Below are 144,179 nucleotides of genomic sequence, written 5' to 3'. Positions count from 1 at the left end.
TGGCCGCGGGGAACTAAGAGAATGATCGACATTAACATAGTCCCCCTACTTTTCTTCCGTCCTTCAATTTAAACATACTCTCAGTTTATGTCAGATTACTTAACTTTGTCCTCTATGCCTTCTGTAATTTTCTTCTGTTGAATTCGAGGAAGAGAGAATGTCTTTGGAATATTGTTTGCGGCAAAATTGCCAAACAGTTGTATTCGGTTTTCTTTCTCCCCAGCAAAGTCATTTGCAACGTTTACAATGCTCAAAGTATCCTATCCTTGTGAACATGCAACGTCAATGTTAGGTTTATTTTTGAATTTTCATGCCGATTCAAGTTGAGCGTAAATACGAAACAACAGCAATGAACTTTAATTCAAGATAGCAAATTTGGGGGGGCTCGAGCTCCCCTGCCCCCTTCCCTGCTATGGGTCTGACGTTTACTAAATCCATACAAACCCTCTTATTTTCGTCGACATTTCAAAAGCTATCATTCGCTTGTTCAAACTTGGCAAAGTTACTAATACTAATTAGTAAAAACTCAACCGTGTTCTATTGAAAATCCGCGAATCTGATTGGTTCTCCCACTGTTTTCCATTCGCTGTTAGCATAACCACACTGACCTACTATTGGTTATCGCGCAATCTGATTGGCTACACAGGTGCCTACTATCGATCCGTAGAAGGCACCTGTGAGCTCCTCGATCAATGATGGCTTCAACTTCGCGTTTTCGTGTAGTTTCAGAAGACGACATAGAGAGCGTGTTACAAAGTGCTATTCCTGAGAAAACCAAGCAAGCGACAAAGTATGGAATTAAGATTTTTAAAGGTAAGTGACCAAAAATTTCCGAGAAAAAAAACCTTTCAAGTTATCAAATACATTCAACGACAGATGGTTACGTAAACGAAAACAAAGTTGCCAAAGAAAACTAACAATATTTCGGTTCTCGTTTTGTTTTAGACTGGTTTCAGTCAACCCAAAAGGAAATTACAACACCAATCGAACAACAAACAAAAGCCAAATTCAATACTTGTTTGCAAAAGTTTTATGTGTCAGTGAGACGAACAAATGGAGAACCCTTCAAAGTTTCTTCACTGAAAGCCATCTGAGCGGCCATCGATCGACATTTGAAGCAAGCACCAAATAACAAACCGTGGTCCATTGTCGGAGATTTGGAATTTAAGAAGGCAAATGATACGCTTAACGCAGTCTGCAAAAATCTCATAAAAGAGGGAAAAGTCGCAGGAGTGGTCCATAAAACTCCCATCACAAGCGAGCAACTACAAAAGCTGTTTGAAAGTGGTCAACTGGGAAATGCGAATACGAAAGATCCTAAGCAATTACAGCGAACAGCTTGGTTTTACACTTACCTATATTTCGTTGAGCCAATGGTAGTTTGCTGTAAAACACTTTTTCATCGTTTGAGACGAAAAGAACTTTGGAATAAATCTTAGTTTGATCCTTTCAAGCTTTACAAACCATTTTAACTTCGACGGTTTAGAATTTTCTTGAGAATGCGCAATGTACGAGATCACTGTGTAGCTTTGTTCCTGTGATGAATGAACATTCGTGAATGAACTTTACAAATGCGCCAGCTTGTCAGCATGCTTCATTGCACAAATGTAACACAATTATTGAAATAAAAATATTTTTTATTTGTTTGATAGATCGGTCAGTGGGTTATGCTAACACAATTAGACGGCTCGCTCTCGGTTTCTACCGGCTGATAGTTGGCGAGGGGCCACGCCCCTCGCCAACGATCAGCCGGTAGAAACCGAGAGCTTGCCGTCTAATTGTTAAATAGAGAACTCGGGCTCGTAGTCTAATTGTTAAGTATAATACTCAGTACAATACAAGTATTTCACAACCCACCAGTTTCTGCTCGTCGAAAAGTCGCGACAATTTCGCAATTTTTTTAAAAAATTTGTCTTATGTTGCGTTACAGGTTACGTTATTTTTATGGTCTACCTTATTGTTATTTATTTTCGCGGGAACTTAATTTCGCGAAAGTGGAAGGGGCATATTTCACGCGACTTTATTTTCGCATTAGGCCAAACAAATAAGTTAAAACAATTAAAAATACGTCAGAAACATTAAGAATAAATTTTTTGCGGGTATTTAATTTCGCGATAACTCTCGATCAATAAGCGCGCAAAAAGAACTTTTTCAGTTATTAAAAAAGGGTTTCAACTTTAACGATAGTTGTCTTTGATGCATGAGTTGTTCTTCGAAAACATGGTAAAAATAAGGTTTCGAAACAACAAAGTAAGGGGAAAACTGTAAATAAAAGGGAATAACAGAAAAGAAAAACGTTTTTTTGGATGGGCTTGTTCGTCACGTTAATCCCGAGGTGCTAAACTTGGTGATTTCGGTAGAAGGCCTGTCAACCCAAGAAACTGTTAATAAGAAGTCTAATAATAGTTTACAACGCTGACTAGTTTTGTAGAATATTGCAAAGCCATTATAAGAAAACAAATAATTGTAAGCATATTATCGGCATTTGGCGGCTTGTTGAGTTGCATTCCTTGTAAAGAAACTGCCAAACACATTATACAAAATCCGATTCGTTTGTCCCCGTGGTGTCTGGCTTCCACGTAAAAATCATTGTTGTTTTTTTTGGGATGTTGTGTTAAAATAAAATGATTCATGAATATACTTTTCAAGGAAATTAAATAGCAAGGTAACAAAGCTAAGATTAATTGTACAATAAAATTAAATTGAGTAACAACATCTAAGAAAAGTGATCAAGTGGGGCTTCCCGGTAAGGCTGCTATTTGTAAATGTGATAACACGCTTTGTGCTCGGTAGTTAAAAACTATTTTCATGAACACGGTCTAGAAATAATTATGCTCAAGACCATTGTGGCAATTTCATGCGATCAGTGATAGGTTAGGGTGCAGTACAATAAGAACCCGAAATAGTAGGATCTTTGTTCAACGGCCTGACTAAACCAAGCTTAGTCTTGTGACTTTCTTCATGCCATGTAAATGCAAAAGAAATGCAAAAATGGAAAATTCCCATACATATAATTAGACTGTTCTAGACGCAGAGGAGGATCCCGCGGAGGGTTTGAGGGGTTTACACCCCCCCCCCCCCGCCCCCTCCCCTTTGAGCAGCACTTTTTATTTGTTTGACTCTTCATAAAAAAAATAGAACAAACATTGCTTCATACATAGTTGTTTCACTTCCACCAATTGACTGATGGTCAAGTTAAGAAAAGACAAGAAGCTTGAGAAGCTTGAGAAGCTTAAAATCGGGCGCTTAATAATTAGCTATCTGTTTTGACTTGAAAGGCAGGGTACAGTACAGTAAAAATCACTGCAAAAACAGTCACTTAAACCTATTCAGGCCGGGGGGGGGGGGGGGGGGCTTTTGAGGCCCTCGCTGACTTTTGACGCTTATAACTTTTTCAAGATTCAACCAAACGCTGCCAAACTTTGCGCGTTTATCGAAAATTTATCTCGCAATAATTTGGTAGGATTAGTTATTGTGCCAGTAACTTGAAATCACCATGGCAACGTCATTTTGACAGCCTTTTAATAAAGGCGGGGTTTTACCTGAAGACCAAGTTTTCCAACGCTTTAGGTGGCTGACGCATTTCAGTATTTTCCAGTCCTTACACTTTAATGGAACAGTATACAACTCCTAATCAGGTACTATTGTCAAGAAAATGATCATAACTTATTGACCAATGATTATAGTCTGGGAGCAATGGTATTCCCGTGGGAATTTCGTGAAGATTTTTGCCGACTAGTTTAGAAGTGTTAAAGGGAACCTAAGGAACACGATAAATGTTGTCGGCAATCTTGTAACCCGTGCAAAGGCCTTCAGAGGGGAATTGAAAAACATCACCTATTTGGCTTAGCATGAAAACGAGGCTGAATGATGAACTTCAAAAAAATGTGGTATTTATTGGTATTTTAGAATAACTATCAGCAGTTTCGATAGTCTGAGATGTCCAAAAGATTATCTTAACTGATATGGATAGTCTCGATCACGTGACCATGAAATCGAAGCTGCATTTTCTTGTGGTTCATTGAACCTGGAACAGACCTGGAACCATAGTGCCTCCCGTCCCCTCGCCAAACATTTCCCAAGTTATGTCAGTAGGAATCAATGAATATCCCGGCGTTGGGCAATTTAACGAAATTAAAAGGCTTTGCATGGTCTAGTGACGCTAGTAAAAACCGTCTTTTCAATATATGTAATATGTCTACAGACCCTCCCTTCCCCCTCTCAGATTGTAGCAAGTTTTGTGAGTGAACTTTCTACGCATCGCTACAGTCGTCCATTCCTCCTCCCTCTTTTTCCATCTGTAACCATCTGGCTGTGACAACCTAGGACTGCATACTCCGTCGTTGTTAAAAGCGATGATCTGGTAAAGGGCACAGAGAATTGCTTCATAAAGTGCATTCTGCGAACAAATGTAGGTGGTAGCCTGTTCATTTTGCACATCTACCACATGAGGTCTTTATCATCATGAGTCGAGATGTTTGTTCTGAGCTAAAACGTCTGGCAAACATTCTGCTCTATAAGAGCCACTGTCTTCTATTCTGGATACAGCGTCGTTTCAAGACATCCCAAAGCATTAATTACGTCCTTGTCTGTGTCTCTGAAGGCTTTTCAGCACGCAGGACTATCAGGAAAAACCTCCAGTTATATTAGCCTGCGAATACAGCCCCCTCTCGTTCGCTCCCGCTACTACGTAGTAGCGGGAGCGAATGAGAGGCTGCTGTATTCGCAGGCTACACATAGCACTGCAATTTTAGCACTGCCAAGAGCGCTAGCAATGGACCCAAGCTCAATTACACGGTGGTTCTGGCCAGCGCCAGTGACTATGAACAGTCTTTGTTACTGTCTGACCTATCAAGGTACTACAGTTCTGCCACAGCGCGTCAACAGCAGGGACTCGTAGTTGCAGTTTAGGCTCTGCTTCCACATTTATTATGTCATCTACGTTATTCTGAGTAGCCGTGTTCATTCTCTGCTGCGATTAACCTCCATGCTTGTAAAGAATTCTCATTAACGAGCTCTTTGCGGAACAATGAAGCATCATACCATAGGGTGCAAACATAGATTTCGGTACCACAGAAAACTTAGATATCGCTGCCTTGATATCAACCTCAGGTCTGGCTCTTGCATACTATCATTAGTCTTGAAATTCGACCACTTTATCATTGCAAGATACCGGTACTTTGATACCTTTCTGCTTTCTTTCCAAGGAAGAAGTTTACGTTTATTTGTTCTATGACCAGCAGTTCACTATGTTCGAGCGAATTCTGTCTTTAGCAAAGATCTTACAAAGTGCCCTATCTCTCTCACTTTTATGGCAAAGATCAGTCTTCATTGCTTCAGGCATGATCATGACCACTTTGGCTACTACAATTGTAAAGTTCTCTACTCTTTTCTTTAAACGGGTTAGCAAAGTTCCGCATTGTGGTCAACAACCCATCAATAACTATGTCTTCGCGTTGTGAAATAAAAGCTGCATCAGTGAAGACATCCTAGCCATTAGCTTTGCCTTAGGGAAAACTTTGCTCTAGCATTTAGGTTTAGAGTGATCCCAATAAGTCCTCCTGCAGCCTTCATGCAACGGTTGATATGAGCGAGAGTAGTATCCCATCCTATCGCGGGTTCTTGTTCACTTCCCTGTAGCCATGAAAAAATTTCTATAGACCTCAAGGCTTCTTTAAGTAATAACAACGGTTTTTTTCTACCATTAATTTTCAACCGGTTTTCACTACGTAGACATAAAAGCAGTCTAGTTTTGAAACGCCTAAGAAACAAAAGTTCAATAAATGATGGATTTTCCTCTTTGTCCACATTCAGAGCCGAAACACTCGCACTTCATTCTATTAGGACATTTTGCAAAATAATGGGTATCTTTGACCTCTGACTCGGACATTGAGGGAGACCTCGTCCCACGTATGGACAATAAAATTGTATTGTATTGTATTGTATTGTATTATTGTAGTTCACATCCAATAGGTTTCTGTTGCCGCAGTTATTGTTAATTTTAAACTTAACATGTCGTGGTTTTAACAGTTTTAAAACAATAAACGATTATATCATAGTAATTAATATCTAAAAATCTTAATTTGATATTGAAAGTTATCAGTTGTTTCAAAGCTTAGCCAGTCAGAGGAGCTTTTTTTTTAAAAAAAAAAACTAGCCCGGCCCCTCAGACCGGGCTTTTTTGGACCTTCTTGGACCGCCCTCGGTCCAAGAAGGACCGAGGGCGACTACGAGTCCCCCTATGTAGCTTCTAGAATAACTTTAAGCAATCACAATGAAGCTAATAGGATGGATAGTATGTCAGAATATCTATCTTTTGGTATACGTCACGTGGGATGACTACGTGACATCACGTGCAATTACATCACGATGTCAAAACAGCCGCCATATTGGATCCGCCATCTTGGATTTCAAAATTTTTCCAAAACGCAAGAAAGCCACCCAAAATTACTGCAAAGTACTTGAAATCAATAGAACTGTGCTTACCAACCGTAAAACGGTGAAAATATTTGCAAGTTAATTTTCGTTAATAGAAATACGAAAATTACAAATTTGGGAAAACATGCCTGTCAAAATGCCGTTACCATGGTGATGTCAAGTTCCTGACACAACAATCTATCCTACCAAATTATTTTCGGATAAATTTTAGATAAATTCGCACAGTTTGGCAGCGTTTGGTGGAACCCTGAGAAAGTTACAAGTGGTCAAAGTCAGCGCGGGCGTGAAAAGCCCCCTCCCCGGGTCTCAATAGGGCTAAGACCTGTGACCAGTATAATCAGCGCAATCTATAGTATTTTTATCTCATAATTTTAAGGACTAGGAAAACGTCGTTCTAAAATACAAAAAACGGCAATATTTCAACCAATTTAGAGCTTGCGCGAAGCAATTTAGAACTTCAGCCTCGTTTTCATGCTGAGCCACACAAGGCACATTTCAACGCCCCATAGAAACCGTCTGCACGGGTTACAAAAGTGCCGACAACATTTATCGAGTCCCTTAGGCCCTCCACAACACTTTTACACTGGTCGGCAAAAATCTTCACGAAATTCCCACGGAACTTTTTTCAGCGACATTTGCTCCTGGACTATTAGGTATTTGTTTCATACCATTACTGTAATAGAAACTGGTGAAGAATAGTAGTACTGACCCAAAGTATAAGGGCTGGAAAACACTGAAAACCATTTCAGCCGCGTTTCAAGGAATCCAAAAAAGCTTTACTTATCCCATATATATATGTTTTGCAGTATTTTGTTAATTTTTGAACGATTTTGGGGGATGTCTGGGAGGCGATAGTTTTTCTCAAAGGATTAGTAAAATGTAGACAACTAAGAAATATTGAAGATTTAATGTGATTTTAAAATTTGAATTTGAAGTTAAAAATTGGTAGACGGACACCAAACAGTCTCCTGACAACCCGGAGTGCTTTTGCGAGGGGGTCAACTGTTTGAAGGTGTTTCCATTCTTTTTATTCAATCCCTTCTTTAGGTCTCTTAGAAGTTCCATTCAAATTCAGGTAGAACCCCATCTTAATTTTTGTTCTTGTGAGAAAACAACAGAAGTCAAAGGTTGCGTGATATAACCAAGCATGGATTTTAATTCTCCCTCCCTTTCCATCTCCTTAGCCTTTCACCCCCACCTGTCCCTCCCTTTCTACTCTCATTCAATTTAATGTTTGTTTAAATTTCCTAACCAATTAAGTATCGTACTAATCTGTGCCAAGCAATCAGATAATATCAGAAATTTGCCTTAATTTTGATCTCCCATTCCAAGACCTTGGAGTATAAACCGCTAATAAAACAAAACACACTGATAATAATTCTCTGAGGTTATACACCTTGCAGTATTAACGTACTAACAAACTTGATAACAAGCCCCATGTCGTACTAAGGATTTTTACTGATCAACATAGAAAATGAGTTCACAATGGTTTGTTCCCAAAACGTTTTTTACTGTACAGAGGGTCAAGCCCCATGTCGTACTAAGGATTTTTACTGATCAACATAGAAAATGAGTTCACAATGGTTTGTTCCCAAAACGTTTTTTACTGTACAGAGGGTCTGTTTATTGACCTGTAACTTGTATACCGTATTGAAAAATTCAGAACGAACCGACTTCTGCCCGCTACCATACAGCCGTTTACTGGCAGTCTTTGAAAATCCTGAATTTCGTCAAAATGAACCAAAATAAAGTTTTAAAATTTCCTTTATCAATATGGTTCTTATCTTTTTATTCAATTCTATAAACTGCTTTTATGCAGTACTGTCCACAAAGATTTCAATTTCCTCAAAGTTTCGGGACAAATGGATACAAAATATTTCGTGCAGAATGTAATTTGATTAAGCGAATGTTTTCACGTCTATAAATACTTCAAGCAGTGAATGAAAAACCGTTTTGTTTTCATCGATGAGAACCACTTTCAAATAGTTATGCATAAAAAATAACAATCAGATCAGAATACAATAATTATTAATGTAAGGTCTGACGCTATTAAGTCTCGGCAGAGATACTTCTTTTTTGCAAGTTCAAATGTATGCAAATTTCGTGTGAAATGTAATTCGATTTCATTGTCTTGTTTACAAACTCATTCTCAAGAAAGTTGTATTTTCGTGAATAAAACCAATTGGCCTGTTTTGTTTTCCTGATCATGTTTGTCTGTGATTTTTACCAAACATGTGGTCTTTTTTTCGGAACTTTAAGTTGTACAAAAATTCCTATTTTAAACACAGATGTCACTTCCGGAATTTCTCATCTAAAATTCAATTGGTATTTAATTATAATTATTCGAAGTTTTCATTTTCAAGTCATCTTTTTATTCGATGGCTTTACTGATCTCGTAAAAAATTCATTCAAGTTCACACCAATACTGTACACTGCCAATGTTTTGCTGTTGTCTTGAGAAGTGTCTTACTAACGTCACTAGTCAAATCTAAAATATATCCAAAACAGGAGTGGGGGGGGGGGGGGGGGGGAAGAAACGAGGTCTGGGACCGAGTAGCGATGCTCTCACAACTTGCAAAGCGATCAATTCACGATGTAGTCAGCGGTTTTTGGACGATGATGCAACAGGCAATCTTTTCCCGCGAAATGGAAGCTGCTATGTCGTGGAATCACTTATTATAAAGGGGTTCAATTCTCTTAACTAAAAATCTAAAAGCAGCGTGTTTAAATCCGAAAATTTCGTCATCGTCGTGTAGTTTTAAGAACGCAGAATTTTGTGATGCCGTGCTACTTTTCAGTGCTGAAATGCAAATGTTTGACATGTTTGTACCACGATTTTCAACTGGCCCACATGGGGATTGTAAATGAAGTAAAACAAAGAAAGACCAAGTCAACAAACAACCTCAAACAATAGAGCGGCAAGAACAATAGCTCCGACCAGCGCGGGAATATTCGATCGCCACGTTTTCATTACCATTCCAGTGATGGTTTTATTTCATAACAAACACCACATATTGACACCAAGAACCTTTCCGGAGAAATTTTCGCTGCTTTAAAGACAAAACTTAGAAAGTCTTTTTTATTACTACATATATAAAAAAAATCGAACTCTCTCACTGGTCCCATGTTGTTTTTATTTTGGCAAGTTCACAAAGAAAGGAGCTGCTCATGCGCCTTAGAGACATCCGCTGACTACCGCCCCGATGATTGCTTTGCAAGTTGTGAGAGCATCGCTCAGATTTCATATAAGAGAATGTATGGGAAGTTGCTTCCCCCCCCCCCCCTGATCCAAACCAAGTTGTGCAAACATTCTAATCTTTGTGACAGGCGACTTTGACGCCCAACTGTGCGGAAATGAAAATCGACATACTTCTTGCTAAATATATAAAAAATAGTTTTAAAGTGGAGTCCGCCTCAAAAAAATGTACCGCCAGATCACACTGCTATTTGTAGAAACCTGCAAAGCGTCTAGTTTCAAAAGTTTCCCACAAAAACATTGCGTGACATCAATGACGTTACCCCTTTATTTACAAAAATAGCTTCAACTTGTCAAAGCAACTACAGTTTCACAATGGTGATTATTAGTACTTTACCCCTTAAGCTTTTTCCTCTGTCCTCCCGCCGAAGCAAAGAAGAGAACCAGATTGCAGATTAGCCCAAAAGTCGACCCAGTATTCCTACAACGATTTACTGTCAAAACTGAAATGAAACCGATTGGTCCAGGCTATCCCCGTAATTTTTAGCCGACAGGAGACTATCGTCTAGGACGACCAAAGGGTAAACTATAAATCGGCCACGCCCGATTAACAAAACATGCCGTTATGACGCCGGAAATCCAGCTCACGCATACTATACCCCGTGACTCACGCAAACCTCCGACTTACGTGCTACTACAGTCATTCCTTTCTAAACATTTTTTTTTGACCACCACCGTACCTTTCTACCCAAAAAACTCATGAAACCGCCCGGTTTTAACCTGTTTTAACCTTTCAAAAATTACAGCGTTCGAAACTAAATAAGATCCGTAATCACAAACAACATACAGCCGTTTACCAGCACTCTTTAAAACTCCTGAAACCCTTCAAAATCAGGCAAAATAAATCTTTGAAATAACCTTTATCAATGTTTCTTATTTTTTATTCAGTTCTATAAAATGCCTTTCATACACTACTGTCAAACAAAAATTTCAATTTCCTCAAAGTTTCAAGACAAAAGAATAACAAATATTTCGTGCACAATGTAATTTGATTAAGCCAATATTATCACGTCTAAAAATACTTCAAGCAATTCAGTGAAAACCCGTATTTTTTTCGTATCAACGAAAACCACTTTCGAATAATCAATACATGAAAATAACAATAAGATCAAAAGGAAGAAAGGAACCTTTCTAATTATTTGAAGACTTTCAAAGCCGTGATATTATGCATCCAATCCGCGATAAAATTTAATTACAACAAAATCCAAGTTCTCATTTTGAAGTCCATTTTTTTCAGTTGATACCTTTATCCAACTTGTGAAAAATTCCATTCAAGTTCCTATTAATACTGTACATTCCCAATGTTTTGCTCAGGTCTTCAGAAGCGTCTTACTAACCAAATCTAAAATAATTCCAAAACATGCTGTACAAACATTCTACTCTTTGTGACAAACGACTTGACGACCAATTGTTCAGAAATGAAAATCGACACAGTTCTTGCTAAATAAAAAAAAAGTTTTACGGCGGAGTCAGGCTCAAAAAATATACCGCAAGATCACACCCCCATTCATAGTCAGAAACCAGCAAACCATCTAGTTTGCTAAAAAAAACACTGCGTGACATCAATGACGTTACCTTTTTCATTTACAAAAATAACTTTAACTTGTCAAAGTAAGTGCAATTTCACAATGGTGAATATCAGTACAGTATGGGGCCCAGTTCTCGGCCGGGTCCAGTTCTCGGCCACTTTGTGTTTAACGCGTTTTTTCACACTCCAGTTGAATTAAAAGAAAAAGGTATTTCCTTCAAACGATAGACTGATTCATGTGCTTTAAGTATCTTGAGTTTGATCGTTCAATTCGATATAGAAAGCTCACACGTCGAGTTTACGCGGAGGTAGGTGAATTTGCATTCCCGAAAAATTTGTTTGTTTACGGCTCCTTAAAATTCATGGATGTAGTTAAATTCGTATTTTATCCAAAAGCCCCCACCATACGAGCTAATTTTTGGCATGTGAAACGTAGAATAATTCAGCTTTCTGCTTTAGTTAACTTTTCGTTGAACCGTTGTATTTTTTGGTCTTAATTTACTTCGAAAGTTTTTCTTGCGACGTTTGCGTATTTGCCAGTTCTCGGCCACCCTGCTCGCTATCACAGCTTAGCGCTTGGTTTTTAATATAATTTCATCTGCTGCTGCCAGAATGAAAGAAATAAATGTTTTAAAAATAAAGTTCAATCTTATCTCTAAGTTTTGAGCTGACTCTTGTCTTGTCTATTATTTCTACAACACCTAAATCTTTCAAGACCTTTTCACTGCAAAATAAACCATCTAAATGCACGGGTCACACAATGCGTTGCTAGAACCTGCACATAGGCAACTAGGCGCGTTAAAATCCTTCTTTTCTAAAGTAAAACAAAGCCTCATAAAAATAATTTGGGATCGATATAACATAAATAGGTTTACAGAGTGATTTTATGACTGTGAAAATTAATTGAGCATTTTTTTTTACAGATAATTACGCACAAGCTTTTTAGTGGCCGAGAACTGGGCCAAGGTGACCGAGAACTGGGCCCACAAATGGAGCTTTTATTTTTATTATTGCTCGGGCAAATTAATTTTTGACCGGTCGATAGCTTTACACCAAAAAGCTGAATAATGTAGCTAGCTCTGGGAGAAATTTCAAGTTCCTGCGGTTCTTCTGAGGTAAGAAATACAAGTTTACGTCAAAAGTGGCCGAGAACTGGGCCCCATACTGTACTTTGCTCCGTAAGCTTTTTTCTCTGTCCTTCCGCCGAAGCAAAAAAACACAACCTGATTACACATTAACCCAAAAGTCGACCAAGTGTGCCTGCAACGATTTCCTGTCAAAACTAAAATGAAAACCATTGCGGTATGCGTCACCCGTAGCGGTTTTGTAGCAACCCCAAGCTATCCCCGTCTTTTTGGCCGCGCCAGGAGACTATGCTCTAGGACGACCAAAGGGTAAACTATAAATCGGCCACGCCCGATTAATAACGTACTTTCCGCGACAGGTCAATATGACCAACAACTAGAATAGCGTCGGTTCCCAAACAATTCTTTAACAAAGTGCGTTTATCGCGGCACCAACTTGAAAACTGAGTGGTGGGTAAATCGTTTCTTTAGATGGCAAGCTAAGTGACAGTCATCAAAGAAGGAACTTCCAAGCAATCTTCTTCTGCTAGCACTTGGTGCCTGTGACGAGAGTTTCTCCAAACATCCATCGTCTCTTCCTCATCACATGCACCCTACTAATCAGTGGTGCGGAAGCTGAGCGTCCTTTTCGCTCATGATTCTGTCTAAAGAGCGCTTCTCAGATCTCGCTGTTATTGCTATGCATTATTCTGAGAGATTCGAAGTAGACAAGATATGCAAAGGCTTTGTAGTAGCTCATCCAAGAAGACCCTTTCAGGCTACATTGTTCGATTAACGAGGTATGTAGAAAAACGACAAATAACTCTCGTTGTCACTGCTGTCCCTTTTAATCATGGGTTGCTCATTTGGTTTTCTGGTTGAAAAGTAAGGTAACCTCTAGATTTTACATTATGCCTTCACAAACGCTTTTCGAGTCTCAGAAATGCTGGAAATGACGTTTGAGAGGGTAAAAACGGAAAACATTTTCCCGGGGAAGGGGGAGGGGCATGCATCCGGACCACCCCAGAAGATCGCGCATGCGGCGCTCGCCATCCACGCCCATGACGTCGAAACCTATTAAAGGTGTTCACCCCCACCCCCTCCCCCCCTTTCAGGAGTTCCTGGGTTCGCCCAAGACGACCGAATTGGTGAAATGTGTGTGCTAAAGAGATGAAAGAAAAGAAAGCTATGAGAAACAGAGAAGAGCGAGGGACATCCCGATCTTCCCTTCGTCTCTATTCTTCGTTGTAATGCGGATCTCTCTTGAAGAGCTGCCTTCCTTTTATACCCGTCACGCCAAAACGCAGACCCTGCAGACGGCAGACTACAGACTATGCAGACTGTGCAATCTGCACTTTGCAGGTTCTGCGTTTTGGTGTGATCGCTTTCATGCATGCATGTCAAAATATAGTCTTTATTTTCACGAAAAATTTTATTATAATAGTGAGTTTTGACTTAGTGTCGTAAAACAAAAAACCAAAGCAATAGCCAGCGAATTACGATTGGTTTTAGTTTTACTTCTGATTGGTCGGGAAAGTGGCGAGTTTTTTGAACCAAGAACCGAGTTTTTTGAACCAATCACAACGTGAATTGCTTTCGATTCTCCAGTGAAAAGCGCTCTTATGTGAAATAACGCAATTCGTCTCCAGATCCTCTCAGCTTTCTAAATTCCGCCAAACATTTTCCAATATGGCGTCAAAAACGATTACTGCCGCAAGACCGCATGAAACGAATAAAGAACATAAAAAGTAGAAACGCTACCTAAGTTAATGTTTGGTCCAAATGTGTGTGCAAACCAAGTCTGTTAACATGGGGAAGACAAGACAACCCTTTTTTATAACTCTGAAAATATGTTTAAAAGGCGATGGTCACCAACTAAAAGGCAAGTCAAATGGGAAGACTGAAATGAAAGACTTTATTATAGTGTCAGTAGTAACGTTTCACTGAATTCGTAAACTATTTTCCATTGTATAAAACGGTCACAAGAAGATTGGGGTCTCACTCCCACTCTCACTCCAACTTGAGTCACTTCCTCTATATTCTTTTATTTCGTTAGCGCGTATATTTTACCCAGTCAATCACTTTAGCATTTAGTCGGCGCGAGGAGAAGGAAAAGGGACTAGAACTGACGTGTTTCCTCTAAAACGTGCCAGATGGAAGGTTTTCTAAGTTAGCAAAGAGATCAATAGAATTCAAACATGTTACGTTTTGTTTTTGTTCTTAATCTTAGGTGGCTTTAGTCTGTGACACTTTCTGCGGAATAGCCGCGGTTATGAAAGACTGTCTAAATTCCTTGTTTGATAAGCGTTTTATTCGTAATTAACGCGTTACATAAGCAGCATAAGCGACGTTTTGTCACTGCCGTGGTTTATTTTAAACATTTATTCACTCTAAGATCGTTGTCTGTAAATAACGGTGCGTATTTACATTGCATCGGGTATCAAACTTGTCGTATGTTAGTAAACTTATATCTTTTAGAAATATAGCCAAATTTAAGCCAGATTCTTTGATTCTTATAGTTGCTGGGTAAAGCACGTTTGACCCACAGTCATGCAAGCATACATCATCAAGTTTTATGGTGCGCTCTTGAAAGCAAGAAGCAGATAATTTGTTACATTTTTTTTCTTTAAGTCGCAGCCGAAACACACGAAACGTACACGAAACTTTCATTAAATTTCTTTATTATTGCCACTTAATCCTTTAAACTAGTATCACTTCCGGAAGCGTTTAAGTTCTCATTGTGCTTCTCGACAAGTGCCCATCTAATTGGGCCGTTTAATTTTCCATCACCGTGTGGGATGTTTGAGTTCAAGGGGTTAGACAGTACTGTAAACATGTCTATTTTCTCTAGGGGGCTAATCTTTAGACGATCTAATAACCGAGTAATAAAGTAGAAGAAGAAGAACAGGGTTTCATTCTTAGTTAATTTTTCGCTATATACTGCACAATTGTTTTCTTACACTTCTGGTGGTAAATATAGTTGATTGCCGCTAAACTTCCTCCGCTTGTTCAACTGTTTTTCCGTTGGGCGTGAAGAAACAATTTAGATTTAATCCACTTCTGATTATTTATACGTTTAGCCCTGGCTTTTGATTAAGCTTTGAGTACAATGGTGTTTAAAGCATTTTGCCGGCGTGGCTTGGATTTAGAAGGCTGCCTATAGTTTGTGATTTTCAACTTTGAAAGACGCTAAAAGTTTAATATTTCTTTCATAATGATCGGGACAACAATTTAATCTACGGCTGCTTCTGTGTCAGGAAATGCTCTTTAGTGTCTGATAATGACGAAACAATTAAGCAAAAAACAGATCTGTAGTGAAAAGAATAAATTAATACGATGCGAAAACAGTTTCTTCACGAACTTCTCATAACTTCTTGCAATTTAACTTATTATTTATATTCTAAGCAACAAGGAAATGGTCGTGAAGAAGCCTCTTTATAATCAGTTTGTTTCAATGATGAATATGTGTCAGAAATAAAAGAGATGAAAATTTCTGGTAATTCTACTGTTATCAACGGTGACAAAACTATGAAAGGAATCTAAAAAGACCGATGAGAAGTGTAATGAAAGCGGCGACCTTTTTACAGTGTTAAGCCCCTTTGTAGGTTTTTGTGGCAAAGTCATCAAACCACCCCAACTTCGTACGGAGGAAACGACGTCACGCATTTGGGGTTTCCCAACACCTGCGACCATTTCCGAAAAGGTATGCGCGTACGTGATTCTCAAAATTTTATTGCTTTTCAATTTTTGATCCGAGACAAACTCTTTTATGATCCGGCAATCAATACTTAAACAGTGTTGAAAGGTCGTAGAAAATGAATTATACTGTAAGCAGACAAAACCGGTTTAATCTTTTTCATCCTTCATATTTTTGCTTCATTGGAAACAACTTTTTAAATGATTGCATTGACTCTCACCGTTCTTGTGCTACTACTAAGAGAAAAAAACCGAATATCAAGTAAGGATTCATTTATTCAAAAGCTCCAGTATATAAAATGGTCAAGGGCAAGATCTTTTAGGAAAATTGATCTCAAATCTTTTATAAAGAACCAGTTAACTTGATGGTCGCGATCTTGAGATTTGAAACGACCGACTTTAAGGCAAATCGTCATCATGATTTAGTGCTACTTGAAATTGCAATGAACGTGTTCGTATTTTGAAAATCCACTAATAGTTGTCTGGCTTTGCTGAAACGTACTGTACTAGTCACGAAAATTGTTAAAAGGTGGTTCGGCTACGGATTGATAGGACAGTAGTTCCTAAAACTTGAAAACGTCGGGAAGTCCTTTTCAAGTTTGAGAGTGGTACTTGAAAGAAAATCGCTCAAAAACCATTGATTACGTTTATTCACACCTTTGAGATATGAATTTATGCCTTTCTGTTGTTGTTCAAAGGTTATGTTGTTGATCAGTGAGTGCACCCTCATAATTCTAGCATAGTTTACACAAAAACGATAGAAGACATGAAGATCGTGAAAATGCCCCTTTAAGATGCTTTGCCTCATTGCACTGATAAAGTGAAAAACAAGCTTTGAGGACACTGCACGTAACATTTATCCCTCATGATTTATTGCTGGAAATATAAGAAATTGATGCCGGAAAAAATGTCTCCAATTAATTGGGATACCGAAGTTACCCTTTTCGAAAATAGATGGCGATAGAAAACATTGCTGCATCGCCTGGAGAAATGGAGGAAGTCAAAGAGCGAAGACTCGTGGCCGATTGAATTTAAAGTTATGATCTATTTTTGCATCCCTCCAGGAACCTATACAGTATACTCACTTCCAATCGAGCACGTAACCGTATAGCTTTGCCTACAAATAGAAATTAAAATACCTCACAATCTCAACGATATGGCTTTGTTCTGTTTGCTATCTAACCATAGATTATAAGAAATCGCCCCATGAAAAACAGGTCGTCTTAGCCAAAGCAGACGGTTAATTTAGAACATGACAATGGCTAAATGTGCTTGAGGCGCTTCTAAAAAAATCTCCGAAAAATGGTATTTATAAATTTAATTTGCCCGCAGCACAGTTTTAAAATAAATTTTCCACGTAGAGTGTCGGTCAACAAATTAATTTCGAGGTGTTATATTGTATTCTTTGTTCGCTTAGTCGGGAATTGCTTCCTTCAACAAGCTCACGCGATTCCGAAAGAGCGGATTTCTTTTACCGACACGATCCTAATAGCCACGCGAAGCGTTTCGTCTTTTGTGAGTGACGTCCTAGATCCATTTTACCGATTCAAAGTTGAACTAATGAATTCTTTTATTGAACCCTATTGCCTCCTTTTGATATAATCTGATAATAATGAACCTATTAAACGGATTTCCATTGGGCTGTAAGCGCTTGTTATGAATCAGCAACCGTAACCGCAAACGACTAAAGCCCTGGTTGCCACGGACACTAGCGACTGAGGACTCTTATAAATCAATCAGACAGTGTGACAAGCAATACGTGATCATGAGATAATGCGATGTTCTTAATACCAAGCGGGGGGCAGATAGGAAAAAAATCAAGTATTTCCGATTAGCTTAAGAAACATTTAAAGTGTGAATTCGCTATTAAGCCATTAAAAGCTTGGCGAAGTTTGCATTTTATTGAAGTGCGTTTAATCCCGCACGGTTGGAAAACTGGGTTGTTTCAAGCATAGAAGTGAAATCTCGTTTGAGCCCCTGACTACTCGAAGACAAGTGGTAATTTAACCATAATTAGATTATTTGTTTGTTCCCAAAAGCCCCAAGTTTGCCATGACGTCACTCTGGATGCGTGACCCGGGTTAATAAGAGAATTAAAGTAATCCTCCGGCAGAAATATGAAATCTTTTGCTGACACAATGAGATGTGCTAACCAGCTATTTACACTTGCAGGATGTGGGCGAGTATCGCATTGATCGGCAAAAAGCCTTGAAAGGAACGCATTGTTCACTTAAAACGATTTATGTTTCCGCAGTCTAAAGCAATCATTTTCCTAAAAGTCTTAAACAACACTTTGGCTATAACAAATGATTACGGCCAGTCGCGCGAAGAAAGTGACAAACATTACCAAAACTCTACGCCTCGTGTAAGAATATTTCGTTGCCCTACCCTGTTTGAATTCGTTATTTGCTTTTTGTCCTCTTCTTTTGACTGAAATCGTGCTTCTTATTGAACTAGGAATTAACATAACTCTGTGCTCCTTCAGGCGTTCAGCCAGCGCTAAATTAAATCTTCGTGTTGGCATCCATATTCCGCCACTTTGCGAATTAAAGTTAAAATCAATAATTCGTCACGATTAAGCCACGAAGCGCTGCAGACAATGACCGAGTCACAGCGTTACTTTCCGCACGCGCTTTTCGGCGAATTGTAATCACAGAAGTAAAATAAAAAGACATGCCCGCGACGCTGTCTTCATGAACATGCCGCCATCATTTACCACGACAGTTTCCTGACAGCCAGCTTATTATGTTATCATTAGGCCACTCCCAGTCAGTTAGTTTAAATTCAGGGGTACTGAGCCACGTAATAGTCTACCAGTTTACTGAGACACTGAAAAGGAGCACCGAAACGTGGACTTGGTACGTGCTATTGACACCTACAGTTAGCCATTCAACTTAATTACAAGGTAATTACGGTAAACTTTATTTCACTTTATCACGATGCACTCAACATATGAACCCGAACAAAGTGTTTGCTTTCATTTAATTTACAAGTGCCTTTTGATCGAAATTATCCTTCTTGAAGGGCCCACTTACAAACAAATATCCATCGTTGCGGCTATACTAGCACTCCGTTGAACACTGAAAAATTGTCGGCCGTTGTGTTATTACTTGAGAAACTACACGATCTTACACAATCTCGTGTGAAACATCATGATCTTGACTAATGGTTTCAAACAATATTTTCAAACATGAAATCGTGGAGTCATCGCTTTGTCCGCCGTTGCCGGCGTAAACTAATCAATTACATAGTTGTGAGTTGGTGTAATCTTCTGCTGAAAATGGACATATCTAAACGATGAGTGGCCATGTTTGAATAAACGTGTTTGAATCTTGCTTGCAATTGTAAGAAGTTTACGGATACTGTTAGGTGACAAAGAAATTGTCACTTCTCAAAAATTTAACGCTGTTGGAACAAATGGAATACATTCATCTTAAGAGGATTATCAAACTTTTCATCACATTCTTAAAACAACATTCTTTTCGGATAAAACACTTTCCGCATGACAATCTAGTCAATCAATTTTTGAACTTCTTTTGCATGCAGGAATACAGCAAGATTGAGACATGGAGCGCCATCCTTTCTCTATTGAAAACATCTTGAAAGACACACGAGGTGCTGGCAGTATCCTGAAGATAGCACCGACTTCGGAAGCGTTGGCACTGGCTGAGAGAATGGCAGGTTTGTCAAGCTTGTATTGTACCTTCAGTGGGAGTCTTCAAAAGTCTGTCTCAGTGTCTCTTTTCGAAGTATTAGAAAAGGACACCTTGTGAAGAAAGGTTAAAGTTTTAGAAAATTCGGCTCAGTTGTACGTTAAGTCAGTGTTAAGTGATCATGAACGGTTCTCTCTTTAATAGTTCCTTATTGAAAGCCAAGTTTGTTTTGCACATCATCGATTGCCGGAAACTTTTAGATTCTTGTCGGCCATTCGGGTTCATCAGGGAAGGAAATCTCGCAGGCAGACGTTTTGGAATCCCAGCCGGGGAATTTGTCTCAGTCGCACTTCATTCTTAAAAAGAAATCCTTGAACCATTCCATCATAACAACTGAAGCTTGCAGCTTTCAGGAGCTAGTAGTGTCGAGTTGTATTGGGCGAGGCCAGTATTTTACTCCAAATCGGAATCTTTAGGCAGTGCCAGCAATTCATAGACATGGGTTTGACCATTTCGTGCCCAGTCAATTAAATTAAGTGTTATTGGTAAGCTTATCCATGTGGTTGTACCAAAATCTTAAGACTTACAATCCAACTGGATTCATTTTGGCCATTAAAACCTTAATGCCGCGCAAACGTTTTTCGTACTCACGAGAGAAATGTCATAAGCATGCATGAAGATGTATTCATGAGTATATTTGGGAAATTAAAAGGGTTATAATTGACGGTGAAAATCACCAAAAAATATAAATAAAATGGTCCGTTTGTTGTCTTATTTAATTGTGGTAAGTTGGTAATCCGCGGAGACTCGTGTGAAAAAGCACGCCTGTCATTGTCCCCGTTCACGCTTCGGGTTTTCGTTTTCATTTTAATTTCCGCGGTCTTTTATATACAAGAGATTTTAAACCCTCACTACAAAGCTGACACACCACAGGAAAATTTCTTTTGTTCAGCTGAGTGCCATCCAACGAAGCACGAAACAATTTGTTGTTCACCACACAAAAAGAAACAAATTGTATATTCGTGACCATGGACTCCTTCATAATAGCCGATAAGCATTTGGACGGAAATACACATTGTTTAAGCGGTATCCTGAAACAAGACTTAATCTGCTAAGCAATACCGCAACAAGTTAACCGCACATACCTATGAGTAAAATGGAAGTTCGTTTATTCTTCGGGTGGCTGCCAATATTGTAGGTGACAAAGTCTCCCCATTCAACTAACTTACTATTTTACCCAGGAGGAGGAGTTTTTGTGTTCTGATCATGGTACTACGGAAATTTTAAAAAAAGCAGCCTTTGCTACTTCCGTAGAAACTAAATATTCGTCTCAACCCTCTGGGGCGCTGAATGTAACTGTTAACGTCTCCGAAACGAACAAAAAACCTTTAAAATGAATGTATTTCGATGACTTTGTTGTCTCAGATTATGAAGTGTGGAATTTAGGAAAACTTCCATTTGGTGAATGTGGGCCGCGAATTCCGAGGGCGTTGCTCCTGTTTACGATGCAATCCTAATATCGCAATTTCTTTAGCACTGATCCATCGAAAGTCCCATTAATCACGATCTGGTTTTTGCCTTTGTTCGCTAGTTACTGTGCCTAATTGGAAATGTCAGCTCTGACAAACTCATAAAGCTCTGTTTGCTTTCGCTCGTTGCACGATAAGTCAACACAAGAACACTTAATCAGATTTATTAGCACACTTTGTCAGGCTGGAAGGAACAATTAATTAGAGTTCTGGACAGTTCCAGGTGGTGGAGTTTACACAACGGCTCCAACTTGATGAGAGAACTTAAATTAGCAGTTCGATTTGTGTGTACAGTGCTAGTCTCTTTATTTTTATCTCATACGTTGTCTGACAGCCCCTTGGGTTTACAAATAGCGCACAGAGAAAGCTCTTAATTGCATTGGGTTATCGTCTCATCTATGACGAGATACATTGATAAATCTAAGAGCTTATCCTTTGTTAGTTTCAGAAAGGGTAATGTTTATTCAGGTTTCTTCGTAGAGAGCTGACATTCAGGTTTCGTGAAGTATACCGTTTTCGAAATAGAGAAACGAATGGACTGAGAAAGGCGACGTCGGCGTAAAATATTCATGTTGCACTGTTTTATTTTGTTGGCACTAACCTCCCATTCATTACTCGATTCAAAGCAATAAAACTGGTGTTGACTAACATTCCATCTAAACACAGTTGTACTCGGATGCTACTGAATATCCAAAAAGTATTTCCACAGAGCTTTTTCATCAAAATTCTTTATAATTACCGATCAGTCATTGATTGTCTGGCTATGCTGCTGCAAAGAACGCCGGAAATTACAACTAAACAGTAACAAAAGGGAGGGTGCTTTGAATGCAAAGCTGTCACATCACAGGCTGTTCCGACTTCCACCACAATTCCGAATTAAAAAAACTGTATAAACAAGTGTGCTAAATTCATCTCGCAAGAACAATGCTAAAGCATATAGCTTCCATGTGATTAACCAGGTTTAGTTGTACAAACTTATTACAAAAGTAACACCTGTACATGCAGTGGCCATTAAAGTGTGACCTCACCATTGCTTTCTTTGATTCACATCTTACAATTCAGTTTTGATCATGAATAAGTCCAGCTCCTTTTCTTCGGAATATGTGAATAGATGTGCCTACAGACAGACTACAGACTGCATATAGCCTAACTTCATTTTCAGCTTGTCAGTTAACTTTTTATAACAAATTTAAGTGTGGGCAATTCACGAAAGAGACTGAAAAGGACCTCATCGTCACAGCAGAACATTCTTGAACGAAAATCCAATTCTCTTAAGCGAATTTTGATGACAAACTTTGTAGTTAGCCTTGGCTGTATTCCAAAGACCCTCTATCGCCTTGCCTTTTAATTAAGTGTCAAGTATTTATCAAGTATACTAGTAGTATACCAGACAGGCCCAAAATGGGAAACGATGTTGGGAGGGCAGCAAGATTAGTGCGGCTAAGGTCGCCAAGTTTTACAGCGTGGAAGGAACCTCCATACGATACTGACAAATAAAGTTTATTAGTAAAGGAAGGAGTCTGAGTTACCGGAGACAAGTGGTTGCTGAATAACTGCTGATGCTGGGCTGGACGTTTTTAGTTTGGGACAACAGTTTGTTAGTTAAAATGATTAGTATATCTAAAGCTTTACTTAGGCATCTACAGACGAAGCTTCTGTGGTGGTCATAAAGTGACACTGCTTTACTAGCCTTAGTGCTCAATACTAAAAGTTCTTGTTAGTGAGGGCCACGTCTGTTATTTTAAAAGTTAGCTCAGAGGCTTTGGCGATACATCAAGGCAATATCCGCCAAGTAGACGACTTCCTGCCTTGTTGTCGTTTTTTGACAAACAATGTTTTGGTGAAATGAGACATCGATAATGCAAAGGGGAATATATAATGTTGACTGTTTGTGTTATCTCTCCTTATGTGATAACATGCTTTTCTCTGCAGACATAATACTGAAGGTTAGCTGCATGGAGGGAAGGAAGATTCGACGCACAAGAACCACGTTTAACCAGTTCCAGCTTGAGACCCTCGAGAGGACGTTTGCCAGAACTCATTATCCGGATCTAATGCTGCGGGAGCAGCTAGCAGCCTACACCAGTCTGCCTGAATCACGAATCCAGGTCAGTTTTGGGAACACTTGATAGTTTTACTAGCTGAGGAGAAGGCCGCGGTGTGTATCAGAACGCTAAATTAGCAATAATTATAGAGATGTGGTTTCTGTAGAAAACAATGTAAAGAAAGACAGCTCAACCTGAAAAAAATTACCAACTCAAGTATTTAATTCGCTTTTAGTAAATAGCAATTGTATTTCCAATGGACGAAAACATTTCGGCAATGACTGAAAACTCATTAACTAAACTTGTTCACTAATGAGACAATATTGCAATATTACCATGTGAACTGGAGATATGAAGCTGTTAAAGTTGCTGCAAAAAGCCTAGAAATAAATCCCGAGTCTTCAAAAGTATTCGAGCCCATGACTGTTTTTTAATGCAGATGCCAACTCAAATTAAAACTTTATTTTTTTTTCTTGCGGCTCTCTATTACTTTCCAAAAATCAGTCTTATTTGCATACTAGACGAAACTGAACTCAAAATTGTTGCTTACTCGATGAGATTTTGTAGTTGTGCTATTTTTAGGTCCTTTGTGGGAAATACATTGAACGCTTTTACTCCAAAAATAACTTCGATTAGCCTAAGTCTTTTAATTAGCGACTAAGCAATAACAAAGGGATTTAAAGGATTAAGTGAATTCTACAATCGCAGCATATAATGGATGTTAGTTGCTTCAGCTTTGGCTTAAGAGCAGCAGCCTCTGACAAAGAGTGTCAACACAGTTCACTTTAAAAAGGATTACGATCAAAATTTCAGTCTATCATTTGCGCATTACCTCCCTAAATTGCATAGAAATAGCCTTGGCAACGATGTGCAGCCAAATTGCATAAAATAAACAAGTTTGACCAGGCTATATAAAATGTATAGGCTTAGAAATGAATACCAATTTAGAGGCAAGTACGGCTTACAAATTCGTTCAGGCTTATCCATTTTTTCAAGCTTCCAGGCACTTACGAAACATGAGAATCGTTTTCTCATTCTGCTTTGAAGCGAGCTGTACGAGCAGATATTTTAGTAGCCTTTCAGGAAGCCCAGAAGAATATACGGCCTGGGTAAACAATTGACTTATCGACGAGCTGTCTGTTCCAACTCTTTTGTTGCAAGGTGGAACGTGCATTCTTTTAAAAAAGCGTTCAGACTTGGTGGTACGAGTTCTTTTGTTCTCCTCACATGTCCGGCTGCTTAGGAGAAGTAAGATCACGATACTTTTGGAAGCTGTTAAGATTAAAAGAAGAAGATTAAAAGCTTAACACCGCCCCAGGCCAAAGCCGTGTTGAAATAGGACATGAGGAGGGTGGTTAAAAGAAAAATGGTCGGATTCTGCACTCGACCATCGGCTTCTCAAAACGAGACATGAATTTAATATAAAAAAAAAAAAAAAAAAAAAAAAAAAAAAGGAGGAAAAAAAAAAAAAAAAAAAAAAAAAAAAAAAAAAAAACCCAAAAAAGGGAAAAAAAAAAAAAAAACAAAAAAAAAAAAAGGCCCACTGGATTTTAAATTTTGATGACGTCACGTGAAATCCAAGAATTGGCCATTTTGCTAACATTTACCTTTATTTTAGGTGTGGTTCAAAAATCGCCGCGCCAAGTACCGCAAATTGAAGGGATCTAAAGAAACCGAAGACCAGGAATCCGAGGACAAACAGGAAACGAAAAAGAATGACAACAGAGAGGATAATGATCTGCAGGAAGAAGAAGGCACGCTGGTCGAGCACCAGTCCCCAACTCACCCTCCAAACAAGAGACAAAGGGTTGATCGAGATCTGGAAGACCGCGGTTCTGTAATCCCTGCACGCCCTACTCCACTGAGCTCTGCGTACATCTCATCGTCCTTCTCCCCGAGGACTTTTCAGCTTGACCCAAGGTTACCTTCAGGCTATGGCAGCCCATATGTACCTGAATGGGTTTATTATGACAGTGTCAATTACCACCAGTGTCCTCTGACGGTGCAGCAACTGTATCCAAATATGGGAGTTATTCATTAACTTCATGCGAGATCTAGGCTTTGCTGTAAGATGTAACACGCATATATTTATACGTTCGTAGTAGATATAGCGGCTCGGAATGTACGACTATAGATAGGATTAAAATAGTTCAGTTTTTAAATTGCGTGATGCTTGCCGTTTGAGTAAAGATGTATTATAAATATTAAAGCGTCAGAGAGTGTTTCTAAATATATATATAAAATAATAATCTTTTGTACATGTAGATCTACGTAACTTTCCTGTAACTTTCACTTTACCGACTTACCATAAAAGCTTTATGGGCTCTTTGTAGCTTACGGTCACGTGGTACAAAAATCTGCCATGCTGGAGGGATGTCCCAGCGCAAACGTTGCCCTGACGGGGAGGTCCGACGTATTTTTTTGGGTTGAAATACACCCTCTGTATTTTTTTGGGTCGGTCTGTCATGTATTTTTTTAGTCTTAGTCTGTTTGTGTAATCAGTCGGGTGCTGGTCTTGTACTTTTTGGGATGAAATTTGTGCGGTTTTTGGGTGTCTTCAGGCTCATGTATTTTTTGGGTTCGCTATGAGCTCCGTCGGACCCCCCCGTCATATCTAGTACCCCCTAGGGATTTTTTACCATATGACCGTTAGCTGCAAAGGGCCCAATAAGCCGGCGGGGAAGGCTTATAGGGAGGATAGCTTAATTAGTTTGTAATGGTGCTGTCAACTCTATTCCCTTTTCTATTAAAAATAAAAGATTTCCTCCACTCATTATCTCTATATCCTGGATGCATTTTCTTCGTTTTATTCTTTGTGTGCTTCATCCTCTTTTCAAATAGGTACCTAAAAATAGTTTTCATTGACATGATGTTACAACGGATACTACCCATGGTTCCCTTAGTGTCATCATGTCATTGGCGCGTCATGCAACGATTTTCCAAAGTAGGGAGACACGTTGCGTGAATGCCACATTGATCTAGTTTAAACTTTTTGTTGCAACACAATTGCCAACACTAGAATACAATACTCAATAATACAATACTTACAATACTATACTTTACTCTAACACAGTCCCTCTAGACAGTTACAGATACCCTTTAAACCTAGAGGAATATGTTTATTTATAAATATTTATACACATCTTTGTAATATATTTAAGCCCGTTGCCACTGCGTTTCGTAATATATTTCCGTTTGAAAAATTGTACGTGAAATTAAGTTTTATAAAACATGCAGATTAGTAATAAACGTAAACTAACTTTAAAAGCTATATTATTGTGGTGGTGTTTGTGATACGTGCCCTCTTAAGGAGATGTGTATTCCTTGATGTATTTTGTGAGATGCTTCACTGGTGTCTATACCAATTCTTCTCAAACTTGGTTTTTTTGTACTCCTTTTCAGTACAACGTTAACATGTAAATATGTTACCCTATCCCCTACCAGAAAACAATTCAAAAGGGAAAGCTTGCTAGTTTGTCAGTCCAATTCAATTATAATTTTTTAATTTCAAATTTCGGAAAATTAATCAGAGAAGTATCTCCAATTTTAATATTTGAGGGCGAAACTTAAAACCTGACTCAGACTTAAATGAATATATTGAAAAGCGTCAAGTTGCTTTGTTTTCACGATTTAACATCTAGAGAAGAGGGTGGGGGGGGGGGGGGGTGCTTAATAGAGATGGGGGGCTTATAAGAAACAGCCTGCCGTGCAGCTGGACGTGTCACAAGATCCTCGATATAATTGTTATACCGGCCGGCGTTTTAGACCGTCTACAACCCAGGTTGATTAGAAAGGAGGCTTAAGCAGGGGTGGTGGGAGTTGGGAGCTTAATGGAGCTTTTGTGGTAGTCGTAAAGCTAAAGCAGTGTCTCTTTTTTTGGCCCTCCGATTATGGGTCCATAGTCAGGTTGTAGCAAGCCCCACCCATAACAAGCCTACCCCCTCTCACCACTCTTATATCCTTGAAACAGGTTACAGTCAGTAATAGCCAATAAATATTCCACATACACTCCAAAAGCTCAAAATCCCATGCAAATTTGTGTTCTCCTGGGCTCTGATTCTCCCACATTCTTCAAACACTTTCGCCAGCACTCGGTTAGAAGATACATTTCCTCATTTGTTTTATTTCCAGTTTAGTTTTGAATTGCTAGCTATTCGCAGTTATTTATGTCGACGTTTCCTTGCACAGTTGTTATATTGTATACTCCAAAAATATCGACTCCCGCGAGGCACCAATTTAACGCTGAAACAAAGAAATTCTATCAAATCTTTTTTTAGACCCGTCTGTTATTGCACTGAGTTAAATGAAATTACCTAAACAAGGTTATTTTAATTTTGGTGTGTTAACCAGGTGTGGAATGTATGTTTATTTTTACAGGGTTATTAATTATCTTACTTTCCAGTTGTTCCAAAGCCGATTAGGGTTAATCGACGATTAGGATCTAACCATGGTTTTAATCCTATTTAATGCTATTTTCCCTGGTAATTCAGTCACGGACAAAGACTTATGACGCAGAGTCAAAACTGTGATTGAAGCAGAAGACAACAAGGCTCTTGCACGCAATGATAAAATTGGACTACAGTGACCTAATACACAAATGAAGGGCAACAAGTTTTATTTCGTGTGTTTTATTGATGGTAAAAACTAACCACTGAACATAATAAAAATTTGATAGACTACGCAATCTTTGTCACTGGTCGCCAAAGACTACTCAACAAACAGTCCATCATCACAAGGAACATAATGACAAAGGTTCTCTGTTAGTTGTACTGCAACTTGTGCTAACTTGGCCTGGTCAAACGGTCACATGTTGTCAGATTAAAGTGTTGGGACAATTTAACCAGGGCTTCATAATGAGTAAATCGAAAGGTAGACTTTACCCAACGTCGTAGAGTGTCGCCGAGAAACGTGTTTGGATTAAAAACTTGTATTCTTTTTAATGATAATTGTGGTAAGTGATCATTTAATTTCAAAATGAATCGCTTAAGCTATCTTAGATTTAGTCATGTGACCCAGAAGCAGAGGGTGGGAGAGGGGAAGGGTAAGTAGTCAGTAGACGGTAACCCAATTTGGTTTTTGAACCATTTTGACCAAGAATGGACTCTATGTCAGCCCCTTAGCTTAGATATTTTAGTTGAGAGGGTTTCTAGCGAAAATATTTGGCTTAAATAACACTAAAAGCAAACGAATACTGGGTGCTTAACCGGAAGACCGCAACAAAGGGTCGATCAATACGCACTTAGGAATGGGAACAATTTAATCCAGCAAAACGGGGGAGTAAATGCCTAAAATAAACTATCTTAATGGCTGCTGATAGATGATTGTCAGAATTAGAAAACGTCGCGTCCCATAAATCACAACACTTCATCTTGGTTGAAGGGGATTGTTCTATAAAGTTGTAATCCTGTTACACAAGGAACCTTCTAAAATTTAGTCTTGGCAAATTTTGGGTAATAGGTTTTGGGTTTTGACGAAAGTTTTGGAATCTGATCAAAACTGAAGATGACCACGCGTTGGTTTTGGCATTTCGGCAGGGTATGGGTTCAAACGAACTGTTCCAGTCACGTTTTTTCGCAATATATCTATACTTTCAAGTTTCGTTCGTTCATTGATTAAGTTCGAACGCCTGCACAATCAGGGCTTGGAATATAAACAAAACTAAGGTGTTTAATTGACCACTTAATAGCATTAGCACACCATAAATTCAGCTTAGCTAAGATGAAAGGAAAAGGAGATCAATAAAACAGTTCTTCAAATCTTCTCTTATCGTTAGGTATCTGGGGAAGGTTGTTTTGATTTTATTTTGGAAAAGCACAACCACACACGGTGTATTCCATGCACGATAAAAAAGGACCCGACAAGGCATTCTGCTGGCCTTTATTGGACGGTTTCCGGGTACATTTATCAATGTCAAGTCTGCCGGGGTAATTACATTAACAGCTGGTAAGCTCACACGATCGCCTAAAGTACACTGGGCTAGTGTGCACTGACTGATGCAAACCTTATAGTTCACGGACCACTTAATAGGGAGCCACCCTCAGTCTGTGCAAATTATTCAAAACGTCGTGCTATTTGCAGGGAAAGATGAACGTACGGTCCATGGACGCCAATCCATTTTCTATAGAAAGCATTCTGAAGAAGAGCTCTTCCTCGAGTGTCGAAGAGGTGACAGAAACTCAACCCTCGAGATCCAATGAGGCCTTATCATTAGCTGTGAAGTTGGCTGGTAAGTCTGTTTGATCCATGCTAATTCTTTCAGTGTCATTGGGAATAAGTTAAACGCACCATTTTTGGCTATTACTTTACAGACAACGCAGATTAAGACGAGAGTAGTTTTTTCCTCTAACTATATCTCGACGGGGTGTAGTTTGGCCGAGTATTATATTAAGAGTGTATTTCATGCACAATAATGCTTATAAAAACAGTTTTCTCGGTTAGTACACTGTTATAAGAGTACTAAGAAATATAATCTATAAAGTCAATTAGATGGAGCACTCTGTACATCAAACTGGACAGTCTACTGGGTTAAAACATCAAGATGCACTCTTACGACACTGAACTGTGAAAAACATCGACCATAGTGTAGCCTGTAACGTATTAGGTAGTAAACATTATTCTATATAGCAATACAACGCAAGGATATACTTGATATGAAGATTAGCAATGCTGTTGCTTAACATATTTGAATCGCATAAAAGTAAAACCTAACTTTATAGTACGGCATCGCATTGATCTTGTTAACTTTAGCCCAAGTGATAGGACGGCTTCAAACTCAAAGTTAATGTAAACAAGATAACAAGGAGTGAAGAGCTCCCTTTCCAATTTACTCGAGCTCAAATGTCTCTCGTTAACATGAGATCCAAGGAGTGACTTTCTAAGGTTAACTGACATCCATATTATACCCTTGCTCTTTGCGGCAGCGAATTTGACATAATTCCTAAGAATTCCTGATGAAAATTTACGAAAAATAAGAATATGAAACATCAAGATTCTTCAATTTCAAGGAAAACCTGCCAATTTCGTGACCTCCCAGTAATCGGTGTTTATCAAAGAAGTAAAGGCTTTTTGTTTTGCCCAGTTGGCGCCAGCAAAAGATATAAGATCTAGATAAAACAAAACCTTTGGTGGAGAACTACTGTTTAATTCTAGTGCCATTACGAAGTAAGGTAACTCATAGAAACTTTCGCAGCTGAGTCATATAGTTACACAAAATTGCAATAGAGGGTTTCTAGGAGAATCTTAGGCCAATTTTCCCTGAGCACGTACTAATCATTCTTGGTCATGCACTCGTATAACGGGTATATTTCGCATTCAGTTTTGTTTGTTATCAGTGACCCAATCACCTGACATCTGTAATCTGTGCATGTGTGATTTTTGGCTAGAGCAACATTTCTGCCTGTTTAGTCAGCGTTCAGTATGCACGATAAATTGTTATTGTAGTGTCACCAGAGAAAATCTCTTTCGATTCTTATTGACGGAAAGGTGGATATGTTATATTTTTCTGTCGAAAAATTGTCCTTTTTTTAAAATCTTTTCTCGGTTTAAAATAAAGACAAGGAAAAATCAACAACAACAACAAAACAAACTAACAAGTATTTTAACAAAATAAGCGGAAGTTTCTGGACGATGTGTGAAAAAGAGGCGACTTCCTGCGATTGAAGTCAAATGGACATACAACACTCTTGGCTTCAAGCAATTAATCATTCGTAATGAATAAATTGGAAAGTGATACACACATTTGCTGTGTAATTGCGCTAGAATCGATACCGTCTTGTGCATGACTTTAAAACGTACGCAGATCTCTGGCCCTTGAGAAAGCGTAATAGTTTACACTGTTCTAATGTTAAGGAAGGTGGGGAAGTTGGTAGAATTTCTGGGTTCTCTGTTCAAATCTAAGACAAACCAAAAATTAACCTCAGAAGTCGACTGACGCAGCCGGTGGCGGATAGATCGGCGCAATTCCAAGACTGTCTTACTCTCGCCGCTTCTGTCGGCACGCATTTGGGAATGAAAACAATTTAATCTTGTGAATTACAGGAGCAAATACCTTAAAATAAACTGACTAAATGGCTGCTGATAGATTGCTGTCAGGAAAACAAGACTGGTAATAAATCATAATTTCACGAGGGTCTGGCAAAAGAGGGAAATTCTGTACTAATACGTTAATCCCCTGATACGAGAAAAGCTTAAGAACGTTGTTAAAGCTTAAGCTTGATTCTTGACAAATTCTTATTTATTAAGTTAAAACAGCAGTTAAAATTCACGACGCAACTGATAAGAAGTCGAAGCATTTTGGAATTCAATACACTAGTAGATAAGTTGGCATGGCCTACAGCATGAACGTTATATTGGATGTCTAATTGCTCTTCGCATCTCTGGCACACGAATATATCCAACTTGGAAATTAGTATGTGATCACTAATTTCATTTATGCATAGTCCACAAACTGGCTGAGTTATGACTTACATAATGAAGTTTCAGGAGTCCATCGTACTTCTAGAAGGCATTTTCTAGGGATATTTATCAATGTCTAATCTAATTTGGTTAAATTACTTTAGCAGCTGCTAACGTCTGCCACGTTTATCAAATGTGTGAGCGAGATAGTCTTTGCTTCATCTGGGCTTCATGGTTTATAAACGTCTATCTGACTACGCCCATGCAGAAAATCTAAATAACTCTACTTCAATAACGAGCGTTCACCAGCGCCTTACCCTGTGTAATTTAAAAGCTTGTTACACACGATTGAGTTATATTTATGATTCTTTTTTACAATGACTGGAGGTGATGATGCGTGCGCCCTTATTGGTCAATAGCTGCTGACAATTGTACCGGTAAACCACATGAAATTTTCCCCTTACCTAAGTGTCCTAAGTGCGTTTGATGAAGAGAATTAAATTCATTCATTGCATGATCGCTACCCAGCAGTTAACCAAACCTTTTCTCCTGTTTAGATGTTATACTGGAAGCTCGACAAGAGAAAACACGCCGCACACCACGGCGCACGCGCACAGCCTTCACTCACCAGCAACTGGGAATCCTGGAGAAATCCTTTAGTAAAACCCATTACCCGGATGTAGAGCTCAGGGAACAACTTGCTGAAAAGACCAACCTGCAAGAAGGCAGGATTCAGGTGAACACATTACTTAACTGTACGTAATTTCCGTTAAACTGGCTCCTCTATTACAGAACGGATCGTAAGAGCACCTGCCGCAGCCATTCCCATAAGTGACGTTTTTTTTCAAAAGCTTCGGTGGTGGGGGATGGGTAGGCAGCTTGAGCGCTATCGTGGTTAAACCATTGAGGACTGTTCATGTTTGAAGGGAAGTTTGGCACTTCTCTCAAGAGGGCTTTACTTATAAACTGTTGCCTGTTGCGGAACGAAGCAACGTTTTTTTTAGATCAAAATGGCGACTGCTGATATGCTGTTGCTGCTTATTTGCAAGCTTATACTAAAACAAATGCATTTATTTCTAGGTTTGGTTTAAAAACAGACGCGCCAAATATCGAAAGGAGAAAAGCAAATATCTCTCAGTGTATAGCAACAACTATGAAAGTGAAGATGAGTACATACAACCCATCTATCAAGTGACACAACCTCAAGAATTGCCATCTTGTTTTCACATCAATACATCTGTACCGTACTACTGCAACTGTGGCGATCCCAGGGAAGCAGTGAGACATTTTCACGGCGGATTTCCATCAACAATGTGCACACAAGTTGCCACACATACGCAGTTGGCATCCTCTAATGGACTTTATAGCTTGCCGCATATCAGTAGCCTAGTCATGGATCATGCACAAGTGGGAGATGTGTGGCGAGGTTAACAATGATCGAATGTCGGGGTTCGCCTCCTCCAGCCCAAGAGATATTGGGTTGAACACCATTAAATCGTGCGGAGAAAAAGCAAGTCTCTTACCTATTCCCGTGCGGGGAACAAAGATCGGATAGGGGTAGCGGCAAAAATCGGGTTTGCAATAGTCGTGAACGTGGTGATGGAATCGATTTGTGTTCCGAGATGAGTTGTAGTACTCGCTCTATGTAATATTAAGAAGCGAGCAAAACAAAAACGCTGACTACCATTTACAAATAGAACAAATCAAAATGTAAACGGTTTTTCTAGTAAAGGAAAAGCGAGGACTGAAAATTAAATAACAGCAAGATAGCATAGTAAGAAATATGCAAGAAAGCATAGTAAAAAACAAACAAAAAAAAACCCAGCAAGATAGGTAGTGTAAGGCGAGAACAGAGAAGGAAACCCGCTTGCAAATCCCGCTTGGTACATTTACCTGGTGTTTCTTCTATCAGAGTGCATCACCAGAGTGACTTTTGAATAAAATATTCCCCATGAAACAACCTTCGGGCTGAAAGGCAATTACAACTTACTAATGCTACAGACTTAACGCCCAAAACGTTCGGACACATTTCGAGGAATTCGGGTACATATGGCAGACAGTAATTTAAGCTAACCTTACTGTATATACAAACTGATGTTAAAAAGAGAGAATAGAACAATGGGTTAACGCTACGTTTCACAGATTTCAGCTTGTTGTAGCAACATAAGGGTCCAGCAGTTTCCCATAATTTAAAACCAAGAGCACTTTCATCGTCGAACGCATTCCTAAAATTTTGGACACCGTTGTTTATGAACGTTCCTCTCCTAAATTAAACTAAGGCTGTCTTCAAGACACCTCCAGGAAAAAGGAAAACAAAGTAATACCGCATATAAATAGAGGGGTTTTAAACTGACTTAAAATGGCTGTTGATGGATTAGAGATGTGCGTGAAAAGAAAGGACGCCATAAATCATAACTTCGCAGGATATCAAGATTACAGATCATTAGAGGATTTTCCTGTGTTAAAACCATAATCCTGTGCCAGAAAAAAAGGTCTACTATACAAGCCGTCATTAATTTTTGGTAAACGTTCAGTAAGCTTTGATTTCATTTTGCGAAGCATATGTACATCCAAATATGTTTTTTCCATGTTAAAAGACCTAGCAGTGATTACTATTGGCTTATGGTTTCCGGGAATATTAATCAATGTCATATTTTACATATGAAAACAATTAAACTTTCGGCAACATGGCAAGCACACATAATCATGAAATATATCATATAAGCGCTCACAGTTGGATCAGTAGTGATTCAGAACGCAATTTTATGAAGTAGATTGTACTGCAATGACAGTGCATGCTATTCTGTTGAAAAGATTTGAGCCCCAAAGATACCGAAGAAACTCGACATTCTACGAAAGTTGAAAACAACGATCACAAGAACAAAAGTTCAAAATACTGCGTGGCACTGGTAAATAAAACAAGTAAAATAATAAGACTCTTGGTTTTAGGCCATCGTAACTTGATTAAAAATATATCACAAACAGCGGTGATAAACATTATGAAAAATCGCATTTTTATAAACTTGACGTTTCGTATGCTACGCTTAGCATATGTAGCTTAGCATACGAAACGTCAAGTTTATAAAAATGCGATTTTTCATAATGTTTATCACCGCTGTTTGTGTTATATTTTTAATAAAATAATAAGGTATGTGTGCCCAAAACATTTCGATTAAAAGATCTTAAATAATCATTTGCTTCATTGTTTGGACGCATTTTGGACAGTACAGGATGCTGATTACCCCATCTCACACTAAGTTCACAGGGTTATACGCTTCAAACAAGCAAACACAATGAATGATCGTAGCAACTGCCGGATGGAGTTTACAAAGCATCAAATATTTAAACTGATACCACAAGGTCAAAGCGATCACCACTACTGGCTTTTGTTACGTAACTACAATAAACTGTCACTTGTTAAAGACATTTACCAATAAAAGCGTTCAGTAGTTTCCTGATAAGAAAGCAACTTTTGTGTGATGCATTGTCGCTCATAAACGAGTTAACAAGGGGTGGAGAGGTCCCTGTTTTTTTAGCATTCAATGACTTTCGTAAATGAGGTAACGTAAACCACTGAAGAATATGAACTAGTGGAATAAGCTTGTATGGATGTATGTGGTAACTAATTTAGGCTCGACAACTTGACATTATCGTACCGACTTTATGCACTTATTTTTAATCAGGTTAGTTATCAGAAAAAAACACTTTTCAGATTAAGTATACCACGCTGGCGCCAGAAGAAGCAAGATAAAAGATGCTGATAAAATGCAAGATTGTTTCCAGAAAAAAAAGGAAACTTCACCTCCCTTTTTTAACCAACGTCAATAAGAACAGTGGAGTTATTTTAAAATGGAAAAACTTCTAGAGTGAGGTTTATTCCCGCCAGAGAGAGTTATAGAAGATTTCGTATTTTGTTTGGTATAAACCCCGACAGTTATAGTTCTATTTATGAAGTCTTTTTTTTTTGTCTTTATATCAAGGACCTGCCCTCAAAATAGGCGATAAGCACTACAAAGGTTTATTTTGTAAACTTTGTGTGGTTATTATGGTTTCAATTGCATTTGCTCTATCGTGCTCTAGCCGTTTGATGAAATTTCGGGCGCTTTCCATTTGTCAGAACTGGTCGACCAGACCGGTATTTTCGAGAACAGAATTCCCTTGTTTGTCAGATTTGTCATGTCAAATCAGTCAATACATAAATATTATAGTGTACATTGTTATGGTGGATTTGTGGAAAAATCTCGTGCAAAAGGCCCACTTTACATTCAAAACCACCGGACCGGCTGGCCAGTTGTGACAAATGGAAAGCGCCCTAAATCGTATTATTGCATTGACAATGGTTTGTGCGACCCCAGCGCATAATTGGTACATAGATCTATATTGGGGTAAATTAGTCATTTTATTCAAACCGAACTGTCTGGGTCAGCAGATGGAAATATTTAACAACTTGCCAGACGACAATCTCTCCCTTTTAAAAATCTGGCACTGTACATCTGCTTTTGACCCGTTAAATTTATTCCTGCGGACAATTCAAGAACTAGTATTCAAGCCCGTAGGCGAAACGTAATATTTGTTTATTCAAAGCTATAAAAAGAATCACGGTCTTTTGGCCTGATCTTTCTAAAATGCTTGAAAGTACCGTCAGTTTCTGCTGAAATACTGTAATTGTCGTTTCACAGACACTGTAACCAATTTTGTATGATCTCAAACTGTGCTTTATAACCTCCGTTTTTAATGTGAGAAAATCATGAATGAAAAACGATTTCCTGCAATGGGAGTAAAATGGACATGCAATATCCTAAAAGTCAGGTAATTAATCATCCATAATGAATAAATTGAAAAGTGATACATTTGGTAAAAGTGGTCCCACACATACACTGCGTATTTTTTTTAGTGTCTATTAACATGAACAAAACACCAAAAAAACTACGTCCAAATTCTGATTGATAACATCTTTAATTTGTCGATAGTCACTTCCAATGTTCTTGTTTTCATTCATCGAAACCAGTTTTATATTGAGATTTTTCTGTTTTTCTGTTCCATTCCCAGTGTAGGGACATCAAAATCAACGGTATTGCATAACACAGGTCGCCTTTAATGAATGACTCGACCACACGACTAATCTAGAACACGAACAACAACTGTGCCACCCATGCCAAAAACACCTCTTCCTGGTTTGCAATTGCACCAGGAAAATCTCCCTTGCAGTAGAACTATTGTAACTAATGCAGTAAAACCATTGTACGGCCAGTTATGAGTTGTACAATTCTATGTTGAACCGTCTTAAACAGTTATTCGTAAATCTGTACGTTGAACAATTTTAATCTGTTTCTTTTAGCTCATAGAAGGAGTATTCAGCGTTAAGCCGTAATTAAAACCATGGATTATGCCTTCACTTATCAACCGATGGGCGATAAACATCGGCGAGTATTAATGAACAAAATTCCGCGACTATCTCACACAAGCCGCCTCTGTCGGTACGCATTTGAGAATGAAAACAATTTAATCCTGTAAACAGGAGGGAAAACTTAAAATAAACTGACTAAATGGCTGCTGATAGATGGCCGTCGAGAAAAAGCTAGACCAATAAATCATACCTGAACAGGGTATCATGACTGAGGGATTTTTATGTCTTAATACCATAATCCTATGACACGAGAATAGTTAACAGCCTTATTACAAATGCCTTCCCTGACACACCAGGTAATCATTTCTTATTAAATCTTGGCTCTTTCGATAACGAAGTTGAAACATCTTGCAACTTAACTCCACGACGAGATAAGCGGCCCTTGACAGAGTGTAAACGTTAAGGTGTCTAATTGCTCATTTAATGGCATTAGCACATCATTCTTAAAATAAGTAAAGATGAAAGAACTAGGAAATGATGATCTTTTCCTTCAGTTTGGAGCAGACACTTCATTGAGTTATTACGATTCACGTTCTACGGTACATGATTGAAAAGTTTCTTTCTTTAAAGGTGCCGGTACATCAACTGCTGGCATCTGCGACAGTTTCTGAGAGCATTTATCAATGTCAGCGTCGTGTGGCTTAATTACATTTACAGCTACAGCAGCTTGTAAGCTAACACGATCTGATTATGAAAAGCACACATGACACACATGCGAGTGTCTACAATGTGAATGTACATAGTTCTGAGACGCTGTCATCAGGGAAACCACACAGTTACGCAGAAAAGAACCAAGTATTGTACATCAAAGGAACCAGTACACTATTCCGTGATGGATACCAATCCATTCTCAATTGAAAGCATTCTAAAAAAGAACTCGTCCTCGCCAGATGATAACACGGAGGAACAGCAACCTTCGAAATCAACTGAGGCCCTTTCACTAGCTGTGAAACTAGCTGGTAAGTTGCATGTAATTTATACAATATGGCGCTAACAGAAGTTCATACATTTAGTAAGTGTCTAACGAAGAATGTCTTATGTTAATAAAATGACCGGAACCTAGCTTAGGTGTCAAATGCGAGAAGGGAGCACTTCAGAAAGATCTGAGATCAGTTCATCTGGGGAAAGAAACTGCAAAAACGTAAAATTTTGTTGTCGATCCCTTTTCGTCCTGAAAATAACTGATAGTGAGCTATTGAATGGAGGATTTAAATCTCAAAATCATTGCCTTCTTAGATCTTTAATCTCAATCAAAACAAAGTATGTTTTTGAATAACAGAGTACGTACTTCAGTCGAGTAGGACTGTATTATATTATGCTTTGTTTTTGCAATGGACTATCTTAAACTCTTTATGGTCCATCGAAAGCGAAACGTGAGCTGTAATTTCGTACACATTTAGCTTCTTGTCATATCAAAACAAATCGTGTCTTAGAGTAGTTCAGTTGAATAGATATCAATTACCACAAATTTAAGCCCAGTTTTTTCAATGCACTATCGTTAATCGCATATGGCTCCTAATAGAAGCCTACGTTGCTTATCGGTGAAAAGGAAAGCGAGTTCTAATTTAGTGAGCGCAAAACCGCAAAATTAATGGTATCCTAAAGAATAGTTTGGCATCATCATTAGCCCTTGATAGCGTTTTTGCAGACTAACTTTTCCAATGTAGGTCGCCACGTTTAGGCAAAACGTTGAGAGCTTTTTATATGATACGGCTTTGACTATGTAATTTATGCTGTTGAAGCTGACTTGTGGGGTATAACAGAACCAGGTATAATCAAACGCTTATCAATTCATCCGAGTGCGCCTCTTGAAGAACGTGGGATGGGTGAATGTGCACCGATGTCAGCTAAGAGACAATAATGTAAACAAGTTAACAAGGAGCGAAGAGCTATCTACAGCTTAATGAGAAATCCATCGTCGAATACCTAATAAGAGGAATGTCAAACTGAGCATTATACATGGCTAACCACTAGACTCATTGAACCGAAGCGAGTTAAACTCGTTTATTATTCTAAGCATAGCATACTCCACACCTGGCTATTCCTTTATCGCAAAGTTTATCAAAAAGAAATGTCGTGCTTCGACCAATCTGGCGCCGACAAGGTATGAAAATGTTCACCAGCAGAACGTACTGATTTCTAGAGCATTGAACTGATGTCCATCGTGGTTATGTAAGAGTGGTTTTTAGTTCAGCTCAAATGGATCAGGTAGCTTCAATGCAAAGTGCAATGTTCCCGTGGGGGAGGACCATCTTTCGTATAACACTGACAGAGACGCTGAGACGATTGTCTGAATTTTAGATTAAAAAGCCTTAGCAGCGCCTGATAGGCGTGGCTTATTCGTTATTGTACGCCCTAAGAGGTACCATAATGAAATCAGAAACTGATTATCCCGTCTAATTAGCGTTCGTCAACGACTGTAAATATTGCTTTAGACTATTATGACCTGGTCATATTCAGTTTAACGCTTACTAAATTATTTTAAAAGATACCAGGGCAAACTTTTATACTCAAGCGGTACCAAATAAGGTGCTGTTAGTCCCCACAGAGTATAACAAGACAGCATCCTATCAGCTTTATGATATACCTTCCCCCGGATATTGGTGCCCTTGGCACTGAATTTCAACTTAGTTTTATTAAAACAAAAGATCATAAAGAACCGTAAAGGATTATCGTTATTAATTGAATTCAAGGCATTTCAGTTCCCATCACAATCTGTCAGACCCCCTTCTGCCATGATGACGTCATGCTTCTTACATAATTAACAGTTATTCGCCAAAGGCTAAGTGAACATTGGTGAATATTTACCGAGACGCAGTCAGTGTTCACTTAGCCTAAGGTGAAAAATTGTTTTACTATAATTTTTAGAGGTTGATATCAAGAACAACAAAAAGATGACGAAATAAAACACGAAAACAACACACGCAAGTGCTCGCTCGCACACATGTTAGCCCGATAGTTAAATACATCGATTGCGAATCAATTTGTCTTAAGGCCTGGCTAAGCTAAAAAACATTATGTTTATTAGTCAAATTAACTCACTATTCTCAGGTATGTGCACTTTGCTCATCTCCAGACTGAGGTAACACACCAGCTTAGCAGTGGACAGCTGTTTCGTCCTCTTTGGGACTCGTCAGCACTGCGTAAAGCATGGTGGTAATGGGAGAAAAAATCTTATTTCTCCCACCTCAGTGATGATCCAACACAAGGTGGATCTCTGGAGACAAGAGCGCACCAGAAGTCTTAGACTACCGTCTAGTGCTTACTTTACTGTAGAAAACATTGTTGCAGAAATATTGTTTCTTGCCATATTTCCTAGGTGGCTAAGTTAGCGTAAAGCAAGCAAGATGTTTTGCTGCCCGGGTGGCTAAACGTGGAAGCAATGTTCCGGGAACAAAGTGTCACGCACGCGCGCACACGTATAATACGCGAGCGAACTGTAGCTAGGAAACATTCTTAATGAGCAGCACTGGAAACTAGTCAGCGTGCCTTCATATATGGTGACTAAACTGAGCAACGGATGTTACGAAAGCAAAATTTGTATCTGGGAAGCAAAGATGTTTTAGACCTGAGGCAAAAACATTTTCTTCTTTCCGAGAAACAAAAATTGTTTTCGCAACAAATGTTTCTCGCACGCCTAAACTGGGAAACATTTGCCTCTACAACAATTTTTCTGCAACAATATTTCCTAGTTAAGTCCTGCCTTTATACATAAATTTAAAAATAATGAACAAACGAATAGAAATCTGTTAGTGTAAATGCAAATGTTCATCCAACGAGGAACCCTGATCCCATTTGTGTTTGCTAATCAGAAGCTAACAAGACATTTCTTGCACAACACCTTTATCTCAGATGTTATCTTAGAAGCTCGACAGGAGAAAACACGCCGCACACCACGGCGCACGCGCACGGCCTTCACTCACCAGCAATTGGGAATCCTGGAGAAATCCTTCAGTAAAACTCATTACCCGGATGTAGAGCTCAGGGAACAACTTGCTGAAAAGACCAATCTGCAAGAAGGCAGGATTCAGGTAAATAGATTACTTAATGGTTGATAACCAAAGAAGAGGTAAAAGTCACGACCCTTCCAAAACGACAAGTTTAAATAGACTAAGGCTAAAGGTGACATACCACATTGTTAACCATTCAGACGGCAAATGTTTTCATCATTTGCTTGTTTTGATCTAATCCATCTTATTCTTGTCTCAAATATTTCTCTAAGAATGGAACAAGCGGCCTAAATAACATGAAAGCTCCCAGAAAATGCAATACATTCGCAAAAAAGAAAATGAAGTAAAACACTCAGTTTCTACATACCCGTAAAGTGGCTCTGTAGCTTTTATTTGTAGTATCGGTCACACAATTAATTTTGCCTTATTCCGAGCTACAACACATTAGGTTGGTGTCAGAAATTTAACGTTAAAAAATGGAGAATCTATGGCGAGTAATTACTATTTGCCCTACAAAAACTACCTAAAACATGCCTTTGTGTTTTAAAAGGAATCGAAAATATCGACTCTTTGAAAGTAAACAGTCTTGATCTCTTCGATATTTCGTTTTAGGTTTGGTTTAAGAACAGACGCGCCAAATATCGCAAAGAAGTAAGAACGTGTTTTCCACCAGATTGCTACGACAGTGACGAGGAGCAAATTCCTAACGTTTGCCCAGTAACGCCAACCCAAGGTCCGCCATCTTGTTTTCAGTGCAACACAGTTCCCTATTACTACAATTATAACGAGCCTATGGACTCAGTAAGATCTTTTGGATACTCCTCGAGTATGTACCCCCAGTTGACTACACACACCCAGTTGGCATCGGCGCATGGAATACACGGCTGGCAACCAGTTACAAACCTTATGATGGATCATGCACATTTGGGAGATATGTGGCGTGGATGATAGCGATACTAGACTTATTTCTCTATTCAATAGGATTTTTAATAAGTGGAAATAGTGGAGTACTGAATCTTTAACGCGAGTCGAGTTAGTGGAGTACTAGATCTTATACAAGGGTCAGAAGTCATTGAGTGTACATATAGTTTTTTAATGAAATAGATGCAGCTATAACTTCGTGTTTTTCCCCTTTTGGCTTTCTTTCTTTTTATTTTGAAAATTTTCTCGTATTAAAGCAAATAACAGTGTACAAAATAACAAATTTGAGTTTCAAATATTTTTCCCCAATTGCAAAGATAGGATAGATCAGAAAACTATTGGTGTGAGTTCATCCCTAAATTAAGGTTAAAGTCCCGGGCGTTGTTCTCTTTAGTACACCTGAAGACGGGGATCGAAGAAAACTTTAGGAAAAGAAAACTCACTACATAACTTTCCTGACATCAAAACATAAAGCACATTCTTTTGCCATTTTATTAAAGTTTTTTTTTTTCCTATCTTAAGGTTTTCTGGCAGGATCAATAAAGAGTACATTATGACAAACCTCAATTCATGGGCAATTACTAGTGTAAATTTCACATCGATCTGATTACGGAGGCTGCTACAAAGAGCTGATTCAAAACGCGTACGTTAAAGTGCTACTATGACCAAAATTTTTGTTTTTCTTTTCGTCTTTTTCTAAAGTCAATTTGTTCAATAAGTCTATATTTAACTAGCGCGCTAGAATTTAGAACGTTGCGAGCAATATTAGCCTTGAAATAGCTTGCCGAAAATCGTGGAAAACCCGTCCGCCATTACTCGGACGTCTAAAGTGAGCCAGCGACTGTACTGAAAAGCGGATTTACGCATGAGTTGGTCCGTGACGTCATATGCGCATCGTCGCTTCGAGCTTCGAGTGTTCCAAGAGAGAATATACTGAGAATTAACAGGGTTATAAAAGATATTTCTTCGACAAATTCTTCGTCTAGTTTGCCCGGTGGCGAAACCCAAGAGAGCCGCAATGAAGAGACATTGCAATTTAGCGGTATCGTTTCTTATAATGAGAATTTAAAGCCGTTTGACGTCGGTCTAAAAGGCAATGTTTGTATGCAAATACTTCATTCGATCGATGAGGTTTTGGCGCTGTATGCCTACAACGAAGCTGCCGTCTTCTTGTCCAATCGAAGAAGCCTCGAAGAACGAAGAGGAACGGCGATTCATGGACTACATTCGTTTGAATACATGGTATGATGAGAACGACATTGAATAGTTAGGATAAAATGTCTGCAATGTTTGAATTAATAGAGAGCTCTGCATATATATAAGTATAATTATATACATGTAGGTTGCTTTTGCCGTTTGCGAAGGATTGAAATGATCTTTACTGTTGTTTTCATTCTTGTAATCTATCATACACGCCATGGGCATAAAATCTATCTCAGCTGTTTATTCCGAAAAAAGCTTTATAAACATGAAATAATGTAAAATTTATACAGAAAAATTAAAGTCAACAAGATGATGCAGGTGATCAATGGATTTAGCTCCTTGAGTTTTATACAGTTTTACCTTCCTTGACTACAATACAGGTAATAAACCTTTTTAAAACTAAGTGTTTTAATGGGTAATAACACTTCAGACATCCAGCTTCAGCCAGCATTCAGTATTCCTGTTTCTTAAAATAAGAAAACCATTTGAATGCTGTATAGAGTCCTTCACTCTATTTTACTGTCCCACAAGTACACGTAGCAGCAAAACTGGGTAGGAGTAGTTTTTCTTATTCATTTCACCCATTTGTTTTCCTCTTGGCCCCGTGATTTTTTGATGATAAAAATAACTCAAACAATATATGCACAACATGACAACAAGTAAAATAATATTAAGGGTATAAAGTTTTAAGTTCATAAACAGGAACACCTGGACCTCAAACAAACACTGGGACCTTGATCAAACGTTTCCAGTTTTGAACCGGCATTTAAATGAAACCTGCGTTGAGTCGGGGTCTGGCATCTACTCAAGAAAATATTTTTTTTTATGGTATCATATGCAATATGACAGTGGCTCTTTCTAGAGAATATCACTGGCAGTACATTGTGCATCTGCAGTATGTGTATGTAATTGAGAGTTCAATTTTGGGACTAATCTTGTGTCAACTTAACGTGACTGTAAACAAGCCAGCTCCGTATACCACCCTAAATAAATTGCTCCCTTGATGCAAAAAGGCAAAGTCTGCATGCAAGCCTGCTTGCCCATCAGGCCAAAGCATATCTTGGTTTAAGTAGGATTAAGCAACCTGGATGAGATGGAAGTACAATTGCATCACAGGTTTAACCTCCCCACTCCCCCCACCTACATGTAATGACACTGGTCTGGGCTCACACCTGAACAGCTTGATTAAGAGTCTTGCGCACTGACCATTAGGTCACCGCACCTTAATCAAAACAACTACCCCATTGCTATGCAACATTTTTATTTATGGTACAGGTTTGACTGTATTTGTTGTCGGCTTCGCAGTTCGTGTATACTCTTTAAATAAATACATATATAATGGTTGCAAGGGTCCTGTGTGACCTCAAAATTGCCCCCTTGTTACAAAAAGGCAAGGTCTGCATGCAAGTCTAGTTGCCCACCAAGCAACTAGACTTGCATGCCCTCGTCACACCATCAATTTGCCAGTTCCCATTCTACACTTGGAGAGGAGGCACTATGAGAGTAGTCTTGCCCAAGAACACAGCACAATGACACCAGTAAGAGCCCACACCTGAACCGCTTGATCCGGAGTCCGACAACTTACACTTAGGCCACCTCACCTCAATCAAAACAACATTTTTATTTATAGTACAGATTTGACTGTACTTGTGTTAGAAATTATGATGGATCAGCAGCTCAGGGGTTCTCTGGCACATTCATGTGATTTATTGTTGGCTACTACATTCTCAACTTATGAACCAAAAAAGCATGCCAAAAATAAATATATTGCAAACTTAAAAAAAAGAGGAGCTAGGATTTCAACAGTGCTCTGTTGCACACAGCATGACTGATTGGCACAGGTCATAATTATAGCTCATGGCCCCTGTTGTACTTAAATATAATAAAGATGTACTGAGTAAAATCCGGATAGCATGTATGTCTCTGAGACAGGCTAACACTGTTCTATCCTGAGATTACTTCTCAAAAAATGTTAATGAATACTATAAGTGCACAATGAAGTACAGTCCTACTGTAGTGTTTTATATTGCATGGCAGAAATAAACAAGTGACCAACACTGAAGACGTGCTGGTGAGTTTATTAAGACTACAGTGTATACAGAGGACTACAATGAAAACATTTTCAGTACATATAATCAGTAAAAAGATATTGCTAAGCTTTGCATCCTCTGTATGTACTTTTACATAATGTACCGCCTCGTGCGAATTTATTTAAGTTTATTTGTACAATAGAGGATATAATTCAGGAACATACAGGCCGATTTACCCAAAAATTACCTTTTTGACATGAAGTATTTACAATAAATTTAAAAATGACTATTCTAGAACACGAGAGCTTGAGCAACAGAAGTAAATTACGCCACTCACCCAATGTTTTGCTTCTAAAAAGGAGCAAATACAGTAAACTCACTGTAGATAATTCGAAGCGTTCTATTCTATTCACTTCCCTCGGATAGTTGAAGAAGTTAACCTCACAATGGTTGCAGGGAGAAATATCTATAAAGCATTTCCAAGAGTACAAGTTTCCCTCAAAGTTATCAGACGATCTATTATTCATCTTGCGTGGTTCGGGCGAGTAAAGATGTCACGAAATTTCGCCTCTTGAAATGTTTTCTGCCACTATGTTGTGCAAAAGTGACCTGGAGATGCCTTGAAGTATGTTTAAAAAACATTTGCGCAGTAGATACGGCTTCTACATCACTACAGATTAAAAAGAAAACCAATGTTTTTCCAGATCGGTCACTCCAGCCTTCGAAGAAGCCATTTTGTTGATGCGCATATGACGCCAGCATGCTCTCGCCCCAACTAGTTCCAGATCTCTATTTGGTCCTCGGACATTTTTGAATCTAGTAATGGCGGCAAGCCAAAGCCGAAGTTTACGCGTGAAATAAGTGGTCTTCCAATTCGAATTTGAACTTAAAATTTGGCAAGGTTACTATTTAATGTAAGTACTTTCAAAAACCGAAGAGAAAAGGGAAGGTAAAATTTTGATCATAGTACCACTTTAAGTAAGATTTGCCAGAAACTGTACCAAAACACCTGAATTACTTCTGGGGCCCGTCCGTGAGCTACATGTGTTTGTCTCTAAATTTATTGTCTGGTCACGTGGCAGATTCTCTCATTGTGAGCTATATTTCACGAAGTTTGCATGACTTTTGAGGCTGAGGTAAGGAAATTGTACACTTCTAAAATTTCGAGAATGCCAAAGACCCATTATTCAGTGTTTACTGATCATATTGAAGAACGGATGTATTTAACTAATCGGTGTTCTCAATGTCTTTGCGTCAGCGAGTGCGTCAAGGTGGTTTTAGCAGTGTTGTTTAATGTGATTTTCTAATAATTGCCGAAATCTATGACGAAAAATACACCATAAATACTATGCACCAATCAAAATCGTAAAGCAAAAAATATGTAAACAGCGACACGGGCGTAAAACAGCATTTTCAACAGTTCGATTAGTTGTGCTACAACACTCTCGGACTTGCTTGGAAAATCATTTTAGCAAACCTAGAACCCAAGTCTACTGATAATTTCTTTCGACGGTGACTGATAAAGCGCTGTGGCGAGACAAGTATCTGAGGAAATTATCAAAAGGTAGGCTGAGGCCAATGCTGACGACCCAGTGAAGATTAACGTATCAAAATAATAGTCATTCGTTCCTATGATTTTTAAATCTTACTGGCTTAAAAAAAATCGTAATTTGTGCAAAACCCGGCGTACAGTTCTTTGCACCTTTACAACAGCGATTCTAGCCGTTCGTTTTCTCCGGCCTACATTTTATTAAATGTCGTCTTTCACTTATTATGGAAACCCTCATTCTAAGGTACAGCTTTGTCTTGAAGGTAATAAATTATGCCAAAAAATTGATTAAGTCGAAATGTCTAAAGCAGCACATTTTTATTCAAGGACCTGGTAAATGATGGTCACGGAAGTTCTTTCCAAAATAAATGATAACCCTATGTACAGTCCAACAGGTTCTACTCATAGAGAAAAACCCAAAATGACAGAAAAGGGTTTGTCTGGAATAATACTCATGGTATCAGACGCTTGTACTGAAATTTTTTTTCGTGAATACCAAAGTGTTCCTCGTCACCAAGTTTTGACAAACAACTGACTGTCGAGAATCGATTAATATGGCCCTTACTTTTAACTTTTAGTTAAAATCCTAGTGTGTGACCATTCAAACGAAAGCTAGATGTTGAGCAGTCATCTGGTTGCATTAACTTCTTAAACTGTAACATGTTTAAATGTTAGATTTTGTTCCCCGTTTAAACTTGGCGAAAATATTAACAAGAATTACATACATATATACAGGAAGCCGCCTATTTTAGAACGTCTTTTTTTGTAATATAAATCTTCTTATACATCAGCATTATTTTAGTAAAAAAAGCTAAGATGACAAACACTCCTAAAAATAGAATCAATGCCACGGAAGTACATTAATATTAAAGTTAAATGCTCTAACTTCTAATGATAAAAATGAAGAGGAATGGTTTTCTTGGGGCTCATCATAGTCATCTCGCCTGTCAGTTTCAACGAAGGGAAATTAACGAAAGTTTACATGTCGTGGCCAGTTGCTCTTGCCATGGGCAAGGGTATAACTCAAGTCCAAATATAAATAACCCAAAACAAAAAATATTTTTCTTTTTCGCACCTGTCTTTGTTCTTTTGTAATCTTATTAAATTCCTACGCACGTATTGATAAGCGGCACGTGGTGATAAATACAATGTATTTTCAGTCATTATTGTTTGTTATAAATAAGCGCGGCAGACACAAGATACTCTCGAGAACAGAATTTTCTGGGTTTTTTGAGATACTATATTTGCGTTATTGTGTTATTGTTCTGTCGTTGCCGTATTATTGCTACGCATTCATGTCAGATGTCGATATTTCACACAGCAAAAATGAGCCATGTCGCACTTTAGTTTAGGGAGCCATGTTCCCCTATTGCTTCTTCTTAGACACCCTTGTAGTACCAACTCAATCTAGAGCTCTTTCCCAATCAAGGCTTCCCTTAAGTAAACGCCCCTTCCCCTAGTAGGTATTTTTCTCAACCTTCGACAAAGAACACCTGACAAATCTGAGGAATTTGTTGGAATGTTGTTCAAACTAGTTGAACCTTCTGAGTCACGGACGAAGTCTTTCTCGTCTCTTTCTTACGTTAGGGTTTAACTGAGCCTCTGACACGCATACTAAAAAAAGTATCATATCTCAGTTGTAAATAAACCGATGAACTCTACAACAAGAGTTCCTGGCCCCAAAGTTTCCTTCACCGGATATTGCACAAGTAACAGTGTTTTCAAAATTTCTTGTGCGGATTGTTCTATGAGTTATGCCAGCGAAACAAGCAGAGCTTTTTACACTAGAAGAAAAGAACACATTTGAAATGTTAAAACAGCGGCCAAAGGCCCAAGAATGGCAAATCATGCATGGCCCCTTGACCATACCAGTGACTTTCAAAAGGCTTATATAATTCGCAAAGGCAGTTTTCAAATACGGTCCTGGAATATTGGCTCACAGTGGCAACCCTTGTTGCCCATTCCCCGGACAATAAAACATTCTTTTAAAAAATATTTTAAATTTGTTTACATGTTATTTCCTTTAACAATGTTTCACATTTATATTTAGAATTTTTATCGCCCCTCGTTATTTTATATTTTTAACCGTCGAAGGCTGTAGATCGAACAGCCGAAAGCTTGTATTCTTCATCAGGTGTTTTTCTACTGAATAATTCCCCCTACTCCGATAAGTGCAATTTACAACGTGCTCCATCTTTAAATATTAGTGACAGTATAACAATTTTAGTGTAAACTTGAGTAAAGAATGATTTTCTTTGTAAGTTTAGATTTGTTTCATACCCATTAGTGCAGATTTAACCAAGTAAACGGTTTATAGTTTGGGCACTTCGGAGATTTCAAGGTAGAAAAATAAGCGCCATATCTCCAATAAACGCCCTCCTTTTTCAAAAAATTAATAATGGCCCCGAGCGCATAATAGAATTTTTTCCCTATGTAATTATTTTATTTGAAATAAGGTAGCACACATCGCACTCAAGGCATTTTCAACTGAGCCGTAAGGTAAGACTGTTCGTTTCTTACTTTTTCACTAAAAAATAGTAAAAACAAGCAGCAAGCCATTGAAGTTTATACTGACGTTGCAATTGCACAACAACAACAATAACAACAACTTTATTCAATTAAATTAAGTTTAAAAAAATTGGATGAAATAAAATAAAACTGAAGTAGTACATGGCTGCCAGAAATAACCATAATGGGCTGATTAAAGACTGGACAACCATTCTTGGTGCATATACAACAACACACAAACACACAAATAAAGACTAAGTTAACTTAAAGATTGAGTGAAAATTAGCTGGAAGATACAGTGTATTGACAGATAAACTAACAGAAGAAAGGAGTAAGTTGTACAAGGGATTGGTAACAGGTGTGACTAATCGCAAAGGACACGTTTCTCAGTTTAATGTTTGTTAATGTTTGGTGCTTTTTTCCGGCTTTTCTCTGTACTTTTAACCTGGGCTTGGACATGGATAGCTCGCTTAACTGACAACGTACAAACTATGGCCGAGATTTAACTTACAAAATAATTTGCGTCTTGAGCTCAGACAACTGACAAACAGCCAAATACTGACCAAAAACAAATGGCCAAAAATTTATACCAACAACTGACATTGATTCCTCAACAACCAAACCAAATAAAGGTCGTAAAAACGTTACTATTTCTGAGGAGAATTCCAGTGCAATAAGGCAGGGTAAAACCTTCAGTCGTGACTGCTTGTTGAGTTAACTGATGCTGATTTAGATTGCAGCTGTTCACACCACTTAAAACTTGGAAAATACAGTAGTAGAGTTTATTCAGTAAATGTAGCTTATACGGAAAAGTTTGACAATCGGCAAGAAAGCCCCACACTGGGTAAACTTTTCCTCGCCTTGAGTGCAGGTCAGGAATCGGTCTCCCCAACGTAACACCCGATGATGAATAAGAAAAAGAGTGATTAATAGCCGGCTTTCATGCAATGGCTAAGGGTTTTCTTTAAACAAGTTAAGGAATGTAAAGCCTCTTACTACAAAGATCTCATTGAGAAGAGCAGCAGGAATTCAGGTGAATTGTGGAGAACATTAAATGAAATAACGTGTCGCAAAGACATTTCCCAGCCATCTTTCATTCAGTCTAATGGAATACAAGTGACTGATCCAAAGTCCATTGCTTGTCTATTGAATAAGCACTTCATAACCGTTGGAAGTAAACTAGCTGAAAAATTTCAATCTGTATGCAGATGTCTTAAATCAGCCTCAAAACACAGTGGCCACTTGAATGATTTCTCCTTCACGCCTGTGAGTGAAACGTTTGTTTTGAAACAACTCAAGACCTTGAAAACAAACAAGGCGATCGGATTGGACAAGATCAGTTCAAGACTCCTTAAGGACTCTGCCGAATGTATCACACCTGTATTGACTAAGCTATTTAACCGCTCTCTTGACTCCAGCGTCTTTCCCGCCATTTGGAAACAAGGCAAAGTAACAGCACTCTTTAAATCAGGTGACAAATCTGATTGCAATAACTATAGGCCCATCACAGTGCTTCCGACGGTTAGTAAGATTCTTGAGAGAGCAGTACATCAACAACTATATGGCTATTTGACTGAGTCAAGCATACTTACACCAAAACAGTTTGGCTTTCGCCCTAAATTATCAACCGAAGTCGCCCTCGCTTATTTTACGAACAGGGTTCTTGATAAACTCGATAATGGAATGTTAACAGGAGCAGTGTTTCTCGATCTTTCGAAGGCTTTTGACACCGTCGATCATGGCCTCCTGTTAGAAAAGCTGAAGCAAATCGGTGCTGGTGATAACGTAGTTGGATGGTTTAGATCGTATCTAAACAATCGCTTTCAACTCACTGTGGTTGGAGATGTCCAGTCTCCGCTGAGACCGATCCAAGTCGGCGTTCCTCAAGGAAGCATCCTCGGCCCTCTCTTGTTCTTGGTCTATATCAACGATCTTCCCACCTGTTTGGAACATTGTGAAGTGGCCCTTTACGCTGACGACACAGTGATCTACTTCAGCAGCTTGTGCGTTACCGAGATAGAACATTTTATAAACGAGGACTTGTCTAAACTTTCTTCGTGGTTTAGTACAAATCGTCTAACCTTGAATATTTCTAAATCGAAGTTTATCTTAATTGGTAGTCCCCATAAGATTAGATCTTGTAATGATATCAATGTCGTTATTGATAATTCGTCACTCGAATACACCGATACCTTTAAATATCTTGGTATAACCATAAACAAGACTATGACTTGGAGCGACCATGTTGAAGCCATTTCCACTAAGATTAATCAAAGACTTGGTTTGCTGAAACGAATTAGACACTTGCTACCTCTTGAAACGTGGACTACTTTGTACAACAGCCTGGTTTGCCCTCTGTTCGATTACGCCGATACTATCTGGGGCGATAAGGGTAATGCTACCCTAATGGGTGAGCTACAGTTACTTCAAAACAAGGCTGCCAAGACCATTCTTAGTTTACCAAGTTTTTCCTCGTCTACAGAAGCATTAAATGCACTTGGTTGGCCAACACTCGTGAAACGCAGGTTATTTCACCGCTGCGTTTTCGTTTTCAAATATGTAAATGGCCTCATAGATTTTAATTTTGATACAAAGAGAAACTATGACATTCATGCTTATAACACCCGTGGCAAAACCAATTTTTATTTACCAAAGATTAGACGAAATTATGGCAAGCAACGCCTTTTATACCAAGGACTTGCAGACTGGAATAAGCTAGACAAATCGATACAAGACATTAAGTCCATTTTACTTTTTAAGCAAGCCCTGAAGAATGTAGTTTTTAGCTAAATTTTTTATCCTTTTATTGTGAACTTTAATACTATACATTTTTTATCATGTAACTTTTTTAATTCTTAAACTATTTTTTAATCTTTTAATTTTAAATTTGAACTATTATTTTGCAGGGCCTCACTGAATAACACCTTTGGTGATGTGAGCTCCCTGGGTAAAGAACATTATTATTATTATTATTATTATAACGTATGCGTTGGTACTGTGATGTTATTCCATTATCAAAGCATCCTGGCAAACGCTTGAAGGAATGTAAAAGAAGGGTGTAAGGTAAGGTCGAGTCTTCCTTCGAGCCTAGTGGCGCTTCAGACCGGCGTGCATATGTAGCATGACTATAGGAGTATGTCTACTTCTCCCTGGATGGCATGTCAGTTTATCGCAGGGACTAAACTGCGTTGACTGCTGTCGTAAATTTACAAGGGAAACTTTAGGTGTTCGTCTCATATTCATCCATCTAAACGACGAGAAAACGAAAAACCTCAAACCCTGACAAAACTCTCGAACTAAACTGAGATTCACAAATCTCTGGGGGCCAAGGAAAAGTACGGGTGCATGTTCATGTGCACGCGTTCTCGGAAAAACTGAGTTCAATGAATTGAAAGAGGTCGAGAGCTGAGATGAATTCAGTCAATCTGTAAAATTCAATACAAATTTCTAATCAGCATTGCCAGTTATCGCCATAAACGAAAGATTTAAGTGCCATACAAGCCAGTAAGAAAATATTGTCATTATCTGTAACTACCACTTTTAATTTGCTTAGTTCCATGGAAGTAAATACATTTGTTGTTGTAAAAGTATGTTAGAGGCCTACATAAAATCTATCGAGACGCAATATGCTTCGTTTTTGTTAACACAACAAAGTTTTTTTTGTTATGGAACTAGTCTGGAATTTTTGACCGGTTGTAAAAACGCTTCTTGAGAGTGAGTTAATAAGGTGTTAAACAAAATACAAAGCACTAACAAAATCTGGATTAATTGACAAAGTATAAATTCGTTTTCAGTCGTATAAATTTTTTGAATAGTTAAAAAAACATAAATAAGGATGTGCTTCAGATTGCATTCGTTCCAGCGCGGTAAAATCGGTACTGCAGTGTACCACGAGTCGACGGCGCGTCAGGGATTTGAAACACTTTATAAATTCCCAAAGAAATTGTCAGTTATTAATCACTACTAGCACTGTCCACATACAAAATAATGTTCAAATATATTACTGACGTTGACAGCCTCAACAACTGTCATTTCATCATGGCAGCAAAAAACATTGTTGATTGTATAATTAACAAAATACAACACACGTATTTTTGTTTCTTTGCCCATAATCCATTAGAGAGCAGACACACTGATGACGTCAGCAAGTGCCATAACCCCCGCACAAAATATTATTATAATAATTATCATTGAGTTTTATATCAGAGTTGTAGAATCGTATTTTCAAATTTTTGATCACCTGTTTATTTTACCATATGTCCGTAATGCCGTGGCACATTGTCAGCTACGTTGGAAGTCTTCAATAAAAAAATAAATAAAAAACAGTCGCCTAAAGTCGCTCGAGATGAATTTTAAATGACAAAACAATGAAGTTTGAATGGAGAGGAGATCAAATGTTTTCATTAATTTTGTCCCGTTACTAATATAGAATGGCGGGAATCATTCAAAGCTGTGACCGTTTTGGAGAGATTTCCAAATGGAGTAAGGTTAGTCCTCCTAGCTAGACATTTCGTTAGAGACTCCGCGCCATTTCATAAAGCTTTGCTATCTGTGATAACTTTTGGTCAAAAGCAAGTGAAAGTCAAATTCTGTAGCGAATTGTTTGTTATTGTAAAAAAAGAATAGATTCCATATTGCCGTTTTTGTTTTTTATATATGAATAGAGAATGTTAAAACGTGGCAAGACTCCTGTGAAACATTTGACGGCATTTTTTGGGCCACTCTTTTGTCGACTTCAATTAAAATAGCAGGTGTGCACCCACACAGTGCATAACTGAGCAGAAGTTAACCGAGGACCGAAACATCCGGAGTTGTTGGGTTCAGCAGGTTTAGTTTTACTGTACTTATCAGAATAACGTTACTTGTCGCTGTTCACTCTTCACATGCTAAGGTAATCCCAATTCTCAACTGGCATTAAAACGTTTTATTGCAATTATCACAGTCGACAAGAAAACGCACATCATGCAGAAGGTAAATAGGATCGGATCAGAGTTCAAATCAACATAGTCGTGTCGTGGAATCTCCATAATTGAACCCTAAGGTTGTGGGAAAATTAAAGGTGTAAAAAGAGCTGTTTTTGTTTATTGCATGGCCGTGACAAGAACCTTGATTATCGATCGCATTAGTGGAAATCTTTGTCGCGTTCTTTTCCTTTGATATGCTTTCCTTTCCCGGATCTCGTCAACGTTATCTTAGTTGCGTACCTTTGAGACAGGTACGCTTGCATAGTCATGGATCATGTATATGTACCGTCTTCACATGTACTATGTATTCTATAACGCCTTTATTTACCAAGAAGTCATCGTTGCCATCATCATCATAAGACCTTCACTGTTTTTTTGTCTAGCGGCCTTGTCCCGCACTACCTGCTGGTCTCTACGGCAAGACATGTGAACTGATACTCCCAGTTCCATCGCCGTGGACATTGCTTGGAGTATAGTGGCCTTATCTAAAAAGGCTTGACCGCCAAATAGGAATGGACCTGTCCATTAAATGGTGTAAAACTGCGCAGGTAAGTTTGGTGAGCGTCAGTAGTTCAGTATGCACTTTAATTCGGACGATGAAATTATTTATTTAACATTTTAAATTATATAGTAAAAAACAGAAACAGGATTGGTCCTGGAGAGGACTCATCTGGGTAAAGGCCAGCAAACGTGCGTAAAAGCGAAGTTTTTTGTCGTTAAATACGTGTGCCGATGTATGCATTTAAGAAGTAAAGAATGCGGACTTTCGATGCTTCTAGTTATCAGCGTGGTAAGCCAAATGAAAGGGAGGAAGTTGCCAGCTTAATTTCTTGCAAGAAAACAATCTGATCCTGCCGACAGGAAACACCTCCATTTATCGCATCACGGATTTGATTTTTTGCCTTCCTCAGTGAGAGGATCTAAGTTGTTTTAAAAAAATGTATGACCATTAAAAATAAGCTATCATGTATCTGGTTACGTGATGAACGTGATGTGGGAATGAATAGCTGTATAGTCAGATCAATTGACCAATGGCAGATTTTTTAAAGAAATTAAGCTGTTTAAGGTTTTAGCTGGAGGAAATTTTCAAGACCCCATTAGTGCAAATTGCAGCAAAGAAAAATGTCCGCACTCTCGTGTTTTTTTTTGTACGCCATCGTTTCACGAAAACGCATTCCATTCAAAAAGTTAAAGCATTATTCAGAACTTATGTAGCATTTTTTTCCCTGAAATTGCAATTTGTCGCAAAACAATATTCGACATTGTCAAAATCACCTTCAAAACAACGCCCTTTTTGAGAGATCAGAAGAGTACCTTTGCCCATGCGCAAAACAGACAATGCCAAAGGTTGTTTTTAGTTTTGCCGAGGTAAAGAAAGAAACTGTCTACCTGTCTAATTTACCTTACTTTTTTAGAGTTTAATCTTTGCTAATCGTCTCTAATCTATAAGGCTTCAAACGTTGTATTGGTCTTACAAACAACCAGTGGGCTATATATATAAACATTAAAATTGTTTCCTGGATTAGGGTTTTACCGAAATAGGCAAACTAATTCACACATGCACGATGTCACAACGAAGTCTTACACGATTCTGAACTTATTTTCAACCCTATTTGTCCTACAGCAGCGAGGATTTTGTTGCTTTGGTTCTACCAAGCGATCTTTAAAGACATTGTTGGATTTGCATGTGGAAGAAAACATTCTTAACTTTGCTGCATTCGTAGCTCCTTGAAGCTTCTCACACAAACGTAATCCCCGCCGCTTGAACCTTGCCAATGCAATTAACGTAAGCTCCATCCTGAATGCTAAAAATTTCGCACGTTAACCTTTTTAGCTAACCGAGTTAGACTTCAATTAAACAATTAATGTGGCTTTAACTTTGAACTCTGTGGATTAATTTCTAACGAGGCGCCAAACAAGAGAAAGGTATCTAGAAGTACTGTCTGTTTTTCAATATTTTCCACAAAACTATTTCTGCCTTTTTTTGGTAGCTTTAGGCTCATGTGCACCTCAGAGTGAAAGAGTTAAACTTTTGATGCATGAAAAAAGCATTTCACAACGCCAGGCACTGAGTTAAAGAGAAATTAAAAGATAATGATATCTAAGGAACATTCAAATCTTTCCAGCTAGAACTAGAACTGAAGGAAAGAGACCAGTGAGCGAAAATGCTTTGTTAATAACACTTTACAAAGGATTAGTTTTGTGAACTTGCTTTCAATGCTGTTCACAATCCGCTCATCTTTCATAATAAGGACCTCATGTAGTCTTATGGAGTGTTGCTAACTGCACTCTAGAAGAATACAAAAGCGTTTTCAAGCTAATAAGTTAATTTACTCTCGAGACTTGACGTCAAATACAAAAGAATTTACGAGATTTCCGATGGGAATATTTCGTGAACTGTTGACAAATTAATGTCCCGAAACTTCCTGAAAGTCGAGGGTTACAACAATCACGACGGTGACGTCGAAGATGACGTCTATATAACTTATTCCACAGTTAAGTTAAGCATCCTGCAATTATCTGGATGTCTCCCGTTCGGTTAGAAAGCTCTTTCGTCTAGCTTAACGTTTAAAATGTATGGGAAATTTAGAAACAATATTTGCAACAAACCTTGTCTTACACAGGAATGACGACAAAAACAACAGGACCGTTTATTAAGTATAGTAAATGAGAAAGGAAATAGTAGCGGCAGTCCTGAAATAAACGGAGTTACGTCCCTTGTCCAATGCTTACGATTATGTTTACTTTTCCGTCCCTAGGGAGGGCAACTTTGAGTGAAACCAACCGATATACGTCAGTTTTCCTTAGCCGAATATTAAAACTAATCATCTCAGCTTGTTTTAAAAACGGTGCAATATATTCAGGGGATGTTATATTTTGCTAGTTGCGTGAAGCTGACTTTTTTCTCGCTAGTTCCAAGGTCACATAAAAAGATATTCGGCGTTTAACCACTAACAAATTAATCCTCTCAGTCATTGCAGATAAAAGATCCTACATCCAATTTAGTAAAGACTTTAACCGTTTTATTCCCAAGAACGCTCCAAGTTTAAAGTTGAAATACAATGCACACTTTCTTTTCATAAGCATAAATAAACAGAATCGGCACATGAAAGTATTCGTTTTGTTTGTCACACATTGGGGTTTTCACAGACTAAAGAATTGAAAAGTGATAAGGTTAGCTATTTTGAATTATTTATAATGACGTTTAAGTGAACATTGCCATCACTTTTTCAATTCACTGCTACAATCAACGCCGGGTTTTTTTTTTTTTTAAAAAATAGCATTTTGACGATAGATGGTTAACCTTTAAGCCATTTGACGGTCGATGACTAGCGTATTGACAGAGATCGAGTGACTTTTAAGTACTGGAACTGTTAAAATGGTAGATCTGAGGGTATACGTATTTGACGACTAATAAGAACTCTTTCCATGACGTTTGACCTAAAATTTTACTGTTGCTCTGTTGACAGTAAACGGCTAACCTCATTGTCACCCTCACGAGTTTAATAGCACTATTTAAAAAGCAAATTTTAAAATTTATTAGGAAGCGATAGCTATCTACTATTATTCATATTTTTATGTTAACTATCGATTCCACTGGATTTTCCTCAATCAAAGGTTGTTATATTATTCCTGATTTCTCGAACTCTCGATAAACTCCAAGCTATTCTTGGCTACCGTGGGAAAAACTGTCGACGATAACTCCAACTTTTGAAAATTTAGAAACCACTTAAGTGCCGATTTCAGTTACATTCGCAGCTTGAAGCAAATTAACACTTCCGGAGAAGTTGTATTCTCTGTTTGTATTAAACAACAAGTGACAAATCTAGTGTCGATCTCTGAAGCACCACGTCCAATTCTGACATTAAAGAGAAGAAATTCGCGCTTTTTGAAGAGGCAAGAGATTATCCCTCGCCCGTTATTTCAATTAATTGAGGGAACTGAGTGTGGATTGAACCGCAGTGGAGAGTAGAATTACCGCCTGTTCGTTGTTTGTAAATGAACTGGATTTGGCTTACAGCAAAACGAGTTTTACAGTACTCTGTGGAAGCTAGTGAGCCTGCCCGGAAAGACCTCAGTAATCTAGCGAAATTCGATGATACCTCCACCTGCGATCAGGCGTTGTCTCCCGCACGCAACAGTCGATTTCTTGAACCAATTTTCGTTTCTCTTAGAGGTACGAGAAATCGAGATTCCTCAGTATGACTTCAACGAAGAGTGAAATCCCGATTTCTCAAACCTCCAAGAAAAACAAGAAACCGGGTGTAAAACTGCTGTGTTTGACTAAGAGCGGAAACCACTTGTGGCTCGAGTTGTCGGGATGTTCGAGGAATCGGGATGCCACTGTATAACGTTGTTATATCTTGCCTCCTTTGATTTTTTCTTCTTTTCGAAAATTAGGAAAGAAATACTTTCTTATTCACTTTGCATAAACAAACTTTACTAGGTATTTCAACCTTACATTTCTTGAAACAACAAATCTAACAAGCGTACAGCAAGTATGGCTGGATGCTCAAGCGGTTTCAGGTGTGAACCTGATCAACCTGACCAAGCGGAAATACCTATTAGAATTGCTGACAACGCTCGACAATCTAAAGTAAAACCAATCATTATCCAACTCTTCGTATATCGCGCGAAACGAACCCTAATATATCACCATATTTGTACTCCACACGACCTGGTTTAACAGGTTTCCTGTAGTCCTGTTTTACACCTCCTGAGCGCGTTGGAAAAACTCAAAAAAGGTGCAAGGTCGGGATTTCGAAATTTCGAAATTTTAAAAAATTCAAATACTGTAGTATTGCTGTATTTTTACTAGTCATTCTTATTTTGACTAGCCTAGCGGGCTCGCCAAAATACTGCGAGATTCGTAAAAATACACAGTAATACTTTACACAAAAATGCCCTACATGATATACAAATCTGTTCTATACGAAAACTCTAGATCATTCTCTTTCAGATGTATATTTTGTAGACTGATTAATGGTATCGAACTTGCAAAAAAGAGGTACTGACTACTGATTACTTTGACCGGTCAGCACTGACTGAAGACTTTCAGATATAAGCAGTCCTCTTGTCTAGACTCCTTCAATCTTCTTTTTGGTATTAGAATTCGGCCGGTACTGACGACAACTTTAATCTACCACTTCTTTTAGCTATCTTAACTTCGCTCAGTTCTAAATTATCGACATGCGTTTTAAAGGCATAATACATCAACAACCGCTAGGGCATGCATACGCCTGAACAAAGCTATCAGCGGATTCCTTAGTCGTTTCAGTGGTTTTTCACTCGACATATCATGCACCTATCACTGTTAGACCGGAGGGTAGCCGGGCATAGTGGAAGATTTGACAACAATTATCGGCCCATAATGGGGACAGTTTCCCATTTTAGTGAACTTAAAAATATATTTCAATGACTTTGAGTGAACTTTTTTGGTCATCCACAAGTCCCTTGGAGTTGAACAGAAAATCTCAGCTAGCTCAAATACAATTCCTATGCGCTGCCTCCCTACCCCCCATCCCCTTCGGTTTAGCTGAATAACAACCTAACTACGTATTGCGTAATACGTTCTTTTTGAAAAAAACAACAGCAACAATAATAAATTGAAAAGTTTATTGATGACGCAAAATTTATGTACGGCTTTCAGTACTTGCAGTCAGGGCGATCAGTTTTTACGAGCTGATCTTCCTTCAAATTCTCTATCAACGAATCGCATAGTATTTGCTGGGAGGACTAATTTTTTTAACACTTTGTGTTGTTGTTTTTTGAGGGGAAATTTAATGCTCCACACTTTTGAGGCTAAAAAGGTTAAATACTCGTTACCTCCACTTTGCTACTCGTACATGTTTATTTCCAAATTCCCCATCATCTTTGTGGAAGAATACAAAAGAATAGAAATTGAAAATTAATTTTTGCAATAATTTTTACGTGAGGTAGAACTCTGTTCTGATCACCACTGGGGTGTTTACCGTTCGTGTCAAGGCTTCGTTAAAAAGCGTAAAATCCACTCTGATGGATCTGTTCAATCGGATTTGCATGTAAAGCGGACACTCCCCCAAGACGACGATCTAAAGGTTTTCATCTGCCGCCCGTTGAAGGTGAGCCAAGCTTTGGCTGGTGGCTCACACTATTGTGAAAATAGTTCTTGAGTACATCACAATGCTTATCTCTGAAATAAGCGCAGAGATCCCACAATGATTTTAGTATTTAAGAGATAACTAAAAAGACCACCTTTCTGTCATTGGCATACATTAGTAGTGTGTGTTCCGTGATAGATTATAGTAATACCGTATTAAACTCCCAAGCCAACTTTATTCTTGGGTTCTAGCGGTATGAAGGTCATGACAGGTCCACGCGGCGTGTATTTTTGGCTACAGGATGGTTTATGTACAGTTGTCTATCACAGAGACGTAAGGTAGTTTCTCTTTTATACGCTATCCATGCCTGGTACAAGCCACGACAATGTCCCTGAAAGAATTTGCAGAACTCATCTCTTAATGTTTGTTATCACAGCCGGAGTGCAGATTCTTGAAAGAAAATCGGATCGGATCAGAGTTTCGAGTTACAAAACTACGCGATACAAAAATTGAGCTTTTCACCACAAAAATGTCTCAGTTTCTATCTAAAATAACGAAAAATCAGTGGATAAATTTGGAAAAAGTCAAAAGCTAAACTGCATTCAAGTTGCAAATGTTTTCAGTAAAGGAAAAAGTTCATTTAACTACAGTAACGAAACACAGTATTCGATCTTTCGGATTTTCAACACTAGCTTACACTTGTTGAAAAGCGGTGAGCCATAAACTAACCAACAACAACAACAATAGAAAAAGATGCGCGTCAGAAATGGACAGTTTTCAGTTGTAAACTAACAAAATGATTTCAAAGGTTTTTAAAAAGTTCTGCATGTCAAACAGCGAAAAACTTCTAATCGAATGGGTGTTGCTTTGACACAAAACGAGCGGTTTCGATCACTTCAATGATACAGTGTCTACGCACTTAGGTACAACCATCATTGTGTCTTAACGAACCTGACACAAGGCGATTTCGAAAGGCAAGGTTCTGTGCAATAACTCTTATGATTAAACTTTACGGTTGTCATATTTTGGCATTAGCATGTAGCACTCTATAAACACAGTAAACACTTCCTGTAATTCGTTAACAAAACATTTCCTGGTGTTAGCTGTTAGTAGTAAAACCAGAAAAATAACTCTAGCCATAAAAATAACTCTAGCCATAAAAATAAACTAACCAAAAAATAGAGATCAAATCAGTTGAGTAAAAAGATGTTAAAGAATAGAACCATTCTTAAAATAGAAGTCCAATTAACTCGCAAAACGCAACCGTGTTGTTGCGTGATGTCGTGACTGTTTGATTGTTTTAGTAATCCGCTTATTTAACCAATCATAGTTTTCCACTAAAATCTGGTTAAGATATTCTCAAGCCGTAATAAAAACTATATAATCTCGGAAAAGGAAAACTTTTCTTTATCTGTGTTTGTATGAAAAACAACTACTTGCTGATGTCCATTAGTTTTGTCTTTTGACATTCTATTGAGAAAAAAAAAAAAATGAGCTTGTTATGTGCACTTTGACGTGGCAACCCTTTTAAATCAAAGTGGGTGAATGCAGTGGAAACAGTTTACTGACTTCCTTCGAGGAAAGTGACATTAAATAATGATTTGAAAAACAAATATGACCTTTAGAAAATAATAATTATCAAGTATGCCTGAACGGAAAAGTCACAAGCATATAATTTTTTTTTTTATCAGCACGAGTAATTGCGTTTTCAAAAAAACATTTTGTGAAAATAGAACAATTAGCAAAACATCAAGTGCAGCTCAGTTTTCAGTAGTTGTCTACGTGTTTGGATATGCACTCTATTAAAGCTTTCTCTGGAATATCTTAATTCTTCGGATACTAAAAATATGTTAAATACCTTAAGGCTTAAAATGTCTTCACGTAGAGACGAAAAAATTGAGTCACCAGCCGACGACCTGAATAGGTCGTGTGTGGGCATGCGTCCGCATATTAGCAACGCTGATCTCATTTGTTCTTGTTATGTCACGATAAAGTGATTTTCTTATTCTGTCGTTATAAATGACCTCCATTTGTCAGTTGTGTTTTATAGTAGCAAGGGTGAGGAACGAAAAATGACATTTATTCTACTTTATACAAAGCATAAGTTTCGTGCAGTGTTCTCGCGCACGCAGTGTTACGCGAGGTGGATTTAGAAATTTGGCGCTTTCAGGACAGCACGCAATGAGATGATTCATCGCGTGTTCACAAGCCTGTTGTAACCCTCCTCGTTCGATGAGCAGCCCGTAATAAGCAATCATATAAGAAGGCTCATTAGTAAATAATCTCTATAAATCCCTGTGTTAACTTCGATTCGACGAAAACAATGCAACTTCAATAAAACTGAATGGAATTTCTTGTTGGGAATTCAGAATGACAACAATTCCTGTGTATAACATCTAAACATTTAGAACGGAATCACCATCCAGTACAAAAAGGCAAGTATATGAACACGTAGATCTCAATCAGTATTCTTGCCCTATATCCACAAAAATGCAATACGTTAATCTCTTTATTAAAATTTAATCTGCAGACTAAGTACCTATTACACCATTATTTGTTTAACGCTGAACACCTCAAGCTCTCAGCCTCCCAAATATAATTGTGCTTTCGTTTTGAATTAACAAAAGCATGTTTTGTCAATTAGGTTCGATCTTGATCAGTTTCCTTCGAGGAATACGCTTCGTTTCAATGAGAAGCCTTCGCATGCTGCACTAACCCTGTCAATCTCCAGTTATAGTCAGCTAAGCGAAAATCGCTTTAAGTCACTTCCATCCGACTGTCCGTATAAATATATAACGCTAATACTAATACTCTATAAGCATTATCCTTTCAAAAACACGTTTCCTCTCTCCGTAAAATCACTAGTCTTGTGAAAACAATTTTTTTATTTATTTACTGCGTTCTCTTCGCTTTTGCAATAGCTGATTTCCTAACTCAATCTTTCCGTTTTTCATGTGCACTTCGTGCAGCGGCAATTTTCTTTTTTAAAAAAAAAAAAAAAAAAAAAATGTCTCCGAGCTATAAAGCAGGCTAGACGGGATTAGTAAATGCCTTGCAGAGTGACAGAATTAGGCTTTCAAAATGAGCTCACGGAGCAGTTACTCCTACTACACTAAACAAACAACCCATCACGCATATAATACACAGCGGAATGACGAATGACGGACGTGCTTAACTGTGCGGTACAAAGCCTAAACGGGGACAGTCGAACAATTCATCGGTAGAAGTCAGATAAGAATAGCAACCAACGTCAGAAGTCATCTAAAGAAAAACAAGCTAGGAAAAGTGCGTGCTCAACTGAAACAGGTACAACATGGCATTTTTATACTTATTTAACAGAAAATAATTCAATAGAAAGAAAGCGCAGACTTGCTATTTATCTTGGATTTTATTTATTTGGATATGAAACCTCAAAGAGCAACCGTAACTAAAATTGACTGAAATCAACTAAAACAACACATTAACTTCTTCAAGTGAATTTTTATTTCCAAAAATTTCAGGTAAGTGATTTAATAAATTTGGGTCACTAAATTCAGATAATTCAGCTGAAATATAGTTGAAAATTCTAAACCTAATTCCAGTATTGACAGTAAAGTAAATTTATTGTTCTGAAGCGTCATTTTCAACATTGGCGAGACTTGAATCGTTACCAATTGGCGAAAAAACGTAAATATATTATATATTTTCGGTGTGGGATTGTTATCATGCAGTCCATTTTAAAATTGTTGATGCCATTGGTATTTTACTCTTGAACCAAACCCTCTGAAAGAGTCTTAAACAGCTCTGCAGTCAACGTTAGGGTCCCTGTTAATTCAGGCCGGCCGCTAGAATACTCGTTTCCTTAACAAAAATGTTTCTCCAAAGTTTGTGTAGTGAAAGAAAACGCCTTAATCATGTTTAAATCAACCACATGAAGAATTACAATAGCGATTTAATGTGTACTAGATACCAGAAAACCTCAAATGAATAGACTAAAACCGCCCTCCAATAACAAGTCTATAAAAGCGTCAATTTTTCGAACGCGATCAGTTCCTTATACTTAGAAAATTAAGACTTTTAGGACGTTTAAAAACAAAACCTTTTAAATAAAAACGCGGAAGTTTAAAGTTTGAGATAGAGAGCTGAACAACAGAAAACATATTTTTTTCGACCCTTGCACTAGGACTGTTAATTTTTTTCCTCTTCGTTTAAAGATGACAGCAAATCCATGGAAACGATCATAAATCGATCCTCTCAAACTTAACTAGTGCAGCATGATTGGCGTGGAGAGAGCATAGCGTGACATAAATATAGGATTACCAAAAGGTGCACGTCCAAAAATACTGTAAAGCGGTTTGTAAAAACTAACTGAAGCTAAGCGGGGATCAACAGTGTTGTGTTTGGCTGAGAACGGACAAAGATTTGTATTTTGTGGTTAATGACGTAACTTCGCATACTTACCGTACTAGAGCGATTACGCATGAGAGTGCATCTGTAATCCTTCTCGAAGCAAGAACCTGGCGAAACGGCTCCGTGTGAACAAGTTTGTCGCATCTTACCTGGTTCGTCTTTATCTTCTCGCCTAAATGTTTCCACTCAGTTGTTTAAATAAGAGTCATATTGGCTGTGATCAATTGATCTAGAAGCGCGCTATACGCCCACGATCACTTTTCAGACAAGAAAGTATCATTCTCGAGTTATACAAGAAAATACGAGACCAAGTTGAATGTTAGTCAGAGCATAAATTTGCAAACAATAGAGCATGCCAGTTGGCTAAGTGGGTAGACGTGGAACGAATGATATGCAACGTGCGAACTACATGTACTGTCAACGAGCCAGCCGGCATGAAGCGAAGTCCGACTTCCAATTAACAATCGTCAACCTGTCGCTAAGACGTCTTGTATCAACCACTGAATTAAATCGTTTGTAAACGTGCAGTAACTCACATGAGGGAAATCAAATGAAATGAAAACAAAATAATTTACACGCGCACTTGCTATTAAAGGATTTCGAATTCTGTAAGAATCATTTCTAGATATTCGTATTATGTCAGCTATTACCACAATTACCTTTCGTAAAAGAAACCATTTTACATACTGTATAAAAGTACGGGATGATGCTTTTCAGACATTTCACCATTACGCTTTTGAAGAATAAGTATTTCTTTGGCCTCGTCTACATAAAAAAATAACTTCATTATTTAAGTAAATTTTCAAAATTACAGATCGGACGTTGCCTCGCCGGGATTCCAAATCAAATCACGTTAAAACAGCTCGCTAAGGGGATATTCAATCTGTCGGCAGCTTCCTTTTCGAAAAGCGATTACCAACATGAAGGAGAGAAAGTCTATTATGCCCAGCACACGATCAGCACGACGTCATTCCAGGATATAAAGTTAATGATCTTTATTGATCAACTAAATCACACAGTAAGGCACTGAATTAAAAGAAATGGGAGTTAATTTCCGTCTTTTCATCGCAGACCGACAGTTCTTTCCAAATTTCGTTTTAAACAGCTACCAAAATTTTCGAACAAGCGATTTACCAACTTACGTAATGCTCATAAATCCGCGTGAGTGAACTTTCTTTTTTCTCTTCCCTAATACGAGGGCAAGGAAAGAAAAGGCTGCGGTTATTTTGTTTTACTTCTGTGCAGTTAGAAAAAAAAAAAACAATCCGTGCGTAGTGTCACACTTCTCAGAAGATTCAAGGCCCGTAACATTTATTAAACTAGTTCTGTAAACACGATATGATCCCGGATGATCATAGTTTCCTATCTCAATTAATTACTCTTTCCTTCGTTGTACACTAACAAAAAGCCTCTTCAAGGAGGTCCACAAGGTTGCAATTATGAGGCTATCAATCAGTGTCAGCTGCCGAATTTCTTGAGCAAACGATCGGCATAAGAAAACGAAAGAGGTGTGTACACAGCGATAAACCTGGTTTAGGCAGTATAGTACAGAGGCTGCTTCTGTTAAGTAAGATTTGCTTAGCCCCACTGCTAGAGTTTTATGTTCGGAAATGAACAGCGCTAAGACAGCAAATGAAATAAAGGGTTTCGGCATGGCTGTTTTGATGCCAAAGCTCACACGGATTACCTTTTAATATCCACATGGTTTTCATGGTGTATATAGAAGTACGCGGACAATGAGAAGGAAATCACTTGTTCCTGTTTTACGATTTATGTGGTTTCACACAAACAGACGACTAAACAAATTTGTAACGCGAAAACTGGCAAAGAAGACATCGGAACCTTCGAAGAAAGATTTTGAGAGCGCGAGGGTATGAAAAAAAAATACAATCCGATTCAGTGTTATTTTTGCTGTGTGCATTCTCCGCTTTCTCTGTTTATCAATTGTAACGCAGTTATGAACTCGTTATAGGATTTCGAGTCTGTCTCAACGCCTGTTTATCACTTTAGCCCAGAAGAAAGAAGGAAAGAAGTAAATCTGCTTACAATATTTTTCAGCCAAAGCTTCTGTTTCGATTGCATTAACTTTTCTAAGAACGTAATGGTATAACAAAGCCTCATTCACTGTAATTTCTTCTGTTTCGGAAAATACTTCGTTTCTTTTGACCATTGTTATTTAGTTATGAACTCGTTATAGGATTTCGAGCCTGTCTCTTCGTCTTTGGTTGTATCGTTTTAGCCGAAAAGAAGGAAAGAAAGAATAGAGCAAATCTACTTACATTTTTTTTGTTAAATCTGTCAGTAAGCTGTGCGATTGCATCTAGCTGCAGGAAAGGCGGGGTTAAAGTAACTTCTGTCGCGAAATACTATTAGGTAGAAACAAGGCAATGACTATGTAAAACAGCACGGCTGAACATATCCTTTTATCTTAACATAGTGCTCATGTGTGTTACTTGAATTGGCAATCAGATGGTCATCAACATTTTTATCTACTACAGAGAGCAAAAAAAGGAAACCCAGGACTGCCGTCACCCACGCAACCCGGTAACAGTTTGAACGATCAAGAATATCCTTTGTCAACAACACAATAACAGAAATTGTAACCAACAACAGAGATGGAGTCAGATCTGAGCACTTCATCATTCTCCATAGACAACATACTGAAACCCGACAAATGTGATTCAACTCAAGAACCTCGCTCTGCAGATCGGGCTTTAACACTGGCTGAGCGCCTGGCTGGTGAGTACCATGTAATGCATGGTTTTATGCAAGGTGTTTGTGTCTCAAACTTCATAGCAAGTTTCGCCAACGCCAGCATCATTGCTGACTTGTTTCCATCACTAACGAACGACATTAAAAAATATAACTTCAATGCTTGAAGATTATCAGAGCAACATTTATTTTTGCTCCATAATTCACAATGCCGGTGTGAGTCGACTAAGGAACACCGTCAAAGAGGGGCTCTCAAACATCTCAAACACCATTTAATATCCCCTAAAAGAATTTAGCAATCACTTTGCCTAATAATTCACACTCCATGCAGTGGTTCTGAATGATCACACCAGCGATTAAAACTTATATATTTTTTTATCATCACTATATTGTATTCTTGATAAATAGCAAAAGTATCAGACCTTTCATCAAAATAAAAGAATGGTTATCAATAGGCTTAAAGACTATTAGTAATTTAAAAGTGAAATCTTGCAGGAGTCACAGCATGATTTTATATTGTTGTATACATATTTTTATAATTTAGCTTTTTATATATTCTTCTGTTAGATAGAGGGCGACAGAGTCATCAGTAACTTGACTGTCAAGTGTTACCCTCTCAAAATAACGCCTTTTTTACTTTACTTTGCTTTGTTTTGCTTTACTTTACTTAAAAAGTCTAGTCTGCATTAAGCATGGTTAAGGTCTTACCGTGTTCCTCGTGCTTCTCAAATTTAAGTCCATTTCGAGATCAGCAGATTGGTAACCATCAAGTGAGCTTAATGAAAAAGTAACAGTTTCTTTAGAAACTAACAACTTTGTTATTACACATATGGACGGCTGTTCACTTGAATACGTTTCCTTAAACCGTTTCTTTCGTAATATGTGACCTAGTAATTTGCATAAACCTGCTAAAACCTAAAACAATGTGACACATCAATGTTTTTCTTCACAGACATAATACTGGAGGTGCATTATGGATCATCGAGAGGCAAGCATCGAAGAACTCGCACTGCATTTACTCACCAACAGTTGCAAATACTGGAAAATACTTTCTCAAAGACACATTACCCGGATGTAGTAATGAGGGAACAGTTGGCGGCCTATATCAACATTCCAGAGTCTAGAATCCAGGTAAGTCGGAAGTCTTGTATGTGAGGGTTCTTTAGATAATGGTAACGGATTTAACAACTATATAAATGCACTTAAACAGTGCATTTAAGTCTTTTTACTTACTTAACAGTATGTGGCACAGTGGGTTAATTGTTTAAAGTGTGTTGGATCCAGAGGTCGAGAGTGCGAGTCTAGTCTTTATCCTCATATTTGTGGATGTCACAGCAAGAGATTTTGCCTTTAGTGTCTCTCCCAATCCTGTTCAATTCTAAATGTTGGACAATTTGAATGTAGCTTCTTATTGACTCACAGAAGTAACTATACTAAGTCGCTCAATGGCAATGAATTAGAAGTGTGTGTGCTGTGTGAGGCAATTGGTGAGCAAGTACGACAAAACATACTTCAATTAAGTGTCAAGGCCCATGTCTAGGGCGCTTAAATCCGATTTTTGTAGTAAGGAATATTGTCTGCCCCCTTGATAGAATGCAATTCCATCCAAGTTTGCCACCTACATTTTGGCAGATTTTTCACAATTCGATTACTGACACCCAAGACATATGTTTATCTGTGTACGTGTGGAAAGAGACACCGGGTCAATGAACTTTCAAAAAACAAAACGCTTACATGGGTTATAAGGTAGTAGACGATCCGGAGTCCCCAGCAGTAATCATTAGGCCACCACCCTTCCTTAAACGATTTCAGTATCAACTGTAGCTATCGACCTTAACATCTGAATAAACTAGCAGAATTGCTCTGCTCAGAAAGCACTGATGCGTAGATAACCAATAAGTGAATAAATAACAATTGAGAAGTAGTTAGATATACATACAGATGAGCGAAAAAATAAATGGAATTATGTTACATTCTAGGTGTGGTTCAAAAACAGAAGAGCCAAGTACAGGAAGCAAATGAAAGACGGTGAAGAGTTAACCACGGGTGAAATTGAAAACAAAGCTTTGGAGCATCACTTCGGTAGTCACGAAGCACCTTGGAGTCCTCAACACTTTTACACAGCCAATAGCATACCTTTCAGTCCAGGAAATGCTGTTACACCTCAAAGCAATTTCGCACAATACTCCTGGTCAGCAGTTCCGTTGTATACCACAAGCCCGTGCGCATGCCTGCCGTCGTACTCCGATAATCCAAGAAGGTCTTGGCCATGCACTGCGTGTTATGAAAACCCGGATGTAAAAAGCCATTTACAATAACTGGTCTTGATTTATATTTGCGATAGGCAATGGAACAATGACTCATACAGAAATCGCGATCAACTGGAATTGCACCAGATTGAATTTCTCTTTTTATTGGTAGTGACTAGAATTTTCGTTAATTGGTTGATTTGGCTTTTTCATTCACTTCGTATTGATGCTTGCAATCAGCCAGGTGTAAATAATTCAAAATGTGTGTGCGTGTCTGTTAGGTTGAAATAGATGGACAATAACAATGTCAAATGAGAGTTGTTATCAAAACAAGAACTAAATCACTTCTCTCTTGAATACAAGGTTCAACAGACTCTATATACTCAAGTCAAGTTACCATAAATATTTGGTTGTAAAGCGTTATACCAAGAAATGTCAACATAAGGGAAAATTATAACTATACAAATAGATGTGTATATATGTTATATATGTATACAAGAAGGTTCTGTAGTTTCTGACTTGAAAACAATACTGTGTATTGTCATGGTCAACAGGTCAAAAATTTGTCTTAGAAAGAAAAAAAAGGAATTAAAACATGTTAATTCTTCCAGCTTTATTTTAATTCAACTTAATGCAACTGGAAGTCTCGTTTGAGGATTAAACTGATAGAGATAGTTTGGGATTATGAGCGCAGTTGTAAAGAGCAGACAGTGAGCATTCAAATTTGTCAAATCCCGACATGATACTTTCCTTGCATTTCCGGATTGCAAATAACCACAACAGGGTCAACAACAAAAACAACTTCGTTTTATTATCTAAGATTTGAGGATCAGGATGGAAAGGCATAAGTTACAGTTTCTCAATTCATTTGTTGCTCGTCAGTTAAAATTGTTTGCGCGACGAGCCAAAAGAAGCTCTGCGTAGGAGGCTAGCATGACAACTGAGAAATGGAGGTTAAGACGCGATTTTTTTAGTTGAAATTCCTGGATTTGTCAATAAACGTTACCCTATCCAGGTCCTCTTGTTTACAAAGGAAGTATATTGTTTTAGTTCAAAACATCGACTACAGAGACTTTAATAAATCTCATCTTAGCTAAAGCCAGTCCTTTTCCCTTTATGGTTCCGCCCCGAGTTAAGCACAAAATTCCAGCAGCGCAAATGAATGGGGTAAATTGACTAGTTCCTCAGTAGCTCGACACTGCCAGTATAGTCAATAAAAAATGAATGGTAATTAACGCATTCAACGCATTGCAATATTGAAACAACATAAACAAAAACAATGACAACAAGAAGAAAATGGTCTTGTTAAAAAAAGTTACCTTTAAACAACGAAAAACTGGGGAAGGGATGTTATAATAGTCGGAAAAAGGTGTGCTGTGCTAGTGTGCTGCAGTATTCTAGTTGCAATTGTGACAATTTTGCTTGCCCTTTAATTGTTACCTCCAGTTAGCATATAAACTGGGGTTGCTGTCTTTAAACTATATGGTCACTGCCGGTTTTTGACGAAAAGAGTTCAGAACAGCAAACTGACCAGGGTTTTCACAATTCTAGAAACAAACCAACACAACCTGTATATCTTCATTAAGGTGAGTACTTTAATTTCCTGTGAAAAACTGAATTGTTGATCCGAATTATCTATAAATAAAGTCGCTTTTAACGCTCTTTTCTTAAAGCCAGAATGTTTTAACTTTGAGAAAATTTAAAAGAAAATCCGAGTAGTTTGTGTCACCAATTTAACATATTTCTTAAGAATAATATTAAGGATAGCTTGTCAGTTTTTTAGAAATTTTTTGCGTAAACCATATTTTGACAGGCGACGCGATGTACAGGATATGCACACCGAATGTGGATGCATACAAAGCTCTCGTTTTGCGAAATACTCGTTCGTCGACAACTTCGTCATCAGCAACTGTCTGGCCTAAAAATTTCGCGACTAACCAGAAAAAAGATTGTGTATAAGGTATGTACTTCTGTTTGTTAATTTGATCGCATTTTTGGTCCAGGCTCACGCCAAAAAGGTACCTAGAATTAAAGCTGAGGGTTGGTATCAGTTTTAAGGGCACGTTTGAATTGTTAGAATCCAATGTTCATAGGATTAGCCGGAAGAAAGTCCATTTTTAGATCGCCGGAAAGCGAAGCTAAATAAAGAATTTCCTTCTTAACGCAAATAATCGTGGGAACTACACTTTAATAAATTTGTTTTTGAAAACAAAATAACTCTTGAATTTTCTCATGTCTCGCTTATTAGTCTAGTCTATCTTTACGGTGGCAAATGATAAATTAGGACGACTGTTATAATGGGATTTGAAAATAAAGGCAGTTCCCGTCAGCATGCATGCCATAACAACGTCTTTTTATGTTGCCGTACTTTTAATTGAATTAGACAAAATGACTTGTTCAAAATAATATTAATCGAGACACAACAACAGAAGAGTTGGACGTGACATTGCTTCACAGTCCTAATTCATGAGAAATATTTTTGCGTGATCGTCAACAGCCATACTTGATCGTGGGCCGCCATATTACGCTAACTTAGATATCAAAGCAAAACTACTCAGGGAGCTAGGGAGGGGAGCCCTAGCTTCCCCGTCTCATGCTCCCCGAGTAGTTCAATCGACTGTGGCTCATCGAAGTCCACGGCTTCTCCAATTGAATAAAAATATACTGAACAGGGTAACAGGACAACAGTTCATGTGCTAGTTATAACTGAAAAGTCACTAAGTGTCGTCTTTGCTTTCTTTGCTCGGCAAAATGGTTACATGCAGTTTGTAGGTCCTATGATATTTAACAATTATTTACCGAAGTGAAGGTGGATAGTGGTGGATATTTACCGAACCCCAAAGTGGCAAGGTTCTCGGCTCGGTAAATATCCACCACTTTAACCAACACTGAGGTATATATATCACACAAGCTGAAAAAAATAGCAGCCAAAAACATTACTTTCGGCAGGCGAAGCGAAAAGCGCGGCCATTTTGTTTCTCTTCCGCTGCTCGGAGCTGAATAGTACTGGACTAATCACCTCCGAGTATAAAGCCGATCAGAGCGCGCGAAACGAAGTACTATTCACTTGTGTGGTATATACTAATAACAATGATTGTATTTTTTAACAAAAATGAAATCACTTACAGTATATCCATTTTACTGGCTTCTAGAGTCAAAATTTTACTGTCTGCCAGAATTAAATCGTGTGACTCCCAGTTAGAAATTTGTGGATGAAATATATGGATGAAATAATCTCATTTAAATGAAAGCTATCAGCAGTACTTTCTTGTTGAACAGTTCGCCTTTTCGCTAATTAGCATTTTTTGGACAGTCTTAGTTGTGAAATGGAAATAATCGCTGCTAAGATTGACTTTTGTGATTCTAGATGAATTTCTAAGGTGTGACCAATCAATAAAAGCTATTGAAAAATATTCCATGCATGACAATGTTTACATTACAAGTTTTTAGCGGCAATGGAAAAAAAGTGTTCGCTTCAAGTTAAATTACAGGTCTTGTCTTGTTGTCCTCGTCATATTTTCTTCCACGTAGTTGATTGTTACCTTGAAATAAAGGAGTTTCCTGCTCAAATTAAATTATCATCCATCAAAATCCGTGCGATGAGTGGAAAGTGGTTTCCTCTTAACCTAAAGAATTCAAGACATTTCTGATGTGTTGATGACCTTGCGATTTCCTTCCTTATCTTTATTTTTGTTTCGTTGGAAAATTCCCATCTGTCGCATCATTTCATAAACAAATAATTTACAAGAGAGAATTGGCAATTTGATTGAATTGATGAATTTTTTCTACTGCTCAAGCTTCCTCGAATGGTTAGAGCAAGTTGATAACTCTAGCTTTTGCGGGTTGAATTTCAGGGGTTTCTCAAAAAGGCCTTTCTTGCCTGTTTCCACAGTATAGGGGGCAACTCTGTGTGTGGCTATTTCACGTTGTGTAGGGTGTAGTCTTAAACAATCATGTTACTAATCAAAGGAAACGTTACCGTTTACTAAATATATCCCATAAATTTTACATGATGTGCGATAATTGTCTCATTTATTATGACCAAGTGTGAAAACATTAGCCAACATCGCGCGCAGTGGTACAAAAAATAATACAGTTGATTAGTGGCACTGGATGTTCTTAAGGTAGCACTGCATGTTTTTAACTCAGGTAATTAAAAAGACTTCGAGAAAATAAAGCAGAAAAGAACAACAAACGTAAGGAGTACGATCAAAAATTAGATTTTTGATCGAACTCCTTACGTTTTTCACGGGTGGTGGTAGCTACAATAACGGTAAGTGAAATTCAGATGTCAAAGCGATAGTTTCAATGACCTGATTTTAAAGTCTATTTATGTTTTCACCAGAGTTGCTTCGAGAGCGAAATAACTACACTTTTTTAGCCAAGTTTCTGTTTCAGTCATCGTATTGCATTTACCAGCATTCCATATCCTCTACACAATTTCTTATCGCAAAAAACAGATGTCCCACTGATAGACCATAAGATCTGAAAGAGACGGTCTTTTTCTTCTTGATGAAGCACCAACGAACCGATCGTGTTGCCTGGGCTGAAAGAGTAATAGCTATGGAAATGAAATAAAGTCTTTAAGTGCGTGATACGGTTTTGAGATCAAGTGTGCGAATTTCACGCGTGAATTGGTTTTATTCCTTGAGCAAGTTGGATCAGACCCCGGGGGGGGGGGGGGGTACTCGACATAATTTCAGGTAGGGAGGTGCGGCCCGGCATCCTAAACCCTGACCCTGTTTAAGACACGAACCTCTGATTTTCCCACCCTGTTTTAGACAGAATGCCAATTTTTAATACCCCGTCTAAGACATAAACAAGTACCTCACTGGCTTTGTTGTGATCGTGAATTAAGCTAAGTATCAATGCCGAAATCAACGTAAGTCAGCAATACAGAAGAATTTGTGAAAATTCGCCTTGTTACACCTCTGCAGGCATATACAGCCTATCCTGTTTAACTTTGGTCCATGCAAAGATACCCCGTTTAAGACAAAAAGGGGTGAAATATATACCCCGTTCAAGACAGAAAAGCCTGAAAACCATACCTATCGGGCCGCACGTCCCCATTAAGCCCTAATAAGGGAGTCCCCCCCCCCCCCCGGGATCAGACGATTACAAACAAGATGTCGTACTCCATCTATGCACAAAATGCGAGAATGGATGAACGAGGCTGATTTAGATTGAGAGTGAGTGGGAGAGCCTGACGACGTTTGATGAAGTCGACAGTTTTAACTAGCTCGGCCGTCAAACATTCTCGACAAACTAGCCGTGAAAAGTCGATTTCGTGGTTCACGGGTATCTCCTTTTATCTACCTGCCACACCCAAACTTCGGGTTTAAATTTATGCTATTTCGATAAAGGTTGGGCATCCGAAATACTCCTCGAAAAGAAATGGCAAGAAGTTATCTTGGTTGTTAATGGACTTCTATCATTCCTTTATTCTAAGTAATCAACTTGCTGCAATGTATACTACAAGAGCAATCAAATGTAAATAGTCCCTTAAGCCTGATTTTTTATCACTTAGGTGTTTTGATTACAGCTTCGCGAAAAAAACCATGTAATCTTTATCACAGCAAACTAGGTATAACATTTCTAATGGACCTCTTAACAAAGCACAGGGGCTTAGCTTATCAGCTTCAGCTAGCGGTAGTCTTTAACCGACGTTTAATTAAAAGCCATCCATTTTGGTGACAGTAATTAAATTAACTTGTCATCGCCAGTAAAAAGCCCATTCATCTTAATGGTGAAGAGAATTTTTACCCACATCAAACACGTAAGTAATCGCTTTTTTCTTTTCACTGGGGAAGCAAGAGGTTTAAGTAGCCGCAAAGAAACATTTCCTACACGGAAATATATAAATACATTTTGCAATACATCTGTTGATAGTAATTTTTCATCGATACAAAGCCCTAGCGAAAATACAGACTTAAACGCTCGTGTCGTGGCTAACAATCAAAACTCCAATTTATCACTTTTGACAAACTGAAGAGGTAATACATAACAAAATTTACGTTAGCCTTCTTAAACACCATCAACAAGCTTCTAATAGATGTTTAGGTCTTCGTAAATCAGTTGTTTCACGCTTTGCCAAATAATCCTGCAATCGCTGGCCAAAGTGATTCCCCTTATGAGAACCATGCAATCAGAGCTCCAAGACATCAAGAAATAAAGGCTCACTGAGTCGCTGAGCACGCAATCAACTTTTCAAGTTTAAACTGAATAATGAAAGCTATTAACTGAAAAACAACATGCTGCATGCTTTAAGGATTATTAAGTATAGTGAAATCATTCGACAGAAATGACAACAAACCGTGAGGTTCTCTAAACACAGTATTCAAATTCCGCTAGATTGGGTGTTGTTGATTTGCATGCGATAAGAAAGAGGGGATTAATGCATGTGATGTGTCCGAAAGGAAAGAGAAATATAAAGGGAATAAATTACGCTGTTGTACTTGGGCATGTAACCAATGGAATTGCTCTCCAAACGACGGAAATAAAACGGATGGAAGTTCTTTCTACGTGTTCCTAACCCGAGGTGTACATGGTTTATATAAATGCAGATACCAGATGTTCCTGTCCGTATTTGGCATGTTCAGTTCCTAGTCTTACTGGCGCTTCAGTCCCTTTGAAACGCCTTGGAATACGGTGCTTGCGTGCCATCAAAGTGTAACAAACATGAATCAAAGAACTCCTTCCAGAAAAAGTGTACCTTCGGGCAGAGAGAAGTTATTGAATGAAAAATCATCCTCCTTTATGATGGAAAATTTGTTGAAGCCCGATAAGAACAGAAGAGAGCAAGAACTTCCAAAGGAGACTCCAGCCAAGATAAAAGCCCTCTCGGTGGCAGCCCATCTTGCAGGTTTGAAGTTTACCAGTTTGATATAATAAGAGAGAGATCTACCGATATTTACAAGTCCTTCTGTAAACTCAAGTCTTTCTAAAAGCTGCCTAAACACGGAGCAATTACCTTGCGAAAAGAAGGACCTTCCCTGCCTTTAAAGCGTGATGCCATGTTTGCGTTCCATTTTTGCAGATAATTTTCAACTTTCTTCAAGGCTAAACTCATAGATGGTCGAAATTTAATTTAAAAATTCAAAATGACTTGACATTTGCTGTTTCCCTAGATAACAAAAACAATATCGTTAGAAACATGTTTCATCGCCATATTTCCTTTTTGGTAAACACCTCCGGTATTCACTGAATTAGATTACAATGCTTTGAAGTCGCTAGGCTATTGTTTTCCTGGAGATCGGGAAATGTAACGAATTATCCCTGCTTAGCACATGCTCTAATCCAAACGAAAACTTTGATCAAACGGCGGACTACTTCAATTTCTTGTCTCGATGTAAAACTAACGTAATTGATTTCAGGGCATTCCTACGTTTGTGCTCTGTGACATCCTATATTTCTGCTACAGTTTTAGGAAACGAAGGAAGCCTTCACTAATTATAAAGTCGCATATCCATGGCATAGATTGACTCAGCCAATTGGTACACCTGAAAAAAAGCTCAGGAATACACCACAAAATATCCCAAAGAGAGTACCACAATGATTTCGGTGGTCATCAAATGGGACTGTGTGGTTATTAAACACCACTGAAATACCCTGTGCAGTTTCCACAAACATTTCTCCAAAACTGTCCTTAAGCCTTCGGTTTATCTTGAAAAGAATGGAAGAAGGTAGAAAGAAAGAAATACTATATGACAGCCACAAGGAGGCTACGGTTTTCAGCTAACATAATTGAATTAATACTCTTTATAAACATACGCAACTCGAAGGATCTAAACTTCTCTATAATCAACTGTCATTTGCATGCTTCGCCTCATCAGACCTGTCGAAGCAAGTGCTGCCTCCCAGTAAGATACAATTAACTTTTAATCCACCAATTGACAAAAAGAACGGAACTGTCTGGTGATCTGCTAATAAACTTTGAAAGGTAAAATGCAGAGGCTTTACAAAGGAAAGACGTGCAGGTTTAAGTGTAATTGGCGACCCTGATGTTCGTGCTTCCGACTAGGTATTAGCCTACCACAAGAATGCAGTGTTTTGCTCTATGAAAACGCTTTATAAAAAGCGTTTATCTTTTACCTTTTGATGCCATCGTAAGCTTCATCGACGTAATTTTTGTTCAGGGTTCGGAAAACATGTCAAAACCTCTTGTTCAGTTTATAAATTGTGGGCATATTAGTAAAGACAGAATTGCAGAATGAAACACAGAATGCCTGAAACTTATTTAATACTTCGGGGAAAACAGCTTTGAAGGTATTCTTTAGAAAGCAAACATTTTCAAGTATCAAGCCTATACTTATATTGAAATGATTACATCTCTACTACTGACTTAGAATTCTTCTCTATGGACTCCGTTTACTGTTCGAAGAACTGATGAACACGAAGCATTGAGAAGATATGTCATTCACTTTAAACGGTGTAGTTGTTTGTATACCATAAGGGACACCTACATGTATTCTGTTCAGGACAGAACGTGATTACAGCTAACCTTGATGGAATTTAGGTAATAATTTTCGATTCTGCCGCACTTGTGGAGCAATTCTTCCAATCTCCATGATGCCTCACTGTGTATGTTTTCAAACGTCTCTTAATCTATATAAACATTGGCTGTTTTTTGTATCCGACAAAGTAAAACAGCTCAGTACATGTCTTTCCCCCTATTTACCGATGTAGACTACCAAGTAGGTTAATTACCATTTTCACTCGACAAAACAAAAATAAAATTCACCCTGAAAAATTGCACGTACCACAAGGAAATAAGTAATAACACTGCATTATACGTGCGATATTGGAATAGATCAGCTTGATGTTGGTGATAGATATTTTGTTTTTGTTATAAATATTGAGTTTACAAACTACAACCCGTTTATATGATCATGACTGTCTTCTATCTTCAAGAAAGGAAAGTTCCACACCCTGTCTGTAACACAGAATTTGGCTATAAACGCCGAGATAAAAGGATATCTAAAATTCCTTCACAAGACCGTTCTAAAGATGTCGAGGATGAGACCGCCATCTTTGATTGTAGATACGTTGTGATAAAAAGCAGGGCGGATAGCCGACGACTCATCATGTCCTGAAGAAAAGGCGAACATTTGAGTTACTCAAGTTTTTAAACTGAAAAAAGGAAACTCCTCCTATCATGTACCCATAGTCTAGTCATATGCTAGTTTTGAAATAGGTTTTCTAAATCCCAGACCTTGATTGTTTTGATTTCCATAGTTTCTGAGATATAAATTGAATTGCAGTGCCATCAATACGTAATACAGGCTCTTTTCTCACAATTCATTTAAACTGGCAGGTTATTTGGGATATTGAAACTTTTTCTTCCTCTTAAAAAGAACGAAATTGGCTATTTTTGAAAAATAATGCGAAAACTGGTCCTGAACTAAACTAAAGTAAAACACTCACAGAACAGTTGTGCTCAGGTAACTTTCGCCAAGGTTTAATTCCATATACACTTTTCATCTTAGTTTCTCATGTCTAGACTGCAAGGGGAATTGCCATGTATTTGTATTATTAAAGTGGTCCGGATTCCTAAACAAAAAGATTTCTAGGCAAAACAAATGGGCTCCAGTGAGAGCTTCTAGTGTGAAGTTTTGTGCGACAAAGTAGTGTGACATATCACTTGCTGCCGTTGCGGAACAAGGCATGTTGGGAATGAAAGTGTATTTGAAATGTGATTTAAGTGTGGCTTCCATTTTGACGCTGTCTCTGTTTAATTGGTAGAAAATGCTTGTATGAGAAGAATGGTTGGTTTAGAGCGAAAAAAATGCTTGAATATTATTAGAGCTAGACACAAGTGATTGCCAGATTGTCATCCGCCTTTATGCCGAAACTGTCACAGTATGAAAGAAAACACACGTGTTATGGCCTGGTTCACACTAGCGACATAACGACATAGCGAAAAGGTCACGCAAATGCAAAAAACACATCACATTGATGTTTCATGTCATCAGTGTGAACAACATAACAAAACGACATAGTTGGAACATAATGACATATGCATAACGACAAAAGGAAAGAACTGAACGAGAAAAAAAAAGAGATCATTAACAAAAAGATATTTAAACTTCATGTACCACTAAATTTTAAACTGTCAGAATTATTACATAAGAGAATTATTAAAGTAAGGAAAGTTAACATTTTTATAGCTTAGCATTGAAAGGATTAATGCCATGTTATTAAATTTTTTTTCAGATATCATATTAGAGGCTCATTGTGGTGTCTCGGCACCACAACAACGTCGCACTCGTACTGCCTTTAATCGACACCAGCTTCGAGTTCTTGAAGATACGTTTTCCAAAACTCATTACCCGGATATTGCTTTACGAGAGGAGCTGGCTTCATGTACAAATCTACCAGAATCAAGAATACAGGTATACACCAGATTTAACCTTATTTATTTGGGCACTGGCACTATTGAACTTTTCGCAAACTATGTTGTTACTTCAACTTTTACAGTATTCTCCCTTTCATGATTATGCCCTGCAAACTTTAAAAGAAACGATTTCCATAAAACCGTATTCCGAAGAACTAGCAAACATTTAACTTGTAATGTTAGAAAAATCAGGTTGCTTATTTCCACCATTTGTTCCACATTATTTTACTTTGTTTTGTCTTTTATGCGGGTAACCAAAAGCGACCAAATTGTGTAGTATCAACTGCCAAGAAAGTAATAAAACTGTGAGCCAGTCGGTACGTTTTAAAACCCTTTGAAGAACTTTCTTCTTTATGATCAGATGTATCATAGTTTCTTTAAATCTATAATTACAGATTTGGTTCAAGAACAGAAGGGCAAAGCTTAGGAGAACTGGGGCAAGTTGTAATGCCTGCTTGTCGATTCCAGTTCACTATCCATCCTTCCAAGTATTTCAGGGAGACTGTGCTTCAGTAACAGACCAGCCCATAGGATTTTCAAATCATGAAAGACCAGCATGTTGCATAAATCAAGCTTACTTATTGACAATGTGATAGACAATAATTACCACGCTTTTCAGCTTCCACTCAAGGACTCCCGTGGCTTTGTGATGTACATATAAACAAACTACGGACTACACTGGCTACAGCTGCCAATTTGTTGTTGCCAAATTATGCCGAGTTATTGTTCTTGCATTGTCGCCTACGATGCATTGCTGAACAGGTAAATGCAGGTCGATAACGGCTGTATACAGACGGTCTTTACGGATGCTTCTTTCATGGAGACACGAGCTATTAACAGCATTTAACGTCCTAAGATTCTTTATATCTTTTACCCTGCCTTTTGTTGGATAATATTTTCAGAAATAGTAAAAAGAAACATCTTTTGCTTTCTTGCTTTTCTTTAGAGTTTTCGCTAAAACAGTTAGACCACTCGTCTTCGACCGGTTTCTATCGATTCGTCCGCGTCAGATTTAAGCCAATAAAACTTATAAATAGCTTGAACTTGTGAAATTAAAATTTCATCTTTTGTTTCGCTTTGTTTTATTTTTTAACTTTGTAGCAACAAGGAAAATCTAGCAGTTTGAATAGCTCACCCAATATCTTGCATGGATACGTTTGAACATTTTGTCGTTTTATTCGTTTCATTCTCCCCAATCCTCCAGACACATCCATTATCAGGGAGTCCTCATTACTTAAATTTCAATGTGGCGATGTTACCCTCAAATAAGTAGAGAAGAGCTTGACAAAAATGTAGGTCTACTTCCCTACATCGCTTATCTGTTTGCTAAATCTAATAAAAGGTTAAACGACTGAGCTGTGGTCTCAACTTACCTCTATCACAAAAAGCCACATGTTATTTGGTACAGATAAAGCATTTAAGTCCCGATTATGGTGCTTTAAACTCCCAAAAGTTCCAGTTCAGATTTTTGCAACTACAGTCCGCTTATCTCCTGAAAAAAAAAAATCATTATCCAATTACAATTCAGAAGCCTACAATGTAGAATTTTTTTACATTGGGAAGGTGGGGGTGGGTGCTCGAGGGGGGACTGAAATGGCTTATTCTCGGAAGGATTTTTGCACGTGAGGTTTGGGGGATTATTAACGGGTAAAGGGGCTTTTTTTGGAACTTTTTATTAAATTCTCGTTTTCCTGACAACCGAAACGGAATTTCACGATTACCAAAGTATAACTCTACCACAAAATTAATAGGAAGACCTCCAAGTGGTACGTGTTTCTTTTGAAGGGATTCGCGCGCTCTTTTAAAATATTTCTGTAAAGCCGACGTAAGATCCGTGACGCGATTCCGCGAACGCAACCCAAGAATACAATTTAAAAATGTGACCGTGCTTTGTTCTGTTATGACGCACTCAAGGAAGTAAAGAGAGCACCTAAGAAGAACGGAGAAACAGTCTCAGCCTGCTCTTATTTCGTGCTTACTTTAATTCCTTGCGTGCTTTACAACTAAACAAAGCGGCATAAACTTGCCACACAAAGTGTTAAGGTAATTCGGATTTAACCAAAAATAGTTGCGTATCGCCTGATTTGACCAAAAAACTGGATCGACAGATTCGCGTACCCCTATTCACCCCCCCCCCCGTCCCCCCCCCCCATTAACGGGGGTCCGAGATTTGTGAGATTCGCTGGACTTCATGGTATTTGTAACAGTTTGCCAGCTTTATATATACACTTTTGTCATTTAGTTTTCTTTTGCACTTTAGCAATGGGTCAGCGATTATCTTTTCAGTGCGGCGTTAATATCGAAAATTGAGACCACTTTCCTGTCGTTATCACTTGCGGCAACCCTTCGAATTCATTACTGTAAGATGAAGAATAATATCATTATAGTATGAGTTTATTCTTGCCTCTTTGTAGCAAAATCAGTAGTGCAGAGTTAGGAGAGCATGGGTGTTCAGTGTCTATAAGCTATACCTATCAACAATCTATTCCTAATGTTACAATGTCAATGTAGTCTTGACAGAAAATGATAAATTGCTTTTTAAATGAGCGTAATTTCAAAATGGATCCATTTACAAGGCCGGTAAGACATACAGCTCGCACAGCGAGATAAACTTTATAAAACAACAGATAGTAAGTCCTGGAGAGATAACAGCTGGAAATCAGTTGAAACAATCAGTTTCGGCTTGCGGCCCAGCACCTTTTTAAAAATTATAAGTATTTGACCCAACTGTATAAATAAATTATCTTCCACAGTCTTGGATAACATCTAACCTCTTAGCATGTATTAGATTCTAATAAATGTCCATTGTGCCAGGGAACTTTCGTATGTAAACAACCGTGCGTACTTAGCCCACATTAGGTCTTAAAGAGGATACAACGGGGGCACATTAAAATCTTCAAGGGGCGAAAAACGTTTGGCAAAGTAAAAGATTTTGAGTTTCAACCGTGTATGGAGTAACAGTGTTCGCAAATACCAATCAAGAAACAACCATACTCGATATTAAGGAGTAATTTCGGTCAGAGTTGATTGAAGTTGAGCTCTGTATATGTTACAATTGATACTGTCGTCATTGCATTGAGGTCATGCCAGAGGGACAGACAAATTACTGCATGGCATTCTTGTTTTACTTGCAGCAAGGATAACTGATTTAGCATGTGGTGATACAGGAGTTAAAGTGGAAACAGTAGACCATGCTACATTGTGATCTCCATGCCACTCGTAAGGTGTGTAAAAAGTAAAGCGTTTGCTAGAAAAACTGCTCCAGCTAGTACAACAAACAGACGAGACACTGTTTTCGTGTGAGAGTCCTATTCCGTGAAGTGTCTCAAAAGTCTTGATGGGGGAATCTGCGGACGAACTTCCATTTTCTGTGGCAAACATCTTGAAGGGCGATTTCTCTAGGGGAGTTAAAAAACCGGACCAATCGGCTTCATGCAACGCAAGCAAAGCTCTGACTCTAGCTGAACGACTTGCAGGTGAGTGAAGCATAGTTGTGGCTTAGAGCCGAATTTAGCCGGATTAGCAAGCAAAGAATATATCCATGCTACTTAACACGCTGAGACAGAAAAGCTGTTGATGAAAGTTAACCCCGGAGGAGGTACTTTTAAGCCTGGGGCTGTGACACTACGCCCACCACAAACCCTAACTACTGCTACAGAGAAAAACAGTGTTGCTTTTGCTAGCCTGTTCCAGTACTAAATGAAAATCATTGATAGCCTCTACTATTAAGAAAACTCCTTAATGTTTGGGGTAAAAAAAGAAACCGTTTCCTAACCAAAAACGGGAAACTTCAATTCCATACCGTCGGCCAAGCCAAAATGAAGCGAGAGCCATTCTCGTAACAGCAATTAAGCCAATGTGCATGGAGCTTCTCCCCCCGGTGATGGTAACCCTCTTTAATATGCTGGCAACATGTAAAATTACAAGTATACTCCATACCACGTAAACAGGGATAGACTACTATTTCTGCTTCAGTCGCAAAACCATATTAAGCGAACATTTTCTGTTGCTGCAATAGTTGCCTTGTTGAGATTGGTCCCAAGCGCAAGCCAGTTTTCTGTCTGAACTTTCATTCTACATTTAATGTTACAGTTTATCTCGATATGCCGCTATGCATGCCATTAGCCAGAGGTATTAAACATTTAGTAGTATGTATCACCAAAACGAAAATGTATCAGTACCGAGGTAGCTTGAACATGATCAGGATAGTTTGTTAATGGGTTATGGACAGAAATCGACTGGGAGAATAGCAAACGTTTAATATTGCCCGAACGTTCCGCCTTTCATGTATCGTCTGTTAAATTGAAGAGGAGTTCAACACAACCGGCTGTTTAGTTATACCCTGGGATGATCGTTTTACCAAAGAGCTTTTTTGTACAGTTATTACTGAATATGCTTACGCTGGAGGCCATCTCAAAATCTTCATCGACAACCGTTTCAGAACAACTTTTCGTCATGGCACGCAAGAAGTATACGTTCTAAACATAGAAACCACAAAACGCGATACTCCAAAATATCGCCTGAGAAAAAGGGATAGGTTATATTGATGATTTTGACTCGAATATATGCTATGTAAGTAACTAGAGTTTTATATTTTTGGGATAATTCGACAATGAGTCTTTAAAGTAGCGTCTTAAATTGTAGAAGGCCTCCAATCAGCATTACGTACTTATGAGTTCATCTAGTGTAAATAACTGTGGCAAATACAACGCTATGTTCTTTAACTGTGTTACTTACTTTACATTCATGAAGAATTCGAGAGTAACAACCGATGTCAGTAGACCTAAGAGGTTTCAATGACCTATCAGTTTTGAAATGCACCAAGGATCTTTGCCGCTCAGTGTTGGACTAGAAAGTATAATGCTCAACTGAGGACTCTGTAGAACTACAAAATACTAATACAGCTCTACTTATACTAGTGCATTTAGAACCCTGAAGCTACCATATAATGGGCGATTCGAATGATTCAGTCTTTATTCTATTGCTAGGGCATGGTACTTTCAACGACAGAAATAGAAAACTTTATAAACTTCGGCATTTTATTGCTTTGAAAGAATGGATACGTTCATTTCGTAGGTTACATTCCAGAGCAAACCCTGTCATAGGATTATTAATTGCCTTTGAGCCCTTCGAGTCTGATAACCTTCCATCTTATAGTGCCATTTTGAAGCTTGGTGTGCGTTGCTTAATTGGTTGCCAATTAACCAATGCGCAGTGATCGCCGATCACTCATTGAGATAAATAGATAATTTAATGGTTCCGCCACTGAAGTTCACCTTTAAAATTATCTTGGCGCCGAATTTCTTCAATAAACAAAAGATCATGCAAAGATAAGTAACTATAGTACAGTAAGAAGAGAATTGGCATGATGCAAGTCACAATTATAAGCCGCATTGCCTGGATTTAATTTGGCTGAACGATTGTGAAATTTCTTGAAAGGATCTCTGTCACTTGGTGTTTTTTAAAGGTATTTTCTGGGCATTTTTCGTATCTTACAAATAAAGGCAAGAAATGTTTACTCGATTTATAGAAAATATAAATACATGTAGAAAGCAGAAACTGTATCTAAGGAACTATACGCGTTGCAACATGCAGGATATTTTCAAACTCACTCAGACAAGTCCATGCCATCCTTAGCCTGATACATACGTCACAGTTTTAGGTATATTAACATCGCAAACTAATTACATTCCCCATTATTTCCATGCAGTAAGTACGCTTCGCATACATATTTACCAAAGTACAGCTCTGATCTACATGCCCCAAAGACATCATTTTCTTTGCAGGACACTCAATGGGGCCTTAGATGATTTCAAAATATACACTGGACAACACAAATTCTTACAGTTTGCAGGGAGCGTTTGCGATGCAAAAGGTAGAATGAATGAATGAATGAATGAATGAATGAATGAATGAATGAATGAATGAATGAATGAATGAATGAATGAATGAATGAATGAATGAATGAATGAATGAATGAATGATATAGGTGCTTATATAGCGCATTTACAAAGCTCAATGCGCTTCACAGTTAGAATTTTGGGATGAGATCGGACATCAGCATATAAGCATATAATTGATTTCATATAGAAGAAATTGATTTCATATAGAAGAGGCTAGGAAGATGGATATTTCCATGATTTCACCACATCTTTTTCAATTTTAATATATTCAAGGTCTAAACTAAAGATAGTGGACACACCTTCCCCCATGCACCTAAGAATTTCATATGGTAAATCATACTCAGTCTTAGCTCATGCTGTTTGTATATAGATGTTTAAGAGACCAAAAGGATATGTTCATCAAAAAATTACAACTGTACTCCAACTCTTATGTTTGATTTCACTGACATCGTTATGTCTGAAACTTTTTCTGACACGTGCTCACCTTGACTATGCATATAAGCAGCAGCAGCACATATAAGTTATTAGTTTCGAAGCATATCTGATATTACTTTATAAATGAATCCGGTTGCTTTTAACGTTATCTTTTCACATTCAAATAAACCTGTTGCTATAACTTTAACGTCGTCCATTATATTTTTGATGTAATTTATAATTGATTTCTAATTTACAATTTGACTGATCGACTTAGCTAGTTTCAAATCGTGTACGACGAACCACAGATGGGAACACACAATGATATGGTGAGGCATCTTTTTTCAAAGGTCATGTCAGGACAAAAAACGAAAAATACTTCAGAGTTAAGCTGGAAAAATTTTTTAAACATTCGTTATATTCACAATAAACTATTATGACAACAGGGGCTATCAGGTTATCACCTTTGAAAAAGTTAAAGATAATTTCAAAAAGCTAAGTTAAAGCAACTTTAGAGTCAAAGAAATAAGAGTCAAAATGTATGCCTATACGCGCCTAAGTTTTTGTCACAATTAACTTATAAAACTCTTATCTACTATATTTTTTCCAGATGTGATAATGGACGCCAAGAACAGTGCAGAAGGAGGGGGCCAGAAACGTCGTCGAACGCGCACGGCGTTCACTCAGTATCAACTGGCAACCTTGGAGAAAGTGTTTTCACACACTCATTACCCAGATGTGGTGATGCGGGAACAGCTCAACATATGGACTGGCTTGCCAGACTCTACAATACAGGTTGGAGGAATACCTAAGAGTGACCAACTTCTAATTTCTACCTACATAGTCATTATGTACTGTCAAGAAGACACGAGATAATCAACTTCTCTCGATGTTCTACTAAACTCTCCTACCTAAACGCAAAGGAGGGGGGTTTATTTTGTTTTTAGATATTAAATGTCTTGACATTCAGTTTAAACTCTCATACTATCAAAGGGAACCACGAGACCGTACATAAGATAGGTGTAAAATAGTAAACGGATAGTGAAAATGGTTTGGGGAATTTCGGTGTGAAATGTGGTAAGCATGGGAGTCTGTCACTAACTTGTGAAAGAAAAGGTTATCCAAGAATAATTCGAACCTGGAGATGCGACACGTTGTTACGGTGATGGTTCTTTTGCTATTTTTGTTGTTGTTGTCTTTTTGATTTCTGCAAGAATGGACGAAAGTTAATTTGTTAAAATTGCAAGATAATCAGTTTAAATTAACGTTGCAGCTTTTCTATTACCTTTTTACAGATTTGGTTTAAAAACAGGCGTGCAAAATTCAGGAAGGAAAAAAGGAGTCCGATTCTCACAGTTCACAAAGAACAAAACATCGAGGAATCAGGAGTACCACTGAGCCGGACCTGTTGTCCAGTGAGTTCACCCTTGATGATATTCTCACAACAGTGTAACACGCACACTACCACGCAAGGGAACAAAATGCTTCCATTGCCGCCAGTTTCTACATTACCGCTGCTGACATCTGCTTGGAAGCTCGTGTAGAAATTACGAAACAATTAAAAACCGCTCATCGAAGACTTAGAGCTAAGAAATGCTAAAAATTATGTTGAAACAACAATCTACCTTTTGATAATATAAAACCTCGGGATACTAAAAATACATGTAACGTCAAAACCAGGCATCATATATTTCTATTGTTATATTATTTTGTAAAAAAAAAATAAGGCTCTTGTGTCTTATGCATGCAGGCATTGGGCAGCGACTTTCGCTGCTTTAATTTTTATGTTTATTCATCGACTTAAGTAACTATTGTATCTTTTTTGCAAACTAATTAATTATTATTCTGACTAATGTCTAGTTAATTTTTCACATGGAGTGGTTGAAATAACATTGAAGAAGATCAAAAGTTATCCTCTTGGTTAATTGATGCAAGGCTTCTCATAAGCCGGCCCCTCGTTGAGGAACCGGCTTCCACAGCTATGCAGGACAAACCGTCGAATACCTTGAAAAGTTATACTAAAGAGAACAAATTGAAGTTAATTGAAACTAAATGGAAGAAATTGCATGCAAAATTGCATAGAGATGAAATTTGATAGCTTAATTTATACCGGAATAGAAAAGAATTACAATGATGAATCATCAAAAGCAACAGAGAAAAACAGTCTACCTTATTGTTACTCATTTTCGCGGGAATTAATTTTCGCGATTTTCAAACTGATCACGAAGTTAAAGACCCGCGAAAAATTATTTTTCACGTTTTTATTGTATTTTTGATGTTAATTAAGTATATTTGACCAAATCGCGAAAATTAAGTCCCGCGAAATATGTCCGTTCCATTTTCGCGAAATTACTGAAGTTCCCGCGACAATAAGTAGCAATAAGGTAGTCGATTATTATTTGATAGGATGCTTTCAACAGTTCCAACTTAAAAGCGAGGAAACGATCGCTTATTGCGCTGACAAGTTTATTCACATACAATCAGTTGACGAAAGTGGTGACGCCAACAGGACTCAACCACTCGGCTAGCCCAGTCTTTCAGTTATATACCGGATGGCATAACTGTAAACAGTACTATTGTACAAAGTTCATAAAAAGCCTGTTAATTTATGTTAGATAAAATTGTGAATCAAAATTTCAACCGTTTCTTGCTTTCTTATCTGCCATATCGTTCGATCTCGCGGCTCGCACGGCTGCCGGTTCCTACTATATTTTTGGGGAGTGAATAGGAATATGGAATATGGAAAGTAGAATAATGGGATAACGGCCTTGGAATTTAGGAATAACGGAAGCAATGTTTCCTTTGGAACAATCAGCGTTCTTTGACGGGTTATGCATATTTTTAAGTTTCAACCGCAAACATTGGCCCCTGGCGCGACCCCCTTTTACTGTTACCCGTTGCTCGAAAGGCAATGAGTTAACTTTGGAAGGAGAAACTTTGCTTTCCGAACACGACCTTGCGAGCTTACAGTGATTTGGCCTGCAGCAATGATACAACTGGCGTGGATAAAGGAAAAAGGAAGGAAAATGCAAGGCAACAGGGCGTGCCCTTGTACCTTCCGTGATAAACATCAAATGGATCACTATCTTATTCTTTAAGGAACACGGTGCTTGTAACGCATGTAAATTCCGTTCGTAACAAACCTCCTCCCCTAAAAGTGCCGATATCAAGCAACCAAAGGCACATGGTTTAATTTAGAGAGCTTCGCTTACTGTGAAGGATACGGAATAGTCAAACACTGATCTGTTAGAATTTCCGTCACATACAACAACTGATAAAGGACACTTGCTATTAACAGCCTGCGTCAGAGCGCTCCCGAATGTACCGACCGCCTGAAAGCGCTAAGAAGGCTGCTAAGACCTGATCTCCAATCAGGAATTCTTCTTTAGTAGAGTGTATTCTTTGTGTGTTTGTTTGTTTTGATTTGTTGCTCCTGAGGCAAAGTCACGGGAAAAAAGTCAGAGAAAAACGCTTGAGCGCGGTTTACCTTAATTCAAAGTAAAAGCCCTTTACTTTCTGAGCTTGCAACATGGATAAAGTCAAGCTTTGAATATCTGGAACATTTTTCGCAGTAAGCAGTGTCTCCACAAACATAAAGAAACAAAGCATTTTGAATAGAAAATGGCCATAAGTCAGAGTTTTAACAGTGTTCTACGTTGTTTTGCTGCCCAGTCGTTACACTTCATTTCCGGTTGCAGGGTTTAATCCAACGAATTATTTCTGCGTTGAACGGTTTTAAGGACTTTAAGCTGTCGTACAACGTATACCAATGTACGTAATCAATATACAGTTTGTAACTTATGCCACAAAATACATACACCAAAAGTTTCGATGCAACCGCGTCCCATAACAGCGGCAAGAAAGTCTTCACCCGGACAACGCTTGCAGGGGGTTAGGAATCGCTCAGTGAATTTTCACACTCTCTCCTTGGGGTAGCAGAAATAGGATTATCACAATCCTTTAAATATTTTAAAACCTTTAAGGCGATAATGAACACTTAGGGAGTTACCCTGAGCCCCTTGAGCGGCTTTGACAGTTTCTTTCACACTAATATTATAGTGTCAGAATAAACATAAAGAACGTGAAGGTTCACCATCGTAAATTTAAACTTCATACGTAGGATGATAAATATGGCAATAACATATGTTTTTCAAAAAGGTATTGCAGCATATGATTTGGCTGTACATGTTCTACTTCCCTTTTGTATTCTTTTAAAACACGGTCACGTCACTTTAAGTCTTGCGTTACATCACATTTAATGAATCATTTCCTTTAACAAAACCCGCATGTGTCTTTTTTTTGCCGCAAAAAAACAAAACCACAACAGCTCTGCATTTACAAATAGCGCGTCCTTCTAAACTGTTCAACGCACTCCTTAAACCCATTAACATGTACGTAGAAATTGGACTAAAATATGACCGAACAACAAAGAGTCTTATGACCGAAGGGCTTATTATTAAAGGCATACAAAATTAAGCGTTTATGCAATAATGGCCTCAACTTTACGTTTTGTGCATTTGTGTACACTATTACAATTATTATAATTACTTTCAACGCAGGAGGTCGCTGACAAAAGGTGGGAAAACGTGACGGGATGTTTTCCTTTCCACTTTCGCTCTTAAAAATTGACCCTAGCGAAGTACAAAGAATCAAATCCTGCGGAACTTCACAGTTTTATGGCTAAATCCAGATACAGTCTTGCTTTACCAAGTATTCATCAGGAAATTACTAGCGCTTTAGGTTCAATGCCCATTACAAGGGATTAAGACGTAAGCTAAATGTTTTGAAGGGAGAGTAGTGGTTTCAAATAAGGTTTTCTTTTCTACTTCAATTATGTACATCTGTGGGGGATCTAATTTTGGGGGCTTTCATTACAAAACAAAAAGAACAACTTGAAAAAGAATAGTAGCGCGTTCGACGGGAAAAAAATGGAAATAGAGAAATGTTAAACACTGTGTAATGCCACTTAAAAATGTCTGATATTTACGTTCTTCAGAACACTTGAATTTCTCAAATAACATCATTTTAAGGCCAAAAGTCAAGAGCACTTAAGTATCATAGATTTTATGGATGAAAAATTCTGTACAATGGCTTTGAAAACCCGTTGATAACTGGACCATACAAAAGTGTGATTTACGGATCAGTAATAGTTCACGTACAAAAAGATCGCGCTAATTGGTTACTTCGACAATAACTACCTTTAGGTGGGGTACAGTCCGTTCTAATTAAATTACCATCAATCACAGCGACAGCTCGGCATTTTCACTCAAACAAATACCGGTACGGTACAGATGGGAGATTTAGATCACCAATCAACGACTTCGTCAAATTGAACCGGCCGCGCACAAGGTGCTCGTCCACTGCAGTACAAGGAATTTACCTTACCCCGTAGAAAGAAAACATTCAGAGAAACTCACGAAGGTATGGTCTATTTGATGCGTATTTTCTTGTTAATTGGCGGTGATGGAATTCGGTAATCAATTTTTGCGGCTTGTGATGTTCTGTTTTCCTGAGTTATAGAACATACAGCTTCCGATTTCCTGACTTTGGTTGGAGTCAAATATTTCGTAAACTTGACGTTTATCATGTAGAAAACATAAATTTGAGCTAGAGTACCGTTTTTCCAGCTTTATCAGTGCTAGTGAGTAGCACATTTATACATCTTTTTAGGTTCAAAAGGCTTGCCGTAAAAGTGTTGTAAGCCTACATTGTTTTGTCATACTGATAGAAGCCAACATCGAACACATTTGAAGGCTAATATCTTGTTTATATAAACCTATCACATGAAACAATGTAATAATTCTCGAATTCTGAATGGCTAGGCTACGTGAAAATTACAATGTGGACCACTTAGTGAATTGTATACAAAATAATCGCATTAAAATACCGTTTAAGATCCGTTTTGGACAATTTAGCTCCCCTTCTTTTTTCATTTGTATGCAATGTGAATGCACCAACTGGTATTTTCATTAACATTATAATATTCTTTATGTGAAAGAAAATGTCACTTGCTTGATCATAATTAAAATATTTTGCAATCATTTATCCAAACCTAAAACAAATTAAGAAAGGAAATTTCGGATTTCTCGCAACACTGTGAGCAGAAATTATCACAGCAGGTAAAACACCTATATTACTATATGACAATTGCCAGACTACTTTACAGGAGCTAGTAAAAACCCCGCAGACAGAACACAAAATTACAAAGCCATGTGATCTTTTGATAGCAGCAAGACAATATTTATTGGTGCTCAGTCTCGTGTTATCTCGTTCTACAGTGCTGCAGCTACGTTATTGACAACAGAAAACCCGCCATCATCGCAAATCTGAAAGTTCTACGAGATGGATTTCGCATCATCGTTTTCAATCGACAGTATATTAAGAAATAATCCATCTTCGAGAAATAACAGCCAGATGTTTGATGAGCAGAATGCGCCTCACGCTCTCACATTAGCGGAGCGCTTGGCAGGTATGTGATGTTTCCACTTTATACTGTTATTGTGGGGAAAACATGTTGTTTTGCCGCCTGCATTTTTAGTGACGAGCACTACCATGAATAAACAGCAGGAAAAACTACCATCGGTTAAACGCCATGAGCCGAATAATGATGAATTAAAGCTAGACTAACATCGAAGCGACTTCTAGTAACACCTCAATGAAACCTGAAGATTTTGGCATTCGTCACTGCAGAGTGAAGCAAAGCTCGTAAAGTTTAACTTGAAAAATTTACTTACGCTTTCGTATGCATGCCTGGATGTCAAACCAGAGGACTAGCAAACTGCCAGCTTAACTGTAGTTAGAACAAACGTTCTTTTTTGTGTATACACATCATTTGAATTGTCTTATCCATTCTAACACCAGCAGTCAATTATCAGAATTATGTTCTCTATACAGCAAAATAGTCACAGGTTTTTCAGAGAAGAACCACCCTCGTTGTTTTGTCAGCTTTCGCACAGTACGTACCGGTATGTCTACGTTCTTATGTCTGCGTTCGCAGGCTATACTCTGACAGACCACATTGTATGAAAGCTCTTCAATTGAAAAGTAGACTAAGAATAGTTGCTGAATCCGCCAATACTAGAACCTGGAATGGTCGCTGACTCCGCTAATGCAAATTTATAAGATTTTGAATCTTTAAACATTTTTTATGTTACCCAGCCACGTTATCGTATCAATATGGTACTAATAATATTTGTGAAGATTGAAGAATGCACACAGTCATATCGCGCATTTCGCTTTCTTTGTATACATTTTTATAACACTGAACTGCGCCGGAAAGCCAATTATCACAGGCTGTGACAAAAAATTCACGACAACTTTCAATCTCAGTTATTCTATTTTGTAACAATGTCGAACATTACAATATTATAAAAATTGCTTTTTCAATTTCAAATTGGAAGACTACTCAATTCATATACTTCCATTTTAATAGTCACACTTTGGGCCGGATTTCATACACAAATTCAGAAGTTAGAACTGTCCAGTTTATTCCAGAAACCGAAGACAGGCTTGGAAACGAGTTATTGTTAGCATTAAGTAGTTTGTAGTTGTGCACCAAATTCAATTTTATGTTCACACTGGAAACGTTGCCAAAAGAATATAAAATTGGATGAGAGGACATTGAAAAAAAAAGCAAATTTGCAAGGACTGGTAAACAGAGTTTCCTTGCATTCAGTTTAAAACACATCTAATGCACATTAAGTTACTAGGTCTGACGTTCATGGACGAGAAACCCGCCAACACCAGAGCTTGCAAATTCCGCTGTTTAGGACCGCGGCTGGTGAAAGAACATTCACTTTTAGAGCGGTAAACCACTGGAGCTGCCTGGACATTAAAATCAAAAACGCCAAATCTCTAAACTCCTTTAAAACAAACCTTAGGAATCATCTTCTTTTGAACATTTAATAACTATTTATTTTCAATTTTATTTGTAAGTATAAGAATTTTGTAGTTATATATTTTTTTGTAAATAGTTACTGAAAAGCCCTTTGAGGAGTTTACTATTAAAGTTCTCTTATCTGTATCTATAATGTGAACTTGTTGCAGATATAATCCTTGAGGTTCACTATGGCTCCACGAGGGGAAAACACCGTCGCTCTCGCACAGCTTTTACCTATCAACAGCTTCAGTTGCTAGAGAACACATTCACTAAAACACATTACCCAGATGTTGTAATGAGGGAGCAGCTCGCGTCTTGGACAAATCTTCCCGAATCAAGAATTCAGGTAAATTGTCTTAGATTTAGCAAAAAGAGCATGGTATGACATGGCATGGCATACATTTACTTTAGACAGATGACCAAGAAACCTATCTCCGGTATCCGAAGTCTGATAAATAGAGTATACATGTCCAGTCGGAGAAATGCTGCCAGTCTAATCCTGTCTTGATTAAACACCTTTTTTGAGATCTCAAAATTGTGAGCCTAAATCAAATCAATACTGCACATATTTTTTTTTTTTGAACATTGATGTGATCGTCAAAATACCTAGCCCATAACTCCCTATAACCAGCCAGCACACCATCAAAATGTTTTTAGTTGATAGGCAGTTAAGAAGTTTTCTTTCCCTTGTTGTCATGCATTTAATCCCAGAGTGTGCACAGTATCTACCTACTGCTTACAATACACTGGCAAGCAGCATGTGGGGAAGAATATGGAACATAATTATAAAACAACGACAAAAGGGACTACTGCCGTAAGGCACCGCTTATTTTCAAAACTAAATAACATTAAAAGGAAGGTATGCGAATCAGTAAGAACTAATGTTTCTAACCTTTGCCAAGTACTAGTTATCTTCTTAGTTAAAAGCAGTCTTTTGCTTGGAGGCTGCGTTTAAGAGAATGCCGACCTTGTGAAAGCACTAGAAAGTGTTTATCCACTGAGTAAATATTAAAAAGTACTGAGTCAGTTATCATTTAACTCACAGGTTTGGTTTAAAAACAGAAGGGCAAAGTACAGAAAGCAAGAAAAAGTAACGAAATTCACAAAGCAAAGCAACCGGGGCAACTCTTCGTCTAAATCGGAAAGCAGAGCCGAAAACCACATTCTTGACACAACTAAGCAAACTCCACTTCCTGTTCCGCCAAGTATTATCATTGCTGGGGAAAACTCAACAGCAGAAACCAAAGTTGTAACGACACAGCACGGATCAAGGCCGAGTACTGGAAGAACTTCCACCAAAGCAGCTCAAATATTTTCCCATCATGGGCAACCGTACACTTACGAACAGTGTCCAGTCAGCCAGTACGAGTCTTTGTGGCATTGTTCTAATCCACATACCCATAACGGCTCCACCCTCGGTTGCGCTGTTGGCGACGTCGGTACGTGTCGAGGTCTAAACATGTCAAATTCATACTGTACTGTACGTAAACCAACCTCGTCCAGTGTTGATTTGTGGCGTTTACAAACAGGATTGCAAAACGGTAACAATCTGTGGACAGGTCCAGTTGGATGCATACCGTACTGAAACCTCTATATATACTCGATGACACTGTCTTCTATTAAATCGCTTCAAAAAAAGTTGTTTTGTTTTTCTTATAAGGACGTCACATTAAAAGATTTGATTAAGTCAAGAAAGCCTTTTCCTTCCAATATACAAGGACAAAACTAGGCAAGAATCGGAAAGAAAAAAAAGAAAAATGACGCTCATTGAATAAATGATCGCTTGTTTAATGGCGTGACATGCATAGAAGATCCATAGGTGAAAAATGAACTGTGCTAACAATGCCTGCAATTTTGTTGAACTGATTAGTTTTGTTCAGACTACCCACTTGAAACAGGCTGATAACTAAAAAAAATCATTTCCTTTTTGTATAGTGTAATATAAGAGTACTGTTATCACAGTTAATGCGAACCCCGCTGAAAATGAGAATTAATAAAGGTTGAAATATAAGAAATGAGTATACTTATTCTCCTCAAGTCGTTAAGTTGTTTTTCCGTAAACCTATAGAAACACGAAAAGCTTCTTTAGAATTCTAAATACTCGTATATTTTTTTTTTCTGTATTGCCTGCAGGGCGTCCAATTATTGAAGTTCGATACGGGGGGCTTGATTCGTCGTTTGTCCAACTCTAACGACGTTGACTGTAAAGAGCAAGTCGGGGTTGATGAAAGTATCGATCTAAAAGGGGCTGAAGTTTCTAGCATAAGCACTTTGTGACGTTGGAGCAAAATGCCCAACACCCGGAACATCAATTAGGCTTACAGACAGTTTCAGGGTGCTTTATGTTAAGGTAGTATTAATTTACGTCATCAATCGCGAAGTGAGAATTAACTAGGCGTTCCCGGTTTGAAAATAATTGGATATTAGGCAGAATCCTGCGGGTCGACGGTTTGTCAACCGTACTGGATAACATTACATCACCAGTATGGGTAGGGAAGGGGGGTTGTGATCATTGCATCACTAATACGTATCAGGGGGGGGGGGGGATTACAGGTGGATTTTTATGTAATGAGGTGAAGGTTATGGGCGGAATAACATAAAGAAAACAATCAAGGGGTGTCACTCATTAGAACCCAAAAAATTCCCTAACTTTTCCCTGACTTTAAACTGACCTCAAAACAATTTTTACTTACCTTGAATTGAGCCTGAATTAGGCGAATTAACAAATAAGCCAAACCATTTTTTTTTTTACATTTGCGTCAGTGTCTTTTGTAGACCATCGGTAGTCTTCTCTTAATTTTCACTCTCCTTACGTTTTCACGGGATTTTGAATGCATGTCCTTTGACTTCACCAACAAATCCACTTTTTTTTTTTCTTGTTTTAGCCAAGCTCTGACCTTGGCAGCCCTGATCAAACAGGCTACCTCGCAAGAGAGCAGTTGATGGTTTGGTAGCCTTATCTGGTATCTATCTATTAATAATAATTAGCTAGAAACTTTCATTTAATCTTTCTGTTTTCCTTATTTATCATATTTACTTCAAACCACAAATCGACTAGCCCTTCTTTAATAAGAATATAACGCATAGTCAAGCTACCCTAAGGCACCTGTTAATACATACTTCAAATACATACTTATGGCGAGACACGACTCCATAAAAAACCTGGTAGTTACCTAGTATAGTGCCCGTTTACGAGCCCCAGTTTCCATCCAAATCGACCTCTGAATTCATCGCGTTACAAATGTCAAATCATTTGTACCGGTTGATGAATAACTTTCTGAACTGTAAATGCACTTTTAGTCCTTTTATCTTCAAACAGTGACTTACTTCTAATTTCTCTCTATCTTCTTATAACTATTCAAGACAGTAGGTGAAGATAATCGAGGATTTAATCATTTTGAATAAACCACATGTTCTCAAATTAAAGGGTTATTTCGCCTGAAAAAAAAGAAGAATTAACGAAAGGGGAATTTGAAGCAAAGCTTGAGATGGGGCTAGGATTAATTCGGTATTAATACTCCAAGGAGGTCAACAATTACAAAGTGAAAAAATTCCTAAGTTCGTTTGGCCGTGCACTAGTGTTTTATTTACAGACTTCAAAGTTAAAACCGCTGTTATTTAATACAAGCTTTGACAAAGAAAGTAAATGGGTAGAACATGTACTGACCAAAACTTGACACCTGAATACTGGTACAGCTGTGAGATGGAAAAGAGGGCGACAAATAAAAACACGGTACACCTCAAACGGACAAAAGGAAAAGTGTTCAAGGGTGGAAGCTATTAAAACTTTCTTATATCCCAACATACATTCTAAGGGCATACAAGGCTGACTCGTCCCAAGTCGTCTTTCTGTGCGGGTGATGGCGTTCGGTCCCCCGAGAGGGCACGACTGGGGATGAGTCAGCATACAAGGAAAACAAACGTCTTATGCTGGCTTTCCACTGACGCGTAATTTTTTACGTGCGTGAAAAAATTTAGAGACAATGTATGAACGACTTGCGTAAACGTGTACGCAAGTCGTTCATACATTGTCTCTAATTTTTTTACGCACGTAAAAAATTACGCGTCAGTGGAAATCCACCTTTACGTTGGAGAAGTTCTTCATCTGAAAAGTAGCGCCACATGTTTCGAAGTCACCTGCTAAGCTGTGGTAAAAACCAAAATTTTAAGGAAGATTTCTCTTTCGTGCCAAAGGCCTAAATTCGGACCATGTCGTAGTGTTTAGAAAAGCCCTGCATCTGATTAGCTAAACGTTCTGCCACGCATAAAATTTCCGGGTATCATGCTGTGAAGAAAACCACAACTAGAAAACATTCATACGCCTTCCGTGCGATAGCCCTTTAGGAAAGTAAAGACAGTAAACGAACGGCAAAAGGGCTGAATTCGTTTGTTATCATCCTCGGATACCCAGGGGCAGTTAGTGGGGGCGACGTGCAGCTTATCGGGATAACGGGATTTTCGGGCGAAAGTTTACAACATAGAGCGTAACAGCCCCTGGGCACTTTGTCTTACCGAACCAGTTCCAGAAGCGTTTGAACTCCTTCCCCTTGATTGGCCACAAAAATATTTTTGTGGCCAATCAGCGAGGTTGACCAGAAGAGCGACTCTGACGTCTTCTTACACGAAGTTGTTTTCCTCATAGACTCGTCGTTGTTGTTAAGCCCGTCCATCGGATGATACTGCGTGGGTCTCAGATAAAAAAGCAAAACAAAAACAAAACAACGAGGCCTGGGAATATGTTAAATGTAGCATAGCGCAAGGAAACCAAAAGTTTTTAAAGCTATACGCGAGCACCTCTTGTTTATAAGTTTTGTTTTTGTTATTTAAATATCCAACAAATTAAACAAAAACCCTTTGTTTTAACTGTCAAGCTGGCAACAAAATAACAATAGGTGATATCTTCGCTAACGCGTGGCCCGTGCAGTGAAGTACCCAGACCGTGGCAAGTTCCAGAAGTCGGGCAACGACCGAGAAAAATAATAAGAATTGTTGTTTACTTGAATAACTATTAAAAAGCGCGCAACTAACAGTGTAGAACTGGCAGTCGTCTAAGGCTTATTTTTTTCTGAGACTCTCCATGTAATAGCATCCGATTGATGGGCAGAGCATCCACGACGAGTCTATGAGGAAAACAACTTCGTGTAAGAAGACATCAGAGTCTCCTGGCCGGTTCTCGTCGCTGATTGGCCACAAAAATATTTTTGTGGCCAATCAGGAGGAAGGAGTTCAAACGCTTCTGGAACTGGTTCGATAAGACAAAGTGCCCAGGGGTTGGTACGCTCTATGTTGTAAACTTTCGCCCGAAAATCCCGTTGTCCCGATAAGCAGCCCGTCGCCCCCACTAACTGCCCCTGGGTCTCCGAGGATGGTTTGTTATTGGATCTTGGCCCATTTCCCATTTCAGGAACAGGCTATAATCACGGAACTACTGTCTCGTCAATCTTGCAGAAAGAAGTTAGCCTTAGCATAACCGGATGGTTCAGTGTACCAAGGCTTCAAATGCATACCATGTTATCAACTAAGATCATTCTTTACGAGCTGGAGTAGCATGACTATATAATCAAAATGTTAAGAGAAACTGCCTAGTCCACGCCAGTCAATCATCTCGTTTACATGATTAGCGAGCTTATAACTTGACAGTAGGAAACTGACACACTCCGCCACAGTGTGTAAGCTAAAGTGCCGAAGGTAGTTAACCTTATGTAGCCCTTCGCTTAACTTATGGTCCTTCATTTTCACTATGTGAAAACTTTTTAATCACATGTTCTCTAAAGAATGAATCATCAACACGAATATTACGTACGTTCGTATGTTCGACGCGGGTTTTATTATCGCACAGTAGTACTAGTAAATAAGCAGCTGTTGTTATTTGTTTTCTTTCCTAGCATGATAAAAAGGATAGGCCTAATTAATATGGTGTGGCTTAAGGTAAGCACGGTATCTTTCAATTTAGCTTATGGTGGTATCAGTATGAATTAGCATGGGTGGATTTCCAGGTTAAAGATGCATGCTGAGGTATAATCCGATCTAATTAGATCACGATATGTAACATCACGAGACAGGATTCAACGTTCCTTTGATGTAAATAACACTGACATACAGCTATGATCACGTTGGATTAAAAAGATTAAACTTGCGTTTTTCCTTGCTAGCTAAATGCAAAGTAAAGCTTTGGTGTATCTGAATGTATCATATCGCGTACAATTTATATCTGCTCTTCTCAGCTCATCCTTATAAAAAAATTCCTAACTTTTTGTTCTTTGCCACGTATCTGAGATCCTGAGAAATTGGCATTACATCAAAACAGTTCACATAGTCGACCAGTTATTTCTTTATTCTAACCACCTCATTAATATTGTAAGGAACACGTAGGACGTAGGTGTGTGGTGAACTCTCGAACTCTCAGAGCTATAGCTTGCCTGGTTACATCGACCCCACCCCCCGCCCTCCCGTTCACCCGTAGGCCTAGCCTGTCCCGATTGTACTCGGCAACCTTTAAGCACTTGAACTTTTGGCGTTTGGAGCAACCTCGAGCAAGTTTTGCCTTTCTGAGCAATTTTTAAGCAAATATAGGTTTAGAGCACATATCAGGCACGAAAAAGTCAACGATTTCATAGATTACCGTACCCAAATTCGCAAGTAGCCAATCAGAAGCGCGTTCTACTGTCCTGATATCCTACGATATCAAGTCACTGACCTGATATGCCACCATATTACGGTCACTTTGAAGTAAAGTAGTCATTACTGTACGATGAATTGAAAAGAGGTTTTACCAATAAAACAGAACTTCGTAATTTAAATTTAGCGGTGTTTAGCGGTCGTAAAAAGAGAAAAACTTTCTCGCCAAAACTTAACTTGAGCGCGCTCGCCAATTGCGCGATATTTGCCGACAAGTACTGAGATATTCAGACTGAAAAAATGGAGTCGGAATTTTCAAATTTTTCGCTTAATTTTGATTTTGAAAATTTAGAGAATGAAACTTTAAACAAAGGAGTGGAAAAAAAGGCAGAAGAAGAACTTGGTAAAAGTGAAGACCAAGTCAACACAATTTACAGTACGTACCATGCAAGCAACAGAGCGATAACAATAAATATAACCGGATTTTTGGCTGAATTTGGGTACGGTTAATACCTAATCGTACCTTTTTGGTACGCTTCGGCTGCATATCAGGCTCGTTTGGTCTGGCCATGGGTATTTTGGCTCGACTGCGTCTCGCCAAAATACGAACCATGGCTCGACCAAACTCGCCTGATATGCTACCGAAGCGTACCAAAAAGGTACGATTAGGTATAAAAACTAGTGCAAATTTCTTGAATGTCACTTAACAACGTTTTTTTCTTCCGTTTCGTTAGAAGTTAGGAGTGTCCTTAAATTTTGCCCATTTTTTTCGCGCAAATCCTTAAAGCTAAGTTTCAAGCTATTTGTTTTTATTGACCTAAAGCAAAACTTTGAATTAACGTTTACATAAAAATGTCAAGAAATTTATGTAGCAACTCTGGATTTTTGGCAATTTTTTTAGCACCTTTTTGGCATTCCTGTGAGCAGCTTTCTAGCATTTTACAAGCATAATGAGGACAAGCCTATCCACCCCCCGTGCACTCTCCTTAAGAAAATCGATTTTCTCAAGGATAGTGGACGGACGCTTACAGGCTGAAAGCTAGCGCATATGTCGACTTTATTTGTACCTCGATAAGATTTTGTAGAGTAGTTCTTTAATTTCTGCTATTTATACCTGTTGTTGCAGTGCCCCTTGTTCCTACTTTGTTTTATTTCTATTTTACTGTTATTATTTTTTAGCTCTTGTAAGTGCCACACCACTTTGTTGTAGCTGCTGACAAGAAAATTATATCTCCATCACAAAAATAAATAACAGAAGAGGATATATATTGCACGGGTTCCAAAGTAATTACATGTGTATCTTCCATTGTCAAAACTTTCAGTAACTTTCACGAAAAAGTGGTACCTTATTACATGAAAATTTGGCGACACTTTAATTTAGCGATATTAGCGATTTTTCAAAAAATCGCTAAATTAAAATGCACCAAAATTAAGTGTCGCTAAATTTAAATCATCGCTAAATTAAAGTGAGTATAATATGAAATTCCGCCATCTGGTCCGTCCCACACGATCACGCTATTTTACGGTCGATTATGACGTGTATCGGATGTCTACGTGTATACATTTCAGTCATCTGGTCAGTAGATAGTAACAACAGTGTAGTCACTTGTGATATGAATCACCAAGTGACTACGCACATCATGAGACAAACGATTAATAATTTTTTTACATGTTCTATTGTCATCGCAAAAGTTTTGAATACCTTACCTTAATTCGCAAAATAGTTTCAGCTTGTGAAATCGCTAAAATTAAGTGACTTATCTTGCAAAATTTACGAAAAATCGCCAAATTAAAGTGTCGCTAAATACGGATTTTTTAAAATCGCTAAATTAACGTGACGCCAAAATTTCATGTAATAAGGTAGATTAATTAAAAAAACATCAAAAATAATATCATGGCAGGGCAGGGTTTAAATGTCTCGTCGTAGTCGCATCTGCCCTACTTTGGTCTACTTTGATGCAATTCAAGCCTGCCAATACATAAACGCGCGCTCACCCACACGAGTTTATACTAAGAAAGATACAATAAAATATCAACTCCCACGCTGGGTGGGGTGATGAGGTGCATTTGTCAGCAAATGCGAGAGTGACATAAGAGAATCAATGGTATAGAATTTTACGCAAGTGCTCTCAAAACCTGCGTGTTCTATTTTACAATTTGAAGAACAGGTTTACTATAATCATTAATTAGTCGTATCTTTTTCCAACAAAGATTATGTCTCTAGTTTCACACTCAACCTATTGGTTACGGCCACACCAACACCTTTCAGTTCTCTTCTAATTCAAGACCAGTCCACCCAAAAAACGCAAAGCAAATAACTATTGTAAATATTGCCATGCAGGAATCGCACTGTTACAAGAAGTTTATGTTGTATTAAGACGAATTGATCATCACGAAGAACAGCATGGACAATTTGGCCGGAGTACATGTAATACAGTTTGAGAAAAACAACATTAAAAAGAACCATTGTTTAACAGTTGAACCTCTAGTTCGTACAGTGTGATCGACCGGGTGGGTGTAGCTTTGAAAAGAACTGTTGTTGTCACCAACAACGATTCTTTTCAAAACTACCCTCACGCGGACGATGACACTTATACTCCTTGGTTCAAAGATTTACTAAGTTGAACCTCTCTAAAACTGCTGCCCTGGTACAAAATCAATCGTCCGTCGTGGAGAGGTTTCATCCAAGAGTAAAGTTCATGGATCGGCACATGGTCGGGCCGAAAAATGCTTACCGTTGTAGCGTTAGTGGAGGTTTTACTGTATTTTGTTTTTCGTCCCCACGGATTTTAGAGCAAATGAGATCTTTGAGTAAAAGAGAGAAATACCAAAGAAAACACTGATATGTAGGTTGTAATTTGACCGCCTCCCATCCCCGCCCGAGCCCCTAGTCTCTTCAACCCCTTCTCCCCCCCCCCCCCCCCTTCCACCCTCAACATACCAGGGTATTTTCGAGGAGCAGGCCAAAGGATGCAACATTTCTTGTTTTATGTGTTAGTATCGTCTATGTACAATCCTTGGTCATTCCTTGGTTTATTTTCGGTTATATCCACTACGCTCTTTTCAGAAGAACAAAACCGAAGTAATTAAATGTTTCAATCAATCAGCGCAGTGTGAGTAATGGAGAACACGGCGGCAGCTAAAGAAAAACAAAAACAACGGCACCCACGGTTGTTTATGAAATAAATAATAAATCTAATCTAATCCGTTGCTGAATATTGGTGAAGATGTTCGTGTACGTTTACCTTTGACATGTGCAAAGTATGGAGCCTGCAGTTCGTTTTGACACATGCTAGCATGTGACAAATGGAAGCTATATCCTAATCGTATTAACTTGAAATTTGTTTCATGATCTCGCGAAAGTCGTGATGAACGGAAGGATAAGTAGGAATTTTGCGGAGCAGATGAAGGCTTACAAAGATCTTTTCTTAATCTTAGTTGACAAACGTATCTCCATGGACATGGGTTACAACTTTTTTAAAACTTTATAGTAAACTAAGCAGTAAAATCCACGCGTTTTGTAATCAAATATGCTCGCTAGTTTAGCCAAACAGTATGCGTGAACGTGAAGATTTATTCTGAATGGTGAGGAATTTTGCCCGGATTTGATTAATGATTATTGTGTGCTTAGCAGATTATCTTCAAAGAGGATTCATGAAGTTGTTACATGGCTCAAAGATGAATGTACAATTTCCTAATCCTATTTTTGAAAGTTCGTGCGTCCTTGAACCGCAAGAATACTTAAGGAACCAAGGGAAAATATTTACGGGAAGCCTCAGCCCTTATAATTGACAGTAATTAATTTTCTTCAGCTGTCAGTGTCAACTTTATGGCTAGCTTTTAGTTGAACATGAAAACGATTAGAGACGAGAACATTATAAAATGTGTTCGCTTTTGTGTTAAGGTCCGTAAAGGTTAACTTGCTAAAGTACAAATTATTCACTTTCTTGCAAGTGTAGCATCTTCGACTCCGGAAGAATTACGAAAGCCCAATAACTCACGCGGTGAAAAATAGGTCAAATTGCAACACGCTTTGCCCTGCACTTCGATGGAAAACATAAGCCCCATAAGCGGGTGCAAGGTCGTCTTTAAAAAGTTAAATAAATGTTTTTTTTATTGACCTATGCCTCCTGAGATGGCTCATGACTCAACCTTAAGAACTTTTACAAGCAGTATTTAGGACGCGCAGACCACGAAGGTCCAGGATCGTACGAGGGCGGTGCATTGATACATTCAAAATAGTCCGTACATCATCTCTGCCAGCCCTGCCCAGCCTCCAACTGAGAAGCTACTCACTCAACGAAAAAAAACAAGTGAATTTTCTTCGGCACTTTTTTAGAAGAAAAGAACAAAGCCACTCACCACCTTTAGGGGGGGCAGTAATTATAGAAATTAACTTACCATCCATCAATGACAGCTCCGTACTCGTAGAAGACACTTAAAACATCTCCCCTCCAAAGAGGCTCAATAAATACACAGAAAATCACCTCTATATGACCTTGAAAAGGTCTTTTTTTTCCTGGAAAAGAAAGTGCATGTAAAATGAAAACTTTAGTTGGACAAAATGGCATGACTGTGTAACTCTTAAAAATGTGAAGATTTATAAGCTGCTAAAAGGAAATTGACAGCTGTTGCCATAAAACTGAAATCGGTACACTGAATATACGCCAATTTTTTTGGTATGATGGCGGAAACCAAAATAGTTTGCAAACTTTCTGTCAAGGGCTATAAATATCGCAAATGAACTGGGTTTTACAAAAGAAAAGATACGCCACTCCATAGAGTTGACATACATAACACACTGGTACAAATTAATACGGGTACACATTTGCCGCGTTTCTTATCTTTTAGATGCAATACAACTTTGCGTCGGCCGTAGCTCGTAAAAAGAATTTGCGAAAATAATTATCAGGTACTCGTGATTGTAAGTGTGTATACAACGCGAGGTGAATGTGTTTCAAGGTCGATTATATCTACTTCCTGATAAACAACAGGACCCTCCCAGTTTCGGAAGATAAAAGGATTCCAGACTGTTGAAATTGACGGCACATTTCAGTGCAGTCTCATTTGCGGTTCCTGATCCTTCCTCCAGGGTTCCTTTTCTTAATTTGGTAGTCAGCTGGCATGGAAACTAAATATTCACCATTTAACATTACGAGTATCCTACGGCACGATAGTTACGCTTCTAATCGAGGTCACTTCAACAGTGTCAAGATACACCAGCCCGTGCGCCTTTCACCAGCACCCATGTCTTTAGCTGAGCGCTTAGCAGGTTTGCCCTCATTTTTCATTTATTTTTACGTGTCAATGTTATTGTTTGCTTGCAAACTTTAAGCTTTTATTTCTTGAGGCGACAGGGTCACTTTTTTATTGACCTGTGCCATGTTAAAAGAGAAATGCGCAAATGCGACGACAATGATGGGTTTGTTGTCATTTAGACGCGGGCAAGAGAACGCCCAACGACACTTGTACCTTCTCGGGTGTCTTTTGTTCGCGAACTGGTGATGTTTTAGTTAAAATGATACTGGCCTAATCCTTCCTTTTTGAGAAATTCGTGATTTGGTGGAGAAGCCTCCTTTCTGTAACGTAATGTGTCTGGTACCTTGCAAAATGGAGGGATCAGTGTCATTCTCTTAGCCGCTTACCGGACCATGTCCACCGTGTGGCTTCATTCGAGGCGAAGCTACGAAACAAACATGCAGGCGAATAAGAACGTTTTCTGACGGTAAGTTCTTTCTTTTAAGAAGAATCTCGTCGTCATTAATTTGACATCAAACTTAATGTTCCAAGAAGCGCATACATCCGCTCCGAGTTCTCGGAGATGCGTGTAATTTGCGTCTTCATTTATAGAAGTGTCTCGACTAAATCACTAAACATGATGTTCCTATGTGGCAATCTAGCGCTCGAACCGGTATCATAATTGCTTGAGGCCAAGGAGAGTTAAAGTTTTAGTTTTTGCAGCCAATAAAACACTTTTGTGGTATGATGATTGTTAGTTTAGAACCTAATAATCGACTGATAAGTGTTAGTACTCTAAATTAGTTTCCAGTAGTGTGAGTTCCCTAGAGGTTAAACTCGTAATTTCCAAACTTTCTTCTCTGAAGACACGAGCTGCAATCCCAAACTTAAACTAGAGTAATTTTCATGTCAGACCAAAGGAAGACAGCTACTGTATATTTTGTCGACATCCTGTTTGTCGCGGACAGTAAAATTACAGACGAAGCGTCCCCTATAATTATCTTCCTCAGTGAAAAGACTTGAATAATCTTATGATTTTTCATCGCTACCATATTCAAAGCTTTACCCTCTTCCTTACAACTTAAAATTGTTTTGGTTTATCCACGTTGCTTGAATAAGCTCTAAGAATGTGCGTTACGGAAATTGTTCAGAGGTAAACTGGCGTTCGTATAATTTTCATCTAATCGTTTCTTTCTCTTGTGTTGCTGACGTACAAAAAACACTGCAATATCGTGCCTTGAACAAATGTTAGGTTTATTTATTTTATTCGCGCACAATAAGTTTACTTCGTTTGAAAAGCTTGGCCAATAAACGAAAGGTGTATATAGTGGGAACATCGGTTCGAATCGGTGCTCTTGTTTATAACTAAACGACTTGCTAGTAAATTTACTCACACCTAATTATGTTTGGTATTCTCAATTTATGTTTTTTTATTTATGTTACTGTCTCCATGCTAGTTACTTTGTGCTAAAGCAAGGAGAGGCCAAGAGGCTTCCCATCACAAACATTTCCTTCAGACTCGATGAACAGAAAATTGACTTTGCAGGCAAACTACTGTTTATACAATTCAATGGAGCGAAGGCCACTTAAACTCATTGATTTTGTACGGACTTGTAGGAGTTTTTGTGTCATTCGACTTCGGTGTACATAGAACATTTTTATAAGGAATTTACTCTTGTACTGTATTTGCTACTTTTTTTGTTATACGTTTTCTAATTTGTTGCGCAAAGATGTATGTAAAACTATTATAATTTCTAACGTTTAACCCACCCGAAAATATCACTGACTATATCACATGTGTTGCCTTGGCACTCTAAGCAGTAAAGGGCAAAAAGAATGTATGCTTTTAACTTTATTTACAAGAAAAAGCACCTCCAAAGTTAATATGAATTGATGTTAATTTTAAGGGCAAAAAATTGAGAATTGTGACCATTCTGTTTCACTTCTTAAAATAGATTCCACCTTCATGCTCGGCATGAAGGACTTCGTGCACGCATGCATGCAAGTGTTCTCTTACATACTGAAAAACTCTCTCGTCGTCCAGTAGGGCGCGAGCTGCTAAGCCGCAAATTTGTTTTCTTGGCTGGCGTGTGTATTTGTAAGAACGCCTTGCGTCGCATTTACGACTTAGCAACTTGGCATTCCATTCGAGCTGTCTTCTGCGGCTCCAAAAGTCGTGAAGGGTTAATCTGTGATGACATGCTCAGGCGCCTTGTTTACTCGCCTAGGTATTTTGGGTGGTCGCTTGTTTTTGGTAGCCCTACTCCACTAGGAATTAATTCTTCCTATAACTGATACAGAAAGGAAAGCAATGCTAAATTCCCCGAGTAAACGAAACGTTTCTGGGATCCGGTATTGAATTATTGTAAAAGGGTGGCATGTTAATTAGGGCAGCATCTGTTAATACTACATTCAATCTACTTCATTGCAAAACGATTTCTACTTTACAGGTCACAATGTTAATCTTCATTTATTTCTTTTTGGTCTGACCTTATCAGGTCGTATGACTATACGGAAGAGTAGATTGAAACGAAAACTGTGTGAAGTCTTTAGCCCGGCTTTACTTGTCTTCAAGCGACATCTGTTTAACAGCACGGTGCATCAAATAAGGGCAAGGTATTTTCTGAAAGGGGTCAAATAATACATACTACCAAAGTTTTAGTCCACCAAATAACAAAAAACAAATTTCGTTCCTTCTTCGTATTGTTTCAGTATTTATTAGTTTTTTTTTTTTTTTTTTCTACAACAGTTTTCTTCACAGAAAAGAAATCATAAATCAACAGTAATTTAATCGTAACAATGGCCAAGTTATTAACTTTGCGTGCAGGTATAGTTTTCAGTACAGTGCTTTTACTTTAATTGGATCCAAAATATGGGGCTAACACGGGCTAACACTATTTGTCTTTGGAAAAGACAACTGCAGTTCACGTCCTCTCGAGATCAAAATGTCAGCACAGATAGCTGTATGATACAAATTTCGTCCAAATGTGATTTATGTGAATTCCTTTTAAAAGTTCCTACTCGCATGTTTTTCTTGGTTTATTCTTGTAAAATCATTGACAGTCAGCATATGGGCGGTAAGTCAATAATACGGACCCCTAACTGCAAACAGAGCAGCGAGGCCCTCAGGCGAAAAGATGTAGATTACTTTAACTCTGTCACCTTCTGGATGAGTTATTTGTCCTCTCAGCGAGGAGTTAGCTCCCACTTAAGCCAACCGTGGAACGTGAAAACACCAAAGCTAAGGCGAGGCAATCTACTGATCATCGTCACTCAACTAACTTTAGTGTCAGACCTCTTCAGTTACATTTATTTATAAAAACGTCAAATGGAAGTTAGTACTTGGCGAAGGACGTGCATGGAAGTTGCTTTTCCTTCGGTAAAGAGGAAAGAACTCTGCCGCATCCATTCAACTGGTAATTAATTCTGTTTTGTATTACACTGAGAAGGTGCTCACATTCTTACAAATGGCTATTCTGTTTTGTAAGACAGTGAACTATTCAACGCATTAATGTATTAATGTCTCTGCCTTTAACTATAGCTATAATGAGGTTTTCTTTTTTACTAAGCTCGTTTTATATGCTCGTTTAAAAGATTGCTAAACCGAAAGCCTTTTTTATCACGTGTTTAACTACTGAACTATTTGGCGAAGGCCTCTCTTTTCGTGCGAGCAGTTAAGAATCAATACACTGGAAACCCAATCTCCCGAGCCACCGTTTTCTAGAGCCTACCGATAACTCGAACTAAACGTCATTTCCCTTCTCTTTGTCAAGCACTGCAATTTTACATTCGATTTTTCGAATCAATTTTTCAGGTTTCTCTTGGAGGTTTGAAAAACCGGGATACCAATGCATATACTGGGTAGTGATGCACAAACAAGTTTTGCGACAAGAATGTCAAACAGGTTGAAAAAGTGATTGTCTCCAGTTAAGTCTAATTTTCGAAACTCGCCGAATACGTTTAAATGAATCGTGCTAAACTTAACCAGAAAGGACAGGAAGCGCAATACTATGTGACTTCAACAAACGTAGGTGGAGTACTAATTCCATCAAATCCTACACGAAAAACAATTTGTCAAAAGAGCGACAGTTGCCTGTCGGCGACGCGATTAGCTTAACAAATAAGGCGCCGAGTACAATTCGACGTGTTGTACGTGCCCTAATAGTTTCCCTAAAGTTGCAAAATGATTAATTACTTTGGAAGGAAGCCTTCACGGCGGAAATGACACCAATTACTGGGTCATGGCTAAGTGCTTCAAAACGAATCATGAGGTCGCATATCACTTTAGCTCCACTAATATCAGACAGGGGAAATCAGTGAGATTGACAAAACTCCGCTGATTTTTACATGTTTCTGTGTGATAAGAGGTCTTGTAAAATCCATGTTAATGGCATAGGCCCACATAATATGATAGGTCCTCATGGACCTTTGACATCATCAGTAAACTACATCATGTTTTATTAGGACAAGTAGAGTTATATAGGTAAATTACTGTAAGCTACGCAATGTCATACATTGCTTTGAGAGCTTCAAAACATTGTTACTTGTCGGTGAATGTACAAAGGAAATGGAAAGTAAAGGTCACTCTCGAAAGCTTTCCCATTTATATCCACCATTAGTTACGCCTGATAATATTTATTTTAATAGTAAACTAACAAAAAACTTCGACGTTTTTTTTTTCTATTTTAAAAGCGAACAGTCGCTGATGTGTTATAGACTAAGCAAAAGCAAAAGAGAAGAAAGCTACCTGAATTTGAAAAACGTTCTAAAAAGTACTCGCTTGTTCTAGAATATAGCAACAGAGTTGTTATCTATGACTTCTTAATAAATGGTGCATTTATTCTCTGTCCACAAAGCGATATGTCTCCTAGTTTTCTTGTAACATAGTACCATCGAAGTTTGCTTAAGACTAATGATGGTTATAGTTTAAAGCAATTTTAAAAGTATTTTCGCTTACAGTGCTTCTGTATTTTTTTCGAACAATCGTCACAGTCTTTTAGTCAGTGGGGACATTGTTTCATGTTATTGTTATAGTTTTACACCACTAGCAAAGTACAGTTATATAGTAATAGAGATGCCAAAAGTGCCAAGTTTGTGGATCAATTCTTGAATTGTGCTCTTTAAATGGATGCTACAGAAACATTTCCTTTTTTAATATTTCCGACAAATTGGAAAAAATTTGTCGAGTTTATACTGCCAGTCTTTAGCAGAGGTAAATGCAAAACGGCTGAACGGTGTGCCAGTAAGTACACACGATAAGAAGTGCAAGTTATAAAGGAGATGCGCAGAGACCAAAGAAGCAAAAAGATTTCTCGTCATGTTTCGTTAAATATACATTAGTTGTTTTTGTTTTGTTAATGTAGGTTTTAACATATAGATTTCACCTTGACAACTACTTAACAAAAACAAAAACAAAAGCTTGACATTGCATGAGGATTGCCTTGGCGTTCTTGTTATTGTGTAAACTATATTTAACTGTAATGTAAATTATCAAAAATGTTTTTAACACAGATGTCATTCTGGAAAGTCAAGAGGAAAAGGGAAGACGCAAGCCAAGACGCATGCGTACATGTTTTACTCCTCGACAACTTCAAGTATTGGAGCAAACGTTTAGCAAGACGCACTATCCAGATGTACTCTTGAGGGAGCAGTTAGCTAATTTTACCAATCTACCAGAATCAAGAATACAGGTAAGCAATACTCTCTTGTAATCACACAGAAATAAAATAGAATAAAATAAAGAAGTAGTATTGGAAAGGTTCCGCATTACAACTGGTTATACTAACAAACACTAGAGAAAATAGAAACACTACAAATATAGGCTTAATCACCCCGAAGCCGTGGCGTGTGTTCGCAATTCCGAGGCAAATAAAATATAATTTACAGTCAGAACAAGAGATGAAGTCATTTACCTTTCCGCTAAGTACGGTTACATACTTCATGTTGTAAGTAAGTTCTTTTTTGCTTCTTTTTCAATATTCACCTGCTGACTGTTTAGTACTTAAATCGTACGGGGAGCTAATCGTTGAAGAAAACCAACCGATTAATTTAGTTTCCCTGCTTGCACTTTAATTTCGCTACAGATAGAATTTAAGTTCTATGTGTCATTTCAAAAATATAAAATTATTTATTTACATCAAAAAGAGCTAAATAAATAAAAGTTATTAATTAACAATTATTGGATGAGGCTGAGCATGATAGCGATAATTATCAAGGCCAAAGTTTCTATTATCTGCCGAAGCCGAAGGCTGAGGCGGATAACAGAAACTGAGGCCTTGATAATTATCGCTATCATGCGAAAACCGAATCCAATAATTGTTTTATTATGCACATTCCTGAGCTGCACTTGTAAAGACAAGAGCGCTCACAAAATATACTTTTATAAGCTTACAACCTTTCGTCACTTCTGCATGCATAAAACTATTGTCTGTAGGTATGACGTCACTTCTACATATGTAAAATCTAATGTCTGTAAGTATGACGTAAGAGAAACAGCAAGCAAGAATTAGCTGCGTGCTTATAGCCAATCAAAATCAAGCTGGTGACACCAATGTATAATAATAAATATTATTGCTGTGGAGCTGAAGGAAAGAACTGAGATAATCGTGCCTACTAGAAACACAGACTTCTAAGATTAGATAATGAGCTATAACTTCAAAATTTGTAAAAAAGGATTGATGGACTGACGACTTCGAAACTGACTGAACATGTGACAAATTGTTTAAGGGCAAAAACAATTCAGATCACACCTAAATTCCTAACATTTCCCAACTGTAAGTTTAGCAATGAAAATTCGTTACAAAAAAAGTCGGCTAGACAGTAAGTAGCTATATCTTCTTAAGCAGCCATTCCTGCGGTTATCTGTAGTTCTCTGACAAATGTTGTGGCTTTCCAATAGGTATGGTTCAAGAATCGCAGAGCAAAGTATCGAAAACACGAAAAGTCGGGAGTAGAGATGGTTTCCAAAGCAAGTCTTCCCTCATTCCTCAAACCCAGCCCAGGAAGGATGATGCCTGAAAGTTCACCGCTGTCGCATCGCCCTTTCTTTTCAACTTCAAGAAATGCAAATGCACCAGTCTTGTCACCTGTTCCAAGAAACCCAAACGTGGACCGACTACGCGACCACACCCATCGCCTCCCAAGCGTGTCTACCCTCCTTCCGCCGGTTCGTGAAATCCTTCCTCATAACATGATACCCACATCTTTTCACTCATTACCTTGCACGCCTGAATCGTATCGACAACCATTTCCGACGTACACCCTCAGGCATTTCACTGACGTGCCTCCTTTTGGTTACAATTAAATCTCAACGTGAAAGAGGAAACGAAATAAATCGATACCTTAGCTGTGTTAAGTATTAAAGGAGCTATGCCCACGGACAATTCATCTTGAAAAAATTGGCCAATTTTTGAAAGTTTGTCGTTCGTTATCAGTCTTAATCTTCGTCAGTCGAAACCATCTTTGTTTATTTTTGCGTGTTTTTTTTTTACTCCTTTGTTGTTTTTCTATGTTAGAAAACTATTACTTTGAGGCTTCATTCAATTTAAAAGTAATCAGAAAAATGTCTTAAAATACAGTGACATTACTCCTTTAATTAAGCTAAGGGGTTAGGTCAAACTGCATGCTTCAATTTTAAGTTTATTTACAATATTCACAACATATAATCAATAATTAGACAGAACAGAAGTAAAAAAAGAAAATATTTTCCTACTTTAATACAAACTGCCAAAAATCGACTATAACTGGTTTTAAAATTAATTTAAAATCTAAAACAATAGAAATCTCACACACCAAAGGATTCGAAAGGAATATGGGTGGTCAAGACTGAAGAAAATCGGAACGCATTGAGTGGACTTCCGGATCTCTGTCTACCTGATAGAGATGTTTGTATGAAAACATGTTTTATTATGCTCAAAACTCATCTTTACTCATTGTACTGTGTGGCAGAGATATAATCAGTTAATGAGCATTTCAAGGCCATTCTTTTAATTATAAAGGGAGGTAGACCAAGAGAATAGAAGTATCTTAAAAAAGAAACTTTGGCTTTAAAAAATGCTTGTCTCAAAATGTTCGCGTCGCGGATCGGCTTGTATCATCCATTGTGGCAACATTTTTCCGTGTTATCAGTACAGCCATCTGGCTGAGTGAAGTTTTCTGTTTAAAAACAAAAGCTATTGGTTATGAACAAAAGACAAACAATTAACACCATAGCATCCATTACGGCTGCGCCCAGTGCAGTTTTAGAGCAGGAACATATAGTAATATGCCGCTTGTGTAGATACTCTGTGCACAACGTATAAAGTTCATAAAGACCATTTCGAGGCAACCATGTTTTCTCGCCAAATGTTGACAAGCAAAGACCATTTTTGAACACTGTTCACTAAGTTCCCATACAAATTTTTATAAATGTACTAAGTAAGTTCTGTCGGACCGACAAACATTACAATTTGGTTTTTGGCCATCCATATTTCCCATTTAGATCCCTTACTTTTCACTAGTGTTTTTAACCTTTTCAAGTTAGAGTTTTTGTTTATTATTTTAGATCATTTTGTATGCGGACAGCTTTGACCAGGGGTGGGGGGAACTCTCTATATGGCACTGACGAGGATGCTCAGCTCGTGGTACCTTTAAGCAGTGGAAATAGTGTTTCGATATCGCTTTTTATTTCAAATTTGCCACATGTTATGGTACCACTTGCGTATTTATTACGATTCTTTTTTAAGTTAGCAGCGAATGAACAGGAACTAGTTTTCAAAAAATTAATTAAAAAAATCTGTCTGGTAACTATAAGGAATAAAAATGAACCGGTGTCGAGCAACGCTTCCCAAATGGATTCTGGTATCGTAGATTTTCGGGAAGTTTTCTTTCAAAATTTCCGACGAGCATCCCGGTCACTTGTATAAGAGCTACCCATGACCCACCCTCCTCCGGCTTGAGGTATACAAAATACGCTTAGCTTCTTTATACTTGAAATGCCATCATGGACTCTGTATCATTTATATGTTTGCAAAAAGAACATTACTCAGAATATCATAGCGCTACTATACTATCTCATATTTTATACCACGCAAATTTATATCATTCAGACGCCATTTGAACAAGCTTAAGTTACTTTTACTGCAATTCATGAACATCATGTTTTAAAGTTTATACACTGTGTGGATATGTATTAACCTTTTCAGTTGCACAATATATCATACTATTTATACATTGATAAATTCGATAAATCAGATCACCATGTAAAAAGTGAGTTACAATAATTTGCAGATACAAAAAAGCTTGCCATATTGTTTAAACTTATGGAATTATTTAACAATCTGATGTATGTTATCTATCACATATTGTAAATAAAGTCATAATTATCAATACCTTTCTGTTTCGACTGGATTATTACGTTTACGGAACAAGAATTTGTTTTCATCTTCACAAAGTTGCCCATGCAACTTAAATACGGTGTTATAAAATTATTACTGAAGAACACATCCTTCTCAAATCCCTGTTGCATCAAGTCCCGGGGGGGGGGGGCACTCCCATACATGAGCTATATAGGTATGTGCCACTGTGAAGGGTATGGTTTTCAAGCAGTTTAGTCTGGGATAGGGTATAGAAATCAGAGAGTTTTGGTCTAGAAAAGGGTAGCATTTGCCGGGAAATCGATCGACGGTGACAAATATAGTCCAGAAACTCGGAAGAGAAAGAGGCTTTCCTAAACGTAAATAAAATCATCGCGGCATCGTTGTTCACAGATGGTTTTCCATTAAAACACTGATAATGATACAGTTCTAACAAAATGCAAGTCTGGGATAGGGTAGGGATTTTCAGTGTCTAGTCTAGTATAGGGTTGCAAAAATCAGCTGAACATGGTCTGTTATAGGGTAAGGGCTTCAAATTCCCAGCGGCACACCCCCACCCAAAAATATACCGGGTGCCCCCCCCCGGGCATCAAGTAAAATAAACCATAGACTTAAATTTGAAATTTCATAGTTACCCTAAGTTCCAGAGAAATTCGTTTCTCGAACAATTATTATTTATTTTTCGTAAACTTGTGAGCCTTTGTCTTAACAGATCATCGATAGAAACCCTCCAGTTGAGCTTTAATAATTTCGGTTTTTTTATCAAACGTATTTACCAGCCTGCTACGAAGAACAAAACAACGTTTTATTGTTATTTCGATATTATTTTGCACAAGCACGCAGACTAGTTCGGAAAAGGTTTAATAACTTCAGTTGTTACTAGTTGTTGGTGTTTTGTTGTCAATTACATGCAAACAACAGGTGTTGTTATAATAAATTTATTTACACACGCAAAGAATTGAAGCTACCCACGTTTTGTTTTAATGAAATTAATTGGAACGGAGACCACAAACACCGCCGCACGCCCTGAGGCGCCGGCTTATGCGATAATTTGATTTCATTACACAAATAGAACAGCTGAGTGGGCCAATAACTAATATTAGCCAATCAGAAAGCTTGATTGCCGTCCACGTATTTTATAAGTACGGTATCATAATGTTGTGAAATAAGTCTCTTATTAACCAAGCTTGCTCGGGAATGTATTGGGCGCGGCTATCGAGCGGTACTTTCAAGACCGAAGGCCAATATCCTCTTAGCAGAAAAAACCCCGCTCCCATTATCTAAAGATGATAAGAAAATTTGAACAAGGCATAATAAAAAGAACGTGTTTCGACCCAGTAGGAGTCTTTAAAGTCACAGATACATGCAATATCTCTTAACCATAGGTGGGCAATAAATATATAACACGATGTAAAAAGGTATTATCTTGTCAGTCGTTGAAAAACGTCTGTTATTAAAAGTAAAAATTTCGGCTTTCCTTTCTGATATGCATTTTACTACTGTGAAAATGGTTTATCTTGCCGTCATGTTTACAATTTAAACGGGTATGTTGATTACTGTAAACACTCTTTTCTTTATATTACGTTCACTTTGTGGATTAATCTTTTCTTTTTAAAACTCGCCTAGCTTGTTTTGTCGAATAAACAATCCCTTTAGAAATTTTAATTAATTTAGTTTTTCTCTCATGATAAGGGTCTGATAAGGGTCCGAACAAGAACACTGCACGATGATGGTACATGATAAACAATTAACTTATAAACAATAAAGGCTTTTCCTGTTAAGCGATTATGGTCAGTTTACTTCATTGAAGGCCAACGATGAAAGCTCAAAGAAAAGATGATCAATTTTCTCCATATAAGCCATCGATTAAATCCGCCGATAAGGTAAGTAAAGTCAATTCCAGTTGGGGGTTGCTTGTTTGTTAGTGATCAACCCCCGTTTATAGTGAACAACATGCGGATATGATTGTTGGGCGTAAAACTTGTCACTTCCCTCTTGCAATAGCGTGTTCACACTGAAGTATTAACGGATCGTCTAGTGCAGCGCGAGTTACTATCAACAAAACCACCTATGATATGTGAATTTTACTCCATGATCTTTAAGAAATCCACTTTTGCTTGTTAAAATTCTAGAAAAGTTACCTTCAGTGCGATCCCTATCTGATTAATTCTAACGAGTAAACACTGTCAGCCGATCATTGTTCTACCAAGAAGGTTAAGCTCTTGGCTTCAAAATTACCTCAAAATTTCGTCCTAACACCGAACTTCGGCTATCGGTTTATTCACTTTTTGGACACGTTTTGACCATCGACAGCAACTTTATCTGCTACAGAAACATATCAAAAACTACCCAAAGCCACTAAAGTAAACAATAAACCTGACAGTACGTTTATGAAAATTGACGGGGCTTTCATAGAAGAGGAATGAAATGAGTTTTAGGGGAAAACGCTAATTAATGGAAAAATAAACAGTCGTAAGGGATTACCAATCGCAGAACTTGTTTCTGCTGGCCTAAAAAATAAAGCTAGATCAGCCACATTTTGCGTCAGAATGTGTACAGCTCACTTTGTATTCCATGTTCCTGATCTTGATAATCAACGTTTAAATCTAACTGACAAAAGTATCATTGATTATTCGTACTCAAACCACCGCGGGCAAGTAAACATTTGTATATTTAGAAATTGTTCTATGGAAACGTTTTCTATCTTTCTCGCCCCGGTTGTTCGAAAGTTGGATAATGCTATCCACCGGACGAATCGCTGTCTAGCGGATAAGTGTTAGCAAAACATACTACGCTATCCACTGGATAGCGATTTTTCGGGTGGATAGCGTTATTCAGCTTTCTAACAACCGGGGCCTGATTATCAGTTATCAGTTGGTAAACAGTTTGCTCACTTTTCGTCCGTATGTCAGTTCGTTAGTGTGTTCTACCAAAGAGGAATGACGTCACGGATGACGGGGAAACGGTAGCGACCTGCGTCGGAACAAAAGTTGACGCAAAACGTAAATAAAAAACGTAAATGTTGTTTATAGTGGTCATGCACTTAGCTTCGAGATAGTTAGTTTACAGGCATACCACTGAAACTATACTCTACTCCCGCAAAACAGCGACATGCGTCAGTCAAACTAGAAATAGGCCATGGAAACATTTAAGTAGATCTATGAATATGAATTTGAAATTGATTGCTCAAGAAAAAGAAAACCGAATGAGTTAAGGCTGAAGCAATCTTTTTAGCTTAATGCGACGAGGACTTTTAAATTAAGTCTTTTTAGCTTAATGCGACGACACAAATTATGACTGCGAAAATCCATGGCAACAGAAATCTTTTTAAGCTGATTCGTCCGTCGTGAAGCGACCAACAGCAAGAATTCAAGTCATTTTTCCTCGTTTTAGGAAGTAAAAGAGGTAAGTTTCTACTTCGTATAGTTTAAGACATTAAGTTTCACCAAAATTAATTTTAAATGCATAAAACATGTTGTTACCACCTCAAACCGTGACAAAAACAACAGTCACGCCACATCATCCTCGTTTCCAGGGTCCTCTCCCGGGAAGGAGCCCTGGGAACGAGGTTGACGCTACTCGACTTTTTCTTGTGCAATGAAGTACGACTTTTTGTGCTTGCCACGTTTTTACATCATCTGTACATTGTTATATAACTGAGACTCGCAGCCAAAAGAAATGAAAAGAGAGAAGAGAGGCAATAAGTCAAAAGTTGGAAATCGGACCTCGCCAGTGAGAATTCTTTATATTATAACTTAAGCGGTGGTCATTTTTGGATTTTTACTCCCTATAAGCAGAACTTTAGCCCCAAAACCGCTACTACAGTCACCCGGTTGCCTTTTAAATGGAAGTAACCCAAGCGCACGAATTCCGTTTCGTTACCACCCCCCAACTCCCTAGCCTGGATCGTGCTATGCGCCCGACTTCCCCTTGTCCCTTCCCTTGCTACACCTGCACAGACCGCAACGTGCGCACATTTTTTATGTTGTAAGTAATACGCGATGGGAACAAAGTAGGAGTGGACATGCTTGCTCAAGCTAAGATTCCATTCTTCAATCACAAAGCCTTCGACCATTCCGCCCTCGTGGAAAGATTGTGCCGTACAAAGATTCGCCACGGTTAAAAGAATGACTAAGAAGGATTCTAACTTAGGGCGCGATCGTTTGGGATCAATCCGGAATAAGAATCATTGGTATTCCGGTACACTTGGATTTCCATTCCGGCTATTCTGCTCCCAGGAGCAGAATCGCCGGAATATATTCCGATTCCGGAATATATACTTATTCCAGAATATTCCCAAACTAACGCGCCCTTAGATGGCAGGCGGGTTCAGAGTCATTACAATCTGATTACAAGGGTTTGAGTGGTCAAAAATGTCAACCTTAAAGGGACTGTGTCACGAGTGAGCTAAGTATATATATTTTTTTTTATTTTTTGCCAAGTACTCGCTATGAAACGTAATGTTTGCTACGAAATTAATTATATGGATCTTAATAACAAAACCATAGTTCCATTACAACCAAATGGGTCTCCCGGAAGTAATAATTTAAAGTTACAAGCAAACAAAATAAACTTTAAAAACTATTCTGCCCAACGATATTTCAAAAACCCATATCGCAATCCATTTTAATCTTCGTCGCTTTTGGCCATCCGTACCTTCTTTTGAATTTAGTGTGTTATTGAAATGTCCCTGAATTTAATAGACATTTTCCATGCCTTAATTTAGAAAAAAATCGTGGTACAGTCCCCTTAATTTCGCGTGGTCTCGCCAATGTTATTACTGACGATTTTCCTTTGTAGACGAAATGTAATATGCGAACGTTTTCGTCATAAAGGTTGGAGAGATTTGTAATCTTTTCACTAACAAGCACGTGATCGTCAAACGCGAAATGATTCAATAATTATATTAACTTAGAAAATAACTATATTGAGGCAATGTTTTGATAAGAGCCTGGAAATGTGCCCCGAAGCAAGAGAATATACATATAACAAGTACTTTATTAAAAGGTACTTTTCTTAGCGGCTTGAAGAACAGCATGTGCCTGATTTTCTTAATTTTCCTTTTTTTTTTTCACGATACCGTTGCCACATCTAAATTTACACCTCAGTCAAAATTGCTAACAAGAGCCGTTTGAGATGATATTTTGTCTAACGTTCCTGCTTTTATTCATGCTTCTTTAACCCATAACCCGCAAAGGCCGTTTTCATGCTAGAGACTATATGCATTTAAGGTCTGAGACGCTAAAGCCGTGGGGTATAGAAATGGGACGCATAACAGTAGACGGCTAAACAGAAAATAAAAACGAGGTTTTTCTATAAAATAAACTGGGTTCTATTCTCGAGAGCCAACAAACACGAGTAAACTTAGGTAAAGCTACCCAGACTTAAATAAATGAGTCGATAAACCTATAATCACCTGGGTAAACATTATGATGCGTACTAAAAAATCTGCCGTGACTAGAGAGATTTGTCCTGTACTGGCCTTTGAAAACGGCCGATGTGGTTTCGTTTCGTTTGAATTCGTTTTGTTTTCCTCTTCTTTTTCTGTTGATAAAAAACCGCTAGCGAATGTAAAGTTAAGCGATATTTAAATTTGCGAGCACTTGAATTTGCGGGTTTTTTTAAAGAAATTATAGATTCTATGATCTGACCCAAGACTTTCAGTGCAGAATTAGTCGGTTGTCTGTGCCATTGTCTATTTTCTGAATTCCCTTTAAGCAATAAATAACAGTAGAAATGAGGTAAAACTGAACTTACTGCTAACGCCATTGAACCATAGAACACTTCTTTAAAATGCTTCTTTTTAGTAAAACGAAAGATTATATCAGATAAGTCAGTGTGGCTTAGTTGTTTTGTGGAAAGCAAAAGAAAGTTGAAGCATGTTAACACGCGTTCTTTGAAACAAGATTCGTAGCGTAAGCTAAGAAAAGAGAATAAAATGCATTTTAAAACGAATGAAAATAACATTACATAACTGGTAGAGGTATATTTATGCAGAGTATACAAGAATTAGCGAAAATAATATGAAATAGAGGTTTAATTTAAAATTAATGGCCCGTTTATTTTCTCTACGAGTGTGGGTGTACACGGCACGTTTTCTTCACTCCAAATTTATCGACCAGGGAAAGTTCATTAATTTCTGCTGTATTCATAGTGGATAATAAAGCAAAAGAAAGTTGATTTTGGTTTACACTGAGTGGAGGTCTAATCGTGCCATATTTAAACATGGTTCGCAGTGCATGCTCAAAAAAGGAGAAAAAAATGTACTTTGAAGGAAATGAAAAGCGTTCATAAAAGACAGAGGTATGTTTATGTATTTATCAATTAAACCATGCAAAATACACCAGAATTAGCGAGATTATTCTGAAATAGAAATAAAAATAAATGTTCCATCGTAATTGGGAGTACCGTACTTTCTCGATTAGACGCTCCCGGCGTTTATTACAAACTTGGCCTGGTAGACCCGGCGTTTATTTGACTTCTGCAGTTTATTCGAGCCAGAATTTCATTTAACAACGATTTTTATTCGTTCCCTTTGACAAAAATGTAACCGGCTGATATAGCTTTAGCTTATTATACCTTAAATAATTACCTCAGGGGCCTATTTTCAATTCCACCTTGGAGACCCGGCGTTTATTCGGTACCCAGCGTTTAATCGAGAAAATACGGTACACTGATCATGAAGAAGAACTTCATGAAGTTCTTCTTCATTTCGATTTTATCGTCCAGAGGAATGGTTAACGTATTACCTGAATTTCTAGATGCATTCTTAGAACAGGAAAATAAAAATATATATTTTTAAGCAAATGAAAACGTCACATGAAAAGGCAGAGGTTCATTAATATATAATATTTAATGATTAAATAAGACGCAAAATACACAGGAATATTAAAGCAACATTCTAAACGTAATACCAAATAACACTTCTCTCTCGACTAGCGAATGTACACAGGCTTAAAATATTATGAAATGGGAGTTTTAGACTAATGGCCCATTATAACTTCGCAAGGAGCATGGGCGGGTGAACCCAGCAGATTTTCTTCAATCCCACATTTTATCATGCAGATAAAGAGATCACCTAGAGTGCAAGGCAGAGCTCTTGCCGGCAGGTGGTATCGACGATCTGTGACTGCCTGCTTGTCTTCGGCTGCAAAATGTCTTTTAACAAAGAAAACAGTATCGACGTTGATAATCATTACAACTGAATTATATGCAAATAGGCGATATTTAGAAAGAAGTCTCGAGAGGATAATAACAGCGAGCAGGTTTTCCTTTGACGATAATACGAGATTACATGCGTTGTGTTTACTGCACGCATGAAAGCTAAACATCGACGTTTAAAAAAATAGTTGCTATGCCGGAAAAAGGAGACATGGTTTTGACTGCAATCGCTTGTTTTACGTTCGATCAAACAAGGCAAAACTGAAACCTCTCATTAGCGCACCACATCAACACATTCACTGTAGTTAAAAAAATGGAAATTACAAAAAAAATGTCAGTAAAAGTGATTGTGACTAAAACGACGGAAATTGCTCTCCATCATATGTGACATGTTTTACTAATTTTCAATTTCTTTAAAACCAAAAGTGTCATAGATAAATGGCGTTTTATTAAAACGTTCATAAATTGTTAATTATTGTAAGGCTTCCGTCCGATGTCGGCTTAAAACTATGCTGAATGATAGATTGAGCCCGTTTTTCTTGAGTTTTCCAAAAAACGTCCGTGCGACTTTTAGTGTTGTCATCACCTGGTTATGTTTTTAATTACTTTGTTCAATGAAAACCGATATTTATTCCATGTCTGGGGTTCGAAAAAGACCCTAAAAGTCTTCAAAAGTGATATTCAATTTACCCAGCATTAATCACTTTCTAATTGTTATTGGGCTATTTAGTTAAAACAAGTTCCTATTGTCCTGCAACGTGCGGACAAGGAGAACAATGGGAAGCTATCTTAAAGATATTATCCGTAGAGTGCACTGGTGTCAGAAAAGAGCCGTTTTATGTCGATTTAGAGCCACAAAGTATACAAACACTATTTGTCATGCAAATTTCTTTCTAAAAGCTTTCACTAAAAATGCAAGCTCTAGTTTTTTGGAGGTCACTGTTCTGAAGTTTAACTTCGCATACAAACAAAAGTTTCTTTGAAGGCAGACCCACAGTAAATCTTTACACTCGACTTATTTAGAGATTCAAGAAGCCGGCCGAAGAATCCAAGATGACACAAATCATGCACTGCAAACTGCTGAACTTGTATTGATCCCAATACTTCAGGCACTGACGTTTCTAAAAGGCTTAAAATATCCATCTAAAAGATCTTTTCACAAGCTCGATATTTCTTTTCATCTTAGATCGTATAACAGATAAAACCGATAAAAAAACGCTCCTGGGAAAACGCCGTGAACCAAATCACTTGCATTAAAAGAAAAAAAAAACTACAAAACTATTCTCAGACGAAGACTATTCTTGTTGATATTTAAGTCGTCCGGTGAATCATTGGCGAGAAACCTTTCCGAACCTTAAAAAAAAAATCTTTGGATTTTAGACCCTGACTTAAGACTCTTTTAACGAAGCCATATATCATAGTTACATAACAAGTAGACATAATTAAACTTTAAAGTTACATATACTACTTCAGAAAATGTTGCTAGTATTCTTAAATCTTAAGAAACTTACCATGGTACAGAAACGTAAAACAGAGTGACAACCATAAAGAAGCAACAAGCAACCGGACAATTGAGTTAGAAATTAACATCTACGTATGTAGCCTTTTTACGCAGTTGCTCAAATTTCACCCCAATGACACCTGCAGAAATTGTAACACGTTAAATTGAGTGGGGAGTGTTTATTGTAAGTAGAAAATGAAATGAGTTTAAAGAAGTTAGGTAAGAAAACGTATCATTTACAATGAAAAAAATTCTGTTTGAAAGAAATAGGACCGTCTTCATACTGAACATTTTAAAATGTACAAAATGAACAGAAATGTTCAAAATTGACACGCCATTTCATTGCTTTGTTGTTATTGAAGTGTAAATGCAATTGAAATCGGCGTTACTTCGCAAAAATTCTGTTGAGAAAAGGACTCGAACAATTTTAGCCTATTCGAATAGTAGAATAGATTTCACTACATATGTTCCTGACGTGCAATATTCGAACTAGGCTATCTGCTACTTAAAGGATCGTAATTCTTGTAAAAAGCCACTCTCGAGAATGGTGTTACAAAGATAACTTGATGGCAAGGTGAAATATTATGTTTTAATGTAATAAATAGACTTAATAGTGCTTTTTCTAAAACGCTGTGCCAAAGTTTTCCGTACAGACAAAACAATGCAAACGGTGCACAAGATAAGAATCAAAGAGAGTATCGAACATTTTTGACGTTTTGGAGTCATAATTACCCCTTGTCCAGTCTTGGCGATGAAAATACTGAGGAACGTTACGAATAAATCAACACGAAAATGTTTAAGGAATACGCTTTGGGACGAATAGGATTTAGGAATACGTTTTGCGACGAATAAGAAGTAATTGTCCTGTTCTGTGATAAGAACTGAATGTATCAAAAAGATTGAAAGAGATCGCACTCAGTGTTCTTTTTAGTTTAGATTGAATAAAGAGATTTAAAGTTGAATAAAAATGTCGTGGCCACCGGGGCAACTTTTGTGCTCTTGGGCGCTTAGAATTTCAATAATCATACAAAAAAGATGCGGCATAACTGTTGAAAAAATGGCGGTCATCCGTTATAGCAGGGTATGTTACTGATTTCTTAAATTTACGTGTTGTTCGTTTACAGCGGGATAAAATAAGAAATTGAAAGATGTCTGAAAACTGTACAGTTGTATTTACACTGTCAAAAACTGAAGCAAAGATCTTCGTTAAACCGGCATACAGTTATTAATTGTCATCAAAAATTTATTTAGAACAGCGAGTGTTGACTAAGAAAAAGCAACTAAAATTCCACACATATAAAAAGAAAAGTACTAAAACATTGATTTTCAAACGATGAGATGACTGGAATACGCTTTGGGACGAATAAGAAGTAATTGTTCTCCCCTGTGATAACAACTGAATGTATTGAAAAGATTGAAAGATTAAGGGCTGAACTCGGTATTCTTTTCAGATTGAGAAAAAGAGATTTAAAGTTGAATGAAAAAGCCGTGGCCACCGGCCAAACCTTTGTGCTGTTGGACGCTAAGAATTTCAATAATCATACAAAAAAGTGCCGCAAAACTGTTAAAACAAAACGGCGGTTATGCTTTTGGCAGGGGTTGTTACCCAGTTCTTAAATTTATTGAAAGTGAGCATTTCGTCTACGAGAGAGCAGGGGAAAATAAGAAATGGAATGACGTCTGAAATACTATATAGCTTTATTTACATTGACAAAAACTAAAGGAAAAGGTCTTCGTAAAACCGGCATACAGTTGTTAATTGTTATCAAAACTGTATTTTTAAAAAGTGAGAGTTGATTAAGAAAAAGCAACTAAAATGCCATACATAATGAGAAAAGTACCAAAACATTGAATTTGAAACGATGAGATGACGGGCTCTGGGAACACGTCACCTGGGATGCTAAGACGAAGACAAAATTTGCGAGTTTGTTTGCTCAAGTTAGAGAACATTGACTTAGTAAGCGGAATAAAATCTGTCCGAGTTGTTATTTTTTCACTGAACTTCCCTTTTAAACGCATATATTGGTTGTGAAATTATTTACATTTGAGCACTAAAAAGTGTATGCTTTTACGCTTATGATTTCGTCGCGAATCAAAACAAGCACGTTCGCGCCATAAAGATGACTTACTGTGTCACGTAACAAAGTTAAACTTCCATGTTTTCAGACGTTTTGTTGGCCCGTGTCTTTACGCTAAGTCAATAACTGTAACAAGAGATTGTGATAATTTTGACGGTTGTATTGAAAAACGACCTCCTTTGTTTCCGCAACCAGTATTGTTTCCCGATCTAATAATCTCCGCTAACTACCCGCAGAAAACGAAAGAATATTACTTAACTAAGGGGATTAGCACTACGAAGCCGCAAAATATAGGAAACGGCTTAACAAACGCTTTTCTGCGCCTTTAGAATATCGTTTCCAATATTAAAAGACACCTTTAATTCTACTAACTTGTTGTACTTTCTGTTAACAGCGGATTACCTTGGAGTCTCCTAAAGGTTTTTCTCGTTTTAAAACTTAGGAAAATAAGTTTTTCTCGGCTTGTTTTATTTCTTTTATCGTGAAGTTAAAAGATTAGATAGTATTGCATCCTTAAACTGGTAAAGTAGTTTTCGTAATGAGTTGAAGTCTAATGAATGGGGCTTTTAATGCTTTTCAGTTACATTTCTTGATAGGCAGAACACAAACGCCGCGGTTCTAAGACCTCTCTGAGTTTTTCAAATATACTGGCGTCCGCGTGCTTCAGAAACTCAGTCTATTGCCGAATTAAAAGTGCGTGGTGACACATTGCGTTGAAGTCCCCGGTTATTTTGCTTTCTTTTCGCATTTAAATCGCCTTCTTTTTATCGACTTGCCACTTCTTCTCCTAGTCGTTAATGAGGACATCAGTGAGAGTATGCTAAGTGTCTTTGCTTTGTTTTCAAAGCGAGAGGCGTTGCGAGTCCTCGTTTTATTCCCATGAGGCTGATGTTATCTAAGTTATTCAAAGAAAAGGCATACAAATCTTTTGAAAAAAAAAAGAGGTGGTACGGGAAAGACCTCGCAATTGAACTGCTATTGCATGGTCATTTTCCAAGGTAAAATGAGATACTGTCGCTGTGTATGTGTGACTCTTTTTTCTGTTTTATGCCCCGCATCTTGCATCGCCGATTCAGTAATATAAACATAACCAGCTACATAAAAAAAGGTTAAAATATGAATTACTACAATCACAGGGCACTGGCAGATTTCGTTAGTATCATACTAACGAAATCTGTTTTAAAATCTAAAATCTGATTTTACTGGCTGTTTCAAGAATCATTTTACCTTCGACATATCTCGTGGCTACATGTAGTTTTGTGTTTGCAAAACTTGACAGTTTGGTAAAACAACCTTGTAATTGCCAGTCGACCTTCGTTGCATTTTAATTTTAAAAAGTCAGTATACAAACATTCGTGTAGACTCTATTATGTTTTATCGAGTCCTGCCTATTCTTACTAGCAGGGTACGAATTCAGTTTCTTTCGTTATATTCTTCCAATTTTAGTCTTTAGCTGAAATCAAGTTAATTTCTGTCTAATAATAAGCTACCCGTATCATGAATCCAGTTCTGTCGAGAAAAGCTGCTCAAAAGGATACCTTAAACTTGTATTTGCTCGTTTTCTAATAAATACATTATAAAGCGCAGTAAAAGCTCTATGAAGAAAATGAACATGTCCGATATAGTAATACCTTATTTTTTTGCTCTGTATTAAAAAAAATGCAAAATACTCACTTAGCAAGAAGTGTCAAGACGAAACTGTACGAAAGAAAAAAACTATATTTTGAGATTTATTAAGTCAATATAGCTTCTACGACAACAACCAGCAGTGGCACGAATAATCAATAGCAGATCAGAAAGATACTTGAAGAGACAAACACTTTGCATTTGGATTGAATATGGTGACAGAAAACGTCCTACTAGGAACAAAAAATTATCTCTTTAAACACTAGCAGGGTTGAACACGTTGGCAGCCAAGTTTATTATTTTATATCCGAGTTCTATCCACGGATCTCAGGATCTAGCTTATCTAAACTTTTTTAAAAAAAAAAACGCTTATAGAAAAAGACAACAATGCAAATAACACAAAAAAATAAGACAACTCGCCTATACATGACTAAAGATGGATGCAAAACCAACCAAAATATCCCAGAGCTTAAAAGATCTCAAACCTTTACGATATTTTCGAGCGACCGACCAGCGAAAAATAGGTTTCTCTTGACGTTTAACCTCACTCGGTTTGTACTGTGTGTTTCAAGTGTCTTTTTGTTACTTCATTGTCAAGGGGGTGGGGACAAGGCAAAGGTTTTGCGCAAGAAAGTTCAAGTTTACTTTTTACACTCGCACATTGATAGGAAATGAACTCTTCTCTAGGTCAAATAACACTTTTCAGTTCCATGGGATATCAACAGATTTCCAAGGTTCAAATTCATTAACGTCCTACACATACACCCCTGAGATTGAGAAATTAAGTACGTTGGCGGAAATGAAGTATAAATCCCCCTTAATTGCTCTTTACATTTCACGTATCCCTTGTTGTTCTCTTTGATAGATTATATTTCGGAATGGAAATTGAAAATCCAATTTCCGACTTTCTGATGGGAGAAAACGTGCTAATGGATTTCTGAAACAAATATCTTTCTCAAGGGAATTTAATGAAGCTAAGGATAAACCAAAATTGATCTTCTAATTCTGATCAGCCATAGCTTAATATTCATTCACTCAACTTAAAAATCGTTGAAGATTTGGTATTTGCTAAGCAAAATCATTTAAAAGAGAACGACGAGAGAGAAAAGGAATTTGTGTTATTTTAGCCGTGTATGTCGACAGTATTCCCATAACAATTAAAGCATTATTATTATTAGCAATGGCAAAAACGCAGCGTGTTAAGTAATTAGGACCTAACGACTTTCGCTAGGTCGTTTTCGCTTACACGTTAATATATTTATAGCTAAATTATATTCTACTACAAAATCCTACAGGATAGATGTATCTGTTTCGTTTTTATTCTATATTTTCTTAATTATTAAAAAAATGTATCTTTAAAAGGGTACAAGAATGAGCTGTAGACAAGTTTTGTCTAGGAAAACGATCGTGCTTCTTTAATAAACTATCACTCGTTGGTTTTTATGGCATATACCAGAATTGACCACATGTTTTTTAAAGACGAGAGTGTTGTATACGCTTAGCATGACATACTGTTTCAGGGTAAAAACGCATTTAAATGCGCATGCGCAAACGCATCGCTAGTTTTGGGTTTATTCGTGCTGCATCTGTTGTGCTCATTTGTCGTCCCACACATTACACTTAAACCGTCAAAACAACCAAAGATAACAACGCCTACACTACCCATTAAACTGTGTCAGATAGCAGGGGTGAAGATAAAAAGAAAACTTTGATAAGCGGGCACAGTTTTCGCATAATGTTGAACTTGCAAAACAGGAAAGATAAATAAAGACATTTCGGAGATGCGCCCTTTTTTTAATACGTGCATGTATAAGATAAAAATAACTTATCGTTTTTGCTTGTGTCCGCTTTTCGGAAATGAAACGGCTTACGTGATACATTAGAAATGCGACACGATTCACATTAAAGAAATCCCTCGTCTTTGGCATTTGTGAACACAACTATTAACGCTCAATGAAATATTTTGCCGTCTTTAATTTCTCGAGAACAATTCTGTTTTGACAGCGTTATACTCAAAATTAAACTTTTATTCATTCGTTTACCGACATAAAAAAATATTGCGTTGATCAGTGCGAAGCTTAAAATGGAGCAATTTCCGGCGGTTGAGTGCCGGGGGTGACTTTTACCAATGCGAAACAAATCAAAGGTCGATCACAAGGAAGGTTTTAATTCCGTGTTGGACAGATGAATTGGTAATTTTGCTCGAAGGATACGTGCTGTGCTGAGAAGGGATTGTCACTTGATAAATAGATTAACAGTAGTTAATTACTTTTTATTATGTAGCAATCAGATAATTTACCATAGTGGCAAGGGACTCAACAAAGGATTTTTAAGAATTTCGAGATTGAGTAACAATTTTGAGATTTCGCTGCGGTCTGCAAAGCAAACAACGCAATTTACCACGAAAAAATTAATTTCTAAGAGTTGAATGATCATTTGGCATTTTAATGAGAAAACCCCAACAACGAAAATGTTTCGTTCTCGGAAGGGAATGCCACCATGCATGCAAATATTATTTCATCACGGTTAAAAATTTCTCAGAGTTCTAATTTTTTTTCTCGAAAGTATCAAGATAAAACTGAAGATAAGATGTCAAAGCATTTTGTTATTTAGAAAAGGTATTTTTCTGTCTTATCTTGCTTAAAGACAAACTGTTTTTTTTAGTATGAATTAATTTTTTTTCGATCTGATTATTTTTTGTTTAAAGAGGAGTTCGGTTCAAAAACACTGTTGAATAAATGGACAACGAAGAAAATAGAAAATACTATTATTTTGGCTAGAAAAAAAATGAGCGACATATTGTATCCAATTTGAATTGCACAAACAAAATTGAGTTAACATTTGGCCCATCTTTTCATTAGGCTGTAACGAGTGTTAAGGGGATTTCAAAGGTTCTATTCGCACTTCCATCAAATTAATTACATGGCTTTGAGTCGGTACATCAAACTATAATTCTATGCTCACATTATTGAGTCAAAGTATGCATTTTCTCTTGTTCGTCTTCACAAAACAAGTCTTTCTTGTGTTCTGTGCATAATAAATGAAGGTAATGGCCTGCCTTGAGAAAAGAGTATCATTCGACTCGCTCTGTTTTGATCTTTTGGTCTTTCATCTGGCGTGGAAAACTAGAATCTGCAGCAGATGATAGCATTTCTACCATAAAAGAAAAGTTAATATAGAAAATTACATAAAACGCCTAAATCTTTTGTGCCAACAATAAAGGAGTAAAGGTGCTGTTTATATTCAATACATCATCCAGAAAATGGTACATTTCGCTCAAGTGCAGAAAGCCGAATCACACGTCGTGCGTTAGGAACGCTGACAACAATCGCTCGAGCAGCAAGCTGTGACAGAGACTATCACCAAGAGCAGGATACACGAATAAGGTGATGCTGTAAGACACGAAACCGGCGAAAGGGGGTGTGAAATTTAGGGGTGTATCAGAAATTGGTACAGGAGGGGTAATTAGATTAAGGCAGACCTACCTTGAGCCTCACGTGGGTTGAACAATTTAGCCACCATCTGTTGACTATTTAGTATTCTATTAGCCATAAACGACAGATGGCAACTGCATGCTAGAATCCCATGTGAAAGTGTCCACAAAGAAGAGCGCTGCGGTTCGGTGCGATTTTGTTGTATTCTCTCTCCACTTGGCCCCATTGCTTAGCCTTGATTTGCAATGTGACTCTATTAATAACCTAAACACACAGCTGTGGTGCTGAGAGAAAAAAATGCTGCTGATTTAATTTGATTTTAAAAAGATTTAAATGGGTATAAATTCTGAGTGAACAAGAGAATTTAAACAGTCATTGAAGGGTGATCACTCGGAGCGAGCAAGCATCAAGTCACATTCGAAAAAACTTGACCGCAAGATAATTGCTGTTGAAACCTTCTGACCACAAGGTATGAAAACTTCAGATCGAACAGCACAATTTGCTTTAAACACAGTAGTGCTAATCTATCAAAACACCCAACTGTTTTAGGTTACTCTACGACTTCACGTTTCGAAAGTGTAAAACAGGACGAGCAAACGAAGCCCTATCTCAACGAAAATGGCACACCTAGGTAGGTACATTTTTTGCCTTAAAATGCAATCCGAAGTGTCTGTTCGGCTCAGTCGTATAGCTTCGCTTTGCCTTTGTATTTAAAGTTACAAGCCTGGGTCAACCTGGGGTTGTTTTCAGACGCTGTGACTCAATTTGTTAGTTGACTCAAACAACATGGAAATTGAAAGTAAAATAAACCGAGGTTTTGGAGCCCACTTGAACTGCGTTCGCTGTTTTCCTGCGCGAAGACATGATACGGTTAATGCTCGTTCTACGTTTTGGAGCGTAGTTTCTCAAGTTGGATCGATTTGAACTGAGCTCGTTCGACAGAAAAGTTTTGATCTTTTCTTCTGGGTCCTCGTGTGTTGTACACAAACGTTTCTTCGACTTTTGTTAGCCTCAGCGTGGTCTCGAAACCACAGCATTGTCTGGCAAACGTAAATATCCGTACACATAAATGTAATTTTAAAATGACCATTTCAAATTCTAGCACATTTCGTTCTCCTTGAAAGATTCTGCTGTGTTGTTTGTACAAGTCTTTTACACTGCCCGCTTGCGGAAAAGCGCCTTCAGTCTCGAAATATATGCCGTCACGCCTTTTCAATAGAAGCATTCTCCCTTTTCAATACCGTGTGTATAGTTAAATAAACGTATTTTGTTTAAATCTTTCACTTTAATTCAACTTATGTGAATGGATTTTTCCAGAATGACTGCGTTTCTATGCGACAATGATACGGATACAAATCAAAGACTTTGACGACTGTGAAAACACTGAATTTAACGTAAAAGTTATAACGGTAAAATTTTAGTATATTTCCCGCAAGTCAAAGAGGCAACTTGATTCACTTAACAGCTTTGCTGTCTTAGTATGCATAAAAAAAAATATTATTTCGCTCTCACAGTAAGAGGTAACTTCATTTACTAGGAACTCGTAGTAACAAAAAATTAAGAATGAAACACAACTGAAAACCAATAAAAGCACAAGCTAACCTTCCACTAATGACTTAAAATCGCGCGGAAGTTCACAGGTTTCACCTTGTTGCCTTGTTGAGCATTAAAATATTGCTGTAAATCCCATTTCAAAGCGCCTTTTTTTGACTGAAACTTTGCAAACCCCTTAGGAATACAAAATAATAGCAATCGTGTAGTTCAAAGGAGTATTTAGGTCGCGCTTGTGATGAATACTCTTGATTTGCTGGCTGCGTTTTGGCGAGACGTTGTTATGTTTGTCTGCTTCTTCTTCTTTTTATTACCCCATTTGTGCCTTTAATTGACCACGGGCCATCAAAAATGATTTATAGTTGGCTTAATTGTTGAGAAAACTAATTAACCGAGCATTGCGAAAGAGAATAAAAATTAAACGAAAAGCAATTTAACTCAAGAACGCCCGAAAAACTCAATAGAAATGAAGCAGAACGAAACCAAGCAATTAAAGTTGAAGAAAGAAGTAGAATTCACAAATTTGAGAAAATATCTTGCTCAGTAAAGTGTGCAATTTTTGCTGGGATGCGTTTGTTTGGCTGTAAACTAAAGCCGTTTCTGGCATACACTATATCTACGGATAGAGAGAGAGAAAAGAAGCCAAAAAAATGCCGAAACAGTGGTCGTTTACAGCTTCTCCAAATCGAAACGAAATGTAACAACATTTATTAATATATACAAGGAGAGATCTGGCAAATTACAAATTCATTTTTATTCATTTTAACATATTAGAGCAAACACTGATCATTATCGGGTATAATTAAGTTTCTGTTTTGTTTGATTATATGCAAAAACGAATAACCATTTTATAAATGACAGTGGTGAATTTGAATTTTTGCTATTTTTGTAAAAGGTCAATACGGGTTGGTATCTATCCAATTAACCGTATGCTGTGCATGATATCTCGTTAAACAGTCGGTCTATCTGATTGCTATCTTAAAAAGCGTACTATCTAAACATCAGTGAAGTTAAAATTGAATAGAAATTTTAAAACCGCAAAATTGGAACACGTTTATCGTAAAAAGAAAGATACTGACATTTCTGAAATGATTTGTGAATCGCTTGCTGGTATCGAATTAATTCTGAAACTTGAACAATGTATCTCTCTAGTACAAAATGAAGCTTCATAAGTGACTCGTTAAAAATTACAGGCTATATTAGCCAGCTCATCAAGCACAACCAAAACGAAATTATGGTTCACATGTTTTGCTATTCAAATTTCCATTCGTAGGAATTGGTAAACACAAAATAAGTAAAGCAAAATTGCTGTCGTAAATACATTGCAAATTTTTGAAACCTGTTTAGATTAAAGTTATACCACAATTATTTAAATGTACGTAAAACGGCATATTTCGAACAAGTTTCATCATCAGAGGGTAAACTCTGATCCTTCTTTGGAACAAATGTCGGAAAATCCCCCGGCGGATCGCCCGGCCCGACCCCCGATCTCGCTCCCTGAGTCCGGCAGGTCGCCGAAACATGTGTCTCAATGACTCCTCCACGTGGTTCCTCGGTAGCTCAGTGGTTGGCCCTTCCGTCGGGGGTCGTGGGTTCGTCCCCGGGGCATGATTTTCCACATTGTTCTTTTAATATAAGATAGGCATATCAGTACCTCTCGATGATGAACAATTATTTAAATCTATTATGTATTTATGGATTTATTGATTTACATATTGTTTGTTTATTTGTGTTTTGTCTCCTACTAAAATTTCCTGGCTTCTTGGAACCTATACCTATATTTTTAAAAAATTCCAGTTGTAGCAAAAGACATAACAACAGAATAAGAAATCCCCTAGAAAATACAGAATTTTTCGGTGATTAGTTTACAACGTCATTTCTAGCTACGTTGATTTGCTATGGCAGAAGAACATTATTGTTGGATAAAATGTTCAATTATAGTTAAATGAAAAACTTTTATGAAGTTCCCTTATGCCTTCTTTAGGAGACTCATAGGAGACAGATTTAATTTGGCAATACATCCCCGTCCCTCCTCCCCCTCCGCACACCCTCACCATCCCTCCTGGGTTTACATGACCTTCACGACATGTCACGTTTGTAAATTTTTTATCAAAGCGTTTATCAATTATATTCGCGCGCCTTCTTTGTAGAGTTTCTAAATCCGCCTTTCTGAAAAACTTATCCGCGGAATATTATAAATGGATAAAAGAATAGCTGCGTTACAACTTACCAGCGCGAGTAGTGGTGATACATGAGTCTTGCAAATTTGGCGAAGCGTTGCGTGACAGGCCAAATCTGTAACGGGACGTATTGTTTATATGGCTTCTTGAATATGAAGAGCATTTCATTTCCAAGCTTTGTATTCAATGTAGCGTTTCTTTTTCCGTCTAGGGTACATCTTCTTTACATTTTGCTATACATAACTGCACTTCAAGCCGTTCCGTTGAAAGGAAAAACATAATTAGAAAACAGAAGAAAATAAACTCAGTCGAAAAAGCGCACGGTAAATTTAAGTTGTTCGCCGCTCATTTAACACGTAAAACCGTTTGTTAAATATGCTTCTGAATAAAACACAAACCTTTTCCTGGTCTCTGTATTATCCTTGTGTATACAGACGTAAGTTCAAGCGAAGAATTCCTCGGCAAATTCAGCATGTAAAACTTTAACATCTCTGCGACACGGTTATACAGCCAGAACAAAAATGTCCGTTTGTTGAAGGTCACCGCGTCGCCGCGGGAAACGCGGGGTGCCAAACGTCACTGCTTTTCCCGCCAAAAGTAGTCACCGGTCACCAGTCCTTTCCTTTCAGTTGCAGTTGGAAGGGATATGTACTGTAAAATCCGCTTTGCAGAGCAAAATTAACTCATTTTAACTGTAGAGCTTTGAGGATGAAATACTCAATCAAATTCTTATCTGGCTCTCTTATATTTGCTGCTATCTTCGCTTAAAATAGTGAAAAATGTGTCTCTAAAATTAAATATATTATTTAAAATTATTGGGAAGTGTGTCAGTTTTCGCCAACAGAGTCTATAAGGAACATATAAGAAAGTTAACAGAAAGAGTCTTATATAGATTTACAACTTTAAATTGAAGAACCATCGACTAATTCTGGAATTTTTCCTATTGGTTTTGCAGCGCCTTTTCTCTTCCAAAGTCATGGTGGTATCAATCAGCTCGGAGGACCATTCGTGAACGGTCGGCCCCTCCCGGATTACATTCGCCATCGGATCGTTCAACTTGCTGCATGTGGTGTACGACCATGCGAAATTTCTCGGCGACTTCTGGTTTCACACGGCTGCGTCAGCAAAATCTTGGGCAGATTCTACGAAACAGGCTCAATCCGCCCAGGATCGATAGGAGGGAGCAAGCCTAAGGTAGCCACGCCTCCAGTCGTGACCAAAATCGTCCAGTACAAGCAGCAGAACCCGACCATTTTTGCGTGGGAAATTCGAGATCGCCTCGTTGAGGAAGGTGTTTGTGATAGAGAAAACACCCCCAGTGTCAGCTCTATCAATCGCATTCTAAGAAACAAAGCTGCCGAAAGGGCTGCACAGTATGCAATGATTGAGCGGGAAAGACAGCATTTGGCTAGCATTTATGGCTTCCATCCTTGGTCCGCTGTTTGTGAGCCCAGTGTGCCCTGGTCATGCCACACAATGCCACAGCACGAGGAGTTCCCACCTCAGGACTACGAGAGGAGGGGTCTGGAACCACCGCCTGAACTGTCAATTATCACTTCGTCTCAGATTGGAAACAGTCACCAGGAACACAGTGAAAGCACTTTGGCAGGTAAAATAATTTTTGAAATAGTTTTTCTAAGCTATGAAAGCCTCAAATGATACATTCAACGCGAGTCCTGCAACAGTCTTCCTGATGAGGTATAGGGCAAAAACAGTTGGCAAGAAACGGCCGGGAAGGAAATTTTCGCCCTAAGTTTTGATACGTTTTGATACTTAGCACCACATCGTTATCGAAAGTTGGGCTCAGTTAATTTTTAAGGGCAGCATTTCTACTGGGAGGTAGCTTTGCTGCCACAGAGCTTGGTCTCCCTCTGAACCGTGTTCTGGAGGAGCATCACGCAAACTATATCCTCCGTGACGCCACGATTAAGTAAAGGCTGCGAAAACTGACAATTAAAAACTGGATGAACGTGTATGAGGAATTTTTCATACTCACCTCACTTTCTTTTAATTTTGTTGTTATTTTATTCAGTGAGGCTCAAAGGGGAGAACGACGAGGAGCAACGACAAAGGCAGTGCATGACACCAGACAAGGAGATCACAAAACAGGAAAAAGATAAACCTGCTCCGCTAAGTATCGATACCGATCGCGATGAAAGCGAGGAAATGGATGAGTTAGAAGTCGACATACACGAGACTAGCCATCACGATGACAGTAGCTATGACAACGACAACAACAACAATGCCGTTGACACAGACAACAAAAATTTCAATGTAAACAATTCCGAAAATACCGGTTACAACAGTGGAAGTGAAAGCGGCAAGGAAGGAAATGATTCCCAGGGAAACCAGAAGAGAAAAATACGGCGAAACAGAACGACATTTAGCTCCCGAGCAGCTGGAGATGCTTGAAAACGAATTCAAAAAGTCTCATTACCCGGATGTAGCCACGAGGGAGGAGCTTGCAAATAAGATTGACATGTCAGAGGCACGGGTGCAGGTGAGAAGTCACGTGATAAAAACGTTTCACATAACAGAGAGCAATTTTTGCTTCAAGCTTACTGTAGTAAACACGAGGGAGCGCCTCGTTATTTAAATACCTTTAACTACTCCTTTATTTATTTGGTTAAATACCTACAAAAATTAAAAGAATTAATCAGCACCAAACTGGGCCTCGATTTGGTGTTCACAAAGGGAAACTTATTAAAGGCGCACGGATTTCTTTTTTAACACTTGCTTAAAATTGATACACGACTTCTGATTGGTCAATAGCTATAGTAACTATCGGTCAGACTGGTAATTACGCTATATACAAATATATAAAAGCAATATACCGCTACAAAATTTTAGATATTAAACTGTATGCAAAAACAACCGCATTCTTTTTTTATGTTCTGTCAAAACAAATGTGATCTAAACTGTATTTCATTTTTAAATTGTTTTTTAGGTCTGGTTCTCCAATCGCCGTGCAAAATGGCGTCGCCACCAGAAAATAAACAGCTTACCACACATACGTCACTCGCTTCTGGGAGGGTGCTACCCAATGTGCACCGAGTGTGACATGGCTGATCAACAGTGTTCCTTGATCCCAGGCCCTTACAGTCCACCCATGAACTCTCTTAGCCTTCTGTCGCCGAACGCTGACAGAATAGGATCGTCGTCCACCTCCATATTAGGAGGCGGGAGTGCAAGATCTTGCTCTCCCCAGGACTGCACGTGCTCACGAGTTTGAATCACGTGACATGTGTTTTAATCGAATGTAAAAAAGTTTAGTATTAAATTGTATATAGTGTTTAGGGTTTTTGTAGATTGTGTGGCGATTTTAAAGAGATGATTTGAATCGTTTTAAGAATTTGGCGGAAGGCGGAGAAGAGGATAAAACACAGCTTTCTTGAAGTGACCTTTTTCCTCACCTTCCGCTTGTTTGCCAGAATTTTAGTAATTTGCTGTTTAATATGTGTACATTATTCAGGACGTAACGAAAAAAATGACACCGAAAATTTCGCCTTTGGAATTTTCTCAGCGTGTGCAAAAAGAGGTTTTAATTGCTTGTATAAAAGTGTTTCTACTAAAACATGCATAATTTATGATATAAGCTTTGAAGAGTAATTTATTCGCATATTGTTGAATGGCTCTTTTGAGAAAGTTTTTCTATGATTTTCAAAACTTGCCAAGTATATAACAGTTACTCCACAAGTTCACGTTGCATATAAGATGTAATAATCTTATAAAAATATGGATTCTGTCACATCACTGGCTAAAATAAGTCTCACAATTACAGTGAAATTCCGATTTCTCAAACTTCCAAGGGAAAAGAAAATTGGCTCGAGAGATTGGCAGTTAAGAGAAATCTGGGGATGGAACTGCTGTGTTTAACTGTGGAAGTACTGATCTAAGGGAAACGGCTTTTGGTCCGCGTTATAGGGATGCTAAAGAAATCTACATTCAACAACAACAACAACAATTTATTGAGGTATTTCCATAAAAATACATGGCATTACCTACTTACACTTGAGAAATTACAAGTAGTATCAGAAATAAAACAAAAATGCGATTTTATCATTTGGAAAATAAAGTTTCATGTCTAAACATAGCTTGAAAAAAAAAAGAGTTGATCGAAAAAGAGGATCAATGTGTTACAAAATAAAATTTTGATTAATACAAACTCGTTAAAAATACTATATTTGGCGGTTATTTCATTAAAGAACTTCAACTTCAACTTCATTCAACTGTATCATGCGACCATCCCCAGTTTAGAATGCTCGCGTCCTGGTAACGTCTTTCAAACAGTTGAAAATCACCGAAGAGTTTACCCAACTACCGGATCTTCAATGAATGCAGCGGATGCAACGAAAAGGGTCTTGTTTAAAGTATTGTTTTGTTGGCAAAAAACTATGCTTGAAACGTCTTTTCAGAGAAAATTGTTTAATTTTTTAGATAATTTTTCAACCCTCGGATCAATTTTTTAGACTTGCCGATAGTGTAATCTCCTCCGTTGTTACTTTTTTTTTTTTTTTTTTTTTTTTTTTTTTTTTTTTTCCCCTTTTTTTTCCTTTTTTTCTTCTTTTTTTTTTTTTTTTTTTTTTTTTTTTTTTTTTTTTTTTTTTTTAAAAAAAAAAAAAAAACAAAAAAAAAAAAAAACCACCCCAAAACCAACCTTAGAGAATGGTTAAGTCACGGTTCAGGTTGTTGGGTACTAGCAGGACGTGACTCACCGCAAGGAGATCTTGCGTGACTTCCTTCGTACCCAGAGAATTCCTTCCTTTTTTGTCAATCCAACAGATAGGTAGCGCTAACGACGAAGCGGTGATGTCCCCGAAACGGGTAAAATGCCAGGGGATAAACCAAGTACTTGTAGATAACTTTTGGGACGTTAGCTATTCAAAATTCGCTACGGTGGTTTATTTGCTTTTATCAACTTGATGATCAACTTGTTTCACTTGCCTGGCGACGCAGGACAACACTTTCTTTAGAAACTAATGTCTTTCTAGCAGCAGTTCTTCAGTCCAGCCATTAGGTAAAACCAGTAGTAGTTTTCGTTGTGCTATATAAATGATTATTTCCTCCCCCGTTTCTCCCTCCCCTCCCCCCAGCCCTTTCCTCGTTTTCCCCCTTCCCCCCCCTTTTTTCCCTTCCCAGCTCCCGATCCGATTTCTCTGCCCAGAGAGGCGCGGCTCCAAAGCCAAGCATTAATCCAACATGGAGGTCATTGTGGGTACTTATGAACAAGTTCTTGTTGGTTTTGACGTTATTTTAGGAGAGGACGAGCTTGAGGTAACTAAAACGTTTTTCAAAATGAAACCTATAGAAATGATTTTTTGTTGTTAGTTTGATCCTTTTCCGTATATCTTTGAGCAGTATAGGCTAAAACCCAGGTTCGCCGAGAAAGAACACGCGGGCTGTATCAAATGCGCTGCCAATAACGGTCAATTTCTTGCCACTGGTAGCTCTGATGAAACGATAAGGTAAGGATAATCTCATATTGTTAACCTCAGAAACGAAAGGAAATGAAAAGTCAAAACAAATGATCGATTCTCACATGCACTAGAAATGTTAATTAAGTGTGGATCTGCAATTCGTGCCCCCCACCCCCTCCCCCCCCTCTTATTTTCAGGGTGACAAACAACAAAGAAACAGTCATCCTCTTTCCTATTGGAAAATAGCTGAGTTATGTTTTATCAGGAGGAAAAAAGAACAACGATTTACTTTTCTTACAGAAAATACTCAAAAGATGCCCACAGATTTCACCCCTCAGAAATGAATTTTACTCTGTAAAAACTAAAATCAGGGTCCCCTATACCTCTCTGTGAAATGGAATTGCGTAAAAATATTTGGCTTTTCACTCATCACGAATAATTCTTAAAATGTTTTCATGTTCACGCAAAAATCATGGCGATCCCTGTTTAGACTGTTACGCTCAGAAGGTGCAAGACTGGATATTGTGCCTGTCAAGATAACACGCATGACAAAATAGCTGACAAAAGTCCCAATCCCAACCACAGAGCTAAAACGAAGATAAATGTTTACTAGAACTACCTAAAAAATTAAAAAAAAAATCATGAAAAAGAAGATGATTCACGTTCACGTCTAACTCAACTCTTAGTTCACGGGTCATGTTGGAGCTAAAAATTGCATTCACACGCACATAAAAAGATCTCAAAATTAGGAATCATGAAAAGAGAAAAGCCCAAATCATGTTTCACAGCAAATAAATAGCCTCAATCACGCTTCACGTAAAAAGTATAGGGGACCCTTTAAAATCTTAATTTAAGATGTACAGGTGTATCGTCTTACCACAGCACCAAAACAATAGCTGAGAAATTACGTCAGCTGTTGATCTGGTTATGAGGTAAGACGAAACATCTTAAATTTAAGATTTTAGTTTTTACGGAGTAAATGTTTCCTGTCAACTTCTCAGAAATATATATGCAGTTTAAATGTTTTAAAACCAGTTTCAGTAGTTTGTTCAGTGTGATCATCTGGTTAGAGTTGAAAAGGACTGTTGTTTAAAGCTGATATTAACTGGTTTACAAAGTACTGGAAATCCGGAATTCTCGAATGCTTGATTCATTGAACCTCCCTTTACTGAAGCTCAAGCAAAAAAATATTTTTTTTTGGATTTGCTTCACTCAGTTATTCCCATTTTCTCAAACCAATTTTTGTTTCCCTTGGAGGTTCCTGAGACATCAGGATCCCACTGTAGTTGATACACATGACTCAAATGACTTCTGCTCAGGTTGTTGAAGCATCAGTCTCCAACAACAATCCCTTCTACGACCACTTTCACTTGGACTATCACACTAGAGAAACCCTCTCTCAGATCAGAAATGCTTAGCATTAGTAGGAGTGGAGAGGTTGGGGCCCAGGGGGGGGGGGGTACTCCGTCTTGTAAATGACGGGGATGATCGAATGGAGGCAAAACTCAGGACCCAAAAAAATCCCTAAGTCTTCCAACATTACCCAAAAAAATCCCTGGACCAAAAATGACCCCAAAAAATCCCTTGTCAATTTACCCCTAAATTGCCAGGAGTGGCAATAATATAACACAAAGAAAACCATAAGAAATTGAACGCTCGTGTTTGTTTATACATCATACCAAATAAATACACCAAGGCCGTGCCAAGGCACTTTAGTTCGTTGTTAATACCCACAAAATCCCCTATTTAAATCATGTCACCCCAAAAAAATACTTGCCAAATTTTCCAACCCAAAAAAATCCCGGAATCGAAAATTTCAAATCCAAAAAAATCCTTCGATCATCTCTGTCATTTACAAGCCGGAGTACCCCCCTGGGGGTTGGGGGAACATATAGATACAGTAATGTACTAAATAGAAAGCTCCTACTGCACTGCTTACTTTGCCGACCAATACCAGGAATAATGTTACTCATGTCATTGCATATTTATTTGATGCTGTATTTATTAATCTCTTGACTCCTGAGTGTTTGCAGTGCTGTTGCATAAATTAAATTTTTCAGGAGCGAGAAAAACTAACCATTGGTGCAGTAAATACCATACTGTACACATGGTGGAATCCCAGAACAACTTTTAGTTGAAGAAGAATGGTTTAATAGTTGTGTATCAAGTATTAATTACATGTCTAAATCCAGCTTGAAAACGGGGGAGGGGGAGGGGGGGGAGAGGGGGAAAATCCCATGCCAAATTTCTGACGTATTAAATTTTTCAGAAAGGGGGAATGATCTGAAGATATAACACAAAGAAAAACATTAGAAACAGGTTCAGTGTTTGTACTTTATTTGCGGAACAATGTGGCCAAGGCAATACCACGAATCTTGAGATTGTTTTTAATACCCCCAAAAATCCATACTTGAATCAAGCCGCCCAAAAACATACTTGCCAAATTTTCCTACTAAAAAAATCCCGAAATAAAAAATTTCAAACCCAAAAAAATCCTTCGAACATCCCCTCACTTGAAATCCAGAGTACCCCCCCACCCCCCTCCCACTGGGTTTATACTACCTCCTATGAACTGACAAATACACTGATTGGTTTTATTGGGCCTAAAACAATGACAGAAGTTTGGAAATAATACTTTTTAGGGGAGTTTGGGGAGAATGGAGAGCACATCTTTCACACTAGACATGCATGCTAGACAGGCAGTTAAGGGTGTTTGAAGTGGGTTACCAGTAACTTGTTTATAGTGTTCATTGCTGATGAGTTACAGGAGGCTGAAATACAGTCAGTCGAATCTCGATAACTCGAACCTTCAGGGGAAATTGAAAAGGGTTCGAGATATCGGGAATTCGAGTTATCAAGGGTAAAATTAGTAAGAAAATGACCTGAAGGGGAATAGAAAAAGGTTTAAGTTAGCGGGAGTTCAAGTTACTGAGGGTTTGAGTAATCGGGATTCAATCGTATTGTTTTTTATAATGCTCACAAATGGGCTTTACTTTTTTACAGAAATAGGGCTAATGATTTAACAATGTGTACTTTCTACTGGGTGCAGTAGGATTTTGAGTCATTTGTAAACATTGCTTTGTGACTTTAGTTACTTAAGAGTTTTTTGCAGGCTTCTATATTTATTTTTTAGAAACCTGCGAAAAATTCTTGAGTTACTGAAGAATGTGCATCATAAGTTCAAAGATAAGATGCTAATAATTTGCCTGATTCAAGATTGATAAAATTATTCATATTATGTTAATTAGTCTCTGTTTTCAGTAGTGAGCTCATGGTGTACTGTATTTTAAAAGGAAATGGAGTAATTTTTGTACTATGATACCAAAGCTAATAAAATAATACATTAATTTTATATATTTGTGGTTTAAATTTGCTTTTGATTTGAAATTGTATAATCCAGTTTGATATTTTATTTTCTTTGTTTGAGATTACGATAATAAATAAATTTCAAACCAAGAATAAATTTAAACCACAACACTCACACTACACTTTTATTCGACATTTATTGTTTAGATTATATAATCTCAAGGATCACAGAGAGCTGGGTGCCTTGATGCAACATGAGGGTGAGAATTACATTGTACATTCTGTACCAAAGAGATTTAAAACAATCCCCCCTCTATCTCTCTTTCTTTTCTTCAGTACATGTAGGTGCCCCACCCCCCACACCCCCCCCCCCCCCCCCCCCACACACACACACACATACACAAACACACACCCACCAATTAAAAGACAAACACTAAAGGCTAGTTCACACTTTTGTGATAAGCACAAGCCGAGCATTAAAGCTGATTTCCAGTCCGTATTGCGCAGACTCGGGGTTTGTTTACGTTTTTGTTTTGAATTTGTTAAAACGTTACACTTCGGT

At 38.0% G+C, this 144,179-nt stretch overlaps 7 protein-coding genes and 2 pseudogenes across 11 annotated transcripts in view; all 9 read left to right on the top strand.

Moving 5' to 3' along the window:
- Positions 1-15,825: 15,825 nt before the first annotated feature.
- LOC144655475 (homeobox ARX homolog alr-1-like) lies at positions 15,826-25,656 on the top strand. 2 transcript variants are annotated; one of them, XM_078515730.1, is made up of 4 exons: positions 15,826-15,989; positions 19,529-19,663; positions 23,097-23,272; positions 24,828-25,656. In XM_078515730.1, exons 2-4 carry the CDS (start codon positions 19,549-19,551, stop codon positions 25,248-25,250), a joined length of 714 nt encoding a protein of 237 aa, XP_078371856.1. In that variant the 5' UTR covers positions 15,826-15,989; positions 19,529-19,548; the 3' UTR covers positions 25,251-25,656. The 2 variants fall into 2 exon arrangements, with proteins under 2 accessions (XP_078371856.1, XP_078371855.1); XM_078515729.1 differs by lacking the exon at positions 15,826-15,989 and adding an exon at positions 18,476-18,887.
- A 3,023-nt stretch (positions 25,657-28,679) lies between these two features.
- LOC144655476 (uncharacterized) lies at positions 28,680-33,782 on the top strand. The gene is made up of 4 exons (XM_078515731.1): positions 28,680-29,435; positions 32,161-32,339; positions 32,684-33,377; positions 33,441-33,782. The coding sequence occupies exons 1-3, from the start codon at positions 29,294-29,296 to the stop codon at positions 33,032-33,034; spliced, it is 672 nt and encodes a 223-aa protein (XP_078371857.1). The 5' UTR covers positions 28,680-29,293; the 3' UTR covers positions 33,035-33,377; positions 33,441-33,782.
- A 2,960-nt stretch (positions 33,783-36,742) lies between these two features.
- On the top strand, positions 36,743-43,433 carry LOC144655472 (intestine-specific homeobox-like). Its single transcript, XM_078515726.1, has 3 exons — positions 36,743-37,969; positions 40,863-41,041; positions 41,573-43,433. Exons 1-3 carry the CDS (start codon positions 37,744-37,746, stop codon positions 41,906-41,908), a joined length of 741 nt encoding a protein of 246 aa, XP_078371852.1. The 5' UTR covers positions 36,743-37,743; the 3' UTR covers positions 41,909-43,433.
- A 19,922-nt stretch (positions 43,434-63,355) lies between these two features.
- Positions 63,356-81,032, top strand: LOC144654996 (uncharacterized; annotated as a pseudogene). Its single transcript, XR_013571030.1, has 7 exons — positions 63,356-63,521; positions 67,103-67,343; positions 68,269-68,447; positions 69,296-69,631; positions 76,172-76,427; positions 79,778-79,956; positions 80,354-81,032. The product of XR_013571030.1 is annotated as an uncharacterized LOC144654996 (transcript).
- Positions 81,033-82,833: 1,801 nt separating this feature from the next.
- Positions 82,834-88,919, top strand: LOC144654926 (diencephalon/mesencephalon homeobox protein 1-B-like). Its single transcript, XM_078515164.1, has 4 exons — positions 82,834-82,974; positions 83,093-83,434; positions 86,886-87,070; positions 87,571-88,919. The coding sequence occupies exons 2-4, from the start codon at positions 83,296-83,298 to the stop codon at positions 87,817-87,819; spliced, it is 573 nt and encodes a 190-aa protein (XP_078371290.1). The 5' UTR covers positions 82,834-82,974; positions 83,093-83,295; the 3' UTR covers positions 87,820-88,919.
- Positions 88,920-90,875: 1,956 nt separating this feature from the next.
- Positions 90,876-96,144, top strand: LOC144654544 (homeobox protein otx5-A-like). The gene is made up of 4 exons (XM_078514702.1): positions 90,876-91,696; positions 92,554-92,744; positions 94,322-94,500; positions 95,200-96,144. The coding sequence occupies exons 2-4, from the start codon at positions 92,618-92,620 to the stop codon at positions 95,737-95,739; spliced, it is 846 nt and encodes a 281-aa protein (XP_078370828.1). The 5' UTR covers positions 90,876-91,696; positions 92,554-92,617; the 3' UTR covers positions 95,740-96,144.
- Positions 96,145-108,810: 12,666 nt separating this feature from the next.
- LOC144654227 (paired box protein Pax-6-like) lies at positions 108,811-113,488 on the top strand. Its single transcript, XM_078514317.1, has 3 exons — positions 108,811-109,426; positions 111,522-111,700; positions 112,909-113,488. The coding sequence occupies exons 1-3, from the start codon at positions 109,339-109,341 to the stop codon at positions 113,311-113,313; spliced, it is 672 nt and encodes a 223-aa protein (XP_078370443.1). The 5' UTR covers positions 108,811-109,338; the 3' UTR covers positions 113,314-113,488.
- A 17,905-nt stretch (positions 113,489-131,393) lies between these two features.
- Positions 131,394-138,217, top strand: LOC144655434 (paired box protein Pax-6-like; annotated as a pseudogene). Its single transcript, XR_013571102.1, has 5 exons — positions 131,394-131,632; positions 131,713-131,794; positions 135,850-136,503; positions 136,927-137,394; positions 137,842-138,217. The product of XR_013571102.1 is annotated as a paired box protein Pax-6-like (transcript).
- A 1,859-nt stretch (positions 138,218-140,076) lies between these two features.
- Positions 140,077-144,179, top strand: part of LOC144655435 (p21-activated protein kinase-interacting protein 1-like) — a 14,893-nt gene continuing 10,790 nt past the window's right edge. For both annotated transcript variants that reach the window (XM_078515686.1, XM_078515687.1), the window contains exons 1-3: positions 140,077-140,168; positions 140,253-140,359; positions 143,825-143,877. In XM_078515686.1, the coding sequence (XP_078371812.1) occupies positions 140,094-140,168; positions 140,253-140,359; positions 143,825-143,877 (235 nt within the window). In that variant the 5' untranslated portion in view covers positions 140,077-140,093. The remainder of the gene's footprint in view (positions 140,169-140,252; positions 140,360-143,824; positions 143,878-144,179) is intronic.

Source organism: Oculina patagonica, chromosome 5, assembly GCF_052425735.1.
Source record: "Oculina patagonica isolate OP01 chromosome 5, crgOcupat, whole genome shotgun sequence".
Lineage (NCBI taxonomy): Eukaryota > Metazoa > Cnidaria > Anthozoa > Scleractinia > Oculinidae > Oculina > Oculina patagonica.
Note: the sequence above shows the minus strand (reverse complement) of the source record. Positions and strands in the feature narration are given on the sequence as shown.

Bases quoted from the DNA above. Each gene is read 5' to 3' on its own strand.
- LOC144655475 (XM_078515730.1), top strand. From the start codon at position 19,549: ATGGAGCGCCATCCTTTCTCTATTGAAAACATCTTGAAAGACACACGA. The intron at 19,664-23,096 runs GTTTGTCAAGCT...TTTTCTCTGCAG, and splicing joins ACTGGCTGAGAGAATGGCAG to ACATAATACTGAAGGTTAGC. The intron at 23,273-24,827 runs GTCAGTTTTGGG...CCTTTATTTTAG, and splicing joins TGCCTGAATCACGAATCCAG to GTGTGGTTCAAAAATCGCCG.
- LOC144655476 (XM_078515731.1), top strand. From the start codon at position 29,294: ATGAACGTACGGTCCATGGACGCCAATCCATTTTCTATAGAAAGCATT. The intron at 29,436-32,160 runs GTAAGTCTGTTT...TCTCCTGTTTAG, and splicing joins ATTAGCTGTGAAGTTGGCTG to ATGTTATACTGGAAGCTCGA. The intron at 32,340-32,683 runs GTGAACACATTA...ATTTATTTCTAG, and splicing joins TGCAAGAAGGCAGGATTCAG to GTTTGGTTTAAAAACAGACG.
- LOC144655472 (XM_078515726.1), top strand. From the start codon at position 37,744: ATGTACATAGTTCTGAGACGCTGTCATCAGGGAAACCACACAGTTACG. The intron at 37,970-40,862 runs GTAAGTTGCATG...CCTTTATCTCAG, and splicing joins ACTAGCTGTGAAACTAGCTG to ATGTTATCTTAGAAGCTCGA. The intron at 41,042-41,572 runs GTAAATAGATTA...ATTTCGTTTTAG, and splicing joins TGCAAGAAGGCAGGATTCAG to GTTTGGTTTAAGAACAGACG.
- LOC144654926 (XM_078515164.1), top strand. From the start codon at position 83,296: ATGGGGGAATCTGCGGACGAACTTCCATTTTCTGTGGCAAACATCTTG. The intron at 83,435-86,885 runs GTGAGTGAAGCA...TATTTTTTCCAG, and splicing joins TCTAGCTGAACGACTTGCAG to ATGTGATAATGGACGCCAAG. The intron at 87,071-87,570 runs GTTGGAGGAATA...ACCTTTTTACAG, and splicing joins TGCCAGACTCTACAATACAG to ATTTGGTTTAAAAACAGGCG.
- LOC144654544 (XM_078514702.1), top strand. From the start codon at position 92,618: ATGGATTTCGCATCATCGTTTTCAATCGACAGTATATTAAGAAATAAT. The intron at 92,745-94,321 runs GTATGTGATGTT...AACTTGTTGCAG, and splicing joins ATTAGCGGAGCGCTTGGCAG to ATATAATCCTTGAGGTTCAC. The intron at 94,501-95,199 runs GTAAATTGTCTT...TTTAACTCACAG, and splicing joins TTCCCGAATCAAGAATTCAG to GTTTGGTTTAAAAACAGAAG.
- LOC144654227 (XM_078514317.1), top strand. From the start codon at position 109,339: ATGGAAGTTAGTACTTGGCGAAGGACGTGCATGGAAGTTGCTTTTCCT. The intron at 109,427-111,521 runs GTAATTAATTCT...TTTTTAACACAG, and splicing joins CTGCCGCATCCATTCAACTG to ATGTCATTCTGGAAAGTCAA. The intron at 111,701-112,908 runs GTAAGCAATACT...GCTTTCCAATAG, and splicing joins TACCAGAATCAAGAATACAG to GTATGGTTCAAGAATCGCAG.